The 113,165-nt window shown below is 33.6% G+C and overlaps 1 protein-coding gene across 1 annotated transcript; it reads right to left on the bottom strand.

Annotated features, from left to right (window-relative positions):
* Positions 1-12,944: 12,944 nt before the first annotated feature.
* On the bottom strand, positions 12,945-97,141 carry Adss (adenylosuccinate synthetase). Its single transcript, XM_075367678.1, has 10 exons — positions 96,819-97,141; positions 75,420-75,522; positions 68,202-68,332; positions 56,768-56,916; positions 50,060-50,265; positions 46,705-46,859; positions 40,105-40,229; positions 33,341-33,467; positions 28,733-28,853; positions 12,945-22,574 (listed from the first exon to the last, which is right to left on the bottom strand). Exons 1-10 carry the CDS (start codon positions 96,966-96,968, stop codon positions 22,522-22,524), a joined length of 1,320 nt encoding a protein of 439 aa, XP_075223793.1. The 5' UTR covers positions 96,969-97,141; the 3' UTR covers positions 12,945-22,521.
* Positions 97,142-113,165: the final 16,024 nt, after the last annotated feature.

Here is a 113,165-nt window from a genome sequence, read left to right as displayed (position 1 = left end):
TCTTAATTTTGCCTATACAAAAGATAGTTGTTGCTGAATACGGCTTTAAAGGATGTCTATTTTTGATCTTATTGATCATTAATTTATTTCTAAAAGTCTGTTTTTTTTTTTTTATTTAACTAGTAAAATTCCTTTTTAAACATTCATTTTCCCATTAATTAAACTGTAATGGATTTTTATATGACTTCCAAACACTGAACAGATTAGTATCGACATACATAACCGGGGTATATATATTTTATGATTGATGAGATGCCACTTTGATTTTTTTTCTACTTAAAAATAAAAAAAAGGTATAAATATAAATATACTTACGATTTACTGATGATATAGTAATTCTAGCCAAGAGTAAAAAGGATTTAGAAGAGCGACATAAAATGCCAAATAGTACCAGGTGAAACGAGCTTTGACTCAGAAATATAATTTGTTTACATCAAAAATTAATTCAAATGTCAGGAAAAAAATTTGAAAGTATTTTTTTTGAGCGTTGTTTTATATGGAAGTGAAACTTTGACGATTGGAGTACCTGAGAAGAAAAGATTAGAAGCTTTTGAAACGCGGTGCTATAAAAATCAGGCGGGTAGATAAAGCGACAAATTAAGAGGTGTTACGGCAAATCGATGAAGAAAGAAGCATTTGGAAAAATATGACAGACTTGGGCCACATATTAAGGCATCCTGGAATAGTCGCTTTAATATTAGAGGGTCAGTTAGAAGGAAAAAATTGTGTAGGCAGGCTACATTTGGAATATGTAAAACAAATTGTTAGGGATGTGGGATGTAGGGGGTATACCGAAATGAAACGACTAGCAGTAGATAGGAAATCTTGGAGAGCTGCATCAAACCAGTCAAATGACTGAAGACAAAGAAAAAGTTACTTTGGAATTTTCATTTTGCTGGTTGTTAATTAACATCTATTGTATATACAAATTTGTACTAAGAGGTTATTGAAATAAATCAGTAAAAGTAAATGCTCAAAAAGCATTTCCTTAATATTTATAACTAGGTGGCCGGTTAATGGTTCTTATAAGATAAACTTTCATAAAAAAATATTTAATAAATTAAAAAAAGAAAATAAGTTTCTCAACTATGTAGTATACATTTAATATCGACTTTTTTTTTTTAATTTTCAATTCCAGTAAGCTAGTGCTGCAATCAGTTTTCAGACTACGTTAGGTTACAACCTATTTTCACATTTTTCTCTGTATATAAGGATCCAAATGCCGCTTTTTTCTGTAGTCCTTATCTTTTAGCTTTTTCTACACATATCCTAAATTGTAATTACTTATTACAGATCAGTTTTTAATTAATTTTTTGCTTTTTAACAATTTACTTTTATCATTAATGAACATCTTATTAAGGAAACGATTGTAACGAATTAAGAATAATTCTTAACCTCTAAATAGGTTGCCTCTAAGTAGGTAATAGGGTTAGTGAAGATTGAGATGGGTTCCTATTTTTTCTTCTCTGAACCACATATATTATGTAACATCAGTATAACAGGTTCAACAAAAATAGGCCCAGCATGTGTATTTAGGCGACATCTTTTAGTTAACTGCCAGCAGTGAACATTACTATCAGTTGCTTGTTGGGGTATTTAAATAAAATACAGCACGCAAATATTGTAATCTTTAGCACAAATACATCTGTAAGTAATTACAGGGTTACATCCCGTTATCCCTTTGGGTACCGGCTAGGAGATATAGTCATAGATGTACTCAGCCACACAGGTGCCTAACCTATAAACATTTATCGGTTTATCTCTCCTTACATCTTATTTTTTAATTACAAATAAAGTGTGTTTTAACAAATAACATTGATCGTGCTTTTCAAATAAATATACAAGAGGTAGAAATGGAATCGATTTGCAGTGTTTGATTGTTCTACATATCCAGTATACGTAAATATCAGCAAAGACTTATCTCTCCCTTTACAGGTTTATTTATTACTTAATTTTCCCCTGAAAATTATGAACTGTGTACATCAAAGTGTTATTATTTTCAGTTATACATGTGTCACAAAGAAAAAAACAACTTTGAAAGAGCTGCATTTGGAAAAATAGTAGTAGTCAAAATTAAGCTGACTGTTCCAAATTTTCTGTTTAAAGTTAAATAAATGCTTCCATTAATTTGACTGCACAATTTTGTTTGATTATCTGTTGTTCTCTTGGAATTATGTAAAAATTCGTGTATACATTCATTTAAGCTACCGACTGGACAGGTTATAGGTTTGAATTCCAGTCAGATTTGGCATTTTCTGTACGCTAAAAAATTTTCACACCGTAATCGATGAATCAATAAACTTGAAAAAATTTGATGAGATATGAATTTACCTGTTTGACTACTTTCATGATCTAAACATATTGTTTTACTAAATATGGTTTAGGACATCATCATTTTGTAATTCCTTAATATCTTTATTTAATTTATTTTACAGGGTACCTTGTTGATTCAATCATTTTGTTAACGGGATTAAGATATGATCTTCCTCAAGCCATTAATAATGTATTTCTAGAATTTAATAATGAACATATCATTTCTATGGCTGTTAATCAACCTTTAAGATCATTTTTTACATTCACATTAGAAGAAAATCGGTGTGACCACAATCTTTTAAATCGGTAACATGTTATATGTATCAAAATGGAAGTTTTACCAGAGTAATCCTTTTTTTTATTAGCTTGTAAGGTAATGTAATTACAAGTAGTTTTAAGCAGTCGGCCTCCATGGCGTGAGTGGTAGCGTCTCAGCCTTTCATCCAGAGGTGTCCTGGGTTCGAATCCCAATCAGGCATGGCATTTTTCACACGCTACAAAAATTGTCATCCATATCATCCTCTGAAGCAATACCTGAACGGTGATCCCAGAGATTAAAAAAAGTAGTTTTTAGCGGTGCGTGTAATTTATTTTTGTGATGCTTCAAGATAGTCTTGTTACCACACAAAAAATTATTTATATTATAAATATTTTTATTTTAATTGTGATTGTTATATTAATGTGCTTGTATTGTATTTATTGTATTTAATTTTTATTAATTTTCTTTTTTTATCGGCCATTTGATTGGTTTTGCACGCTTATTCATTAATTTGTGTTAATATTTAGCTTTCTTCTCTCATTATATGATCTACCAAACTTACCTTTTTCAGTCTAAAGCAGGTGCACAGGTAATTTGTTCCCCATTTACATTTTGATGTTAATCTTGATCCATGATTGCTATACTACATCAAGGCTTGGTTATTAAAACAAATTTATATAACAGTGCATAATATTCTCCTGGTTTCCGTGGTGGAGGATTAAGAGAACCCTGTCACAAACATTTCTCTTCTCTAATTCACCATAAAAGTTTCTTTTTAAAACTATTCTCTGGTAACTCCATTCAGAGTATAAAAGTTACATAAATGTAATTCCAAACCTATAATTACATAATAGTTTGTTAATCAGGGAGAGAAAGCAATTCTTCAATGTAGTAAAAATAATTCTCAAAATATCTTTAAACCTATTACTAAAAATTAGAGATCGGATTATATGCGACATAAAAAGCTTAAAATACTTATGTAAATACGCATGAAAAATACTTAAAATATGCATGAAAAGTGATAAAATATGCAACTTTAAATAATAAAAAATTAGTAATTTTTAGTTTTTTTATTTTGAAATCAGCATAAAATTAGTAAATAGTTGAATAACATATCAATAATTAACAATTATTTAACATTTTGTTACTTTTGTAAATGACAACAATCAGGTACTGTTCTAAATGTTGAGTAGTAAGATTGTGTCTACGATCGCTCAAAATATTTTTATACATGGAAAAGGATCGTTCCACATTCACTGAGGTAACTGGGCAGTATTTGAATTTGGGAATTTTAGCACTTATTACCTCTGGCAAAAGTTCACCTGTTCCAATTAATAAAACTATCAATTTGATAAAAAGGTTCAAAGTCTGAGTTATTGTTAAGAATGTTAGCAAATTTTTTTTACGGTATACCCTCTGGCAATTCGGAGTTCATTTGGCTGATTTTATTCATTAACTGAATAGATTAGGTCAACACCAAACCTTGAGTTTCAAGCTTTTTAATACTCAAAGGTATGTGGGAAAAATGAGTGCTAATCATAGCTGTTTTTTTTTATACTAGAATCGTTAAATGCCTCCTTGGACTGACAAACTGCCATAGCTTCTGGACTATCGAAGTCGTTGATGGCCTCGCAATGTTCATTATAAAACAGTACAGCTTTAATCCGTGTTCCCCATCAAGTTATCACTGGTTTGGAAGGTAAAGGCACATTTGGCAGTTTTTCTTTATAGGCCTTATTGCGAGCAGGTGCCTTAAGAAACACTTTGTTGATGAAATCAGTTTATTTACATTCCCAAACGTGGATTGTACTTCTTCAGCGAGAAGGTGTACTCTGTGAGTAAAGCACATCGCATGAATTAAATTGGGATAAACTACTTGCAGGACTTTGGCTGCCTTGACCATATAGGGTGCAGAATCTGAGAGAAATATAAATACTCTTACATCTGCAGAAGATTCAGGAAATATTTTTTTAATACACTCATTCACAAATCTGGCGGTCGTTAAATGATTTGTCTTTTCAACGTCTTTGAAGACAACCAAATAGTTAGAAGAAGACTCTAGTTTTAATGCACTGACAATTAAATTCAAAATGTAATGGCCACAACTGCCGGCAGTTTCGTCAGCTTAAATCCAAATAATGGTATCTTTGAGTTCATTGTGTATTTCTTCCTGAATATGTAGGTTAATTGTCGGTATGTAATTTTTACACGATGTTAATTCATCTGGTATATTTTGATTCAAGCAATATTTTTGCAGAAAATCTTCGAAGGTAGGATTTGTAAGTTTGTGAAGAGAAATATTATTTGTAAATAATGCTTCGCATAAATCCACGCTAAAGTGGTTTTTTTGTTTACCTTTGGAAGTGAAATCACTGCTACTTGCGGCTGTTATAAATTTTTGTTGTGGGCCTTTCTTTTAAAATCTTGCGATATGAAGACTTGTCTTGACATGCTATGCTAGTCTATTTGAAACTGTTTCGTGCACGAAATATTTTTCTTGCAAACTCGAAAATATAAAACATTTTCGTCGTACGTAAATGTTTGAGGATAGTCAGCTATCGACGAAGAGACCCTTTTTTCAGGAGGCATGGTACACATTAAACTTTGCACAAATAAATAAAAAACTAAACTGATGCGATGAGCACGTCAACAATAACACGGGTAATTTAGTTGCCTAGTGGGAGGAGTGCTGCAGTAGGCGTATGCGACGCAGAACGGTATTGTCCATCCTTGTCTCACATGAGACTATGTTTTACTTAGCTTCATAATAATATTATCCTACCAAAACAATAGATGTGCAACTGCTAAGTGCGCTCTAAGAGCCGTGCAGCTAATAAGTTTGGCCGGCTACAATGTAAGATTTCATTTATTAACAAGGTACCCTACCAAAAAATATTGTAAACATAGCAAATATACGCATCACCACTAGATTTTAAGGAAAATATGCAATAACCGGTGAGAATGGGCTTAATATGCAAATGCATATAATCCGGTCTCTACTGATAATGTTTGTATTATCACAATGCTGTACGGTAAATGTCTGTTTATGATCTTTGACCCGTTTTAAAATATGAATTTTCATAAACTTGTTCTATTTTTTGTGTCAAAATTATAAATATATAAAGTCTTAATTATAATTTATTATCTTCTTATAATTTATTATCGCTTCATAAATAATGAAGAAATCATAATTATAATACTATAACTTAGTGTTTTGTCCATCCTTATTCACATACTAAATGTATCTGATAGCTTGTAGTCTAAAACATCTGTAAGAATTACTAATACTGCCTACCACGCGTGAATTACTGCTTCTGTCTATCAAACGTCCTAAATGTTTACCGCATCAAATTCATCGTATGTACTGCATTTTCATAAAACCACGGATTAGTTTTGACTACACGACAACACACCAGTTCACACAGCTGTCATTGTAGGGTAGTTTTTGACCAAACAGCAGGTGCTGGACCACCTTCCATACTCCCCAGATATAGCCCTGTGGATTATCATTCTTTTCCTTAAATCAGGGTTCCCTTGAAGGGGGATTAATACAGTCAATAAATGTCACAGAAGAAAGCATCCTTAAAGTGATTCTTTAGGGCTTTTGATGAGCTGTATAACCGATCTAAACATTGTATATCAATGAACGTATAAATTTTTTTCTCATTTTTTTTTGTTTTTATTGTCTCACTCCTGGAATTTTTTGTAGTCTGTGTATACTTAATAACTATTTTTAATTACATTTTTATATAAATAAAATGTATTTATAGTTTTATTCGATTTACTGTTGTTTTATATGTATAATATAATCAATTTATTTATAGTCATTGTTATATTTTATTACATCAGTAAATTTACAGGGCAAATTAAGGTTTGATTTTTATTTTACCCTTTCATGCACCATTTCTTATGTTTTTCTTAATTGTGTATTCATGTATATTATGTTTTTATAATTTATTGTTGATTTGGAATGTTTGTCGAGTACTCCTTTGTCCTAGATATATAAAGTAACAAAGTTTTGCTGTAGTTAATTCACATCGATAAATTATTCAATGTTTTATTTCAATATCGTTTAAATAAAAAAGCTTTCTTATTATTAGGGAAGAAAGTTATTCAATGTGAAAGTAAAGAAGAATAACTCATAGGTAGTTAAATGTTACCAATAGGAGAATAGTGAAGAGTTAAATGTAAGGTAAGGAGAACATAATATAATAGAAGTCATTAAATTATGAGGAAGGAGGAGTATATATATATATATATATATATATAGAATATATCAAAAGCAGACAAGCTGTAAGACGTCACTTGCAGAAAACTCTACTGATAACAGCAGTAGATTTAGGTATGTGATAACAATTGTTAAAACTGTTTATATGAAGTATAGCCCAATAGAAACACTAGCCAAAAGAAAGAAAAAACAGTATATGATGAACTATGCCTACCATTCTTAAATCTGGTGGTCTGAAGGTACTGCTGGTGTGACTTAACAAGACATATGTTTACTTTACTTCACACCCTTCAGTTTCAATAATAGTGTTCCCCCAGACATTCCAAGCGCTGTGGAACCTTCAGGTTGAAAAGGACACAGTTTCCTTGTATTATCAAGGACCCCCAATGATTTAAATGCAAGTGATAATAGATTTAGTAAGTCTTAAATAACATTACAAATTGGAATTGGTGGAATATGATTTGAATGGTTTTTTAAACCGTTTGTTTTACTTTGGTGTTTAATGAACGTATGAAAAATTGTTTTTTTAATGATATTTATCGTATTGTTTTTAATAAAATCAATTTCCACAAACTAAACTGCACAAAAAAGAATTAAAATAGCACAGTCAAGCTACATTAAATGTTAAAAAAATTGTAATAGAAGAAAAAATTACTGAAAGTATGATTAAAAAATTTACATTACACGCCCAGGTACAAATTTGTGCAAGATTTAGCTACTTAATAAAACTATAGTAATAGTTCTATAAACAACATTTTGCACTGAATTTAATAAATTGAGCTCTACAATGAAACCGAATTAATAAAGTAGAAATTAAATACATATAAAAGAGATCTGGTTATCGATTGTAGAAAATGGCCAAAAATACCTTTTGTACGTATTTTCTTTTGTGAAAGTTTGTGACAAAGATGTTCTTTAATGTATTAGCAATATCTTAAGCGCTGTTGGTGTATGTCACCACATATGTCTTATGGAAATAATCTATTATATCCTAATGCTTTGTCTTTGTTAAAAAACAATACAAAAAAAAGTTTAGTGAAAACCGATGTAAGAGTAAGTTAATTTAATAGTTACAAAAAATTAGGTGCTGTACTACCTAGCTGTAAATGATATCTTACAGCTACTAGGTGCTGTAAGATATTATTTACAGAGACAAATAACAAGGTTGAAGTTTGAGTAAAGCATTAAAGTGTGAGTATTTAATGCATAGCTGCTGAGACAAGTTTGGAAACGGGTGACATCAGAAGTAGTCGGTCGTGTAAAGAGTGAAGGGGAAAATATATGTTCCACTTCCTAAGAAAGATAGGAATCCCAAATTTGAAAAGAAAATTTCAAATTTTTCTTTTCAAAAGAAAAGAAAATTTTTTATAAAAATTTTACACCTGTATCATTCCGCCCTGTAAGGAACAAAAAAAATTACGTTTAAATGAGACTTTGTTTTACTTGATCGGCAAGATTGCAAAATCTCATACGCACTAAGAAACACTCATTCATAACAACAAACTATCTAACAATAACAATCTATAATGCATTAAAATTTATCTTTTACATTAAATCCTAGTACTGTTAATTATAAAAACCGATACCATTTTTCAATCTCAAGAACTCGGTCTGTTTCTTACAAAGATTTTAAAAACACAGTTTATATTACCCAAACAATAAGGAGCGCTTTAAAAAGTCTATCGTGCATTGTACAAAGTCTCGATGTGCATTTATTCTCGAGGGATATTTTAAAGTAGCATTTCCTTTATCAAAAGTATTCGAGAATTCAACAATTTTCCTCGTTTTAGAAAAAGGGAGTAGATTAATGAATGAAAACTTTTGGCGACCGACAGTTTTAAATGAGGAATTTTTAGAATGCTGATCCTTTTACTAATCACCTCGAAAGTCAATAAGAAGATCGGAATTTTTGCAAATCCGTAAACTAACATTACTTCTGTACCGTATTCTTGTGTTCCAGGAATTGTGAAAACCCGATCGTGGAAATAGATCGTGCAATACTCGGTTATTGCAAATGGTTTATGCGTTTTGTTTGTAGCAATATTCAGATTTCGGATAACATTTTCTTTAGCGACAGCATGTTGCGGTCTAAGAGACTATATAAACACCAGAAAACCCGGTACTGGAATGCAGAGAACCCTTGCATGTTCCACGAGACTATATTACATTAAAAAAAGGTAAGTGTTTGATGGGCGATTTCACAGAACGAAGTAGCGGATGCAATATTTTTCACGGCGACTGTAACAATTGAACACTACCGGCAAATTATAACCGATTCATTGCGCTGCTATAAGATGAAATTGACTATTTGTTCCAGCAAGACAGTGCAACAACTAATACCAGAATAACACAATGCTGTTGCTACACAAGTTCTTAAGGAATTCCGGTAATATGTGGCGAGCTAGGTCACCAAATCTATCTCCCACAGATTTTTTTCTTTGAGGTTATTTAATAGAAAAAGTGTCACAAATAATCTTTGCACTGTTGAAGCCAAAATATCCTATATCCACAATAACTATTAAAAAGTGGCTGCTAATATGAAGAAACTTGTTTAAGCCTGTACAGCTGCAGATAAAGACATTTGAATATTTATTATAACAAAAATTACTGAAGTTATATTATTTTTTTTTTTAATTTAATAAATCTTTCCATAATTGGTTTCTGTTTTTTTCCGTATATGGATTGCATAACATTATGTTCAGTCTGTATAACTTAACACTTGCATCTCCTTTGTCATAACCGGTTTTAAGCACCTGCGCAAGAAACAATTAAAAACTACAATATAATGTTGAAACACGTAAATGAGATCTAACCTTAACAGAGGAACATAATTACACATCCAACACTCAACTTGTACTACCAGTCAATGGATTCATCCATTTCTAAAAATTTTGAAATTAGAAATGTAGTATGTTTTTCAGAGATGTTTTTAAACAAAAATACTATTTTACTATACAATGTGAAACACACAATGAAAACATTCTGTATTGATATGAGGATTTATATTTTTTAACATAGTCTTACCGCATTTAGAAATTTATCTTTAGGATATTTCATTTTATTTTTAGCAGACATTTTGTATAGGCACTTGAACCAATTTTGCACTTTTGAGATACGTGGATTCTAACAACTTCCTTGTTTTTAAAGACATGTTTCAAACAAAAGCCATATTTTATTTGCATAAAATACATTACACTTTATGTCCAGAGTATATTTTTTTGGTCTATACGGAAGGAAATAACTTAAAAAACTAATTAAAAATTAGGTTTTAAAAACAAAATCTCAACTTTGGAACTAAATATTTTTTTGGGAAAAAATATTTACCTTCACCTTTCAGTTTTTTTCAGATAAGAGGCTTCATATGAGATAACTTATTGAAAAAGTTTGAAACCAGGTCTCATAGTCTTATTTTTCACAAATTATTTTAATTTGAATGTAGTCAATTTATGAAAAATTGGCTAAAAATAACTAAATAGGAACACGTCATAATAACTAGTATTATAAGACTATAACCTGGTGGAATGATAAACTAAGTAGCTATATGTCTGAGACCAGCTAAGTAGGAATGGGCACTTAGGCAGGTAAGGATGCATGAATGGATATTAATTTTCTATATGATCTTTGTATCTAAAGATTATCCAAATCTCCCCAAGAATTAATTTTGAAATAATCTTAAACTAGTTTTATGTTTCTTGCTCCATAGAGATATATATATAGTTATACATACTAAATCGTCAATATAGGTTTTTTATCTGTCTAAATCAATTAAATCTTTAATTTTTATTATCACTGCCAGTGGCGGCTCATGTATAGGCAACTGCAGCACTCCCTATTTCCACTCTATATTGCCGGTAACATTTAATATAACGAGTACTTTTTTCTTAATTTAAAAAAAATATAAAATCCTTAAGCTTAATGTCAGTAGCCATCCCCCAGTTTATGAAAAAGATTCAAAATCTTTGTATGGAACTATACGCTTCATAGTTCCAGCAGCATAGTGTTTGGCTGTTGCGCGCATGCGCACATGGAAGCAGTGAGGGAGAGAGAGCACTGTCACTCCTGCAGTGCTGACCTTGGCGTGCTGGTGGAAGGTAGTTTTTTCTACTGGTGTGTTTGGAACATTCCTTGTTCGTTCCCTTTTATAGTTTAATCGGTGGAAGGAATAAGAAAGCAGTTTAGATGTTTTTTTCAGTAGCGATCAGAAGATGGCAGTAAGCAGTTTTTTCTTTGATTGCCAAATCTGTCGGAAAATACGCTGGAAGAGTGAAACAGAGGGTAATTAGTAAACACTAATTATGTATTTGTTTCTGTGCATGTAGAGATTTAAATTAAGCACCGTTGGACTATAATGTTTTTAAGTGGACATTTTATTATTTATTTGGTTAAACCGTTACCGTATTCTTGAATGCGATAAAGTGTAGCATTAGATTATTATCCTGCTTCCAGCTATTCTATTTGATTAATTTTTTTTCAGTTTTTTATTTTACAGAAAACTTTCACGGCCTTGAAAAAGTCCAGAAAAAATTTTCTGGAGCAGCGGCCCACTAATTTTAGCTATGAACCATCACTGATCGCTGCTATCTAATTCAATAAGTTCTTAAACAAATTATACAAAATCTACGCTCTAACATCAGCACTATTTTGGAAGCCCGGTTTAAAGTTTGTTAACTTCCTTCCGTAAAACAACAAACCTGAGGAAATAATTAACTCGAGTGTAATAATAATGTGGGTAATTTAATGTATAGCCAGCCCACCATTTTAGAAACACTTTGTATAATAGGGCAAGTATAAATGAAATAATCTTTAAAATATGAGGTGTGGCTATTAAATAATGAGAGACTAATGCTGTTTAAATTTATACGTATTTAGTTATTATTCCTTTCAATATACACCCCTCCTCTATCCCCACAATGCTCCATGAGAATTTTCTATTGTTCAAAACAGTGCTGGAAGTCTTCTTCTGTAAGCTCCTTCATGACACGTGCTGCTTTTTCTTTCACAGCTTCAACGTTCTGAAATCTTGTTCCTTTAATGTAGATTTGACCTTGAGAACAGATAAAAGTCACATGGTGCCGGGTGAGGCTAATAAGGAGGATGGTTTAACACTGGGATGTTATATTTGGCTAGAAACGTCTTGGTAGACAATGCAGTGTGAGCCGATGCATTGTCCTGTTGAAGAAGAACCCATGAGTTGTTATTCTACAATTCAGGTCATTTTTTTTCTTATTTTTTCACAGAATTGAACAAGGACCTCAAGGTAGTCCTCTTATTAATCAACATTACTATGTTGATTAATAAGTTTGACCTTCAGGAACCCAGCGAAGTTACACAATCCCATGAATATCGATAAAAAACAAGACCTGGGCGAACATCATCTTGGACATATTGGAAATGCTTAAACCACTCAAAAACCCGCACATGTGATAAATATTCATCGCCATATACTTTTTTTAATAAAAAGATAAGTTTCAGTTTTTCCAAGTTTCATGTGGAATTTGATGACAATTCTTTGCTCTAATAAAACGCTTACCATTTTTTCAGCAAAACAAAAAAACAGATGTTATCCAAACGAAGGCCACGGCCAGAATAATATGCCTACAGAAACTGGAGCGGCAAGAATGGAAAGAGAAGGCTTCATGCTAGACAGGTGTCAGTCGTATGAATTTGGCGCATGCATAGTGCTTCTGCAGCAGCATTTTTATTTAATAGCCACACCTCGCATATACTAATATTAATTTCTTTGGAAATCAATAGACATAGTAATGAAAGTGCAAAATTAGTATCAACACAGTCACAAACTTATATTTGTATCTTTCAATTCTTTTTAGTTTTTAATAATGAATCTACCTTTGAAAATGTGCTGTAAAACTCAGAAATATTTATTGTTAGAAATAGCATGCGTTCCTAACTTTGTAATTATGTAAAACTCTGTCCAGTTTTAAAGTTCACACTATTAATGGACTATTAAACTATCAATACTATTAACTCGAATATATGTTTATAAAGTATTTGGGTTTTACTGAACAAAATCTACAACAAAGATCTTTGAGTAAATTTGTTAATTTTTATACGATCAACTGCTTTATATAAATCTATTGGTGTTTCAAATAGGCAAGCGGGATCAATAAACAAGAAAACAATTAGTAAGAGAAAACAAAACATGATTTTTAATTTAGCATATAATATCTGAATGAATTTTAACAGTTCAAAACCATTTTTGAGTAAAAAAAAAATTGTTTCAGAAGGATAATACTTAACAACAGAACCGCTTTAAACAATAAAAAATATCATTATTTATAAAAAAATTCAGACTAAGTATCATCAATAACTCACAACAAAAATCAACACTACTGAAGTTAGTAAAAGTAAAATAAATGCAAGTTATGTAATTTCTGTCTGATACAAAATTTTAGAAAGAACTATTTCAACAGGTATGATTATCAGCTTTATAAGTAATCTTGTACATAAATTATCATATGAGAATACAGTATTCTCATCATATGAGAATATAATATATATATTAATATATGAGAATATTATCATCTGATGAATATAAATAAATTTCAAAACTGTTAATTAAACAGTAATATAATATACATCTATTATTGTTTAACAAAATTAAAAAAATATATTTCTAATAGATTTTAAGAAATTAAAATACTTTAAACAGTCAACATTACCACAAAAATGAGCTCTGTATTAGAAAAACACAAAATGTTGTTAAAAGATAAAGCCAAAAATTTAATATCTACAGCTTAACAGGTGGTTATAAACAGTGGCTTTAACAGAAGTTTCCACAGGTATACTGAATGGATGTCTATCCATTCAGTACAGTAAGATCATTATACTCCTAGAAGTTTAATTCTATTACACCATGATTTATTTATAAGCATAAAAAAACAGCATACTATTTAAACACATTAAAAATATATGTAAGGCATCTTTTATTCATCTTACCCGCAACTAAACATTATAATTATTATTTTAGGGTAATTGCTGCAAATTTGAAGAGGTGTAAAGAAACTAAATAGTAGCAGAGCTAATTTCAATTACAAAAAATATATATGAACTGTTATCGATTATTTTATTACTATAACTATAGCGCACTATCTTTTCATATGTTAAGGGGTTGCTGTATAAGATCATGCTGACAATTAGATTTCTTATACAGAGTGTTTGGAAAGATGCTATGCACTGGAATTATGGAAGTGCAATGATGAAATTTTATTTATTATTACTGGGTACTTTTATTTCATTATTTTATAGAAACAATAGGAACAGTTTATAATAAGTGTTGAAAATGACCTCCTCCAGCATCAATACAGCACTACACACATTCCAATTTGTTTTCAAACACTTTACCTAGCCGATATATTGTAACGTCTCATAACTATGCTGTTATTGTGGTTTTTAGTTCAATCTTGTGCGGTCTGATGTGATACACTGTTTGTTTTGCTGTTCCCTCCATAGAAACTAATCTGGAGGAGTCAGATCAGGCAATTAATCAGGGGGGTTGTCAGGCGATTGAGCAGGCCACAAATCCCTTAAAATGATTCGTTCACCAAAGACATTTGTAAAAAAAGTCAATGACCTGTTAGCTGTGTGCGTTGTGGCGCCATCTTGTTTGAATCAACAGCAATTGATTTCCATTTATGTTTACTGACTAACGAAGTGTGTTAAAACAGCACAATAACGATCACTGACATCTTGGTTTATTACTGAGCAACGCCCAACAAACCACAGGGTAACCAACCTAACGCTGAAAGAAAAGAATGCATCACATAATTCTAAAGCATACTGCAAAACGACTTTCCAAATGCTCTGTATGTCCATATAATACATGTTATGGTTGTATATTATTTGCTTTTTCTGTTGCTATATACTATCTGTCTTACTATGAATGGTATCGCTCACAGCATACATACGTTATATGCATTTAAAAACGGTTTATTTTTGTTTTAGGGCTAAAGTATATAATTAATAGGCTAGCTGTACTGATATACTTTTGATTATGTTCACTGCTTATTTAAGTTTAAGTACAGCTTCATCTGTTTGATTTTTATAAATGTAAATGTTTATGTACAGGAAAATTATATGAAATTTGTAATATATCTATATCAAAAATATCTTAAATAACAATATACATTTAAATTATATGTTAGAATTTATAAATTGAAAGTAGGTTTTGTATGTAATTCTGTAGTAGTCAAGTAACTTGTGCAGGTTTCTTGAGAAGGGGCCTGCTATCAGCTAAATCCCTTGTTCATTTATCTAATATTGTAGTTTATTACATTTCTAGATCGTCAGATCAGGACGTGCTGTTAATTAAAATCCAATAACTGAATTGCATTACAGACAAAAATATAAGGGCTGGCTGAAATGTAATACACACCAGAATGTAATAGAAAAAAATGTCATACAACTGGTGCTGTCATCTTATTATTTCATTTTCTACTAATAACATTTCAAAACCTTTTGACCCACTAATTTTCTGTCATAAGACATCATTGTTAAGTAGTTTAGTATACTCCTTAGGTCAATACATAAAAAAATGTGTAGTGATTAAATTGTTTTTTTTTTTTTTAAACAATTCATCATTATCTAAAAGGTATTATGGTGATGAAACTGTTGATAAACCTATTGTGAGTAGGAGCGGATAAAACTTTGTGCATCAGAAGCTGGTAAAGCAAATGTTGTGGATGAACCTTGCAGTGGTTAACTGAATGATGAGAAATACCAAAAGAAGGCGGAGAAATGCCTCTATTTCATGCTTATAAAAGATCTTAACACTTAGAGTGCTGTTCCCGTCATTTGACGGAATGACAACTACTGAGAAATGCGGATCACGTCATTTGACAGAGTTTATATTTACGTGTTATCAAGTGTAATATCCCGTCAAAAGACGGGATTTATTCAACTCCACTACTTTTCGTATACATTTTAGTACCTAAATAAGGCACGGAGTGCGCTTTTGGTAATATAGATTATTATAAAATCGATTTGGTATCGTGCAGTTACAATCATTGAAATTACATGTTTGTTTATGTTCTGCGTGTTTACAGTTATAATGGCATCTAACAATTCGTATAATGGTGCAGTCGATGTTTTTGTTAATTTACAAAGTGATGATGAAGATATTCCTTTTGAAGATATAGATAATGATGAAGATTATGTGAATGAAAATGGGAAAGTGACCAGAAAGGATACATCATTTCAATGTTGTGAATGCAAAATCGCTTTATGTAAAGATCCTTGTTTTAAAATTTTTCATTCAAAAAAAAAATTACCTGTAAATTAAATTTTTTAAAAAGTAAAACTATTTTGGTGTATGCCTACTGTAATTTTAATAAATATCAGTGTTAGTGATAGTGTTTAAGTGTGAACCGAATTACAAAAAAAGATTTTTAAAAATTTAAAACGGGCTTTCAAAAATCTGCTATATCTTTTTATTCATAAATGGTAGAAGTATATATTATATATCATTTGAAACTAGAAGATTTGAGGTTTTCAGTCATGTAAGTACCAATGTTATATTATTTTTAGTTCTAAATTTACGAAGTTACAAATATAAGCAAAAATGGCTAGCATTCTACAAACAGTCACATTTTAATACCCTCAGCACTCTAAGTGTTAAGAGACGTGTGTCTTGCTTGACAATCCATGTGGCCAATAATTCTGCGACATGATAATGCTTAGCCACACTCATCGCTTGCAACTGCCAAGGCCCTTGTGAAATTGAAATCTGAATCTATTTCATACTCACCAGATTTGGCACCCTACAAATTTTACTTCTTTCCTCAATTACAGAGGAATATATAAAATGTAATCATTTCATCATGGATTATGAACTGAAGGATGTAGCGAAGTCGTAGATCAAGGAAAGACCACCGACATTCTTTATTGATAGAATGAGAAAACTGATTCGCCATTTTTGAAGCAAGTACCTGTATATTTGTTTCAATTGATTAATCTTTACATTTTTGAGCGATGACCAACTGTGCATTACACGTTAGCTACCCCTTATGTAATCATACTGGCTCAACCTCACACTAATCATACTTCGTACAGGAAGGCAGTACATCAAGTTAACAACAAAACCAAGATTGAACTAATAATTAAGCGCTTCTTAATTTAAACTTATGTTTCTTTTTAAGAACGACCATTTATTTAGTGTGTAAAATTTAACGTTAAAATTTGCAAACAAGTGACCATACGATACCAGCTTACAACAAAAATGTTATTTTTTAAATCGCAAAGTAATAACACCTTGAATAAAAGACACTATTTAACAGCTTGACTGCCTTGAGGTATTGTGCGTAAATGTTTTCAAACTTCAATTCAAATCGGTAATCTGAGTCTACAGAACAATAATTGAGACACCCTGGATAATGTATGTGAAGTAAAATAATTCCCAAATGATACAGGATATGTTTTGAAACACTGCTGAAGTATCTAAACTACACATGATTATTGATATCTTAATGTTGAATCCTACTAATATAATTTAACAATTTATCATCTTCTGTAAACGAAGTGTAGACTTAGTAAAAGTTTTTTTTTTAAATTTGGTGTTCTGTGAAACAGGTTCATTAATTTCCCTCACCGTTTTTTTAATTTTCTTAGTACTCCTTTAGTCAGGGGTATAAAGACTAATTTATGAACAGAACATCTTTACTTTTCACGGAATAAGGTATAAATAAAAAATGATTTTTTTGTTTAGAGGTAAAAAAAAAAACATACTTAAAATGATGTATATATAACCTATGAAAAAAGATACAAATTTGATGAAAAATTGTTTATTTCAACATGAATTAAAAACGAATCAGTTTTGTGTAATAACAAATGCGGTTTATTAAGTTATTCTTCTTTTTTTTTTTAATTTACGGAATTAAAAGAAAAAGCTGTTTGCACAACAAAATTTTTTAAAATTATTTTCATATCGATGAATTCATAATTTAATTTGAATGAATTTTAATGCATCTAAAAAAAATAATTAACAGGCACCCGATTAATAATAAAGTATCAACAAAAAAATTATCGATCTTATTTAAGTAGCAATTAGTTATAATCTTTAATTCTGCACTTAAAACAGAAAAATTATGATTTATGATTTAATCTGTTTTTGTAATTATAAAATTTAAAATTACAGTTAAGTACCTTAGTACCTATAACACAATAGCTAAATTAAAATACCTAAAATATATATATAATGTTCTAATAATAGCAGTTAAATATAAATATGCTATACTCTAAGTTCAAATTAATATAAGAATAAGTAATAATATTTTGTTTGTGCTTTATAATACCAGTAACATGTTTTTATAAATGCTTGCAATAATGTAATGACAATAATACACATGGAATATGTATATCATAAAAAATATGTGCGGTGTACATAGGTGTTTAAAGTAAAAGTTTACCTAGGGATCTGAGTTGATAGTCAAAAGGTCATAATTAAATGATGAAAATAATAAAAGAAAAACTAGATGATATAGGTACGCATGATACACATAAAAGAGTTGAAAATAGGATTTTCAATTATACTGAGATTAACTTACTAAAAAAAATAGCAAGGGATTACTACATTAATTATTCAACATAATATACACAAATAAATTCACGAAGCCTAAAGTAAAGGAATTGGAAGGCACCTAAAATACTAGTACAAGTATATCACTAAGAGGCCATCCGTAAATTATATTATACTACTATAGGAGAGGAGTCTTGAAAATATCGTGATTTATGATATAAGGGAACTTGGAAAAAGTTTACGATTTACATCTGGGTTCAAAAAATTGACATATCAGTTAGAGGATTATGATAAATACTGAACTACAAAATAAGTCATAAATGCTCATCGTTTAGCACATACGTTGTACTATCTCATGTATGTTTAAACATTTTCTAAAACGTCCATCAAACGATATTATTACACGGCACCAGGGTTATCTCATTAATTGTAGGTTATAAAATATTTAACTACGGAAAAGCAAAATTGAATAACAGATCTAACAGACAATTATCAATCTCTTTTATAATTCTCAAGTTTTATTCGGATTAAGAAATTTATTATTTTTGTAACAAAATACTAATAGACCGATCAATACGGAGATTAGTGTACATTAAGCAAAGACACTGCTTAGGGATTTTAAGTGTTTTGTTGGATAGATGGAAGATAATTTCAGGGAAATGTTAGAATGTGAAATAATTTGGAGCAGGTAATTTTACTGTGACTATGACAAAATGGAATCAAAAGTAACAAAACATAGTGTGTTATAATTTATAGATGGCCTGTCAATGAACAATACTGTCTTTAAAAATGCGACTAAAACCTACTTTTTGTAAAGCTAAAAATCTTTAGAAAAGTCTATAAAAATTTGTGGAATTTTATAAAAATAAAAATCGTGTTTAACACTACAAAGATAAATTTTTCCCAGATTTTACAGAGGATTTTAAATCTGTAATACACATAATCTGTAAAATTATGTACTTCACCGTGTAAAATTGAAAATATCTTTGGAAACTATTGAAATTAATCATTTTATTTAAAAGTTATAGTCGCACTGCTAAAGTCATTTCAAGAAAAATCAAAGTAGTAAATGAAAAAAAAATCATAACGATGTTTTGTTCCGATAAAAACAAAACATTTAAATTAAGTAGCTCTTTACAACTACTAAAAGAATGTTGTTGGTGACTTTAAATGTTAACAATTCAAAATAATCACACACTAATACCTTAGGCCATTTATAATTTCTCTTTCTTTTCTTGTCAGTTTAAGTAATAATTACTTAATACGATATAAAAAATAATACAAACCGCATCTAAACTGTCAGTACAAACGAGGCACGTTTTAAAAGTAAGGTTATTTCTTAATAAAAAGCGGTCTGTAACAATGAATCATATTGTGCATGCGCAGCAGTTTTTCAACCGCTTCATTAGCTAGTTTAACGGTCATCTTGGCAGCAGTCGATTGTTTGCCTTACTGCTAGTAGTGATTAGTGATGACTGCAACAATAAACAATCCCTCCGGTTGTGAAACTTCGATCGCGATTAAATTTTTCATGCGAATTCTGAATTATGTGAAACTTACAAGTCTACAGTAGCAAAGTACTGTGTTGTGAATTTAATGAAGGGCAAACAAATGTTTTTGATGGAGGAGTGAAAGGCCTAAAGTTAAAAAAGATGACCTTATTGAACAAGTGATCGCAAGTTTGAAAAGACTGATGTTTTACAATTAAGTGTTCTTCCAACAGAATTTCTATGCGATTCACACAATACAGTGTACATAATTTTTACAACAAAACTAGGCTACATGGAAGGTGGGTTCTGCTGACTGATGGGCACAAAAATCAAAGGCATCTGCAAGTGCATTTTTAAATTTTGTAAGAGAAAAGGAGAACATTTATTTCCATAACTAGTCATGAAACAAGGATTTCATACATCAATCTCGATTCCAAATAATAATACGTGCTGTGGCATCATTCAAGTTCACTGAAGCCAAAAATATATCCTACTTTTGGAGACACGAACAACAATCATAGCAAAGGTGTACTGGGAAAAATACTTTCATAACTAAGGCACACAATTTAGTACCGGTACCGTGAAATACTGTCGTCTGGAATTGTTTTCATTCATAATAACACACACTCAGTGCTGTTGCCTGTAGTGTCAAGCAGATTCAAGGGGCATGGATGAGACCTTTTTGATCACTCTGCTCACTGCCTGGTTCTCATACCTAGTGTCTATTATATTTTCATTCGACAAAAAAGTGGCTTGATTCTCAACAATTCAAGGACATGTGTTTTTTAAATCCTTAGAAACACATGAAAAAATGGTTGTATTTTTTAACAAATACATGTATATTCTTTTACACAATTAATGCGGTACCTACAACATCTATTAATCAGAATATTCCTCTATATGACAAAGGCATAATTTTTTCCAAAACACATTGCAACTATTTTTACATTCATAGAACTAACAATATCAATAACTAAATACTTTTTCTAACAAATCAGGATATTCAGATATTCAAAGGATTGTAACTGCTATATGATATTTTTCAGTTATTCTTGACTTTCCATTTAAGCCACAAAGCAGTTAAAGAAAAAAATAATTTATGTTATGTATATATATAAAACAATATATAAAACTATTCCTGTAATAATGTATACAAATATTTTGCAAATAATTTAAATGTATTAAAAAAAAAGTGAACCTCTTTCATTTAACTCAAGATCCCAAGATAATATATTAAATTGACATGCTTAGGTAAATGAATTAATAAATAAATTCTGAATACTAGCCACTCTCTTAACATGCAAATCAACTTGCACTTTTACCTAACATATACCGATTACGTGCATAATTGCCAGTAGATATCTTATATGTTTATTTGTAATATATAAGATATCATCATTCGGTTAAAGAAGAAACAGCTACTATCATTTTATATATACTGTCTATATGGTCATAACTATATGGTATTTATTCTTTTTATATAGTATATTTTGTTCTGTTTTACGTTAAGAATAAACCGTACCGATGTTACTTTATCTATTTAACACTTCTCATATCGCAGATACCAATTCGGTTTTTACTTTTTTATGGCTTTAACATAAACATTTTAATTTCAGTTGCTATTAATATTTTTTCATTAACTATGTATTTCATTAATTAACAATTTTAAACATGCAATCTAGAATCTACCGAGTGAAGCAAATTCTAATTTAATTACAGAAGAAAAAATTATGAAAGCAGTAAATCTCATTATTATATAATTTTTTATAACTGAATAACATATTTTTTAATAGTTTTGCTTTCTTATTTAACAAATAAGATTAATTTGATAGATGAGAAATATCACCAAATCTGTACCAATTAAATCCAAGAACCTTGAATATCAGGCAAAAGCAACTGCATTTGAAAATGATATATTATATATCAGAAAAATAGTATTTGTCAGTCAGGTTTTACATGATAGCTCTTTTTTAAATAGTTTAATTAAAAAAAGAATATGGAGATTCTTCTATTTTCTGGTTCTCTAGTTTAATTTTGTCTCAAAATAATTTTAAAAGTTTTATTCAAAATTCTCGTAAATGCTGCTCGAAAAGTCTTAATAACAATCAAAAGTTATTAAGACACTATTGTCTCTTTACAATGTACTTTAAATAATATTGGATTGCAATAAGATGTAAACTCAACAGTTCAGCAGACATTCAATAATTTTTGACAAATTAAATTTCTTCTAACTTCAAAAAGTAATAAGCGTCAAAAAACGATTCAAAATTAACGTGTTCTTTTTTCAGATTTTTAAACTTTATTTTTTGTGTTTGGCCGGTATTCAGAACAGAATCACGCATGTGTAAATGTGAATATACGAGTGTGGATAGCTGAATAAGTCCCCTTACGTCCATAAAAAACAAATGTATAAGCCCAAAGACAATATTAAACATAAATTAATTAAAATCTACATTAAAAGATCATAAAACTAAATAAGGCATATATCATTATTATATTAATACAAGTAATTTACTACAACTTAATATATAGCATTGGTAATGGTAAAAGTATATGTAAACATATATATAATTATATATGTATACACACTAAAAGATGCTCATGCACACACAACAGACACACATACATACATATGTATGTATACACACAAACTTGTAACAATAAATTATGTTAAGTAGCTACAAATATGATCAATTTGGTATCATTCTCTAGTGATAATCGATTCCCTGCCTTTACCGACTCCAATCCATTTAACTGTGAAAAGAAAAAAAAATTAAAATTAATTTTACTTTGTTAATCCCTATCATAATGTGACAAAGAAGTAAAAACTAATTAAAGATATTCTGCAATAAAAAGGATGAGTCAGCAATTCATAGGGTGTTATGATTTCTTTAATTTGATGGAAGAGAAAATCTTTAAAGAATTTTCTGTTCAAGAAGTAATCACATGAGAAGGAACAGAGAAATTTTTCTCTTATCTTACATAACACTTACAGAAGTATCACTTACACTTATCTTACATAACAAGCCAGAGAAATTTGTGAAAGATTTCATCAACTTGATGTTCACACACACACATATATATATATATATACATATCGCCACCAATATTTTGCTTCAAATATCAACCTTTCAGTCATTCTGTTGCTCATACGAAGCTATATGCTCCTGAAGACAAAAAATTCATGATGGCAAACCATGCAATGATCACCCTGGATAGTTAAATTACAAAGAACAGCATTCATTCCACATGGTCAAGGAAATGCCCCGCTTTTAAAATGGAAATTTCAAACCAAAAATTCTGTAAAACTTAAGTTACTCCAAGTGAAGAAAATTGTTACTCCACAAACGACTGGTAAGAAATCTTTGCACAAGCCACCCACATCTCGATTCCCCCCTGAGGGGAGAAGATCCCATCTCAAAGCGTGTCAGGTCGATACACCACCCCCTCCTCCGTTCCTTGCCAGTAATGGCTTTAACGGAGGACATCTTCTCACCCTCAAACCGATCACAATCCACAGTGTTCAGTCCGGCCTCGTGAGATGCCACCGTGATGCAGATGCCCTGAGGGACATCTAGATCAGTAAGTTAACCCCGATAGTAGATTTTAAATTTTGCCTTCTGAAGAAGACATCTGACACCTAATGCTACCACGTTGCCCTCAGGAACTAAGCTAGAAACCTACTTGCGGAAGATCGAAGACCCCGCGCCTAGTTCTACCTTTAATGAGCCAATTTCGTGAATGTCTCGAATTCGAGGCAATATAACAACAACTTCCCCACTAAAAAGTGTTGATTGCAGCAATAAAATTTAGACCTAGTTCCCTTAATGAACCCAGCTAACGTTTATAACTCATGCATGAGTACAAAGATTAAACGGACTCCGGTCTGGTCTACCGGGGAGAGGAGAATGAACTTCTACTCCTACTCAGCTCCATCGCGGAGTCATGTGTGACATTCACCTTCATTCATTAACCGCTGTCGAAATATGCCACCTAAGTGGCATGCTGCCAAGTCAGCGGCATGCTGCCACGTCCCGCCGACTGTGTTGTATGCTCATACAAAATGCCTTCGTCAAAGCGTGACCGCACCCCATGGATCCTTATTCCCTTGCTCTTGAACAAAAGAGCACCAGGAATCACGCTTCGAAGACCTAATTCTATGAAAATACTCGGTCCACTTCTGACGATACTCCGCAAACAAGACTGCATGCCGATCAGGATCGTTCGCATACTGTGCAGCTCTCCTGAGACGGCCCACAGTCTGTTTTATCGCAGTCAATTCCTGAGTCCACCATCCAGCTACTCTCTATCGACCCTTACTTCTAGGGATAGAGCGCTCAGCGGCTTCAACCACCGCAGAAGAGAAATTCTCTGACAGGTCGTCTAATAGGACTTCGTCCAGGATGCGGATAAAAAAAAACCCCGCAACCTGGCCGAAAGGATGGGCCAATCCGCTCGCCTGTGCAGGAAGCGTCCCTGCTGAACAGGAACGTCCACCCTAAAGACATTATGCGGCCCACCTAGCCAATCAAAAACAATTAGCCGATGACTGCTTTTGTAGTCGACTACCGACCAATTAAGAATCCTACCAGGGATGTCCTTACCCATGGTAACATCAATGTTGGTGCCACCAAAGGCCCCCCCCCCACAAACCAAATGCACCAGCGAAGCTTGGCAACTTGCCAGCTACATTAAAAATATTGAAATGATGCTGTGCAATGAAACCTTCTATCAATTCACCGGTGTTATCCGAGATCCCACTGTGCCAAAGAAGCGATTTGGCATTCGCATCAACTCCTATGAGAATAGGACGAACCGCTACCAGCTTAATAATTCTATCCCATCTTTCCAAAAGAAGTTCAGTGGGATTCCTGTACTGAAAGTACGAGCTAACAACAACCAAGACCAGACCATCCATCCATGGCAAGCTTAACAATGATGTGAGCGTGTCAGAGGCCTGCCGTATGAAGATACTATCTATAGACTTCCTGCACAGAAAGGCGGATTTACTATCACCAACGTGGAACTTTTTCCAGCCTGAAAAACCTGGCAGATCACCCTTGACCACATACGGGTGTTGAAGAAGGAGAACATCGAGGCTCCGCTTTTCGAGAATCTCACCTAACTCTTCTTGGACTGCATAGGCACCTTGGGCATTGAGTTGACCGAACCTAACATTCGAGAGAGTTGAAATAAATCTCAACCGCTCTCAAGTAGCAACCACACTCCTTACTATTGACTGAGTGCCTATGACTTTTGCGCAACATTTTACAGTTGACGCAAGACGGAGCCTCCTTCTTTTGCGGACAGTTGTCACGCTTGTGGCCCTCCTCGTCACAATGCGCGCAGACTGACGGATATCTACAGAATTTGGCCCCATGGCTGAAACGACAACACTTGAAACATCACTGCACGTCAAGGAATTCCTTAACGCGACAGGATGCGAAGTCCAAGAAGATGCACAAGCTACGGCATAAATTCTTATTGCAACGATGTCTCCCGCTCTAATCAATAATGTTTTTAGGGTAAACTACTGTAACACTATTTTCTGTTCCAGCCAAAAAACCTATACCATAGAAAAGTACACATGCCGTATCTAGCAGGGTTTACTAGTAAACAAGAGAGGAAATAGCAACTATGAAAAGAAGAAAACAAGACTGAGAAAACCATGCATTTCTGGCACTTCTGAAACTGAACCTGTTTTAGATCCTGAGACAATAAAAAAGAAGCACAGTCAACGGAACAGGGCATGGGCATAAAATAGGTACCTCCTCAGCAAGAAAAGTCATAGAATGAATATAATATTAGAGGCCTAACTACACAGTAGAGAACTGCTATACGGTATTCAGACAGCTTTAATCCCAAGAGCAGCTCACTAGGATTGCAACTAAATCCTGCCACAAGACAGAAATTCTGTAAAAGAAGGTTAAGTCTTAACCTTAAATTATGTCTGAGCTTATATTTTGCTTTTTGTTAATGGAAATACCAATTAATGGTAAATAAAAGGTAAGTTTTATATTAAAAATATTCACATGAAGGTTCTTATGATCAAGGTATAAAGGTCTGATACATTATGTGGCAATATGACTTATTACCACAGTAATAAGTGCTGAATGCCAAAAAACTATCATTCCAAATTATCATAGAAACTTCCTAAACATTAGTTGAAACAAATACAGATGATTTTCACAAATGCATATGCAACTTGTAAAAATCCTTGAATATGCTAATGCCAGTTATAAGGTATTTCTCAAATTTCAATGATCAAAACTGCTGTGAACTTTCACATGGTAAACGTACAAAAATATTTACAATACAAAATAATTATTTCACTTTTCAATCTGCAAATTGTTATTACACGATTTACTAAAATTGAATGTAACACAGTCTAAAGATGCAACTATACATCAACTATGTATTAGAGCTTCCTCTTAATCCATATTATGTCTATTTACAATGTTTCTATCAGAAGCAACTGACAATTTTATCTACATGTTTCTTTACTTACATCCTGACCCCGAAGGGGAAGTCACTCACCATGTGACACTTCTGGTTGCTATGACACCCCCTCCTGGGGTAGCTCTGATGGGCTTTATTGGAGGTAATCTTCAAAAACGTCAGCAGTAGACATATTGCAGTCTTGCCTAGGCCAGGATGCCATTGATGTAAATGCCGCAAGCGACATTCCCATCGATGTACTTCTAACAAAGTTGGACACATAGAAACAAAACACATCCTCAGTTATTCTTGAAGAATATTGACTGTAATCATTGAGTGAAGGAATTGAAATCACCTACATCTACCCAAGGAGGTAAAAGTGAGTCTGACAACACAACCTGAACTAAAACTAAAACATAAAACAATAATGTAACTAGTAAAGAATTAACAAAAACAAAGAAACAAGAACAATAAAAACAAAAGAGACAAAGGAAGCCAGTCGGGACTAAACCCTCTCCATTATCCTTCTTTTGCTAGATTAACCATGAATTCCTCAATTATAGACCATTCGGTCTGGTTACCCCAGTTCTGATGTAAATCCAGCACTGACCCAAAAATGTCCAGTCGACAAACGATCTTCTTACATTTCTTGTCATATTTCATGCAATCATATAGCACATGAAAAGTGTCATCTAACATCCCTGTACTGCAGGCATATATCTTTTATCAACCAAGCCAAATCTTGCCAGCTTGCCCTGAAAGAAACTGTACGACATACTTGTTTGGGGAAATACAGGAAGCGTACCACAAACACCTAATAAATGGGAAGAGATTATGCATAAACCACCCACCTTCTGTCTTCTGTCTCATTACAACTAGAATATCATAATCAATAATATCATAATAAGAATATCATAATCAAGAATCATACAGATATTAATGCAGATGCATTTTAAGTTAATTTTTGACTAGCAAAAATGTTAACTACAGAACTACAGCTTTTAAATCAACAGTTTGTACTTATTTTAAGTCACAGTTTGTACTTATTTGTTTTCATAAACAACTTTCTTACAATATAATCTAGTAATTTTAGTGTTTTTAACAATTGCTTTCACAAACAATAATTGTTATCTTAGATAATCACATTGTTCCCGTGCCACTGGATATCATAATTTTAAAATAAAATACAAATCGTCTATTTATTTAAATACAGTACTAAATGACAACATTTATATAATCAGTATATTATGATAAATATCTAAAAAGCCTAAAATGATATGATAAAATGTCTGCAAGACTAAAAAGTATAATAAATTTCATACAAAACTTACTCAACCTATTATTTATTTTGCATGAGACATAAATACCAGCCGAGATACTTTTTTAAGCGGTCACTCCTTTTTAATCTGATTAAAAAGAGATGAAAATTATTGTTGTGCAATGTTGCATCTAATAGTTCTGCATTTTAGAATTTGACTAAAATTGTTATAACAATATTTACATTTTCAACTTTTTTTCTATTCTTAACTTGCAAAGCAGATTCCTTTATTCCACTACGTGAGCAGTTGATAACAAAACAAAGTAATGAATGTGAAACCATAAACATCAACAAATATTTGTTCTAGGTTAAATAATTTTTACGTGACCAATCTGAATAGTGAAGTTATAGAATATTAATTGATCCTCATCTATAATTCTCATTGATTATTTAACAGACGGCAAAATCTGCTTGCAGTGCTAGAGTTATAAGGTGATAAAAATTTTCCTATACACATAGCACGTGTGCAGACCAAGACAATCTAAAATATTTCAACTTGAAGCTGTGTTATAGATTAAAAAATTATCAAAACTTTTATTATCTACCTGTTTTATTTTTATTTCTTTAACCGATAACCGCAGAAACTACTGAACCGATCATTAAAAACCTTTAACTGTAGCTTTCTTGTCCTCTGGAATGTTTACCAGAGTTCAAACTCACAAATATTACTTTTATAAAATTATAGATTAAAAAAATATACGAGTAAATAACCAGTAAATTAATATCACTGTTTACATCAACGTTGACTTCTTAAGACAGTTATTATGCGATTTAGTAAATTTAGACTGATTTCTATTATAAATAAAAACAAAACTGTTTGATAATAAAATTGAAGGGAATGACGATCACAAATTTTACATATTTAAAAACTAAAAAGTTGTTATTCATCCAAATTAATCTATTACATATGTTAAGTTTGAATAGTGAAAACACTGAAAAGCAACAGCCCACAAATGATAACTAGAAAATTATTTCCGATTTTTGATTTTCTATTTGCATAAAGCGCGGCAAAGCCATGATGGGGATAGTAATACTTTTAATAAAACACACAGATCCACCGTTTCTATTAAACACACTGATATCTGAAATTAACAGTGACAAACATAATATCGAATTTAAAATTAATTAATATAATGATTAGTATAGATATACTCACTAGGCACTTGAAGCAACTCTTCTATAAGTTCAACATAGCACTTTGCATTTACAGGCAATTTACTGAATTCTCTAACATTTTCAATATTGGTCTCCCAACCAGGCATAATTAAATACTCCACCTTATAATGTCAGAAAAATAATTATTATAAAAACAAAAAAAAATTATCAATCGGTATGTAAAAATCTATTTGTAATATCACCTATAATGTAAGATTTAATTAACTTAATAAAAAATAAAATATTTCTATTTACACATGAACTCAATTACTATCAAAAGCAATAGTCCCTGGTTACATAGGGAGTTGGAAACCATCTCCCTATGTAACAAAAATCTTAATAGCGGTACACGGCTTCTTTATTATTTAAAATTCTAACTGAGTGTACATTGTAGCAGAATAATTACGATTGCTAGACTGTAATAAAGCCGCATTATATAATTTTATGTGCTAAAAATAATGCGAAATATCATTAGTTACTTCACAATTATAAATTTTAAAATACGGGAACGACTCTCATGTCTTTTTTCAATCATTTGATAAATGCGATTACATCTTGTTTCATTAACTCTTAACAATAAGTACCAATCACTGCAGAAATACAAGAGTGCACATAAAGATAACAAAAAAAAAAGTAGGTTATGGTTAAAACAAAAAAATTAACATTATTATATTGCTAAAATGCTTTGACATAAACCATTCATTAATAACACATTAGGTTAACTATATATTCATTAATATATCAGGTGAATAAAAAAGAATATCAAAGTTTTAATTTGTTATAATATCTCTTGGATGCGGTTGATTACAGGCTAAAATCAAAGAGCAAAGTACAGTTTTAGTTGCACTCCAAGGATGCAGATTCATTCCCTATCTTTCTACCTGACAGCAGCACTAGCAAAGATGGTGACTCTTGAAAAAAAGTATTTTGCGATTTAAAGTTTGCTAAATGTGAATCTGTTGTTACAGTTCAATGTGCATTTTGTGCAGTTTAATTATTATCCTCCAAGTGACAGTAACATTTATCAACGGCATAATCGATTTGAAATGATCAGATATCTGCGTAAAGGAATGGGTATGGGACAGTCAAGGGTGTCTGAAGAAAATGTTGAATGTGTCAGGGGGAGGTCTTCCTGCATAGTCCTAAAAAATCTTTAAGGAAGGCAGGCTGTGAAATAGCAATGCCAGCGATGACAGTGTGGAATGTTTTAAGGATGCGTCCATTTACAGCTGTTACAGGCTTTGAAGCTTACTGACTTTTCTGTGCAACTTCGCGATCAAAATGTTGAAGATGTAGATGATGACTTTCTTGATCATTTTGTGCTTTTAGTGATGAACTGACATTTCATCTTAGTGAAGAACTTGGACACACATATGTCCATTATATGAGAGTCAGAAAATCGCCATGACTTCTTAAAATTTAAAGGGACACTCCAAAATTCAATTTTTTCTGTTTAGTATTACAATGGCCAGTTTACGGGCGGGAGACATTCTTCTTTGTCGAAGTAAAAATAACAAAGGTGCTTATTTGGATATGCAATGATTCAAGATGGATGAGAGAATTTTATTTTTCAAGCTTCCTTATTGCATAACTCTATATGGGACTGGTCAGCACAAACCTGATTATAAATAGGGATTTTATAGTTTCTTGTATATATATATATATAAATATATATACACAAGGGTCGTTCAATAAGTCCTTAGAAAATCTAAGAGATGGCACTTGTAGTATCAAAAACAGTTTTCTTTTAGTAAGTGGCACTTGTTGCTAGAGTAGTTTTAAAGTTTCAGCTGTATGCATCAAGTGGTTTCACTGTCATAGTTGATTGAAGCAACAAGCTATTGTTTATTTAGAAAAATGGAAAAAAGTGAGTTTTGAGTGGTGATTTAATACTTAAATTTAAAGGCTTAACACCAAGAGAGATCAAAGTTAAGTCGGATAAAGTTCATGGCACATCTGCTCCTCTGTTTGCAACTGTTTACAATCGGGTAAATAAGTTTAAACGTGGCCGTACATGCACAAAAGGTGAACACTGTTTGGGACATCTAGTGGAAGTGACCACCCCTGATATGATTGACAAAATTCACGATATGATTTTGAGTGATAGACGAATCAAAGTGCTTGAAATAGTTGAGGCCACAGGCATATCGCAAGGTACAGTGTTTTCAATTTTGCACAAAAAAACAGGTGTGAAAAAAATTTTAGCAAGATGGGTGCTGCGTTTGCTCTCTGTGGAGAATAAATGCAATCGTGCGGTCGACTCTGAGGCAGTTTTGGCGCTTTTCCATCGCAATCCTGACGAGTTTCTGTGTTGATACATAAATGTGGATGAAACATGGATACACTACTACCTTCCAGAGTCAAAACAGTGGGTTTTTGAAGGTGAATAAGCTCTGAAGAAGGCAAAGACGGTGAAATCGGCCGGCAAGGTGATGGCCACAGTTTTTGGGATGCACATCATCTACACCGATTACTTGGATAAAGGACAAACAATAACCGGAGAGTATTATGCGTCGTTATTACACTGGTTGGCTGAAGAAATCAAGAAAAAAGTCCTCATTTGAAAAAGATTCTCTTCCATCAAGACAATGCATGAGTGCACACCCGTGCAGTTTTCATTGTAAAAATTACGGAATTAAAGTTCAAATTATTACAACATCCACTGTATTTACTCTATTTATTCTACTCACACTTAGTAGAGTAAATTCAGTGAAATGGCTGGCACATGATTTTGCTATGCTTATGTTTTTATTTAAAAAATTTTAATTTTTAATTATTTAATTTCTATCTTTGTTTTTTTTATATTTTTACATTTTAATTTTAACTTAATTGGTTTTAATTGATTAATCTTTGTAATTTTAATGTTTTTTTATTTCTTGTTTTGATTATAATTTAAAAAATTTTTAATTTGAATAAAAATTAAAAAAGTTTTTATATAAGATTTTAAAGTATGATAAGTTTAGTTTAAAGATTTTTAATAAAATTTAATTTGGTTTAATTCAATCGGTTGAAATTTTTATAAATGGTCTGAACAGTTTGAATCTGGTAGAATAAGTGTCACTGATTTTCATCATAGCAGAAGACCTGTGTAAGTTTCAACTGACACAAAGTGATGCTAATGGTATTCTGAGACTATAAAATTATAAGTGAAAAGTGGTATGTTATCATGGATTGCAAGTTTATGATGGTTTTGTAGTATATATATATATATATATATATATACTGAATGTATGCAACTGATGATGAAAATCAAGTTTATAACAATTTTGCTTTATAATTTAATCTGAAAAAATGGCTTTATGGTGGTGACATTTTTAGTAGAAATTGTTTTCATATTGAATAATATCTAAATATATATCCTTATTCATCATCAGTTTACATTTTTTTTTCTTCTAATAAATAGAAATTCATTAAAATTAATAGTTCTTTGTCATCTATTAAAATCAGTTTAAGCTTTTTATATTAAAAACATATTATGTGGGTCATTCAATAATTAAAGAGACAAATGGTAACAGCAGAAAAACTTATAAAATAAACTGAAACTGTCTTACATTCAATTTGGCACCCTTGACACAAAATATCAAGTGTTCAAAAAGAATTTTCATTATTATAAACTCTTTAATTTATTTAAAGATGTTGGTGCTGCTTGAAATGTGTTCTGTGGAAGAACAGTGCTAAGGTAAGATTTTTATTTTCTGAAGGTATAAAACCGGCTGAAACTTATTTGTGGATGTTAAAACAACATGGCAAAAATGTTATTAACTATTGAAATTTTTATAAATGGACTGAACAGTTTGAATCTGGCAGAACAAGTGTCACTGATTTTTTCATTATAGCAGAAGATCTGTGTAAGTTTCAATCGACATAAAGTGATACTAATGGTGTTCTGAGACTATAAAAGCCCAATTTATTGCAATTATTTGGAAGAACAAAATACAGTCAACATTGAATACTATTAAGTCATGCTAGAAAATGGAATGAAACTTGCATTAAGGAGGTAACGTCCTGATTCTCTCTTAAAAGAGGTATAATTCTTTCCCCGGCTCACAACTCAAAAACATGGGAAGCTATTCAAACGTCAAGATGGAAGATGTTGCAACAACAACAACTGATCTCAGACCATCAAATTTTTTGTTTGTTTGGTCCTCTCATAGGTTTTATGTGGCATTGAATTAGGCAAAGATAAGCAGGAGGTCAAGAATGCTGTTGAAGAATGGCTGACACAGAGGTGAACAATTCTTTACTACGAAAGATAGGACAAAGCAAATCATAGTCAGGGACTATGTTGAAAAGTAGCATTAGTTTTATCGCCATCAAATAAATAATAATTTTTATAGTCATTTGTCTCCTAAATTATTGAATGATCCTCTTACTAGTCACTGTCATAAATGTATAAATCATTCAGATAAGGTTTTGCAACATCAATCAACAATTGCAAAAATTTTAATGAACTTTATTTCATGTAAACATTTTTAACTGATATCATTAAAACAGATTTTTAAACTTGTGATTTAATAAGAATAGTTTTAAATCAACATTAAAACAGATTGATTTGGATACATATGTGTTACCTTTAGCTGAAAACCATTATCTGCAAAGAAATACGTACCTCCACTTTTGATAGCTCAGCAGCACTGGATGGAAAGTTTGGTAACTTCTGTCCATTCCTTTTATAGGCCACACATATTTTAATTTCAGGTAAAGTATCTAATATATCTAATTTAGTAATACATAACCTAAGAAAAAAAAGAAATGATTACATTATACTTATGTAAAAATTACATCTTTAATGCTATTTTTATTAAATATAACTAGTTAAATAACTGTAAGCTTATGAATAACAGATAATGCGATAAAGTAAATTAAGTAGTATAAAATAAGTCTTTATGCAAGGTGAAGTAATGTATAAGTGCATAATATGAAGTACTCCCAGTCATACAAAATGGGAGCCAAGCTACAGGAAACATGGTAATTCCTGAAGTTGCAGATAAGGGAATTAGGCGTGAATAAGAAACAATATAATAAATAATCACACAGGAAAAGACATCATCTGATGCCTTTTGGGGTATTATACTGTGTAAGGGGGAGACATAAACACCTAAAAAAATTCTCTAAGCAGATAAGTGTTCAGTCCCACAGGCAATGGCTATCTATAAATAAGCTGGCAAACTCCTCATGTAGAAACCAGCATGACCTTTAGAAGCAGACAGCCTCAGGTACCATAGGTGCTAACCATAACAGGCAAACACCAGATGGCATAACATCTGTGAATAGATCAAACCTTAGATGTGAAGAAATAACACCTGAAGGGGGCAGAAACCACTTCAGTAATGGATGAGTTCATCAACTTTACTGATGATTGAGATGTTCTGATTAATTAAAATGAAATATTAATATTTTAAACGCTTTGAATAATCGTTTAGGTGAAAGCAATAGAAAACTAGACCTGTGCATATCGAGGAAACCTTTTCCTTTCCGCTTTTACTAAATCCTTATGATGGCTTCTTTCTTGAGTAAAGAAAGTAATTAATGAGAGAGAGAGAGGAGACATTAGGTAAAAAAATAACAGTAGTTAGAAAATCACTGATGACAAGAGATATATTAAAACATGCATATGAGTACAGAAGGTATAAAAATACAAAAGATGATAAAGGCAGAAGACAATACTGACACTTAAAAACTGACATTAATAAAAGAGGCAACGAAAGATCGGCTGAAGGAGAGATGTAATGACAAATCGAAAAATATGATTACAATAAGATAGATATTGTTGCGTGTTTCACAGCTTGAACAGGATATTGACAGGTTGACAGTTTGGAATGTTTATATAATTAATTTATTGGTTTAAAATGTTCATAATTACAACCAGACAAATTAATAATAATAACAATGGTGATAAATATAATAATAATAATGATAAGTGACAATAATAAAACAATTAATGAACACAAATATTAATATAGTAATTACAACCACAATATTACATATCAATAACAACAAATCAAACAATTAATTCATAACAAAGTACATGATACAAAAAACAGTAAGCATGACATAAAAACAGAGTGTAATCAACAAAGAATAACAATCAAAATATTACACATCAAATAGCGATAAATTTCATTAGTAAATAATAAATACAGATTAAACACAAGAGAAGTTAAAAATAAATAATCGTTTGGAATTTATTCCAGGTAGACCCATTAACAAAAGAAACCGCTAATCTTAACCCTTTTTAACCACTAGTCTTGTATTAACAATCGTATAGTGTTCACTTGCAAATACCTTTGCTATCTACCCGAAAAGTTTATGAATGAAGTTTATTCCATTATTTCTTTCACTTATAGTTTTACTTAGCTCACCGATAGTATTTCTTGGTTACTGGAGTTACTCGTAGCATCATCTTACTCATATCAAACTGGCTTCAAGATTCTTCTTGCTGGACTGATGTCTTGCACTCTTGTCTCACAGACTCCCATCTGTGACTCCTTACTGGACCGATGTAGTAACATCTTGCTGGACTGGTTTGCAGAATTCTACCAAACCCAGACAACTCGCAGCCTTTCCTCGCCAGACTGATGTAGTAATGTCTCGCAGAATGGAACTGATTTCTATCTGGTCTTCCAGAGGTATTTATACTGCTAGTCTCTTTATCTGTCTGACCGGACCCAAGTCAAAATGTGAGAACAGTTGACCAAGGCTTTTGTTCCCATGAATTCCAAACCTGGTCTCTTCTCACCATACAATGGATGTTTATTGTGTGTTAGCAGGCAGTCTAACAAAAGACAATTGTAAAACGGACCTATTCTTTAAAAAGGGTTCTCCTTTTTGTCCCTTTCTGGATTTCTCTGATTATTATACTGATTATTACTTTCATAATAATTAGTAGGAATCTGTTACTCAGGCCCGCTATGCCGGTCTTGTTACAACATAATGTATTTAAAAAAAGGAGGAACAAACCTTGGGATAATGTATTTAAAATGTCAGAGGTCTAATGGATATATTTATCACACAGAAAAGAAAGAATTAACAGTAAATAGGAATACATAGAGAAGTAGGAAAAATATGATATAGTACTGCAGGGGGAAATGAGAGCTTGATGGAAATTTCAGAGGGCTCTATACTATGAATTTAATAGAACTACACAAGACTTAAATAAGGTTAAAGTATTGGAAATACAATATCTATATGTTGTACGAGAGAAGTAGGGCCAAATAAGTTCTATAAATTCATATGCAAAAGTTATAAAACTGAAGAAATGTCCTAAAAAAAAATTTACCATACCAAAGACAGCAGGTAGAAATAAAAGGAAAAACTATAATCTCATGCGTGAAAAATAACTAGGATAATTTACAAGCGGTAAAAGTTGTATTAGATGAAGACTAGTTAGGTTTCAGAAAGGGAGGTCATTCTACTCTATAAATTTAGAAGGCAGGCTATTAAGAAAAAAGTCATCTACATGGGATTTGTAGATTTGGAAAAAATGTTTGAGAACTGAATAATATGTTTAAAATTTTAACATTTAGATTTAAATAAAGAGAAAGAATTTAAAATCTATACAAGAATCAGTAGCAGTTATAGAACATAAGATGATGAAAAGAGAGCTCTGTGATATGAAACAATATAGAAAATTAGGAACAAATTAGAGAGTGGAGTAACTACCTAAGAAAAAAAAAGATGCTAAAAAAGATTTGCTGGTGATATTATTTTTTAGGTAGATAACAAAATATAAGTTAACAAAAATACTAATGGCATGAGAGGAGCACAACTCCTCTCACATCAAATATGGATCAAAGAATCAGAAAGATATTCTCAAAAATTTCTGTATTTCAAAAATATCTCAACATCTTAGCTAAACTATGTTCTGTCACCAGTTATGATGCATTTGAGCAAGTCTGGGTTGTCTGTGACATCAGTAAGTATTTGTTCAGAGAGAATGTGCAATGATGTTTTTGTTGAAAATTTAGCAATTTTGGAACAAATTTGGCTGCTATCCGTTTCATGTTCAGAATATTAGGAAAACTCTCTTTGCATGAACTATATGAAATCCCTTTTTGTTCCTCTCTAATGATGATTCTGCAATTAGCAAGCACAATATCTCTAACTTTTTTGACATTTTCATTAACGATTGATGTGCTAGTATGGACAAACTTCACATCTTCTTCTCAGCCTTCCTGAAAGAAGTTGTACCGTGCATAAAATTGTGGTTGTGACATAGTATAATCGTAAACTGCTTTCTTTAACATTTTGCACACTTCACTACACTTAATTCTGTTTTCAACACAAAATTTCATACAAATTCTCTGATCCAAATTTTACGGTGCAAAAAATTACTGAACACAGTAATGTATGTCTTACTTTTTCGCTTCCCAAACGTAATCTTAAGCGTTGCAGCTAGCTGAAGATTGACATACATCACTGACAGTCACACCTGTCTCTATGCGGGTGGTATAAAATTTCAGTGATCTGACAAAATAGAACTGATGGTTGCTAATAAGTATGGTGTAGAGGAGCTCTCGTGAATGTTTGAATACAACTTCTCAGGAGACTTGAAGGATCTGATCAGAGAGCAAATGAGAATAAAGAATCTGAGAAAAACTATGGAACATGGGGATTGATTTTTTTCTGCTGGTGTCGATATTAACATGCCTGTGTATGAAAACCACGGTGAGAAGTTGAGTCTTACAAAAACAGTACTATTAAATATTTTTTATTACAATATTAAAATTTTTCTGAGACTTATGTTACCGAATAGGATTTATTGCATTTCAAAAAGCATTTTACTAATTTTAATGTAATATGAATATATGCTGAGAGAACCTCTCACTTTGGTAGGGCCAACAAGAGGCCCTACCAAAGCGGGAAATCACTTCAGGTATAAGTAAGAAATCAAATCTACGGGGCATCTGTTGATTTTTTAAGTATTAATATTAATATTATAGACATTTAGAACAAAGTAAATGGTTTCATATGTTGTCCCAGTACATTAAACTGTAATAGTAACTGGACCAATTTTAATGTAACTGGATACTTTGTTAAGTAACATGCTGTTTTACAGGCAAGTGGAAGTCTAGAAATTATTGTAAAGTGAGAAAATAATTTGTATATCAGTAGTAAACAAATTTTTGATAAAAGTTGATAATAGTACGAATTCCACATATTATGTGTAGATTTTAAAAAAATAAGGTAATAAGAACATATGTATGACATATGTAAACAATGTGACATGTTGAAACATGTGATAATATTGATCTCATAGTTCTAAATGGTAGGAATATTGATGACAGAGAGGAAAGGAGAGCTCACTTTTATTGGGTGTCTGTCAATGATTTCATAACTGTCCCATTTGAGAGATTGGATACTCCCTCAGTTCTTTTCTGATCATTTAACCATTAACGTGAGAATTCTGCTAACATTAAAAAGTTATTATTTTTTTTCTTTATTGCAAAAATTAAGATGGAATAAAATTAATCAGTTCCAAAGAAGTCCTACTGTAATTTTTGGACCAAAATTAAGGAGTAAAGTTGGTTGTTTCTTATGTAATTTTAGCTGGGAAGTAGGATAAAACAGGTCCATGAACTGTAACCCCGGTAGTGTTTAAGATATCAGACATAAAAATTCAAAATTCAGTGTGGAAAAACAATTTTTTTTAGATTTGTAGTACAATAGCTCTGTTAAATTACTAATAAATGCGGAAGACTTAGAACAATACTTGTAGAAAATTTAATTCAAAGAAAAGTAATGTAAATTCAGTCAATAAAAATTAAATAAAACCTTCTAAAAATCAGTTTTTTATTAAACTAAAACAGATTAAAAATAGACAGAAAATCATATTATATAATAATCATATTATTATATTCAGCAGATGTAAATGTTGAATACAGCATTATAAATAACTGGGTAAATTAATTTTTTTTGGGGTAAAATTTTCCTGTTATTGTAGCCCGGGACAAAATTATAGCAAAAAAAGCCCCTTCTCGGACAATAAATAATATTAATAAAATAACATTAAAACTAACATGCAAAAGTACGATAATAACAAGATTAAAACTAAAATAAAAGAAACGTAACCGTTGAAATAAAATATATAACACGAATAATAAATAAAGTCAAAATTTATCGTTGGATAATATTAAATTTTATGGAGTATAATGACACTTCATAGAAGTAACAATACTCAATCTAGTGCATTCTTATCATTGCCTAGGATGCAACAAATGTTCCATGATAATTTAAATTTATGATGTAAGACCGTATAACATATGCAATCCATAAGGATGTGGTGTACAGTTAAGCAGCAGTTACAATGTACACAGAGGGGTGTTTTCTGCTAACATCAGATATTTGTGAGTAGTAAGTAAATGAATTGGAAAAGTTTATTATTTAAGAGGAATGAAAAAAGGAAAAATTGATTAATATAATTGTTAACGGCAACCGCATATCGTATAAGGAATTAAACAGGGATTTGGTTAATGATGGATACACCGGGGAGATACTGAAACTGTCAAAGGTGAAATGGATTTTTAAAGTTAGGGATGAGCTAATAAATTTGAATTATAGAGAAGGATATGAGATGCTCATCACATTATATGGAGGAAAATGAAGATTTGTAACACTTTGTTGCTACAAGTCCTGCATTAGCATACAACGGTTGTAAATGACAAAAGTTGGGAGAGCCTGGCAGGATATTGCAGTGACCCGTGGAATTCAGATTTGTACTAGTGTCAGAATTTAACTATTTTAAACTAAATTTAACTCTACAATTTGGAGTGATCGAGACCATATTTAAAACATTATAAAAATTATTATACATAGATTAACTGTGTAGTTGGCATTTATGAGGGAGTGCATATGTGTGTTCTTCATAAATAGTTATTTTTAATGAATATTGAATGTAATCAATCACTATGAAGAAAAAATTAAAAAAATGATTTCTATTGTAATTAACGGATTTAATTTGTGTGTTACATATACAAACTAACATTTTATTACTATATAATATGTTTGTTTCTAAATATTGGTATTATTTACTGTTGTTGATATTGTTATTATTGTTATTAATGTGTATCATTAATTTAAATTGATTTGTTATGGCTGTCAACCAGTGATGACGGTGTTTTTAGGATCAAGCATAGTAAATGCAGCTATAATTTATATTTTGTAAACGAGAAAGATAACTACAGCGGTATATTAAGACATCAATTTTTAGTTGTTTGGAAATTAGTAAGTAATAATTATATAGAGGTTGAAAGATAAATATGGAACAGAAAAAACTACTGCCAACTTGTAAAGAATTATTTAAAAATAAAAAACTTATTAACCGTGAGTCCAACATAAACACTTAAGAATGATATGACTTCTATTCTAACTTACCTAGTATAACCATTAACCATGGCTGTATGCTGAAGAAGAGGTATATCTAGCCACCCGCACCGTCTTTTCCTTTTAGTAGTTACACCGATTTCCTGACCAAGAGATTGCAACTGATCACCTACGCCCTAAATAACAAAAAATGTATTTTAAATAATTATAATACATTTCAGTCTCTAATAACCAAAGATACATTTTATTTCTGATATAATAAATTAGAGTATAAAATCCCATATGACATTTAAGTAAAGGATCAAATACAAAAAAATTAAAACGTTACACTTTCTACTTTTTAAACGCGGTTACATAGTTATAAGTTAAACTTTTGAAAACACAATCTTCTGAAAATAAAATAATATTACTAATCTATGTCACAATTATTTCTTTATGATTAGAAAATAATCAATATCATCAAACTTGGAAGAATCATCAGAACGGCAGAAAGCAGCCTTGGTCTATATGAACTTATGAAAGTTAGTCGAATGCTACAACTCAATAATTTTTTTAACTAGTTTTTACTAATGCATTAAATTATTATACGGTAGTCATTAATCTTCTGTGATATTAGTTTTTACACAAACATTCATACAATTTTGGCCACAGTATACTCTGTTATGATAGGGTTTCATTCTAATAGTTGGAAAAAAAAACAAACAGCAAACAAAACGACTGCATATAAAATCAACACTCCTAAAAAGAACTGTAAATTAATTCATGCAGACTTAAACTTTCCAACCCCGCAGGGGGAAGACGTCGTGATGTTACCGGTCACCACACCACCCACTCCGTTTAAGCCTTGTGGGGCTTTACCGGAGGTAGTCTTTAGACCCTCTAACTGAATACATCTCACAGTCATCAGCCAGGCCTCGGTTGGGATGCCACCGAGGTAAATACCTCAGCAGACATTTGCATCAGTAAGATACAAATCAAATTTTGCCTTCACGTAGGCCTCAAATGAACATCTTCACATCCAACCTAACATGATTCCCTCAAACTAACTGACTGAAACTGCGAACCCCGCGCCTAGTCCAGATTTGACAGCACTGTTCGTAATTGTGAATCCCTCAGAAAACAAACAAGTTTAAAGTTAAATCAGTGCTACACCCACATAAGTTGACCAATTTAGGTCACATGCAAAGGGGAACGTAATGTCATTCTGATCTGCACAGGAGCCAGGGACAAACCCCGCACCCCCAACTGATACCATCATGGAGTCTCACACGGCATTACCAAGTTGCAATCAGGACTGCCACGACGAAATGAAGCCACGCCCTTGGTCGCACGGGTTACCATACCATGGCGGCGCAGCCACCCCCACCAGTGGAAGCCCCAAAGCGAATCACAAACAATACCGATATAACTGTGGCAAGATGTGCCTATCTCCAACTGATCCAATGCCTAAGCCAGAATCCTAGCCACCTGGGATTCTACCACGATCGAGTATCTTGACTAAACTCCCTCTGCAGATCTACACACCGCAAGGATGTGAAGCAAACCAGCCAGTATAGACCATTCCTCGCAGATCATCCAGTTAGTATGGAGATCCAGAAAGAAATGTATTTTCTCAAGTTTCCTAACAGCTTGTGAACATTTGATCTCGTATCGGGGGCAGACATAGAGGATGTGATCCATTGTATCATCAGTCCCGCAATCCGGACATTGACTAGAATCAACCAAATAAAATCTAGCCAAACTCGCCCGAAAGGCACCATGCCCAGAGAGAAACTGTGTGATACACTGATTGTGGGAGACCCATCCAATTTCACCTAAATCAGACACTATAAGAAATATACCATGTGTATGGCGACCTGTGGGGGATTTGTCCCATCTACCTGCCAAGACGCTAGGCCCCGGTCTTCAATCTCCTGCTTTCGTTCTGACTCCAATAGGTTATTTATCTTGCAAATGTAGTGTTCCTACATTTCCAACGTAAATTAGCCAAGATACCTATTGGTTTGACTCCGGCTATAACACAGACTGCCTCCCGTGAAACTGTTCTATAACTGATTATTACAGTCAGCAAGAGGAGTTGCTCAGCCTGCAGAAAATGTCCGCACAATACTTAAAAGCCATGCTGTGAGCCCAGACAGGTGCAGCATACAGCATAATAACTTTACTGATACCTTTGTAAAGGATACGCATGGTACAGTAATTCAAGCCCCAATTGGGATGAATGACTATGGATTCCATAAAAAGCATCAGCGGCCTTTTTTGCTACATACTGTAGATGTTCCTTGAACCAAAAATTCTCATCAAGATAACATCCAGGTATTTTTGAGCTGTAACGTACCGAACGGGGAGACCAGCCATCTGAACTCGGATTCATCGGGAATCAGCCAATCGGCCCTTAAGGAACATCATTTTGGTTTTCTCTGGGCTGAAAATCATCTTATGTTGGAGACTCCACAGTCAGAGTGTCTCACAAGCATGAGCAGCTTGGAACTCTACCTCTTTACGTGAATCCCCTTCCATCAATAGCAGCACGTCGTCTGCATAAGCAACAACACAGCAACCACCTTAAATACAACATCGAATTGAATTCTATGATCCAAAGAAGGGACTCAGACCACTGATCTAAGGGCATCCTTTAGTCAAGGTCTTACAAACCTCCAAGTTGCCATCACAAAGCGAAATGGTCAGATGGCTGAAATAACTTAAGAGCACTTTTAATTCATTTCGTGTACACTTCTGCATCTGAAACAGGGAAGAGGGCCACCATAAGTTGTTAAATGCCCCGGATATGTCCAGAAAAATCCCTAATACGTATTTACATGGACCAGAGGAAACTATATCCATCACATCTGAGTATGGCATCCTCAGTGCTCTTGCCCAGTCGGAAACCATACTGGTTATCCATTAGCAAATGATCAGTGGCCAATCTAACATTAATACGTAAATATAGGACCTTCTCAAAAAACTTGCCAGTCATGGGCAAGAGCGTTAGGGACGGTAAGAAGAAGGATCAGGACAGTAGGATATTTGTTGTCACCTTTGAACACTAAGTCTCCACGCTTCCCACATGCCAGAAAGTGGCCAGCAAAGAGCAACCTATTATATATTCTAGCTAGAGGACCAAGGACTACTAGAAGTGCTCAGATGAGAAGCTCCAAAGTGATATAATTATATCCGGGGGCCTTGTACCGTGCGATACTACAGATCACCTGGTGCACCTCCACCTCAGTGATCTAAGAAGATTGTAAGTTGATCTCGAAAATTGCGACTTCCGCCTGTCAAGCCGGTGATATGAAACCTCACCCACCATAGTGTCATCTGACAGCAAATCATTCAGCAAAATAATAAGAACACAGTCCTTATCAATTACCACACCCTCACGGGTTGACAAAGCTGACAAGAGGACATCTTTCCTGTGTTTATGTCCAAAGGCTCTATATACACAACGCTCTATATTCCCTTACTCCTGAACAAAGGAGCGCCATGAATTACGCTTGGAGAACCTAATGCTATGAAAGTACCTAACCGTCCTTCTGCGGTAATTGCAATTAGGGCCGCACACCGATCGGGTTCAATCTCTTGTTGCACAGCCATTCTGAGTCGATTCACAGACTGCTTCATTGCTATCAGATTCTGAGACCAACAACCAGATGTATGTTCTCGGCCAGTGCCTCTAGGAATGGTGGCTTCAGCTGCCGCCACCACCATGGGAGTGAAATTTTCTGCCAGATCATCTAATGGCAGGCCGTCAAGGTCTTGAAAAAAAATCTCCAATTTAGACTCCAACAAAGAGTAGAATTTCGGCCAGTCCACCTTCCTATGCAGGAAGCAGCTTCGGTAAACAGGAAAAGTGTCATGGCCATCACACAGCTCATCTGCTATTTCAAAAAGTATCAACCGATGATCGCTAGAACAGTCGTTGACCACAGACCAGTCAAGGACCCTGTCAGAGATGTCCCTACCAATGGTGATGTCAATATTTGTATCTGAAAAGACCCTTCGTCCGTCAACCATACTGACGTAAGTGGCCAACTGGTCTGCAGCATTAAGTACCTCAAAACTGTGCTTCGCAATTAAACTGTCAGTTAAGCCACCGCCATGATCAGTGATCCCACTGTGCCAGAAAAGCGACTTCGCATTAACTCAGCACCAATAAAGAATGGACCATTACCCACAATATGAAGGATCCTATCCCATCTCGCCAGGTGTTCCTCATTGGGATCTCTGTATTGGAAATATGAACTAATAACTGTAAGGCTCTGTCCAGAAATGGCATGTCTGACCACAGCATGATGCGTGTCAGAAACCTGCCGTATAAAAAAACTATCAAGCGACTCCCTGCATAGAATAGCAAACATGCAGGTATGCCCTACACAAAACGTTTTCCAGCTGTGAAAGCCTGGCAAATCACCTCTAATTGCATATGGGTGCTGCAGAAGGACAACATCGAGGTTCCATCTCTTTATAACCTCACCTAATTCAACCTCAACTACATAAGCAACCGGGCACATTTAGTTGACCGAACATAACCATCTAACATATTAAAGTACAGTGCAATGGCCGTTAGGTAACAGCCACACTCCTTACTAAGTGGGTGCTCATGATTCTTGCGCAACCTCTTACAGTTAGCACAGGTCAGAGCCTTGGACCTATGCGAACAATCGTCACGCTTGTGGTCCTCCTCGCCACAATGGGCACACACCAAGGCAAACTTACAAAATTTAGTCCTGTGACCATATCTGCAGCACTTGAAAGATCTTTGGACATCCACATACTTTTTTACTCGGCAGGACCCTAAATCGATAAATAGTCTGCCTATAGACGTATATTTTTTAAAGAGACCAGAACTTAACTCAAAGAATCCGTGATATTTCTGGGTATCATGTCTACCCATTTTAAAGACCAGCCTGCAGTCCTGCCAGAAGGTGGCTTTATCCAAATTAGTGTTCTGCTCCCTAATGGGGGACAAGACATCTTTATCGGTAAGATTACAGTCATTATCATAGACTATAATACAGGCCCTATGCATTTTTACATTCAAGGTCTTTTTTTTTTCAGGGTCTATTTTTACATTCAATCACTTAACCGTCGTGAAATCTCTAATTGCCTGAATGGTCTCTGTATCATCCGCTACCACAACTAATCCCTTGCTAGTCTCTTTGATGTTCCTGATTTTATGACCTTTCCGGTCACCCTGAAGGGCAACTTGGAAGTCTTTCTTCAGCTGATGGCTGGATACAGTTGAGCCCTCGACTCTGCTGACAAACGCGACCTCAGGTTTCTTGGACTGACTGGTTTCGCATCTGCCCCTAGCCACCTCAGCATACCTACACGGCTGCATTGGGGTCGGAGCCGGTTTATGGATTGCAGTTTCTTCCTTAGGTCTTGAGACAAGATTTTTCAAAACCCTCGATGAGAGCTGTGAAAGCTGCTCAGAAGAATTCAAGACGAGGCAATAATCTCCTCTTGGTAGCTGCACTAGTACACATGGGGTTTGCTAGAAAGGAAGAAGCCATCCAGTTCCGCCAATACATCATGGGCTGCCTCCGGCTTACAAAACCTCTTCAATGAGTGGGTCTATAACCCCTTGGGTGGTCATCCCTATATCTACTTCTGAACTATCATTGTCAGAACCAGTGTTCAAGGAGGTTGAAGGAAAAAGCTCTGACCCCCCTCCTCTGGCTAGGCTTCTTTACCTTCCTAACATCGGTCATAGCTGGAGAAGCCTTGACCTAACAGTATACAAACAAAATGCTAACTGTATTCCTTCTATTTAGAGACATTGGGCACAAGCCCACAGCGTGACTCGTACCCGCAGCAAGCCACGGGCAGCTGGAGACCTGTATTCTCCTGTCACTCTTTGTACCTCTTTGCCGCTACTGGATCAAATGTGTGAAATCAAAGACCAATACACAACCGCTCTAAAAGAGCGTGAGCAGGACTAAGGGTAAAGCCCCCTTTGCTCGTAACAGGGACTTGCGACCAGGAGTCGTTGCCACTCTTTTCACAGTGATGAGGCGGGTACTTGAACAAATCGTGTGCGAAATTCTCTGAATCCCCGTGAAAAGGGTATGAATCGTCTTAACAATAAGGGTGCAAAACCGTTGTAACAGTTCTCAAACAGCAAGATTGTGAAACTGGGAAAGGTACACACTTGACCACCAGCTCAAAAATAGCACTGAAAAAGACTTTATACAATGAAAATCTCTGCTCATTAAAATAGACCAGAGATGGAATAAAAGAATCAAAATCTAGAACACGTGTTAGAACCTGCACAATAAACTACAGATGTTTTTAAGTATCTTTGAAATGTAACAATTAGCAAGTAAAATTAGTCTTTATTTTATCCAGCTTATTAAATGATTATTATATACTATTTCTTCATTATCTCCTGATGAAGTTTGTTTAATGATTGAAACAACCATCTATTTTTAGATAAGTAAAATTTACGGTTTAAGTGTTTTCTTCTTTTCCAATTTAAAATGCAGATAACTTTCTGGATAGCCATTATACTTTTTATAAATTCAAACTTTTTATCGATCACAGTTTTAATTAAATAATTTACAAGTTCTGCTTAAAGTTTTGAATTATCGAAACGAATGCGTATTACAAAAAGAAAAAATTAAGAATTGAAGAAGTTATTTCACTTACATCTTTAAGTTCTGTGGGAAACGGTCCATCACCCACTCTTGTTGTGTAAGCTTTAACAACACCGACAACTTCACCAATAGTTGATGGTGGTAAACCGAGGCCTGTACATACACCACCGATACTACAATTTGACGATGTAACGTATGGATATGTACCTGAAATTTAATATTACCAGAAAAAATAATATGCAATTAAAGAATCAAAATTTCTTTTGAAAAATACATAAAATCAGTCGAGTAGATTTAGTTTTATACTCTAAAACCTTCAAGTAGTGTACACTATGCAAGCTAAAAAATGTCTACAGTTTGTTGATGTAGTTAGTTAAGAGGTGGGGTCTGACAAAAACAGTATAAAAATTATGCTCAGATGAAATACAACAAAATTTTTTTATAGGAAAAACAGTAATATGGCATATATTACTTTAGAACGATAAAATAATATTATTATACAAATTTGTGCATAGTATATTTATTATTCAGCCAAGTATCACTTGGTTCTCTTTGACAAAATTAAATTAAAAATTATTGAAAAAAATAATATATATATAAATATTTTATAAATTATTATAATTGGAACATACAATTTAATTTTGGCACATTTTTCCAAATGAGATAGTTTTTCTGAATGGAAATTAAGCACGACGGCTCAATATTCAAAAGAATCAGTATACTGGGTTACTTTAGTACACAACACAATATTTTATGGAGCTCCATTACCATAATCTTATCTTGATTTCCAAGAATGAATTATTTCAATCTTCAAATCTTGAATTTTAAAATTGAAATTATTAAGTGTCGAGTATTAAATTAAAATAATTTCTCTTCTTTTGTACACAGATTTCCATTGGTTTTAATAAATGGTTGTTTGTAATTTACTAATTTTGATGACATTTACATAGTTTATACCACAAATTACATTTTTTTAAAAGAAATCATGTTTTATGAAAGCCTTTATATTTAAAATGAATGCATGTTTTGCAAATGTTAATTTGTTTGTTATTCATACTATAATGCTAATGGAAATACGAGGTGTGTTCAAAAAATAACAAGAATTTTTGTCTTTTGGAAAGAATTTTATTTATCCGTCTACATTAATGTTAAATAATCCCCATTAGATATAGATTATGGCAACGCTTTTTCCTATCCCCGAAACACTTCTGGAACTCGATCTTTAGTGTTTAGCTCTCTCAGTGATTCACTTTTAATCTCATCTATGCTTGTAAAACGACGGGCCTTTTAGGTTCTCTTTATTTTTGGGAATAGAAAAAAGTCACAAGGGGCCATGTCTGGTGAATATGGTGGCTGAGGTATCATTAAAGTGCTGTATTTGGCTAAAAACTGATGAACAAGCAATGAAGTGTGAGCAGGCGCATTATCGTGGTGCAAAGGCCATGAATTGTTTCACCACCCACGATTGCTTCATGCAATCCAGACTTGTAGGTAATACTCCTTATTGATTGTTTGATCTTGCGGTAAGAACTTCTGATGCACTATGCCATTAAAATCAAAGAACACGGTGAGCATAACCTTCACATTCGACCATACTTGTCAATCTTTTTTCAATCTTGGTGATCCAGAATGCCTCCAATGGGACGACTGAGCCTTAGTTTCGACATCATATCCGTAAACCCTTGTTTCATCACCTGTTATGACACGTTATAGTAGTTCTGCATCGTTGACTTAATTTGGCGACTCCTGAGCAACTTCCATTCACCGCTGTTTTTTTTTCAAAATTCAACAATTTTGGAACAAATTTTGCTGTCACATGTTTCAGACCCAAAACAACTGAAAACATTTCATGGCACAAGTCAATCAGTATCCCAACATTATCAGCGACTTCTCTGTTTGTGATTCGGCGATCATTCAAAATCATTTTTTCATGTTTTCCACATTTTCATCGGTTATTGATGTGCTGGGGTATCCAGGACACTTGTCATTTTCGGTGTCTTCACAACCTTCTTGGAAACGCTTATACCAATCATAAACACTTTCTTTACTCATAGCAGACTCACCAAAAGCAATATTTAACATTTTTAAAACATTGCTACACTTTATTCCATTCTTATAGCAAAATTTAATACAAATTCTCCGATCCATTATTTATACAAATAAAAAATCGCTGTCGTACCAAAACGTGTTATCTTTTTGACAGCTGACAACAAACTAAACATCCAATATGGCTAACAATGTACAGCTACTTTTCAGACATGTTTACTAATATAAAAACGAAAAAATCCCAAGAATTGCACTAATACAACCTGTAAAATTTCAAAATTCTCGTTACTTTTTGAACACACGTCGTACATGCAATTAAATAAAATAAAAAATAGTCAACTGTGAAATGTATATAATGACTCCTGCAGTAAGCTGTACCTACACATAAGGAACAGAGAGAATATTTCTGCATAAATAACATGAGAAACAAGAACAAAATACATAAAGAAATATAACCTGGTTGATTACAGTACAATTTATTTTTATAATACCCTTGAAAACAGATACGATTGTTTTGACAAATTTGTTTTTGTTCATTGTGTCTGGTGTTACAAATATAATTAGGAAATCTTATTTCATGGGACTGGGGATTGTAAAACTGTCTGTTGTTCCGAGTCATCTATAGTAAAAGATGTCTACTAGAAAGATTTTATTTCACATAAAAGCATTTAGGTGTATTTCACTATCATTTTTACTTCCTTAGAAACTTGACAAGTTGTTTATAACCCAATAATAATGAAATATATCTCATTAATCTTCTGTAGATGTTTAAAATGATAAAAAACTATTTTTTATGATAAACAGAAAATCATCAAGAAATAAAAGTTAATTTCACAACTCTTAATATTACAAATTTAAAATAATTCTCATTATTTTTGTATTAAAAAGAGAAGAGTTAAAATGAATTTTACAGGTGTATGTAGTAAATGATCTGATGTAATCAGAAAACAATTTGATTTTCTTATTTCCTTCTAAATATGTTTAAATGCGATCAGCATCTATGCGACATTATAAATACACAACTGAATTAAATTTTGCAACATAATTGTAATAAAACATGTAATATATCTCTGATACAGTGTATAATAATTACTCAGATGTGCTGTAATTATTTTTGCTCGTATTAAAAATTTAATAAAGCAGAAAACCCTTTAAACTTAATAATTAAACTCACTAGTTTACATTTTTAATTAATAAAAAAAGATATAATAGAAAAACTTAAATTAAATATTAAAAAAAAAAAATTCATTATCGGTGTACTTATGTACTGAAGTAAAACAATATTAATTTTATCGATTACAAAGAAACAACAAAAACATTTTCAGAGTAAAGATAATAACATTTGTATATAACCCACTGACCAAAATCGATGTCAAGCATAGCAGCATTTGCTCCTTCAACGAGTACATTTTTACCAGCCTGTAAGGAGTTATGTAAATACGATACAGTCTCTATAACTAATGGACGTACTCTCTCGGCATATAAATTATATCGTTCCAATTCTTTGTTGACATCAACATCCAGCGCAGGAAACATCCTCTGGTACATAGCTACCAAAGTCTTGAATCTGAAAGCATAAGAGGATACACTCTATAAAGGCTTATATATATAAAATAAATAGCACCATAATTATGGTGCTAAACAAGATTAAATATAATGGAATTAACACCACGCTGCTAATTTTATGTAAAATTATAAATTAACACATTTCAAAAATGTGAAGAATGAGTTTTAGAGCTCAAATGTCTTCATTCTGTAGTTCCAAACCGGTTAAAAATGTCATGTTTGATAAATGCTGGAAGACTGAAAGGCCAGTCATCCGTGTTCAATTAGTTGAAATCAGAAAAAATTATTCATTTGTACATCCAGAACATCGCTCGGTTATTTCTCTTCTAGATCATCACCAGCTACTACTTTAGAGCCAATTTCATTTATAATCTATAATCTCAGACTAATAAAAGTAAACTCATAAACAATGATTATAGTATTATCAATTTTATTTTCATTATTTTAAATTTTAAGCGATATTGTTTATTAGTCTATAAAAAATTCCAACGGTATCCAATATTTAATTACAATAATTTACAGAAGCCTGTATACTAAACTTTTCACGCTGTGCATTTTATTGTTATTTCTCAAGCTTTAATCGTGAAACTTGAAGAAGATACACAGTTATAATGATTTTAAAAATCCCAAAACCTTATTTTATCTATTTATTTTTTCATTCGAAAAGCGTCAAATTGTATTTATTTTAGTGGTGAAATCTGGTTTCATATTTAATGCTACATAAACCATCAAAATTACATAATATAGGTTCTAAAAAATGATAGGTACAATATTTACTAAATATGATTAACAGAAAAGGAATGGTTATATAAAAAATGTAGAAAAAAAAGTAAAAATAATGTTTTCTCAAATCAAAATACCAAATCCATACTAAACTACAGAAAAAGCGATTGAATTAGGCAAAAAATAAATTTGAACAAAATGAAATTACTAAGCTACAGAAAATTTTTTTAAAAATCTGGAATTATGTAAATCAGAAATTAGGAAAAAATATGCAAATTGATAAATTGAAACGCTCTGTAAGTAATGAGCTGATTGAAACTAATAAAAATATATATTTGATTATCTCAATGTTTTTTTAATATGGGTATTATGACTAAAAAAACATTAATGTTAACAAGTTGAATAGAAAGCATATGAATAAAAGTAGAAATAACGTTATGCCAATGTATGTTAAATTATTTTTAAAAATGGTGAAATAAAGATGATAATTAATAAATTGAAAAAAATTGGGTGGGGATAACAGGATACTTACTTCTGTGACAAAGGTATTAAGCAATAATATTAAATTTATTAATGCTTTAATGTATATATATATATATATATAGATACAATTTAAGCTACTATACTAGTATTTATTCAATTGAAAATTGCTGAAGTTATACCAATTTTTTAAGTTGGTGATAAAACTAATCCTGGAAATTATAGACAGGTTTCTCTAGTTTCTAATTTTGCAAAGATTTATGAAAAACTATTACACGATAGAATTATGAATTTCTTGAATAAATATTCTATCTAACTAACAACACGGTTTTAGAAAGGATATTGAAACTATAGATGCAATTGGTGACTTATCTGAAATCTTTTCTCAAAAGTCTAGACAAAAGTAAACCTACAGCGGTTACATTTTTGTATCTGACTAAAGCCTTCGATATTGTAGATCGTAAAATTTTAACTGAGAAGTTTGAAAAATTGGTATCAGAGATTTACCTCCTCAGTTACTTTAAAATTATCTACAGAATAGAAAACAATAAGTTCAAATTAATGGAAAAAGCAAACTACAAGATCTGAATACTGGTGTTCCTCAGTCCATTCTCGGGTCATTACTGTTTATTATTTATATTAATGATGTATGCGGACTACAAAATCTTGATTGTAAAATATTATCTTCTGCTGATGACACAGTTACAATATATTATGGAAATACTTGGTAAGAAATTTAAAATAAATTGGAAAAGTTATTTTCTGTATAAAAAGAACAGTTACGATTCCGATAATTCTGTTCTAAACATGTAAGACAGTCTTTAATTTCTGGTAATCATTGTGACTGTATACCTATTAATTTTAGTATTGTAATCGGCAATGAATTTATTCACAGGAAACATTACATGAACTATTTAGGTATTATCACTGATCAACATTTCAAATCGGATTGTGAAATTTCAAATAAAATAAAGATATACCGTTTTTGCATTATTATTAACTTATTTATTATTATTTTATTACAGAATTGTTAGCTATGATGGATGGAATTGCATGGGGGTCAGCTAATAAAAATCAAATAAAACAACTCAAAACTGTACATAAAAAAATATCAAATTACCAATTCATTTATTTTAAAAATATATATTAGAATCGTTGAGTCATCGTTGTAGAGAAATAGCCCTAAACTTTATACATTTCTTAAAATGTAGATCCATTCAACTGAGAATATATAAAGAAATTGGGAGAAGGAATCGTAAATACACAGCAAAGTATTACTTTAATAACCGTCTCGTGCCTTTAACTACAAGCCTAGTTTCAAGAAATTATAAAAACATATTGACATAATGTCACTGCACTGTATTACTATGTAACCTGATATTAAATAAATAAAAACACACAGCAGAAAATTCTCATACTCATTGCAAACGAGTGGAATTATATGAATAGGAAATTGGAATTTAATGCAACATCTTGCCATCAAATGGAGACTAGTATTCTTTTTATATTATTGTACAGTGAAATCGACTGCAAAAATATCATTATTAACTGTCGGAGAACGGACAAGTCGGCAGCTTTCAGCAAGATGATATGGCATAACATGCCGTAGTAACGTGAAACTGTATAATTTCACAAATATATAGAAAAAATATTTCCACAGAAAAATATTTTTTTTGTGATAAATTTTATCTCAAACATAATTATATACGTAGGTTATTTTTAAATTATCACTAGTCAGGCGTTATGAACAAATTGCATTCAATAGCGATGTAGTGCTTGTGCATTAGACATCGGCTAATCCAACAAATTAAATCTGATATCAGAAATGTAATAAAATTTAAATGATTTCGTCCTTTAAAATGCAGTCGGAAAGCCACATGTAATTAAACTAAAGAATATCACGTAACAATAGATTTCAAATACGAGCGAACAAAAATTCTATGCGACAACTATATTTAAACGGCTATAACTGGATGCTGATAAGAACATATAATTTTTAACATCTTTTGTAAAAATTTTAAGTTTGTGTTACCTCATTTTCATTTTTGAGTAATTTTTATCATTTTTTTTAAGCAAAACAAGTTTAACAAGGAGTTCGTTTTTGAAGCACCTGTATTTACCAGGCTTAATATTTTTTTAATAATTTTAAAGAAAAAAAATTTCTTTGTAATAAATTAAATTAAAAAAAATTAAGCAAAATAAATACACATTTTAAAAATAATTTAGAGCTAGAAAGTCATCATTAAAAGTATTTCTTGTTTAAGTAGTGTTGTACAGCTTGACAGAATACAAAACAGATATTTAACCTCTGAAATTTAAAAAATAATACGTTTCTCTTCATATTGTACAATTTACAAAGACAGTGGTTAGAAGAGAATAAAATACAAACTTCACGACTTATTTCTATCATTATTCATTAAAAAGTAAGAAAAAAGTAAGCGCTGAACCTTTTACTAAAATTAATAATATTTTTCATATAAAAGCTGTTTTATATAAAAAATGAAAATAAGCATACTAGCTGATAAACCAATAAAAAAAATTTTGTAACAGTTTGACAGTTTATTTTGTATATGACCTATAGCACAGACTAAATAAAATTATGCGATTATATTTAATTTACTTATTACAGAAAAACCGTTATAGTCTTTAAGAGCACTATAATAAATGAAAAAAAAAAAAAAATGCAGAAAGACAGAAAGAAAGAGAACATACGATGAAAAACAAATAAATTTTATCACAAATATTATTATGCAAGTAGACTATTTATAAATTAATCACCAGTTGGGCGTTCTGAACAAATATTTTCCACAGCAATATTGCGCTAGTGCATTAACATCAGCTAAGAAAAGCATTGCTACAAAATTAGCCGGTCGTCACTTTGGTATGTACTGCTCAAATAGTATGTAATGAATATGATAACGATTGTTGCGACTCCCATCAGTTGCCATCTTTGCGACATACATAGAGTCATTTGTATTGAATACAATGAACATTTGTAATGAAGATCAACCATTGCCTGAGTGTAGTGTAATGAGAGATGATTCTGTGAGAGAATGGTGCAGGAAATTCAGGGAAGGGTAAACTAATGTGCATGACAAGGAAGAAAGAGGGCGACATTCCACTGTTATTTACGAAGTTGTTGAAAAAATTGAACGGTCTACTAAATGAAAAGAATAGGAGAGGCATTGACTTTTCTTCAGCAATACCAAAATAAAGAAGAGAATTTGTTGACGGTATTGTTTTTGGAGATGAGACATTGATTTAGTTTAATCAATATTGCAACAAAAGAACATCCAACAGTGAATCACACATAGTCAACAAGCAAGCCCAAAAAATTCAAATAAAGCAAACAAAAAGTTACGGTTACTGTATTTTGGGATTACGGTATAGAACTTTTTTGACAGAATTTATGTAGCCAGATATGACAATAACGGCAGGTGTTTATTGTAAAACATTGAAAAAGCTTAAGAGAATACAAAATAAATGGCGGCTGCTAATGAAGGGGATCATTTCTGTATGACAATGCACGGCCACATATCATTCCTATCAGTAAGAGTGTACTAAACAAGATTAAGTGGCAGATTTTTCACCATCCCCTTTACAGCCCTTATTTAGCACCATCTGATTTTCATCTGTTCACAAAATTGAAGAATTGACATCTCAATACTTCAAAGGCAATGATGAACTCATGGATGGGCACATATCCAGCACTGTTCTTTGTACAGGGAATACACACACACGCAAAAGATGTCATGATACAAGTGCTTGAATTTGACCGCGGCCTATGTAGTGAACTACAGTAACTACGCGTATACATTCTGCATATAGTACATCCTTTTCAATTTATTTTTATTATTCAACCAGAGATTAATTTATAAACAACTTTCCTACAAATCAAAATCACCATGCACGCTTAATTTTTGGTATATGTGTACCGTAGTTTATATAAAACTTATGTACAGCTGGGCATTCTTAGATCTAGTGTTCAAATAGATAACAAATTCAATAAGGTTAGTGGAAATTTTCAAGAAATTGTGCATTTCTCAATATTCTTGGCGTTAAATTTCCAAAAACTTTCTGTATATAGTATTCCTAATCGTTACTGAATAATAAGTTACTGTGTCTCAAAAATGTTGAACGATATAAAATCAAATGATGGCAACTATAATTGCCTGTTTTCACTGCTACAAGAGTAGATATTTTTTCCATATGCAACTGCAAATTACACACGGTTCTTTTTATGCTGATGAAACATGAAAACAATCAAGCAGTGAGATCACTCAGATTCATTAAAGCTAATAATCTAACAGAAAATTATAACCGGTTTCCCAGCACCAGGAAGGTGTCCTTTTAGTGGAATTTTACGTTGTCGGGTACAATTACAGCAAAGTTTGAGGATGAAATGCTTTCAAACTGGTGAAGACGCTAACATCAGTGAATTTTATATTAGCGGTCTTCTCAATCATGGTAATGCATGTTCTCTCATTGTTTAGAAGATTTAAAAATTCTGACTAAAACTTTGTGAGATCTTCTCTAGGTCAGATCTCAAAACACAGTATTTCCACACCTTCTTTCACCTCAAGGAGTGACTTGGCTGTTGATGAAGAGTGAAAAATTGAAAATTTTTGAACCGGTTGAAATTCCATGTGGTATACTCTTTTTTACACAAGAGTTTAAAAAAAACTAGTTTAAGATAGAATACAAAAATGAGTTGAGAATACAAAAATATTTAGAAAATAACAGTCATACGCTATAAATATCTAATATCTTTTTTTAAAGCCCAATTTTACATTTTGACATAAGCCTCAATAATATAAAAAAGCCCCTTTCATAATTTGAATAAATAAAATCTACAACTTTTTATAAAACCAAATAATAATAAATATTTTATATAAATTCTAAAATAATTTTGTGAAATATATTTTAAGGAGACTTAAAATATGTTTTTAACCTGTTTGTGTCTAAGCAACCTGTTACTTAGTGTAACAGGTTGCAGCTCCATAAGTCCTGTTAATAGTTAATCAATGGGCTGTCATCAGATAAATTTTCAACAAAGATTTAAAATAATTCAGCTTCAAAAAACTGAAAGTAAACCTGCAGTAGCATTCACCAGTTAAAATCGGTAAACGTTTTATAAATATTGTTAATCTGCATGTACGCGAGTATAATCATAAGTTTATATACAAGAGCAACAAGCCTCAACTGTACCAATTATCATAAAAAAGGTTTGTATTATTATTATTATTACTATCACTAAATATATTACAATAAATATATTGAGAGCTTATCAGAAAACTTACTTATCAGCAAATAAACTGAAGTCGCCTAATAAATCAGCCATTCTTATACCATTTCTTGTAGCTTTTGATGAGTATGCTGGTCCAATTCCTTTTTTTGTTGTGCCAAGCGACATTTTACCTTTTTCTAATTCTTGTAAACCATCTACTTGCTATATTTAAACAAAACAGAAAATTTGTTCAGTAGTCTGACTTCATTAATCTGTCATTAATTACTATGTAAATAACACTATGTACACTTTTCAATCGTGTTTCTGTAATACTCTATAACAGTCAGATGCTATCTATTGGGGATCAAAGTTAGAAAATGATTTTTTTTTATATGTTATCCAAGTTTCAAAACATTCAATTGACAAAGTCAAGACTTACAATTTTTCACGTGAATTCATTTTTTAACCGTGTTTAGGTTTAAAAATGGAATCAAGAGTAATAACAAAACTTTATGTTAAGAGTTTTATAAATGATTTAAAGATGGATGAGTATTAACAGAGAATGATGAGGCTATCCCTCCATTTTACAAACACAAACTTATTTAAAACCATAGAAATTTGAACTTTGAGTATGTTAGAGGAGGTAACAGGAATAGAGAAACAATAAGAATAGAGATACAACAATCAAAGAAGTGAGTGCATCTCTTATTTTTATTCCAGTAAAAACCTCATCGTACTGCATTTTTTGCTGAAGTCATTATAATGGTTGATGGCAACAGAAATCTTTTAAACTGGATGATGAAGATTGATTTTTCATATATAATTCAGCAACAAAATGCCAAAGTGTAAATTGGTCGAGTCTAAAAGAAATCAAAAAGTCAGATGAGAGCATAAAAATCATGTATGAAGCGATGCTGATTGAATTTTTGTGCTGAAGATTTCATTCATTTTGCGTTTATGCCATAAATTCTAATGTAATCAGTAAATTTTATAAAGAAGTGATGACGCAACTGATTTGACAAATTTAATTTTTGCTCTAGTTCATCATATTAGCCCTAAGTTTGTGGAAAATGGAACGGGGATTTTTCTACATGATAATGTACAGCACAATCTTTTATTGTCGTTTCCTTGTTTTTAGCAAAATGAAGGGGATAATATTCAAGAAAATATCACTGATCTGAAAGATTTTAACAAATGAACTGAAGGCGATTCCAATAGTAGTGCTTCAGAGGATGAGATAAAATGGCAATTTTGTAGCTTGTGAAAACGCCATACCTGACCGGGATTTGGACCCGGTCAGGCAGAAACGGTATAAAGCTGCTAATAAATAAGAGTAAATAATAAATATTTTTTAATTACTGTATGTTTTAATGACCTCAGCCTTGGAACTTAATTATCACACTGTGTATTTAAATTTTTGAGCAATAATTCACATTGTATTAACATTGAATAATGAATAAACATTAAGGAAATCCATAATTATAGGCTAACAAATAGGATGGAGAAAATGTGCCGACAATAAAAGGAAAATGTAACACAACATTAATAACTGGAAAAGAAATGCACTGACTGCAGCTTCAATATCATTCATTCTATTTTTTAGTCACTAAAAAGATTAACTGTAACCGTGTTAACGCACCTACCAATAAGATATACTCTCTTTTATCAGCTAATTTAAGATTATCAAAACTTAAAGTTAACAACCGGAGAAAAATTCAAGCGTTAAATCATAACTTCAAACTTTTATTACAATAATCATAAAACTACATACATGACCTTCAAAATAACAAAGAAAAATGTTTATGAGTAACTATAATAAAGATTTTTTTGACAACATTTTTGAAAGTTTTATTAAAATTGATAAGCAAACAAACATCTTAAAAAAAGTATGTCATAAAAAAACTTTTTATATTTTGAAGGTTTTGATAAACCATAATTTTCTGAAAATTCAAATTTAATGTAGTAAATGAACAGAGTTGAAAGGAGAAATGTAGAAAAAACATATTGTGTTTCATAGTCCTGCAAAATAAAAAAAATGCCAATCACAATAACCATACCTTAAAACTATCCTTGGTAGGTTTTACTTCAATCATCTATATGTTTTTTTTTATTTTAGTGCAGTGACCTTGAGCCGTGCAAATCAAATGTATTAGGATTTATTACTAAATTACACTCTAAAAAAAAATAACTCTTAATGAATAGCAGTTTCAAAAATGGAATCATAGCAGGGATAGTTCATCATTACTTCTGTTAAAGCCAATTCTCTTACTCGAACAAAATGCACTGAAGACATATCAGGCTAAAAAGATCGGCTCATAACTGTGTATCTTGTTTTTCTTACACGCAACAAAATTTGATTAAATTATCTTATAGTTCAGAGAAATCTATCTTATATCATTAATTTAATAAATTTAAATTATACATCCAGGAAGCAGTCAAGAAAATAATGATTATAAAAACAATTTTAGAATTTTAATATGACGTATGTAAATTTTAAGATAAACAGAAATTATAAGTAATAAAACCATTAAAGAAAAACTGGCAGCTTAACCAAGATAAATAACAGGAAATAAAAGTCATTATGATCGGTTCAAGAACACAGTTATGTAAAATTATCTCAATAATTTATTAACTTTATTCAATAAGTAACCAACTGTTAATTATTACTATTACTTTGAAACTTTAATTTACATAGATCATGGTTAGCTTTTGCCAACTATGCTAACCGTAATTTTCGCATGTACAGATTATCTTCACGCTTCATATTTATTCATCTATAATGAATAAACAAGGGCATTTGAAAGTAGCAAAAATCCTAATAAAAAGAAACTCACATTAGCCACACTTCATTAACTAACAAATAACACCTTTAATAAAGCATATGAGATTCAAGAAGCACTAAAGTTACTTTCTAGAAACATAAAAATTTTCATGTTCAGTTCAGTAAGAAGGAAACCACTTCATTCCTCACTTTTACTAGTAACCTTGACCTGTTGTCACTATCTCCCATTTTACTTCATATACCCGCTGACAAATGTGTGAATGGAGCACACTAAACATATATTGAACTTCAGAAAATTTTTAAACACGTACATATTTTTATTTTTAATAACTCACTCTGTTTTATTTTCCTATACTCTTTGGATGAGAGCTTACATACCGATTACTAAATCATGTAATTATTATAAAACACATAATTATTCAAGCAACTATGCGTTAGCACTATGTTATTAACATGTAATTATTATCTCAGTCCTGTTATTTTTGACAAAAAATTTAACTTTTAATTTTTTTTTTAATTTAAAAAATATATAAATAAAACTCATCTGATCAAATGACTAAGAAACTGCTTATAAATTTATACAAGACTTAAAAAACAATTATTATTATAAATAACTTAAATATGAAATGCGGCAGAAACGTAATGAGACTGGCAACACTGCGAGCAGTCTGACAATGAAGCACACTACCCCTTCACATAGGTTGTGCATCAGCCACAACAAGATGCTCAGTGAAATCTCATGCGGTAACTATGGAACCCTGGAGAGTGTGATAAATGAAATTGTGTTTTTGTAAGGCGTTACAAAAATGGAACGGTGAAATTTTTGAGCAACAATAAGCCATTCCAACCCTGTCAAGGGTAAACACCTACCTTGTGACGTTACCGGTCACCACACCACCCCCTCCGTTCCAAGTCCTGAGGGGCTTTACCGGAGGTCGTCTTCAGACCCTCTAACCGATTACATCTCACAGTTATCAGCCAGGCCCCGATCGGGATGCCATGGATTAAATGCCTCGACAGACATTTGCATCAGTAAAATACATATCAAATTTTGGCTTCACGTAGGCTTCAAATGGATATCTTCACATCCAACCTAACATAATTCCCTCTAACTAACTGACTGAAACCACAGAAGCGCGAACCCCATGCCTAGTAAAGATTTGACAGCACTGTTCGTGACTGTGAATGCCTCACAGAATGAACGAGTTTAAAGTTAAATTGGTGCTACACTCACAATTACCGGTGCTACCGGTCAAAATGATGACTTATGCGACATAGAAATTCATACATACACCCAAATAAGTCGACCGATTTAGGTCGCCTAACAAGGGAAACACAACCTCATACTGGTCCGCACAGGAGCCGGGGACAAACCCTGCATCCCCACCCGGTCCCATCATGGTGTTTTGTGTGGCATTACCAAATCATGATCACGATCACCACCGGCGGGGGAAGCCACACCGCTGGTCCCAGCGGCATAGGCACCCCCACCAGCGGGAGCCCCAAATCAAACCACAAACAATACCAATATAACCGTGGCACGATTCCAATGCACCTACCTCCAACCAATCCAATGCCTAAGCTGGAACCCTACCACGACCGAGCACCTCGATTAAACTCCCTCTGCAGACCTACACACCACAAGGGCGTGAAGAAAACCAGCCACTATAGACCACTCCTCATGGATCATCCAGTTAATATGGAGATCCAGAAAGGAATGTAAGTTCCCTAACAGCTCGTGAACGTTCGACCTCATACTGGAGACAGACATAGAGGACGTGGTCCACTGTATCATCGGTCCCATACTTCCGGCATTGACTCAAATCCACCAAAAGAAACCTAGCCAAACTCGCTCGGGATCAGACTCTCAAGCAACAATGTGCCACAAAATTTTGTGTTAAACTACATGAATCTGCAAGTTTGACCTTGCCATGTTGTAACAAGCCTTTGGGAAAAATTCCTTATCAAGAGCACACGTTTTTTAATGACACGAAGCATTTCTGGAGGGCCAGGAAGCAGTGAAAGACAAACCTTGCTCAGAGAGTCCTTTAACATTGAAAAGTGTGTTAAATGTGGAAAGAGTGAGGACTCTTGTGAGGTTAGACCGTCGATTAACATTGAAACTGATGAGTAGTATGTTAAATTTGAATCGTTTTAGCCTTCATCAGATTTTGACTTAGATTTGGCTATGAGAAAGGTGTGTGCCTAGTGGAGCCAAAAAGTTTTCCACTGAACAAAATGCCCATTGAAAGAACGTGTGCCTTGACCTTCATGACAGAAATGAAAGGTTTCTTCATTTGCGGGATCACTGGTGATGAATCATGGATTTTCAAGTACAATCCAGAAACAGAATATCAGTCAAGATCGGCACACTGACACTTCTCCTCGACAAAAGAAAGCTTGAATGAGCAAATCAGAAATCAAGTCTATGCTAATTTGTGTTGTTTTTTTTTAACAGTAGAGAAATTGTTCACACTGAACTTATGCCCCAAGGATAAACTGTCAACAATGTTTTTTATAAAAAAAGTTCTTGAAAGGATCAGAAAAAGCAAGCTTTGTGTCAAACCAAATATTCTGAACACTTGGATGCTCCACTGTGACAACAGTGAAGGGGATTCCAGGGGTTCCTTAGTTCCCCTATTTGCCTGATCTTAGTTTATGTAACTTTTTTTGTTCCTCAGGATCAAAACCTACTTGAAAGGTCATCATTTTGATACTGTTGAAAATATCCAAAGAAGTATAATCGAGGAGCTGATGGAAATTCCAGTTGAAGCCTTCCAGCATTGTTATGAAGAATAGAAACAACACCTGCATAGCTGCCCAAGGGAACTACTTTGAAGGTGTTAACATTGATATCTAAAGATAACTTGAAAAAAAATCAATCGTTATGCCACACCTCATATTATAATTTTTTTTTCTTTATTTGGAGGTAGCTGCTTTCAAAAGATAGTAACTTTGTAGGTACTACCTACCTTGCATCAAGGGGTTGTAACCATCAATAATTATTAATTAAATAATTTTAATTTATAATAATTATAAATATGCAATCATTTCCTTGTCCGGTGTATTTTTCACTTAATATAATCTTTGTATTTTTAAATGCATTCTGTGGAACAGTGAACACAAGTACGTTAGGGGATAGATTACCACCCCTATGTACTGCAGAACCTGGACTTATGGCCCCTGCTGCGAATCTTTTTAATTACTTTACAGTTTAATTTAAAACCAGCAGCTAATTGAACGGCAAGAAGAAGAATTACATAGATCATCAATCTTTAGAAATTGAGATTATGTCAGGAATGTTTGGATGGGATCGGGTGATTGTTTATATCAAACAATCCTGGTGCAATTCCCTTTTAGTCCAATTCTTTCAATTCTGTTTCAGTACTAGTACCGACAGAGGTCCATTAGGCAAACACTATACAGTGTCCTGAATTCTGATTTGTATTCAATCTCTGTCTGAGGATAAATATGATTTGTTCACCGATGGCAGATATCTGTCTGTCAATATGGCTGAATAAGTTAAGAAGAAGAGGAGGACTTGGATAGAAGTATCCAAAAGAATCTTGTCAAAATTCTGGACAAGAAGAAAGAATCTCGTCATCTGCCTTCGGTCTTATTTTTTCTTGTATTTATGCTTTTTTTTTTTTTTTTTTAACTACAGAACCTGTGAGTTCTGACAAGAATGTCATAGTGAAAAATAGGATTTTCTTCCTTTCCATGTCTTCTGAGTTCTTCACATCTGGTTCTTCTTTTCATCTGTAATCTTTTCTTCAAACAGATGTATACCAAGTTTTACTAATTCTATATTCTTTCATTAAAATATACCTGAGAATGAAAGTATATTTCACTAAGTGGCATCATTCATACTATGATGCATCACAGGCATTATATGTTATAACATATATATTTATTGTAATTAAAATCAACATTTTATAAGGCCATTTTTAAAAAGCACATTAATTAAATCTCCCTTATTAGAAATATATTGTATATCTCAATCTGATTCTGTATTTTTTTAGAGTTGCTTCATAAAAGATTTTTTGCTTCTGGCTTGTGTGAACTTTGTATTAAACAAATTTATATTCATTTTCTTCATTTTAGTAATTACTCCATTCCTGGAATCCTTTCGTTCTCTACTACACTCGCTAATGTTGTTTTTCATAACTACTTTTTTTACAAAGTTTTTCTCTATCTTAACTGAAGTAATGATATATTTGAATACATCATTACTTCATTACATCTTCAATACATCATTACTGTTAAATTGATTTAACAGAATTACTTTTTTCCGATAATTATAACAAGATAATTTACAGCAGAATATATTTTTTTGTTCAGATTCATTTAACTGAATGTTACCATGTTTAGTGAAATGTTTTCTATTTTTAACTTTCTACTTATTAAAAAATACCTATATATGGTCCATTAGCCGTATTTTTGATGTTATTTATTTTTTTACCTCTGGCTTATTGTCACTAGCTGGAATTGTATTTAAAATAGTTTTTTGGCTGTTTAGAAACAAAATTTAGCACTGATCTAAAAAGATGCTATAATCACATCATTTAATTCCTTTGAAAAAAGCCTTTATTTTGAAATTTAGATATTTCCTTCTAACAAATCTAAAGCTACTAATTTTTTTTTTTAATTTAGCTAATTTAAACCCTTTCTTTTCTTAATCATCAATTTTTTCTAAAGTTAGTTCATCCAGTCTTGTCTTTATTTTGAAGTCTTTTATTTCCTAATTTAACTAAAGATAATGTATATGTCTGGGATAATGTACAGTTACAGCGTGTTTTGCAAGCCATACTCTGGAGTGATTACATTTCATTTTAATTTATTATTTTTTATGCTGAGACAATGCCAAGTAATTATTTATCTAATTTCAACTTGTAAATTCAATACACGCTTAAAAAGATAAAATAATTAAAAATAATTGTAAAGATAAAATAATTAAAAATAATTGTAAAAAAAAATAAATTAGATGCAAGTCAAGTTATAATGGGAAAACAATTATGTGGATAGGAATAAACAACCTCATGTTTACTGTTTCACTCCCGTGTAAAAATTAACTTTCTCACTGCACATAATGAGTATGTTCATGCCATCAAGGAAGCCAGACTCAAGTTAAGGCAAGACTCCATGCGCGAGTTGCAGCACAGCCCATAGCAGCTGGCAAAATTATGTTACTGGCCAAAGTCATTGCACGTGCTGCCCAGTGTTCGATGCGGGTTTGGTGGTTGTGACCACACTTTAACATCTGTGGTGACTTACCGGGCATTCCTGAATACTCTATTTCAAGATGCTCTGGAGGGTGAAACAGAGGTTGGCGTTAGAGCGGGGGCTACGCCCTTCCCTGGCATACGGGCTGTGGATCCTGTAGGTATAGACCGAGTGATTTCTCGAATGGCACTGTAAAAGGCACCGGGGATTGACCAACTTGACCCAGATATATTCTATCATCTGCTGCCTATCATAAGAGAGCTGCTTGACAGGCTGTTCACGAGGTGCCTTAGCTGGGGCTACTTCCCGACTTGTTGGAAAGTGGCTTTGGTGAGGGTGTTCTTAAAACCAAGAAAGGATCCTAGTGAAGTCGGCAGTTATCAGCCTCTTGCTGGTAATTGGCAAGTTGCTTGAAAGGCTGGTTGTGGAACGGCTCTGGGAAAGCATTGAGGTGAACTATTCTCTAAATCAAGGCCAGTATGGCCTCACAAAAGGGGTTGGCACCAAGGATTACATCTTAAATACTCTTGCTGAGGTGGAAAGCGCCGACTGTAAATATGTTTTGGCAATTTTTATAGACATAGAGGCAGCATTTCCTTCCTTATGAAGAAGTTCTGGCCTTTATGAGTTGGGGCGCTGCAATGTTACCGTAGCCCTACAGGTCGTAGTATGCGACTACTTCTCTGATCGCACGGCTCTGTTTAAGGATGTGCACCTAGTTGCAAAAGTCGTGTGCAAAAGTTGAAAAGTCTGTCACCAGGGGAAGCCCAAGGGCTCTGTTCTTGGTCCCTTGCTGTGGAACCTGCATTTGACGGATTTTTGGGGCTGACATTCCCAGAAGGGAACAGTCCAGGCTTTTGCCGATGACTATCTACAGTTAGTTCATAGTAACTCACAACCGCAGCTAGAAGACCGAGCACAGGCAGCTTTGTCAACCGCAGAGGGCTGGATGGACATTCAAAATTTAAAGATTTCTGTGCCCAAGATAAAGTTTATGCTTCTCAAGGGTGCAGAAAAATTATCATACAGTCAAAACCCCCACATTAAGTATAAAGGCTGTGTAATTAGCCGAGTTCGAGTTTATAAGTACCTAGGTGTTTTGTTTGATGAGAAGTTGCTGTTTAGCAACCACATTAGGCAAGTAGCGGCGGACACCGTCTCAGTGTTGCACAAACTTAGGAGGATTGCTCGGAAGGACTATGGGTTGTCTGGCCATCAAATGTACATGGTGTACCGAGGTGTCTTCGAAAGCATGATTTCTTATGTGGCGCTCGTTCGGGCGCATAGGTTGTGTATGAATAGGGCACTTGTTCAAAATTTAAGGAGTGCCCAGTGCAGAGCCTTAATTGTATGCACTAGTGTCTTTAAAACAATCTCCCATAGGAGACTGTTTTAAAGGATACCATTATATTGGGAAAGGCTCTCCCAATCGATTTAGTGGTGAAAGTCTGAGCAGCAATGTGGAGATTGTGAAGAGGTTGGGAGGCCAAGGTATTTGGGATGCGATTTTGGGCGGAGCCAGTATCGGAACGGGACGGTGATCACAATGCACCGAATCTAAATTTTGTTCAGTTGCCCATCTTCCGCCTGCAGTCTTGCAATGGAAGCATGGCAGCTGGAATGGGACACCACGACTAAAGAAAGATGTACAAGTTTATATGGGATCTGGGGGGATGGTATGCCTCGAGTTTGTTTTTAAGGACAATGAGTACCCAGGTGGTCACCAACCACGTTAATTTGAACCAATATCTGTTTCGGTTTCGCCTGATAAACGCTGTATGTCTGCGGGAAGGTCCAGTCAAATGAACATTTGATGTTTGACTGCCCTGCTCTTGGGGGGGGACAGAGACTGGGACACCCTGGAACTTAGAGGGCAATGGGAAAATTGGCCACTCACAAGTGGCGAGTCAATGTGGCAAGAGCCACATTGTCGGACCATATGGGAGTTCCTTGATGCGGTTGCTATGTTCAATTGACATCAGTAGTTTACTTCAGGGAAAGACTCCTAACACACTGCTGTGGGAAGCTAACCTTGAGATATATGGCTGACCACCAGCCAATTAGGCCTCCCAGTGCTTTAATTTGGTGGACAGGTATTTGCTGGCATTCAGCGACCTAGGTGTGGCAGCGAATTGCTGTTTAGACAAAGTAAATTTTAATTTATGAATGTCATATATATTTTTAGTAGTTGACAGAGCTGGTCCCTAAACTGTTTGAGGCTCAGTAGCCGTTTGTGATACATTCGGTCTTATGCTTTAGGATGGCCAAATGGGGTAGTGGCAGGAGAAATGCCAAGCAAACCAATCTTCTCACTGTACATTCTTAAAATGAACACTCTGTTAAAATCATAAATATACCAAAAGAAAGTATAAAACACTCTAAAAAATACTAAAACTTTTAAAAACAGGAGCTTGATATTTTTTCATATCACTGTTTACAGCAACACTAATGTCCTTATATGATCACACTAACAACACATGGTATTTGGTATGGATTGGATTTCAGTATTCTATCATTATTATAATGATGAAATCTTTCAAATAAATTTTATCAAAAAGATTGTTACAGGTTCAATTTCCCTTGGAAAGAACAATCATGAAATCAATTCTGGCAGAACAAAATCATAATTAATGTAACATGAAGTATGATCATAGAGAAAAACAGAGCACTTGATCATTTTATCATCTCATGGAATGTTCTTAGAGCATACACTATGTAAATGCAAAACTTCCTTCAAGAGTTTTTTAAAAATAAAAAGATTTTCTTACTGATACGTGAACTGCAAAATCCACAAACTATTACAAAATTTTCTTTACAATACTACAAAACTGTTATTTAGTAGTTATATATCACAATGCCAGATGGCACAAAATTTTATCCAAATGCTAATAGCAAAGGATAACAAGAAGATTATAAGATCCAAATAACGTAAATGACATTTGACAGAAGTATGAGAAACATGAGCCCAATTGTTAACAGTAGTGAGAAGATATGAAAAGAGGTTAGCATAATAAGTGTGATATCGAAGACTGAAAAAAGTAGATTTATATTTTTCCATTTTTCTGGTTAATAAATTAAAGAAGAATGCTGGGAAGAAGCAAAGATAAGAAGCCAAGAGAGATAGATCTAGGTAGAACATATGAAAAGGTGAATAGAGCAGGTATTAAATTCAGTGTGAAACAAAAAAATGATTGGATAAACAAAAGAAATATCTATTTGTAAAAAATTATTTACGTTATATTTTTTTTTTATATTTCATAACTTAAAGAATAAACTTTTTACTTTCAGGTGTCGATAATACTGTTTCCCTAGTAATTATAATTATAATTTAATTAGATCTTTGATTTAATGTAAATTCAATTACATTTAGTAAATTTATTAATTACTAAGCTATTTTACATATGTACGTGTCCATGTACATACGTGCATAAATGCAATAAAAATATATATTAAATAAATACAATATATACATCAAATTAAAATAAAAAGAGCAGGAAAATACCTGATGAAAATCAAATACAAGATGTGCTCTATCAGAGATTAACAAGCGATTCTGCCAACCTGTTAAACCTTTCTTTTCATTCTTCTCCAATTCATCGAACAACCCTGGTAAATGAATAACAACTCCATTACCTGTAAGCAAATAATATTATTTATTATCATAAAGGTTACTGTATAATTAAAGTATCGTGTAAGTAATTTTCAAAACATTCTTCAGGATCTCACACAATTATTATGGGACTTGGAAGAAATTTCCTGGAGATGGTTTCGACAGATGGTTTCAAAATTAGAATTAATTATTTCATGAAATATAAAAAAAATGAAAACAATCTTTCCTCGATAAGACCTAACTTGACAAGAACACAAATGCAGAAAGAATTAAACAAATAATGTACTTAGGAAGCATGTAAACAGAAAGTCAAAGCGAACAGTCTGTAGATGTGTTGGTTAGTATACTGGCTTCTATATCATATGGTGTTGCGTTCAATTCCAGGCAAATGTCTCAATTCACATCCTACTCGCCCCATCACATATTCCTCACTAAAAGAAAATCTTAACAGATACAAAATTGAAAAGGATACATAAAAAATCAGAATAGTAATCGCTAAGGTACAATTTAATATAAAAAAAACAATTATTACATTTATACTTATTAAGTATTGTAATTGAAATTATATCTGTTAGGAATGAAATATGGACACTAAAAAGACGGCACAAATAAAGACTAGAGAAATTTGAGATATAGGAATGGAGAACTTTAATGCGGTAGAATTAATTTTCAAAATAGAAAATAAATCACAAAGGGAAAAATTTCAAGCATCGAGTGGAGATCATTAGGTTCACTGAGGGTAAGAAAATAAGCTTGACATTAAGTTGTAACACTGCATGAAAATACAAAGTTTCTCTGCCACAATCAAATTAAGAATTTTTAATTTCTATAAAGAGTCCGAAGGAAGTTTCATGTTAATATATTTATATCTTTCGTAATTTATAAAAGAATACAGCACAAACCAACTGATGCGCTTCTTGGTAAATCTTTCATTAAAAAATGGCAAACTCCCTATTAACACCATAACCATCTACAATCATTCTCATAGCTCATAATGAGTTTTTAATCTACATTTTTCTGCTTTGGTAATAGTACCTTGTTAGAAACAGAATTTGAATGACAAGACTTCTTGTTGTCATCTTCCTCTATCTCTGTACAAACCAGATGAATATCTGCACATGAAAACATCAACTACCCCTCACATTCACTCGCTTCATTAACTGCGCTTCCTTAGATCTACTTTTTCACAGTTCAAAATAAAATCTGATACTCATTCTTATTTCTGACAAAATGTTTTCACTAGCTATACAATATGGTGCTGTTTTTGCTGCACGGTTAGCAGTGAAATGCAGTGATGCTAGATTGCAAATTAAGTAAAGCTCTACCGATTACACACATCGGTCACTAAATAGAATTCATGTCTTTGCAGACAAAATACTATCTCTTGATTTAACTCTCAAGTTGTGCAGGGCGATGAAAAAAAAATTCTTGTGCGGGTAATGATGGTACTGTACACATTTTCAAGTGAATATTTTTTTTTTGTTTTTAGCAATAGTTATTATTTTTATTAAACACGACCCTAATTGCTTCTTAGGATTTAATACTGAATCTTAGGCTTTCATCCCACAAAATAGTAGAACATTTTAAATAATTAAAGAATTAAATGTTTAAATTCTTTACTATTATAATTATAAGCAGTTACTTTATTCTGTATATTTGTAATTTTTTCATCTGAACCCAGACTTAACTTCTTCATTATGTGAAGCTATCAGAACCCATAACTTGCACACCCAAAAAAGTATAATTTTTTCAGCTATTGGTTGTAAAAATGTTATTTTCTTTGCTTTAATTTTTTTTAATTTTGCTGATTGCTGTGATCATTAGCAAAGTAAAGAATGTCAACGGCTTACATATTGTAAATATACCTTATGTTTTTTAACTTTGGTTACAAAATTTGACTATGACTGTTGACATTTTACTCGTACTTTAACAACCTTCAATTTCCTGGGTATTTTTACTAATGTGGGACGATTCAACAAGACCAGGCTCTCACCTTAAACATGCACTTTACTTGTACATTGTCATTCCTCTTTCCAATATTAATATTTTGGTCAGTTATTTTCATCAAGCACTGGATATCAGCTCGTGCTATCGACTTTTTTTCTGTGACCGTTACCTAGTGTCAGGAAATCAATCTACAGCCATAAATTTTATTTTTCATTTAAATTATATGAGAAATTATGTGTTGATATGACAATTTTTCCCTTTCTTTTAACTTGTGTGGTGTATAGCAATTTAAAATTATTTGTTGTTTTGTTATGAAATAAGAGAAAATAGAGGAAATTATAAATTTTTTATTCATATAAATAAATGTATAGGTACTTCATAAAGGATGTACAGGAAACACAAAAGGTGGTGCTAGAAATGACCGCAGTTATCTGAACTTACATCAATATTATTACAACAGTAAATAATATCTAAATCATTAAATTTGTTCGGTTCATACTGTGATTTTTATTTTGTTAATTATATTCAGCCACCTATATTACTTCTGATAATATTTGAATATAATGTTACAATATCTACGTTATTACTATCAGAAAATGTAATTATTATGTTAGAAGCTGTACAATAAGGTATACACATTTCATTTCTATATGTAAACTCGTTATTGTTATGAACATTATAAAACTTTTAGTTTTGTTTTTTGCAGTAGTAAAATCACTAAAGGATTTTGAGCGTCAAACAAAGATATTACAATCAGTAACAGCTGCAAACATACCCAGAAAAATTATTTTAAAGGGGAGTTTACATTAATCATCTAAGAAATAAAACAGTCAAATATTTCTCTCATTTATTAACTAATCACATTCTAATTATTTCATTGCAGAATATGAACACATAAAATCACTTACTTCCTTGACCTCAATACAATGAAAATAGATAACAAACGTGCATTTAAAACCGTAGTAAAACTGTTACGACATACACACACACATCCACATCATATGTAACCACCCTGTACAAAAGTAAAACATTTTTTACACGTTACATTATATTACATGGATAACAACTACACTGAAAACTCAAATTAGGTACAGGTTAACATATCTACAAACTCACATTTATAAACACATGGTACATGCAGAGCAAAATTAAAAACACCCTGGCAATAGAAGATACATAATTCTAATGTACACTTAATGATCATCATCTAAAATTACCCGCCATAAAGGTACCTTCACAACTTTCAAAACAACAAAAACACACCGAGTCATATACCAAACTAACAATAATAATTACTAATAAATCCAAGTGACCCAAAGGGTTACTAAGTTTTGAGAACCCCCTGTGTCAATGTGTTTGTAACACTCTTGAATAAACAAATTACATTGCAGTGATCTCACTAAATACTACATCCAGCAGACTGCATACTTACCTACAGTTACAAAGAACGTAAAAGCAAGAGTATTATTTTACTTTTGCAAATCATCTCGTAAAAAACAAAGATGCATAAAAAATATATATAAAAACTTGAAAATTTTACACGTACTAAATAAAAACCAAAATCTCAACAATTTGAATGTTATGAAATTAAAAACCTCAGTGAATAAAACATATTTTTGTAAGTGAAAGTCAGCATATATAGAATATATCACTCTGCTACACATTAAAGGCATTTCCTAACTTTTAAGATGAATGCCTTTTCTTCCAATAATTTCCATACAATTTGAAAGCAAATCGATTGCAATTACTTATTTTTAAGAATAAGTATCATTACTTTTTACCAAAGCATTGCATCATATAATGAAATCTCAGCATTTTATCCAAGCTTTAGTTAATCCCTCGCTAACAGTAAGTTATGCTGATTTCATATAAAAATTTTTTCCTAATTTTGGTCAATCGAATTAAAACCTGTCCATTTAATACGCAAATTTAATAAGCTGCAACATTCAATGTCAAAAATAACTTTAATGATTTAAAATAAAAATTAATAAAAACAATAAGACTATAATTTAATAAAATTAATAATAGTCTGTAACAAGCGATTTATAAAACCGATAAAATTTGTTTATTTAAAAAATTAACAGATAACTGTAAGAGGCTCATAATCTTAATTATTATCGATACATAAATGTAATTAAAGTTTGGATTTTATTATTTTTCTCTTTTAACACAAAAACAGTTTCATCATTCACCGAAACAACAAACTGTAAACGGGTAAAGATTACAGACTGTTATAATAATTTACAATCTACACACACCCATACTGTGTGTATAAAGGTGATAACACAAAAGTACATATTAACCCTAAAGTCTGAATTCACTAAACTCATTAGATATATGTTTTATTTACAAATATAAAAATAAAAACAATTTCTTTTTATACCAGGATAACAAAAATTATAAATATACACAAATAAACAATTTAAAGAACTTGCAAACAAATTCAGCAAAAAGAAATTTAGACAAAATAAATTAATAATACTGTACGCTAAATCGAAAGTTTAAATTTAAGTATAAAACAATATTAAATTTTTCAATTGAAACTATTAACAATCGAAACTAAGTAAGCAATTTAGCGATGAAAAGAACTGTTAAATCTAACAATTTTAAACTCAGAAACATATGTAGAAAATTTTCCAATGAAGTTATCTAAAAATACATTTATTCTCTAAAACGTATGTTATCTGAGATTAAAGTAACTATCTATCTTGTGCTCTTATGCCTTTATTCATTCAATTATGTCCTACAGCTACACCGCATTTCAATATGTTTACAGATACTTAAATTACAACAATGTACGCGTACAATCTTCTTGAGTAATGTACACCCTTTTGAATTTTATCATCAACATTTCAACTTGAACAATTATCTTACGGTTCCTTGTAAGCGATCACTTTAAGTACTCTATATTGACTGTCAGCACACTCTTACATAAGCAGCCTGCTTCTTATACGAAAGTAAGAATACATTTTTGAATAAATCACTGCACATCAGCGTTTGAAAAAAATCCCTATTACATTTCTTTAAAATATCTTCACCGATAAGCATTGGCTCACAAATATATTTAAAAACCGATTAAGACTTGTTAACCGATTAAACGTTAACTACTAATGTATTTAACAATTTTATCTTGAATTAATTTTTTTCCGTAATCCAAAGTTAATGTACATGATACTACACGATTTGCTCTTTAACAATAATCTCTTAACAATCTGCTCTTTAGTAACGTGGAATTACAATATGTTATATACACTTATTATATTGTTCTGTGTTTTTAGTTATTCCTTAATGACGCTTCCTGAACTTCACTTTACGAGTTCATGTGAAAACTAAATCAAAATAACAGTAGCAATACTGCAGCACAATTTTAAGAATATCTGTAATCAATACCTATTACATCCTGCTGCATCGTATTACCGAGCGATAAGACAATCTCTTACCGTTCATGTATTCCTACTTGACAATCCAACCGCTTTATAACTCTTTACTGGTCGTAATGGCAAATTTTTTTTAATCACATTATTACTACTTTATTGCTTTTTTATTTCAACGAGAATGAAATAATAAAATGTTCGAGCGTGGAACTAAAAACAAGTCTGTTGAAAAGAAATTTTCCATACGATTAACAATGTAAATCAGCGATGAAAATTTTTTAATTATTTATAGATTCCTTTAAAGGTTATAGTGATTTTTTAAATGTTAGCGACTCAAAAAATACAGATTAAATACAATAAAACAATTCTACTTTGTTTCAATAATTGTGATAACGGCAGTATTTTTTTATAATAAGAATTTTTTACTGTGCCGATACACTTTTTTAAAAATAGTGGGCTTTTATAGTAATCTAAAGATATTAATCTATTACTGTGTCGGTCGTTTATAATTTTAAAAGTCAACATTTTTGTTCTAATGTTAATATTTTTCTGTAGAGTATATAATAATAATCTACTACACCAAACATTTCCTAACTTTTTTTTACAAACATCTTAATTATCAGAAAAGGTAAATTACACACCATCGCTTAAATTTTTTGAACAGAATACAGCATTTTAAACTTTTTGTCGAAACGTGTTATAATTTTCATTCAAGTCTAATGCGGTATCATTCGTGGTTTAACACGGCGCTGTGCATCTGAGTAAATGCATTAACCGTATCGACAAGGTTCTGAAGTACTTATCTCACAGTTACATTTAATAAAATTATAATTTGTCTACCGGATAAGAAAGCGATTTTCCTAGTGACAATTGTTACGATTGATATTTCTAAATTAAACGTGGCAAAATATTTTTAACTTTTATATAAAAGTTACAGTAACTTTTAACTTTACAATTACTTTTTAACTTTTACAGTTAAAAAGTTATGTTTTTACAGTTACTTTTTAACTTTTATTGAAAGTTACAGTAAATTTGTACAGATCACTATTTTGACAGTTAAGTCAGGGTAATATGGATATTTAGAAAAGCCGTCGGTTGTGATATCGGTATTTTTGAGAAGCAAAATATTATTCTGACCGAATATATTTAGGAAAATGCTGAAGGTAATGAGACGATAAATTTTACAAACAAATTTTCTAAGCGATTTTAAGAAACTTCAATTTTTGACCGTAATGCACTTCAGTTAAGCGTATTCGATTACAGATACAAAATGAAACGGATAACAATGTATTAAGCATTCTGAATTCTATATGACACAGACCCTTGAAGTCAAGCGTATCACAAAATCTGACTTAACTCCTCATAAAGCAGCTTTAAGAAACTAAAACTTTTCTTATTACGATAACGTCAATACTACAAATTACTATGACAAATGACTGTACAATATTATAAATGGTTTTCAGCTTTTTAATCTGAAACGGCTCATTTTTAGAAACTTAATTACCCACCGTCCGATTCCAAAACAATGGCTTTTAATAATAAACGAGCAAATAGCACTAGGGAGTTATTTTTATACCTCGTTCGTTATCTTTATCTTAACATATTTAGCGATAATTCCTGATGATCGTTCAAGATCGGCCTGGAAAACCCGTACTGTGAAACGTTGAAATCGCATAAATAGTTTGCGATGAAATAAGAAACGCTATTAATAAAAAACGACAAATAAAATATATCGCTTTGAAAATACTAAACCTAAAAACAGATTATCGTTAACTCATAACATACTAACCTATAACAGATTTACACAAAGGATTGATTATTCCACTAGGTAACAAATGAAAATCGTATTCTCTATCTTCAACAACAACAGTATGGCCGGCATTATTTCCACCCTGAAAAAAAGTCAGTAAAAAACCATCATAAAAATATTCATATATATGTTACTAAATATGAATACGTATGCGGTTACTGCATACATACATAATAAAGAATAAAACATAATATAATGCAATGTTCTGTACCAAAAGTCACGTTATTATTGTTATAATACAAAAATTATATAGTGACGCTCGCTAAAAAAAAAAAAAACAGAGCATAACACTTTCTTACACTACATAACAAACCGTTAACAGACAATCTGATGTAAAGTTTTTCAACATTTCATATTTTTTACGCATTAAAAACGTAATTTTTTCCATATAGAATCTGGTATATAGAACACATCGATTGAATTACAATTTACATTAGATATTGAAAGTAAATCTCTGCCAAATTAAACGTGCAGATAGTATCACAAATAAACCGATTGACGATTCTAAAAAATAAAAGGTGTTAATATTACATTATATAAAAATTAATTATAACAAACGACAAGATCACAATAGTTGTGAATTACATTTGTAAATCGTTTATTTTAATTTCCATCTTTCCAGTACCTATATTTATTTCTGCAGTCCAATTATTACTTTACCGCTTATTATTTTTAACCGATTACTTACAACCGTTAAAATATATTACGTACACATTTTAACATCATTTCTACAGGGAGAACTCTCTGTTATAAAGTATCGTGCGTTAAATGTAGAATATAAAATAAGTATTTATAATTTTCTTGCCGAATTAAATAACCGGAGTGACTCTTCGCTTTTCTTCGATAACATTTCATCGGCGCAATTCAACATGTTGCTTTTCTTACAGGCCCATTTTTTTTCAATTTTTTGGGGTTAGGCAGTAATTTTATGTCCAGATGGCTTTCCTAATGCCAACCTACTGCATACAGGTAAAGCAGTGTGAATTTATAACGTGTGAAAAAACCCGTCGCTGTTAATGGTTTTTTAAAGGCTGTATCTTTTAGAAGATTTAAAAATTACAAAGATTCATAAAAAATATATATATATTTTTGGGTTATAATTAATGTTTAACTGACTTTTATTGTAAGAAGGAGTTCTTGATTTCCTTTCTTCCTTAAAGAAAAGAACAGAACGCTAAATGTTTTGTTTTTTCTTTACGTGCGTTCAGGTTTTACATCGTAAAACATTCTCGATGGATATAATACAGACTTCAAAAAACGTTTGATACTCCGATTCAAAAGGTAGTCGTAATAATTTTGATTTTAATTATTCTGCCGTAAAATCTTTTTACGTTCTGTAGTTATAATCCGGGTCTGCTGCGTTTAATTTTTAATAACGATCTATCCACCGTTTTAAGCCGACAACGTAAAGATACGGTAAACATTTATAAAGCGTTTCTGAGTGCGTCTCTCTAAATGTAAGTTCGTAAAAATATATTCGTACAAAAGAAACTTTGTTCCTTTTAATATAGGGCCTTCCAAATTTCTGCAAACTTTTTTGGCCCAAACTTGTTTTTTAATGAGGATGTTAATTATTTAGTCGGCAGATCCAATAGGATGTTACAATTTATTTCGAGAACATGCTCTTCCTTATGGGGTCGGGGGGCAATGCTTTCGGTTTATAGTGTCTTGGAACATATATATATAGAACTTCATTATGGAATCCGTATTACAGTCTTAAATTAAAAAATATTTTATGATTTTTTTACATTCAATTTATTTCCAAAGATTCAGGATTTCTTGTTCGGTGGATTTTCCGACTTCTCAGCCAAAATCTTTGTAGATAGGCTGTATGTTTAGTTTAACCTTACAAGTACTATACCGTACTATTTTTAAACGTTTTTACTTACGTTTGTAAAATATTATGTAAACCGGAAGGCTATAAACGATCGCGTCAAGAAATCAAAAAAACTCTTCGGAGAAGTCCTGTTTGCCGGCATAATGTTTACATCTAATATATAAATTAAAATAAAATAGACGCTTCTACCGAAAATAATTTCAAGGATTATTTTTTATTTCGTAAATGAAATTTTCTCTGCCGTTGTAAGTTTTCCAAAACCTTAAGCGGTTTTTTTAAATAAAATATTACATTTTGTTTTTTTGCTCGACGATATCGCCGCATAAGCTTGAAGCTTGCGCATGAGATACGGAAATGGAATTTTTCAATCTTCCGATGAAAGAGAGACGCTACCGCTCCGCCGTGGAGATCGGCGAGTTTACGTACACTATTTGAAAGTATTTTTAATCTTTTTGCCGACATCTCTGCTTAGTGTCGTTTACGAATATCGTAATCATATACAGAGCCTAACACATACATATTATACAGCCCTATCGTGCACAGTATATATGATAATAGCTACAGGCCGACTTCATTTTTAGTCGCACGAATGTTCATGCGAAATTTAAAAAAAAACGTACTCCTGCATTCCATCCAAAACACCTTACCCGATGCTTGAAATCAATTTCTTGTTTACCTGCGCTGTTTGTTTTATTTTTATCGAAACGCATTTCTCACCTACGCGTTTCTTACGTACGGTTAATTTTTTCAATAAGTAGTTTTTTTAAAGGTCTTTCCCTACTTTAAATAAAAATAAAACTAGGAAATGAAAAAATAATACGAAACGCGAGAAGTTTTCAATTCTTATTTAAATTTCGACTCGTTAAATTCTCCGTAAAATTAAGAAATGCCGATCGACGTTATAATTCGTCACCTTAATTTGCAAACATTAACGTTAAAAATACTGGAAAAGTATTACGGTCCGTTTTTGTTTATTTCTACTCGCAAACAAACGCGTACGGTAATCTTCTATTACGCTAAAAACTATTACTTACATTTATTCGCAAAGTAATTATTTTTATTTAAATTATTTTATACGCGTAAACAAAGCAAACTCATCGCTCAAACCGATCAAATCGTCCGTTAAAAAATTATTAATTTCAATAATAAATATACTCTTCAAAGTAAAGCGCAAAACCCGAACGAAAAACAAAATACTATTATTTAGATGATCGTAAAAAATTCCACCGCACGTGATAACTTACAGACGTTAAATGACAAATACTTTTTAACCTCGCTATTAACAAGGAAAAATTATTTTAATTATATTCAAAGTACGACGGCTATTGGCAGTTAACACTAAATAATTTGGCAAGCGATCAGATATACAACAGCAAGTTAAATGATAATTTGTATTATAATATAATACCGCAGTAAAGCTTAATAATAAACCGAATAGGCTATATAAAATTATACCGATTTCGTTTCTCTAATGCAGTCACGGTTAACTTTATACGCGATCTGTTGCGAATAAAAGTAATTTAATTTAAAAATAAGAACCGTATTTAATTTCTAGGCTTCGTTTTAAATTTGTTCGACATCTTTCTTTATATTTTCTAGTTTTTGTATTAAAGTAATTTTAAGGCCGGAATTAATATTTATAAAAAAAAATATATTTGTAATTTTACGACATTTGTACGACCAATTTACGTACAATAATTTTGAAAAAGCGTTAACTATATTTAAAAAAAAAAACTTGTTTTGCAATGCGATATATATCACTTTTATCGTACATATGTAACGATTAACGATAAACGTAAAATGAGAATCGACCTCGATAATTTATAAACATATTTGACAGCTATTAGTTATTAGTTTATAAATTAATATAATTATACCGCATAAACTAGCAGTTACGGCTAACCGTATGCCGCGCGATAAAAGATTATACGCCGGTTTTCAAACCGTGTAGTTTATAGACGATTTGTTCTTCTTTGAATCTACTCTATGGAATTTATTTTATAAAATTTATTTTGGACCTTTAAATGTAGTTAACAAAATAAATAGTTCGCTACTTTTATCCTGATTTTCAGCAAGGGCGTATTTGAAAATAAATAATCGTTTTGCCGGCCTGAAAATATTCCGGCTTGCTTTTAGAATTATCGGCTAGGTTTCAGGATTTTAATAGAAGGGGTTCAAGAGTTACGATTAAAGAAAAAATTATTTTACTTTTCTAAACGATAAGAAAAATACGTCAAACGCCGTAAACTAATTTTTTCTTAAATTAAAAGGTTTTACGAATCGCATTTGTCGAACGATCGGATTTCCTGAATCGGTACTTCTATTCGTTACGATCGCACACTACGCTACGTTAATGTACCTCATATAACCGACGACTACGACGGTATCGTGCGCTAAAACTTTCAACGAAACTCTATTCTAACGTAAAAAAATAACGATGAAATTATTTGCAGACAAACCCTCTAAATCAAGGATCTACAAATAACCGACGAACAAAAAAAGTAATACGGGTTATGTGGAGAAAGAGGTTCTCAAAAGCCAGAAGGAATGACCTACAGAAATCCAAATCGTCTCCCTTGCACGGATTTCTAAAATTCATCTCGTGACGAATTTCACAAACGAAATTCTTATTTCATCTTAGGATGAAAAACCGTGGAGGCGGAGAAACAATATTCGTAACGCGGTATCTAAATACGACTTATAACCGATAATATTATATACTCACGGTATACAAACACGACATGGACGTAACACGGTCGCTTTTGATTAATACAGAAAATCGCATTAAAAAAAGATAAATATTAATAACCGCACGATTTTTACGATTATTAAATCGCCACCTACCTTTGGAAAACTAAATCCATCAGAAGAGCGTAAGTCGATTTGTAGACGACTGCAAATTAAAACTACGAGCGAAACAGAATTCACGAGCGTTTGGCTCGTTATAAAAACAGAGGATCAGAAGAAGTCGGTCAAAATAAAAATAAATTTATTACAAACCCGAAATAAAAACGTCTAATAAACTGGAATCGGTATGCGGGAAACTTACTTCGTTAACGGTTACGTAGAAAATTCGATATCGAATGATTTCCACAACATCGGAACCGACATAAAATAATACCAAACAGCCGTTTAGAATTTTAACGGAACCCTTCTAAGAAGGTATCAAGGTATTAACGTACGAGAAACGCTACCGCTCTTAAACGTTTATAATATTCATCTTTTGTAAGACGAATAATACCCTAAATAAGAGATCGGTGGTCGTTACTGAAATTTTGTGAGTTTTGAACAGCGGAGAGACTTTTTATTTAGATTTTTATAGAGATACAACTGAACCTTCTCTCGCTTTACGCGAATAGACGGTCGTTCTGTTGTTTACCGGTTGTAAAAAGGACTATTCGTTTTTTCTGCAGACTAATAAGACGAGCGACTGTGAATTTCTAAGCGCTAGACAGTATTATAAGGGGATTCCTTTTTTCACCTATAACTTCTCTATTTTTCCTTTTTCCGGCTTATCCATCTAGTTCTATCCGTTTCGGGTCGATCTGCTTCTTTTGGTAGGGTGCCGCGAAATTTGACCCCCCCGAAATTTTAACCGCGTTTTGAAACAACCCTTTTTCCTCCCCCCCCCCCTCCCGAGCCCAGTGCGTGCCGCCGGCGGTCTGTGAAATTTGTGACAAGGAGGGTTACAGGATCTCGAAGCGAGATTCCTGCAACGAACAGGAACAGGCAGACGGATGCGGAATCGTGGATGTGCTCCTCTTGACGGAACCGAATATAACGCGAGCGGATGAACCGTCTCGGTTAGCCGTTACGCTTCCTGCAATTCTGGTATGCGAGCGGTTATGGAAACGAATTTGTACGGGCAGATCCGGGTGACAAATCATTTTTTGTGTTATCATTCTGATACAGCGGAGGGGTTTGTCGCTTGTTTAGTCTCTAACGGAGGAGATCAATCGACAACCTGGAAGAACTCTCCTCGTGACGGGAGATTTTAATGTAAAATTCCCCGAATTCGGAGGCGTTGATCGTAACGTTCGAGGGACGTATTTGGCGAAATAGGCTGGAGCCCTGGGTCTCGCTTGATGCAGCTACGTTCGAACGAGGTTCATCGCGTTCCGTCTTAGATCTTGTGTTCATAACATCTGAGCGTATCGACATAGTACACGGGAAGGCCGTACTTGAGGACGACAGTCTTTCGGACCGTCGTATAGTCCGTTTCGAGACTCGGTTAGGCGATCACCATCAAGTCGGATCTAGACTTGTCACCTCGAACGCAGGTCGTGTACGTTTTGCAGAGGCGATTAGGCGCAGATCTCTCTGGACGATTATCGCAGGGCGAGTTTATTGCAGCGATCGAAGAAGAGCGTGCCGACCGTCGAGTCCTGGTCGATCGTCGAACGAATAAACAGGCTTACCGGTGTATAGCCGAATTTGAGGATCTCCGAACACGGACTCTGTCTGCTCGACGGAAATATCAGCGTGCCGGGGGTCGGAATGATCCTGAAGCCGGAGAGAGATGTTACCGGGATTTTATCGAGGCCGGAAACTTGTTCCGATATAAAATCAAACAGACGAAGAGAGACAAACGGAAGGAGGTTATTAACGACGTCTATCGAAACCCTTGGGGTAAGGGATTTCAAATCGTCAGCGGCAGATTCGGGCGGCGACTCCCGACGCTTCTAGAGAACAAAGTCGGGGACTGTATGGCGGCTCTCTTTCTAGCAGTTCTTGAACCGGAAAGGGATGAAGCGGTGGTGGATGAAATAATTCCTTTTAACCTGCGGGATTTGGTTAAGGCAGGGAAAAAGATGAAAACGCACAAGAGTGCGAGCCCGGACAGAATCCCGGTGGAGATAGTGCCGGTTCCGGTTCTTAATATTACGAACCGCATACTCTAAGAGGGAAAGAGTTCAGACTCGTTCTTTTGCGGAAGCCGGCTTCAGACCGAACCGTCTCGCTAACAATTTCACTAAACTCTTGGAAAGAATGTCGATGTAGCGCTCGATGAATGATATTAACATCAACGAAGGTTTTAGCGACCGGCAATTTGGATTCCGAGCGAAGAGATCGACAGTAGATGCTGCCAGAAGGGCTGTCCGGCTAGCGGAGGGAACGCGGAGGACCCGCTTAATTGCGGTTCTAGCGATTCTAGATATCAAAAATGCGTTTAACTCCCCGCGATGGGATTCGGTGTTCAGGGAGCTCAGAGACAAGGCATTAAGGGTTATCTGCGGCGCTTGGTCCGGAGTTACCTGCGGAACAGGTTCTCGGTATACAGAACGGATGAGAGAGCGTTTAGGTTCCGTGCCGCATGCGGGGTCTCTCAGAGGTCTGTTCTGGGCCCCCTGTTGTGGATCGTAGTCTATGACGGAGTGCTCAGTGTGAAAGTTCCTGGGGGGTGAGGGGACACCCCGACCGCTTTTGCTAATGATTTGGTGCTTCTAGTTACGGTTAAGACGGAAGTTTTGGTAATGACTGCAGCCGATGAAGCGGTTGGTCTTGTTCGTCGGCGGCTTGGAACGAGAGGCTTAGAGTTGTCCCCGGATAAGACGACAGTTGTCGTTATGGCAGGGAGGAGAAAGATCACGCCGATAATTATTAAAACCGGCGAATACACATACGTTAATAAAACTACGTATAAATTTACCTCTATTTAACGTATACCTCTTTCTATATACCCAAACGGTGACGTACTTCGTATTAACAGAATATGTAGCAGCAGTAATTTTTCGAATGTTTCTTAAAAGTAATGACATTAAATTTAGTATTTTGGATATCTCTGTTTGTTTAAGGTAGTTATTATTTTGAATTCCGTATCTAAATTGTACTTATATACAAACACAAACTATTCTTAAGAACGATAAAGAACGACAGGTTATTTTTATTGAACCGGTAAAGCGAAAATTTCCAAGATTCTCATAACCCGTTAACAATAAAATTCTAACAACAGATTTGAACATGTGTACTGCAGTTACTGCGCCTATACATTAAAGTAGCGAAATTTTCCTAAACCTATTAATGCACAGCACTAAAATTACCGTACAAGCTTTTATTCGTTTACCTAAACGAGACGTTTATTTAAACTACGTTTTTTTTGTATTCAGTCATTTGACCGGTTTGAGGCAGCTCTCCAAGATTTTCTATCTAGTGCCAGTCCTTTCCTTTCGGTGTCATAATTTTTTCCTTCTACCTGTCCTTCCAATATTAAAGCGACTATTCCAGGATGCCTTAGTATGTGGCCTATAAGTCTGTCTCTTCTTTTAACTATATTTTTCCAAATGCTTCTTTCATCATCTATTTGCCGCAATACCTCTTCATTTGTCACTTGATCCACCCGTCTGATTTTTAACATTCTCCTATAGCACCGCATTTCAAAAGCTTCTAACCTTTTCTTCTCAGGTATTCCGATCGTCTTTGTTTTACTTCCGTATAAAGCTACGGCCCAAACGTATATTTTCAAAATTGCTTTCTCGTCGTTTAAGGTAATTTTTAACGTAAGCAAATTATATTTCTGACTGAAAGCTCGTTCTGCCTGTGCTATTCGGCATTTTATATCGATCCTGCTTCGTCCATCTTTAGTAATTCTACTTCCCAAATAACAAAATTCTTCTATCTCCGTAATGTTTTCTCTTCCTATTTTCACATTCGGCGGTCCATCTTCGTTACTTCTACTGCATTTCATTACTTTCGTTTTGTTCTTGCAGTAGTTCTTGCGTAGGACTTCATCCGTGCCGTTCGTTGTTTCTAGTAAATTTTTTTTTAATATCGATTAAAAATCTTAAATCGCACTACCGAAAAAGAACTCTGAAAAAAATTGTAACCGTTGTAGAGAGCGACGACACCGTCCCTGTTAATATTGTTGGCCTCCGGGAGTGCGTTTCTGAATTACCAAAAGTACGGACCGATGATGTCGGCGATGAAACAATATATATTTCATCGCTTTTGCCCGTTTCAGTACCGCCACGACAGAACGGAATGAAGAAGACGATACGACACTAGTACGGTTGAAAAGCGATTGGAATTTCCTCCAAACAACTGGAAACGTCATTAACGAAGTTAATCCGGAAGATTTCATCGTCGCTGACGAACAGGTTACCGTTTTAATTTTCCGGACGATGAGGACATGCTTGATGACAAAAACTGACATGAAAATGATGACATGATGACAAAACCTGCGTAGATCGGCAAAGAGGAAACCTACCGAAGACGAGGTTTTACAGTCGTTCGCAACAATTAAGCTTGCCCTACAGCTGACGATGAAGTATCTGACAGCGTTTTCGGGTATTCAAATAAACGTGAAACTTTTTTTGAACGTAGTACCTTATTCAAACAGAAAACAACAGAAAATTACTCGCTTTTTCAAGCGATAAGTTAGTATTAACGATTATAGTAAACGTTAAGTATCAAAAATTAAAGAACGCATTAGGATTAGCGTTTTTTAATCGATTTAAAAAACGTTAGCGTATTCATTTTTTGCGTTATCGTTGTGAAAAAATTACGCGCTAGAAATAAAAATGCAGCGTTAACCTACAAACGAGTACGACAAGCGTTTAAGTATAACCTACATCCGTTCTAAGTACGAGGTAAGTCCTTACGTGAAATACAAACTGTTTATACAGTACGTATAATGTATTACATAAATATGTAACGCGTGACATTAAATAAAAAAAAAATTTTGTATAGCGCAATTAAGAAATACGACTAATTTTAATTCATCGTAAAACGGGATAAAACGTCGGTAAAAAAAAAAAAAAAATTAGACCGGGAATTCTTGTTACATCTACATAACGTTTTCCCGGGATTCTCCATTTCGTTACTTAAAAACCGATAAGACCAGCGGTTGTGAACAGCTGCCTCCAATACGAGTGTATTTTTAAAAACTTGCTCTGCCGTAGAGATTTTAAATAAAAGTATTATTTTTTCTCGATGAAAAAAATATTCTCAATGTAAAGAAAAATGCTATCGTGTAGCAACTTTCCAGCAGTCGACTTAATTACAATAAACCGATTTGTGCATTGCACACGGCCTTTTTTTAAACACCTACCTAACTCGATTCTAAAATTTAAATATCGCAGCGATTTATGTCGTAATAAGAAATTAATTTTCCAGAGAATCGCAGAGTAAACTGGAAAAACGAGAGCTCTCACCTGCCGATGAACAATTCCAAATTACATAAATTGTAAACAGGTCTATATTTTGTTCCGTTACGTTTTCCATCAATTTATATATAAAAAATTATAGAATACTTTCCGATCCGATAAATAGATAAAAAAAACCCGAGTTTAGTTTTCCTAACCTACTGAACGCCGATATAAATTAAGCGAACGAATCGCCTAACAGAACAACAAAAATTACTTTTGGAGAATAACATTCGTTCGGTAAAACGTAATCGGTTCTGATTCCCGATTATAACCGATATAAAATGAAATCGACCGAATTATTGCTGCGGTTCGATTCAAATTCGGTTATCAAGTTGTTTGAAATTTTTTTGGCTTTAAACAATTTTTCTCAAAAAAATACTAAGATACAGTTGTTACCGGTTTTATTCGATTTTTTTTTGTCAGACGACATATAAACCGCTAAATTTATCTCTTAATTTAGGCCCCAAGAATTTCAATACGGCTTCGATATACCCTAGAACAGAAATCAGGGTGAAATATTTTGCCGGCAGCAACTTTAAAACGACGCAATTTCCATTATATATTTACGAACCTTTTTTTCCTTAACGTCACAAACCGACTACCAAAGTAATACAAATTCACAATTCCCTTTATATATATATTATTGTCTTATGAAATACATCGCATTGAACGGCTCATTTCAGAAAAAACTTATCGATAACATGAATAAACGCACTACAGTAATAGATTACGTACTAAAACGATTTACTATACTTTTTACAACGGTTGCATTTTTTTTTTTATTGTTCTTTTGGAAGAAGAATTTTCATATAATTTGAAAGGGAGATGTTCATTTTTAAAAGCGATACACATTTGTCTTGCCGATCGGTATTTTTAAAGCAAAACTTGTTACCTTACGTATCTGTTATTGGCGATCGAGCGCTAGAATGAATTACCAAACAGGAAATATACTCCAAAAAGGGTTGAAGATAAAGCTACGATTTTATTCAGAGCTAGTGAAAAGTACGGAAACCCCCCGACGACTTTAAAACCGTTCCGGATAGAATATTGAAACTTTCAGGATACAGTATCGGTAGACTACTTCACCTTTTAACATGAAATAGAAGTTGAACCCTTCTCGGAGGACGATTAAATATTTTAAACGGTAACACCCTTTGTGCGATACATCATTTTAAAGGTCTCTTTAAGACAAGAAAAACAGAAAAAAAAAGTCGGTAAGATGTCTGTAACCAAAATGGCGGAGGGATACGGTTTCGATTTTGAAAAAATACATCGACAATTTAAGGAAATGTTATCGCAAATAAATAAATTTATACTTTTTTTTTTTATTAAACGGATATTATCGAATAGATTTATTTTTATAAGCGCAATTTTGCTTATTTACTTACATTTAATTTGAATAAACGTTCGAAATGTCTTCCTGTAGTTTGACAGAATGCCGATAGGTCGTAAAAGGATGATTCTGCATTATTCGACGGTTCCCGAGCGTTATTTGAGCCGATTCTTGAATTCTATTCTGTAAATCATCGATATCTTGGCACTTATTACGATAGCCGATACCTATTAAGAGGCCCCAAAGAAAGTAATTCGACGATGACAAGTCGGGAGATCTGCCGGCCGTTCTCTTTGACCCTTCGGCCGATCCGTCTTCCAGGAAAAAATAAATTTAAAATTTCAGATACATAAGACTGAAACGAAACGGGGCAACGTCTTGTTAAAACCAAATTTTTTGCAAGTCGGGCCCAACAATGTTTTGAACGTCTGGAACGATACGGTCAAGAAGCTAAGCCTCGTATTTCATCGAGTTTAAATTTCGATCGATAAATATGCTCTATAGATCGTCCGATAACGATAAACCTACCCCGTACATTTACTTTGACTGAATACTGTGAATGCGCCTAACGATACAAGTGTCGATTAATATCGGTCCGGTATCAAAAATTATGGCTATTTAAATGCGGCCTCGTCGCTAAACATTATGTTTTTTTTAATAAATTAAGATCTCCACAAATATCGATCGTCATAATTTCACACAGAACTCCAGTCTTCAAGTTCTTGTACCCGATAAATTTTGAAGGGTTTGAAATTTTCACTTTCTAATGTTTGAATCGCTCAACTTCGGCTAATGTTATGTTCTCGTGCTGCTGTTCGAGTCCAGGAATGGTGATCCTCGATAAATTCTTGCATTATCTATAACGATTGTTATTATTTGTTGCCTCCTTTATGAATCATGAGACCTTGCCGTTGGTGAGGGGGCTGGAGTGCTCAGAGATACAGAGTAGCTGGGCCGAAGGTGCAACCATATCGGAGAGGTATCTGTTGAGAATCAGACTAAGGAATGATTCCTGAAAGAGGGCAGCAGCTCTTTCAGTAGTTGTTAGGGGCGTGAGTCACAATGACTTAAACGGCCATATCAACATCACTCAGTCCTCTGAGTACTGCGCAGCTGAAAGCAATGGAAAACTACAGCTGTTTTTTTTTTTGTTTTTTTTCAAGAAAATGTGGCTCTCTGCATTTTCACATAGCAATAATGGAGGCGCCTTCCTTGGTAAAATATTCCGGAGGTAAAATAGTCCCAAAGTTCGGATCTCCGGGTGGGGACTACTAAGGAAGGGGTCACCAGAAAACTAAAAAATAACATTCTAAGAGTCCGAGCGTGGAATGTTAGAAGCTTAAAAAAGGTTGGTAGGCTAGAGAATTTTAAAAGGTAAATAGGTAGGATGAATGTCGATATAATAGGAATTAGTGAGGTTCGGTGGGAAGAGCAAGGCGACTTTTGGTCAGGTGAGTTTAGAGTAATTAACTCAGCGTCAAATAATGGGCAGGCAGGAATAGGTTTCGTGATGAACAAGAAGATAGGGAGGAGAGTGGAGTATTTCAAGACGCATAGCGATAGAATCATTGAAATAAGGATAAAATCAAAACCTAAACCGACAACGATTGTTAACGTCTATATGCCTACAAGCGCCCATGATGATGATGCGGTAGAGTGTGTATACGAAGAGATTGATGAAACAATTAAACACGTAAAAGGAGATGAAAATTTAATAATAGTTGGAGATTGGAATGCAAGCATTGGAAAAGGCAAGGAAGGAAATATAGTGGGTGAATACGGGCGGGGCAAAAGGAATGAAAGAGGGGACCGACTTATAGAGTTTTGCACGAAGTATAATTTAGTAATTGCCAACACCCAATTTAAAAATCATAATAGAAGAATATACACTTGGAAAAAGCCAGGCGATACTGGAAGGTATCAGATAGATTATATCATGGTTAAGCAAAGATTTAGAAATCAACTCGTTGACTGCAAAACTTACCCTGGAGCAGACATTGATAGCGACCATAATTTGGTGATAATGAAATGTAGATTGGGGTTTAAAAACCTGAAGAAAAGGTGTCAGATGAATCGGTGGAATTTAGAGAAGCTTGAGGAAGAGGAGGTAAAGAAGATTTTTGAGGAGGACATCGCAAGAGGTCTGAGTAAAAAAGATAAGGTAGAAAATGTAGAAGAAGAATGGGAGAATGTTAAAAAGGAAATTCTTAAATCAGCAGAAGCAAACTTAGGCGGAACAAAGAGAACTGGTAGAAAACCTTGGGTTTCAGACGATATATTGCAGCTGATGGATGAACGTAGAAAATGTAAGAATGCTAGTGATGAAGAAAGTAAAAGGAACTATCGGCAATTAAGAAATGTTATAAACAGGAAGTGCAAACTGGCAAAGTGGAATGAGAAATGAACATCGGTAAAATAGACGGAGCATACAGGAAATTTAAGGAAAATTTTGGGGTACATAAATTAAAATCTAATAATGTGTTAAACAAAGATGGTACACCAATATATAATACGAAAGGTAAAGTCGATAGATGGGTGGAATATATTGAAGAGTTATACGGAGGAAATGAATTAGAAAATGGTGTTATAGAGGAAGAAGAGGAAGTTGAGGAGGATGAAATGGGAGAAACAATACTGAGATCTGAATTTAAGAGAGCATTAAAAGATTTAAATGGTAGAAAGGCTCCTGGAATAGACGGAATACCTGTAGAATTACTGCGCAGTGCAGGTGAGGAAGCGATTGATAGATTACACAAACTGGTGTGTAATATTTATGAAAAAGGGGAATTTCCGTCAGACTTCAAAAAAAGTGTTATAGTAATGATACCAAAGAAAGCAGGGGCAGATAAATGTGAAGAATACAGAACAATTAGTTTAACTAGTCATGCATCAAAAATCTTAACCAGAATTCTATACAGAAGAATTGAGAGGAGAGTGGAAGAAGTGTTAGGAGAAGACCAATTTGGTTTCAGGAAAAGTATAGGGACAAGGGAAGCAATTTTAGGCCTCAGATTAATAGTAGAAGGTAGATTAAAGAAAAACAAACCAACATACTTGGCGTTTATAGATCTAGAAAAGGCATTCGATAACGTAGACTGGAATAAAATGTTCAGCATTTTAAAAAAATTAGAGTTCAAATACAGAGATAGAAGAACAATTGGTAACATGTACAGGAACCAAACAGCAACAGTAACAATTGAAGAACATAAGAAAGAAGCCGTAATAAGAAAGGGAGTCCGACAAGGATGTTCCCTATCTCCGTTACTTTTTAATCTTTACATGGATCTAGCAGGTAATGATGTTAAAGAACAATTTAGATTCGGAGTAACAGTACAAGGTGAAAAGATAAAGATGCTACGATTTGCCGATGATATAGTAATTCTAGCCGAGAGTAAAAAGGATTGAGAAGAAACAAGCAGGAGCGATATAAAATGCCGAATAGCACAAGCTAAACGAGCCTTCAGTAAGAAATATAATTTGTTTACATCAAAAATTAATTTAAATGTCAGGAAAAGATTTTTGATAGTGTATGTTTGGAGCGTCGCTTTATATGGAAGTGAAACTTGGACGATCGGAGTATCTGAGAAGAAAAGATTAGAAGCTTTTGAAATGCGGTGCTATAGGAGAATGTTAAAAATCAGACGGGTGGATAAAGCGACAAACGAAGAGGTATTGCGGCAAATAGATGAAGAAAGAAGCATTAGGAAAAATATAGTTAAAAGAAGAGACAGACTTATAGGCCACATACTAAGGCATCCTGGAATAGTCGCTTTGATATTGGAAGGACAGGTAGAAGGAAAAAATTATGACAGACAGGCAGGCCACGTTTGGAATATGTAAAACAAATTGTTAGGGATGTAGGATGTAGAGGGTATACTGAAATGAAACGACTAGCACTAGATAGGGAATCTTGGAGAGCTGCATCAAACCAGTCAAATGACTGAAGACAAAAAAAAAAATTATTTGTTGCAGATTTAGGCCTCCCTGGTTTTTCCCTATTTGTTCAAATCGTTTGATGGTTTTTCACACTATACCTTTTGAAACGGGTTACGATTATTAAATGTTGCATCGAACAACTCACAAAGTTCATTATACAACCAAAGACCTACGTCATTAAAAGTGTGACCCTCTGTTCGCTAAGTGACACAGTCGATAGAGATGTTAGCAGGTAGCGCAGAAAAAATTAATTAGGTAAAAAGCAATTACAAAAAAGATAAAAAAGATGTAAATAGCAAAAGATGCTATCAAGTGCGGTTAAGGTAATCGATAACAATAAATTCTCATAAGAAACGGTCGTCATGAAACACTTTAAATGGAATATTACACGACGATTAAGTAAGCTTGATTTTTGCAATAACGGTAACTTTTAAAATAAATTTTAATTTAATTCGGTTTAATCTCTTTTTATTTAATTTTATTATTTGAACTTTACTAAATTTAGTAATTTTCAAAATCCAAACTTTATCCTGCCGCCATTTTGGGTACAGATATCATACAGACTTTTTATTTATACAATTTTTTCTTTGTCTTAAAAAGACCTTTAAAATGATCTATCGCACAAAGGGTGTTACCGTTTAAAATATTTGAGTTACAAACACCAGGCCGCCACCCAAGAAGGGACTGAAATTCTATTTCTCGTCAGAAAGTATAATAAGTTGACCGATACTTTATTCTGAAAATTACAGTATTCTATCTGGGACGGTTTTAAAGTTGTCGAAGGGTTTCCGTACTTTTGATTCGCTTTGTACAGTACAGACATTCGGACCGTCTGAATTACCCAGAATCTTACATCTATCGTGAAAATATCCATAAGAAGACGGCTAGCTGTAACAAAGAAACGCATGTGGAGATCTGAGACTTGGAAAAGCCATTCGATATTCTTCTGAGAAGTAAAAAACGGAGAGCATTAAAGTTTTCTTTAATGCTTCGATAATTGTTTTTTGAATAAACGGATTCAATCTATCCAGAAATTTTATTACTGAAATCATGCGAAGACGAAATTACAAATCGGAGGAACGACAATTTTCAAGGAGTAACGCGAAGTTATAATTTAAGTAAACGTACTTCTGTTTTGTGCGATTACAAATACGTTAAGGAACAGATGTAAAATAAAACCGAGACAACATCTCAAGTATTTTAACAAAAAAAAAATCTGAGAATTCATCGGAGTCTGTACTAGCAGATCGATTAATCGTAGCGGTCAAGAGACGGTAAAGTTTGCAGGATAACGCGAAGATATGTTAAGCGGTCAAAGATAAAAATGAAAATTAGCGGTAGCAAGACAAAGAAAATTAAAACGGTACGTTTTAAAAACGCAAAATTAAGGTAAAGGATTTTCCAGTAGAAAAAATAGCGGAATCGGGTGTTTTACAACACTACTTGTGTTGTAATAAGACCGCGAAAAATCCTTCAAAATCACGTAACCAAATTTGAAGCGCCGACTGTCTTAATACTTAGAAATGACAATTTATCGCTAGAAGGAAAAACAGAAAGAAAAACACGATGTCTATACGCAGATCGACATTTGTCACGACTGTAACATACGCCTGTTAATTTTTAAGTCTAACCGACAAAACGCTACAGGAATATACAGGCGATGGAAATGCACTACCTTGAACGGTGGAGAAATAAAGCAGCAGGATTTAAGATTAAAATAACGTAACCGTTGAAGAACCGAGAAAGAAGTCTGTAAGAACGGACCGACCGTATTAACTGGATAGTGTTACAAGCTGAGAGCAACGAGTGGTTCTACAAACAGACAGCAAACGGTGTAAGAAGATTTTGGTGCAGAGCATAGAGGAGGGTAAAAATAAGGGCTCAAGACAGAAGACACGCATCTTTGACCGATAAACGAAGGAGCAGTTTAAGAAACTACAAAAATTAATTGAAAACTAATATCTGATATCGCATTCATCGTATCGTTTCAAAAAACAGAAGAGAAAGATAATTTTTTACAAACAAATAAATTTATTTATAAAAACATTCCGATTAATGTTCCAAATATATATATTCCCGGCGAAAGATATTACTAGGTTTTAATTCCGGCAATTTTAATTAAACAGAGGCAAACCTTCCCGACTGTAAGAGTAAACATATATTTTATTCATATAGGTATGTAATTAATGTTATACGTATCGTGCCAGTAGTGCGTGTAGGTATACAATTCCACAGATAAAAAAGGAGCTTCCCAAACATTTTTTCAGATGCATCAACAAAAACCGTAAAACAACTTAGATCGGTGCTGAATTTTAAAATTAATTATAAAAAATATGCTATGAAAGGTCATATTATAAAAAGATAAAATAAATACATGGGATAACGGTAAAACACATATAAAATTTTAAAAAAGTAATAAAAACAATATAAAAAATTGATACAAAAAAAAAATTAATAACGCATTATGAAAATAACTCGAATGTATATTTGTATATGTTAAACAAAAATGTAGGAAATTTAAACTTTTTTCTTATAATTTAAAAACTTAACAGAGTAATGTCGGTTCTGTAAATAAATGTCTTTTCATTATTTTATTCTAAATAAATTAGCAGCAACATCTGTTATATGAGTTTGTAATATATTTAAAAACAGCAATGTAAGCGTAATAAAGCCCTTTCCGTAGACCAAAGTATTGTGCTGAGTTACATGCAAATAGTTCTGTCGTCTGGTTTGATAGAGATAAATATCATTACTTTTAACAAATGGCATTTTTCTTAGCGAATGTAGCACCGCAATTTTAAAATTATAACACGGATAATAAATATATCAGCTACATACTGGTCTACACGATTCGGCTTTAGAAATCCCAAACAATGATCTAACAGATCGTGTCTATATCTTGAAAACTTGTAAGACCTCTTTATTTTTATTAATAGTATAAGAATTTATTATAACTAAAATAAATAATTTTATCCGATCGATTTTAAAACGCAATCGAAGGTGTACGCTAACTTCAAACAAGAAGGTTACACCGCTTTATGCAACGCATTAGAAACTACTGCCAGGTAGACTGTGTAAAACGCTTTGTCAAAACGACTAATATTTATATAAAAACTTTAACTGATCGAAGAAGGCAACAGGAAACCGCTCGCTCCTCACTTTCCCCTATAAGACTGGCACGGGGAAATGTTATTCTTGAGATTGATTATTATTTGCAGGAGTGGCTATAACTCATCAAGTCATCATGACCATTATTTCTATGGCAAGTCAAATGAGCATATACATATACATAAGATAAATATAATTTACTTTCTTACAAAACTTTATAAAAAATATATTTATTTAATTAACAGGCACACAAATAGTAAGGAAAAACTTCGATCAATTTACTTTAATAAATACATTAAAAACCCTTCATTAATGCAAAAAAATTTTTATCGGTTAAATAAAAGTAAAAAAACTATTAGGTCAAGGTCTCATCTCCTGTTCGTGTATTACATTCGCTTTTTTTAATAACAAAAATCAATACAGTGTCTTGAGTTCAATTAATTCAAAATGAAACCGATAATAATTAACAGAAAGTTTATGTCATTTACTGACGCATTCACGGTCTTAATTAAATGGTATCTAAATAGAACGATGAGCTAGATAGAGCCCTACAAGTACAACTATGAAAATTTCTTATCAATAGTTACAATATTCTAATAGAGATAGATACTAGACCGTAAATGTTCCGCCGATTAAAAAAATACTAATATTAATTATTAGTAATTAGTAATAAAATTGAAATAATTTATTTTACGATATGAAAATAGTTAAATGCTAAAGTATAAAATACCGTTATAGAAAAATCTTGAATTACAGTACGCTTGTTCACTCAACATATTTATTGAGAAAGTAAAAAAATTGCAATCTTCATGAAAAAAGTAAATCGCTTGTCAGTGGGATTCTAGTGGAAAAACGGTCATAGAAGCTACATAAACACAAAATAATATCTTTTCAAGTTTTTTTAACTTGCATGTATCAGCATCTCTCATATGATGTACATAAAACGTTTGATATATTTTTCATTAATTTTTTTCTATGTTGTAAAATCAATATTCAACCCAAATTTATAAAATTGACTTCTGTAATATTTTTAGTTTTCTCTTTTTCCAGCACTTTTGAACTCAGAGGTCAGAAATTCAATTTACATTTATTTTAAATTAACTCACGCTATTTTTTTAATTTAAATGAATTAATTTCCTTTTAAATTTATTCCTTTTATTAATATTTTCGTAATCGTGTGAAAAATTCTGCTTTCTTTCATAACTATTTCTACTAATTTTGATTACTACTTTTTAATAATGTAAGATTGTTAAAAAACAATTTTGAATTTCTTTCCAAATATTTTGAATCCATTTGAGTATCAAACAATTATGGATTGCAAAAATTTGCATAAAACATTCATTCTTGATTTTTTAAAGAAAATATCATGCAAATAATTGAAATGAATAACTTCATATTTATTCACATCAATCATTATAACTATTCTAGAAATATAGATGCGCAAACTACCTAACACGTTTTCTTCCTTTTGGTAAAGTTAAGTAATAAAAATTGCTGGCGTCTATCTCCTAAATAAATACTGTATAATTAAATCCAAATTAAATTTCTCAGATATAAACAAGTACAAAACTGTACAATAATGAAAACACTCTTCCACACGTGAAAATAAACAAATAATTTAAAAATTCATAGAACTTCTGGAATAACACACAAAAACTCATAATACAGTATACAGAACACACTCAAAACCAGGAAATTTTGAAAATATTTAATAAAAATTAATGGTTTGCCTGAATTTTTTACAACTGAAATTGTGTACGTTTTCATTTATTAATTGGCTAATATATTTTAAGTAAACATGATATAACTGAAATCATAGATGGAAATCTAACTGCACAATTAATATATGGACTAATTTGGAAAACCAATAGCACAAACTGTAGATGTTTATAGTCAATGTTATTAACTTTTGTAAATTCATATGAGATTTTAAAACATCCCAAAGAATAGCTTTATCGTAATTTTTATTATAAAAACTGACTGGTTGTGGTAAATATTTGGCATTGCACAAGAATGCTTTAGGCACTTATTGAAAAAAAGATGTTTCACATAAAGCAAATTCACAAAAAAAAGAAAACGTAAAAATTTCTATTTATAAGATGTGTAAGTACCAAAACACAAATATGAATATGTAAAAGAAACATTCAGTGCTAAAGAATTTTGTATACAGTATACTTATACTGTTATACAAAAAAACAGTACTTTCATGGGGGAAAAAAACACAATGACATAAATTTATCAAAATTAGCTACTAATTCTTAATAATCAAATTGTAGCAAAATAGTCCCATTACAAATTATTTAAAAGCAAGGTACTCTTTATGTTAATAACATTCAAATCCTCCTTATGCTAATTTAATTCTTTAACAAGCAACCCCTATAATCTTTGTTGTAATTTTTAAATTATTCTTAATTTCTAAATTATAAAAGTTTAAATACTCACACCTAATTTTAATATTTAATAACACAATGTGAAGATCAAAATCACACAGTATGAAAAACAGTATTAATAATATACTGAAAAGGAAGTATTCAAAATATAATATACAGTATGCTGTTCATAATTTAAAAAACAAATTAATTAACTTACAAAAGATTTGAACTTGGTTATGTTATTTAATTATGTGAAACTAACCTAACATTGCATTCTTATCAGCACAGCTCTTAAAAAGTTCACAATGTTATCAATACTGTTCATAAAACTGAATGTAATCAGCCATCCAACATTTTCTACCAAATCAGTAAGTCATATTAAATTATGTTTTTCCACTCATTATGGATAATATAAATTTAAAAAACCTCAACTTCAGCTGATATCATTATTACGTTAATCTAGTACCACTATTACTTTAACTGAATGCCTATATATTATTTTCAAATAGATTTAACTAAAATAAAAATAACAAAAAGAAGTTAAAATTACCAGGAGTACAAATATACACACGTACTCTTAATAAACCATGAATACAAATAAAAACAGCAATACTATATTAAAAATCGTAATTACTTTTCGTAACTTACTTGACACCGGCATACAATATCAACATTGGCTGCTAGCATATCTACCACTTTTCCTTTACCTTCATCACCCCATTGAGCACCCAACACAACAGTAACTGTATTTTTAGTATTATTATTTTTAACTTTGACAGAAAACTTTTTATCATTCATGGTTAAAAATTTACACCGAACCTACTATTACAATGGCAAAACAACAACGAATATAAAACAACAAATTACTCGCAACACTGAACAAACACGCCAGTCTCCCTGGACAGGTTAACCAGGGAGTGTTCCCGACAGATGTGCGCAATATTTGCAGTGGCGCTCTTACTGCGTTCGTTTTCGCACTGTGAACTAACACTACGACTGTCTAAAGTAACTCGTCAGAGCGGTAACGTTTGCTTGCATTATAATTTTTTTTTCTATTAATTTTATGATAGACAGATTCCAAAGTCGGATTATATTTGCGAATATGATCATACTAAAAGATTAAATTTTATCATAAACTTTGTTTGTTTTAATAATAGTTTTTAGCAACAAGATTTACTGCAAAGTTAAACAAATAAACTAAATTATTTTTAACGATGTTATAAAACCTAACGGAGCTTAGAATATAGTTCTCTTAATTAAATACGTAAGAATTAAAACCCAACAAACTATATTTATAAGATGGTATTTTTTAAAAAATCCTTATTTTCTAATTATTCAATTCTCATAAAATATTTATAAAAACGTTATTTATATTCTTTAAAGATTGTTTATTTTTACAGGTGATAAAACCTTGGGATTTTTAGCACTAATTATGCTATCATTTCTTTTAATTAAATCTAATTATTTTTTTTTTTTTAATTGCGAATGCCAAATTATATTACTCTAATTATTAACAGTGTACTAATAGTATTAATTGTAAAAGTTAAATTAACAGCTCTCAACTTTTGTTTAATTGGATGTGAATTTCAAGGTTATATTTCATATCCCTACAACCATGAGTTCAATTAATTTTACTGAAAAAAAAGGATGTTGCTGGCAAGAAATACAGGTGTAATTTCATTATTAGATTTTCATTTAGCTAATTTACTACCAGTGACAATGTTTTTGAGAAACTGGCAATAACCATATACTCTTATCCAACAATATTTTCTTGCAAACTTAACTTTTCTTTATAAGCAATCTAACAAACCATCAACTAACTTGTTTTTAATTAGGCCTGTACCTCACAGATAAAGAATCTGGCAGTACTAAAGAAGACAGCAATGATTTTCAATTTGAATTATCTTCCAATAAGCCACATCTTATATCACAAGGTGAATTAAATGATTTGGTTAGGAATCTAAATTTATCAAAAAATCAATCTGATAAAACCAAAATACACAGCAAGAAGATAGGGAGGAGAGTGAAGTATTTCAAGACGCATAGCGATAGAATCATTGTAATAAGGATAAAATCAAAACCTTAACCGACAACGATTGTTAACGTCTATATGCCTACAAGCGCCCATGATGATGATGAGGTAGAGTGTGTATAAGAAGAGATTGATAAAGCAATTAAACACGTGAAAGGAGATGAAAATTTAATAATAGTTTGAGATTGGAATGCAAGCATTGGAAAAGGCAAGGAAGGAAATACAGTGGGTGAATACGGGCTGGGCAAAAGGAATGAAAGAGGGGACCGACTTATAGAATTTTGCACGAAGTATAATTTAGTAATTGCAAACACCCAATTTAAAAATCATAATAGAAGAATATACACTTGGAAAAAGCCAGGTGATACTGGAAGGTATCAGATAGATTATATCATGGTTAAGCAAAGATTTAGAAATCAACTCGTTGACTGCAAAACTTACCCTGGAGCAGACATTGATAGCGACCATAATTTGGTGATAATGAAATGTAGATTGGGGTTTAAAAACCTGAAGAAAAGGTGTCAGATGAATCGGTGGAATTTAGAGAAGCTTGAGGAAGAGGAGGTAAAGAAGATTTTTGAGGAGGACATCGCAAGAGGTCTGAGTAAAAAAGATAAGGTAGAAAATGTAGAAGAAGAATGGGAGAATGTTAAAAAGGAAATTCTTAAATCAGCAGAAGCAAATTTAGGCGGAATAAAGAGAACTGGGAGAAAACCTTGGGTTTCAGACGATATATTGCAGCTGATGGATGAACGTAGAAAATATAAGAATGCTAGTGATGAAGAAAGTAAAAGGAACTATCGGCAATTAAGAAATGCTATAAACAGGAAGTGCAAACTGGCGAAAGAAGAGTGGATTAAAGAAAAGTGTTCAGAAGTGAAAAGAGAAATGAACATCGGTAAAATAGACGGAGCATACAGGAAAGTTAAGGAAAATTTTGGGGTACATAAATTAAAATCTAATAATGTGTTAAACAAAGATGGTACACCAATATATAATACAAAAGGTAAAGTCGATAGATGGGTGGAATATATTGAAGAGTTATACGGAGGAAATTAATTAGAAAATGGTGTTATAGAGGAAGAAGAGGAAGTTGAGGAGGATGAAATGGGAGAAACAATACTGAGATCTGAATTTAAGAGAGCATTAGAAGATTTAAATGGCAGAAAGGCTCCTGGAATAGACGAATATCTGTAGAATTACTGCGCAGTGCAGGTGAGGAAGCGATTGATAGATTACACAAACTGGTGTGTAATATTTATGAAAAAGGGGAATTTCCGTCAGACTTCAAAAAAAGTGTTATAGTAATGATACCAAAGAAAGCAGGGGCAGATAAATGTGAAGAATACAGAACAAATAGTTTAACTAGTCATGCATCAAAAATTCTATACAGAAGAATTGAGAGGAGAGTGGAGGAAGTGTTAGGAGAAGACCAATTTGGTTTCAGGAAAAGTATAGGGACAAGGGAAGCAATTTTAGGCCTCAGATTAATAGTAGAAGGAAGATTAAAGAAAAACAAACCAACATACTTGGCGTTTATAGATCTAGAAAAGGCATTCGATAACGTAGACTGGAATAAAATGTTCAGCATTTTAAAAAAATTAGGGTTCAAATACAGAGATAGAAGAACAATTGGTAACATGTACAGGAACCAAACAGCAACAGTAACAATTGAAGAACATAAGAAAGAAGCCGTAATAAGAAAGGGAGTCCGACAAGGATGTTCCCTATCTCCGTTACTTTTTAATCTTTACATGGATCTAGCAGTTAATGATGTTAAAGAACAATTTAGATTCGGAGTAACAGTACAAGGTGAAAAGATAAAGATGCTACGATTTGCTGATGATATAGTAATTCTAGCCGAGAGTAAAAAGGATTGAGAAGAAACAATCAGATGGGTGGATAAAGTGACAAATGAAGAGGTATTGCGGCAAATAGATGAAGAAAGAAGCATTTGGAAAAATATAGTTAAAAGAAGAGACAGACTTATAGGCCACATACTAAGGCATCCTGGAATAGTCGCTTTAATATTGGAAGGACAGGCAGAAGGGAAAAATTGTGTAGGCAGGCCACGTTTGGAATATATAAAACAAATTGTTAGGGATCTAGGATGTAGGGTAATGAAAAACAAACGTGTAGTGTTACGCTTTGCATTACTTCTGATGGATCAAAATTACCTCCGTACATTTTTTTTTAAAGAAAAACTCTTCCTACCGTAGACGTAAATGGAGTTATTATCAGAGCACAGGAATCAGGTGTGATGGACGAAACCTTAATTTTGGATCGGATCAGGTGTGTATGGCAAAAGCGATCAGGAAATTTACTTGATAAAAAAAATACCGGTATGCTAGTAATGGATAGTTATCGGGGGCATACGACCGATAAAATGAAAGACATTTAAAAAAAACGGTATGACAGACCGAGTAATAATTCCAGGCGGATTGACATCTCTGTTGCGACCACTAGATGTCTGCATTAATAAATCGTTCAAATCTGCATTAAAAAAACCGTACAGTAAATGGATGGCTGATGCAAATTTCTTTCTCACGCCTACAGGAAGAATCAAACGCCCAGATTTTAACCGGATTTGTGTTTGGCTAAAAGACGCTCGGGAAGGTATTTCCACGGAATTAGTAAGGAAAAGTTTTAAAAAATGCGGAATATCTAATGAACTTGATGGTAATGAAGCGATCACCTTTGGCAGAGAGACGTGGAGACTACCGGTAACTCTTCTACAGACACTGACAGTGATAGTGATTAATTAAAAATAAAATCCCATATTAAAAAGCGTATTGAAATGATCCTTTTCAACATGATACTTTCTTTTCGTTTTACTGGCCTGCTGATTCTGAACTAAACTAGTACTTAATTATTAATGTAATATTAATATTGTAATTTAAATGGACGAATTAAACGCTTTACTTTCTGATTATTTTCGTATTTACGTATTGTTTTTATCATATCTGTTGCACTTTAAAATACCGGTATATACTCGATTTTATTATTTAGATTTTCGGTCCGGAAAATCGAGGTGCGGGGCGTATTCGGTGGCAGGGGGTACTAGAATATATACGGTAATTTGAAAGAGACATATGAGCTGCGCGATGGCCATGAGGGACACTTTCCTGTTTACCGGGGGCGATTCCTGCATAGGAAGGCGGACGGGCTCAAATTCTCCTCTTTGTTGGAGTCCAGACTGGAGATTTTTTCTTAAGACCTTGACGATTGTCCTGGCAGAAAATTTCACTTTTGTAGTGGTGGCGACGGTGAAGCCGCAATTCCTAGAGGTACTGGCCGGGAACATTTATCTGGTTGGTGGGTTCGGAATCCGACAGCAATGAAGCGGTCTGTGAATCGACTCAGAAGGGCTGCGCAACGAGAGGGTGATCCCGATTGGCGTGCGGCTTTAACTGCGGATTACCGCAGAAAGAGAGCTAGGTACTTTCACAGCATTAGGTTTTCCTAGCGTAATTCCTGACGTTCCTTCGTTCAGGAACAAGGAAATAGAGACCCTTGGGGCGTTGCGTATAGAGCCCTTGGACAAAAGCGCAGGATAGATGTCCTCTTGTCAGCTTTGTCTACCCGCGAGGGTGTGGTAATCGATAAGAACCGTGTCCTTTGATTTTCTCCCGGAAGACAGTGTAGCGGGTGAGGTTTCAAACCACCGGTGTATCAGGTAGGAAGTCGCGATTTTCGAGACCGACTTACAATCTTCTGAGATCATTGAGGCGGAGGAGCGTCGGGTGATCTGCAAGACCCTCGGATACTGCTTGCTTGGCATTTCGGTCGCCCTAAATCATACGACCAAATGTTTGTGCTACAAACGGCTACTGACCGTCGAAAAATTTTAATGTTTCCGTAAACTGTTTTGAGGCTCAGTAGCCATTTGTGGCACAGACATTCGGTCTCATGCTTTAGGGAACCCGAATGGGGGGTGGCGGGAGAAATGCCAAGCAAACCGATTATGAAAAAACTCCCCGACAGAGACAATAACGGTCAAGTCGGGGTCGTCGTAGGCGGACTTGCTCAAAACGGTTATGTCTGAGATAATTGCACTAGAGGCGACTGAAATTTTGTCCATCTGGAAGGGTGAGGAACAAATGGAAATCAGGATGAAAGAAAAAAAGGATACCTCGGGAGCCTGTAGGCAGGCAATATCCTCGGTCATAAAGAAGGGTAGCGTTCACCCCGAAAACCAGCACACTTCCCTTCGTATACTGTCAGATGAAATTGTACGGGGGCTGGCACTTACCTTTGGACAGGAGTTACCGGGTGACTTGAGAGTATCGGTCAGGCCGGGCTATGGTAAAACAGATGTGGCTGTTTGTCGGCTTTCGGCGCGATGCGCCGCTGATATTGCACAGAAGGGCAGGATGCGGTTCGGTTTGGTATCCTGCAGGGTGGACCTTGTAAACCCACCACAGCGGGTCTTACGCTGCTTCGAGATGGGGCACGTAGCGAGGTTTTGCAAGGGTGAAAACAGACAGGGGGCTTGTTTCAATTTCGGGGGAGAAGGGCATCGGGCGGCTGACTGCACATTGAAGCCTAAGTACTTGACATATTAAACAGTGGGGCATCGCCCTGGCGGAGCATCATGCCCTAAATGAGCGGAAGAAGAAAGCTCTCGTTAAGGAGAGCGACAGACTGAGCCGTGGGAGGACCGAGCAGTCCTCTACTCGGTAATGAGAATTGTGCAATTCAACATGAAGCGTTCTAGGTTGGCAAGGGATATGCTGTTCGTTCACGTATGGGGGCGGGTGCGGACATAGCAGTCGTCTCTGAGCCAGGACGGGATTGTTTTGGAGGATGGTGGGGCGGCACTCTGGTCGTGCGCGTCTCTGCCGATACACGATGCTAACAGAGGCAATAGTTTTGTGAGAGCACGGGTAGGTAAAGTGTATTACTTACTTTTCACGGTATCTCTCGCCCAACATTCAGATAGAGAGCCAGAAGGAAATCCTGATAAACATCTCTAGGGACCTGCTTACACATCGGCCGGTGGTTTTAACGCTTGGGCGACGGCGTGGAGCTCGCCAAGAACGAACGCACGTGGTAGACTAGTTATGGATGTAGTCGCAGCACTCGATATGAGGCTCATCGCCTCGCAGATTGTTTGGAAGAGGACTGCGCGGGTTTACCACGGAAATATAGCAGACCGGGACACTCTCCGACTTATTGATAGACTCCGGAAATTGCCAGAAAACGCATGAAATGCCATAAAGCCAGGAGGCGGATGACTCGGGCGTACCTGCACTCTCTGAGATTTATATACGCGACACTACAAGGAGTGAAGCAAGGAGCTTGGTAGACTCATTCGTGAGTCTAAACGAAGGGTCTGGAAGCAACTTATTTCGGAGGTGGAAGATGATACGTGGGGGATCATCTTCATATAGGATCTTAGTTCGGAGGACTTTAAGACCTAGTGTACCTGTAATCCAAGATGCAGATAAAGTGCAGCGTGTCGTAGAGGTGATATACCCCCACAGAGAAGAGTTAGCGGTGGACGACAGGGAATGGAACCTTCGCCTCCCTTCACCAATGAGATGTTGATGGCGGCGACATCGAGAATTCCAGTTGGTAAGGCGCCAGGATCGGACTATTTCCCGAATCTTGTGGTAAAGGTGGCGCGGTTCGAGCTGAGCAAGATGTCTATCTAGAAACGTATAGTACCTGCCTCACTGAAGGAGTTTTTCCAGACAGGTGGAAGAAACAGCGGCTGATGCTAATGCCTAAGTTGGGGAGGGATCTGGCACTTCCCTCCTCATACCGGCCGCTGGCCATGATTGACTGACATATCAAGAGGTATGGAGGAGGCGGGCGGACTCTCTCCGAGGCAACTTGGCTTTCGTGGGTTTAGGTCCGCCTTGGATGCTATGACGGGTGTGTGCGAGACGGAAAGGAAATTTTTATGAGATGCGGTGGAGGCAGAATGTGTGTCCTAGTGACGCTTGATGTGAGAAATGCATTTAATCGCATTTCTCACACCGCAATAATACGTTTCTTGGTGGCTCTTGACGTCCCGGAGCATTTGATAAGAATGGTACGGTTGCATTACACTGAGTGTAAGCTGATATGTCAAGTGCAGTGCGGACTAGTTGAACGATGTCTAGATAGAGGAGTGCCACAGGGGTCGGTCCAAGGACCAACTGATCGGGAAGAGACGCTTACAATGGGGTGTTTCTGGTTACACTGCCTCATGGAATAGCCTTATTTGGATATGCAGACGATCTTGCTATCGTGATTGACGCTAATACTCGGCGGGAGTCTATCAGTAAAATTCGTCACTCCTTTTTAGCGATCAGCCTGGATGCCGATATCGGGCTGGAGCTTGCACCAGAAAATAACTGAGGTAGTGGTTACTACTTCAGCAAAAAGAAGGCCCGTACAGACTTTTGAGCTGGAAGGTAGGAAGATAGTCACGAAGCCGTCAATTAAATATCTTGAAATATGGATCGACTCCAGACTTAGGTTTGGAGTCCGTGCCATCGAGGCAAACAAGAAGGCGAGCGGAGGTTGATTGCCAGCCTCCTTCCGAAGGGGCAGCCCACTTCAGCAACGTAGGAGGTTGCTAGTCGGAGTGGCATACTCCTCTCCATTGTATGGAGTCGAGCTGTGGGCAGGAGTGGCTGAGTATGGCAAGTATGAAATGAAATTGTTGTCCTTTCACAGAAGGTGCTATCTCCATATTAACTGGATGATCCGCGAGGAGTGGTCTATAGTGGCTGGTTTTCTTTGCGCCCTTGCGGTGTGTAAGTCTGCAGAGGGAGTTTAATCGAGGTATTTGATCGTGGTAGGATCCCGGGTGACTAGGGTTCTGGCCTAAGCATTAGATTGATTGGAGGTAGGCGCATTGGCATCGTACCACGGTTACATTGATATTGTTTATGATTCGATTTGGGGCTCCCGCTGGCGGGGCTGGCCGCGCTGCTGGGGTATGGTAGCCCGTGGGACTGGGGGCGTGGTTTCGTTCCGCCGGTGGCGGTACCTGATTGTGACTTGGTAATGCCGCGCGAGACTCCATAATTGGACCGGGTGGGAGTGCGGGGTTGTTCCCGGCTCCTGCGCGGACCGGATTGAGGTTACGATCCCCTTGTTATGTGACCTAATTTGGGTGACTTATTTGGGTGTAGGTCTGAATTTCTATGTTGCGTAAAATATCATTTTGATTGGTAGCACTGATTTAACTTTCAACTCGTTCATTTTCTGAGACATTCACAGTCACGAACGGTGTTGTCAAAGTTAGACTAGGCGTGGAGTTCGCACTTCCGCGGTCTCGGTTAGTTGATTTGAGGGAATCATGTTAGGTTGGATGTGAAGATGTCCGTTTGAGGCCTACGTGAAGGCAAAATTTGATTTGTATTTTACTGATGCAAATGTCTGCCAAGACATCGACATCAGTGGTATCTCGACCGAGGCCTGGCTCAAGACTGTGAGATGTAATCAGTTGAGGGTCTAAAGCCCCTCAGGGCTTGGAACGGAGTGTGTGGTGTGGCGATCGGTAACGTCACACGGTGGATGTTTTCCCCCTACGGGGTTGAGATGTCTTCGTTTGATCTCTACTTATCAGACAGTTTACTTAGAGGCAGCGAAAGTGCTGACAGGATGTATGCCCATCTATTTGGTGTTGATACAAAGAAAGAGGTTAAGAGAGCAGAATGATTTATCATCTGATGAGAGGAAGTGTGTAACTGAGCTTACATATGATGAGTTGATGGCAAAGTAGTAGGAGAGATGGGACCGCGGCATTAAGAGCCGATGGACTCACCAAATAATAGGAGATTTGAGGAGTTGGTGTGGAAGGTCGCATGGCTCGCTTGGATATAGCCTTACTCAATTCCTGGCCAGCCATGGCGGCTTCAGATCTTACCTTTATAGGTTTGGACTGAACTCTTTGAACCTGTGTCCTGAGTTCAAGGCGATGGAGATTCCAGAGCACATGTTTTTGCTGCCTGTACATTGAAGTAGAAATGCTAGACAAACCAGGCCGCTGGAGCATGTTTAGACTGGATGAAACTCAGCATATCATGATGATGGGTGAGGAAGGCTGGAAAGCTATTGAGGACTTTGCTAGAAAAGTTATGGGAAAGCTACATGCAGCTGAGGAGGCTTGTGCATGAAGGATACACCAGAGGGTGCTGGGCCGGACAGGCCTGCGACTGATTGCCTAGGGTCTCCTGAACACGTGGAGGTTGTCCTTGCGCGATGAAGCTGTGGGCACTCCGTTTTGGTGCCTGTTGGCGTGCTCATTACTTCAGAGAATGTCAGAACTCAATTGGTAAGTGCTGTTTTGTGTACTTTTGTTGGGTGTGCTTGTCTGTAAGTTGTGCAGTGAGAGTGTGTGTGTGTGTGTGTTGCAGCTGTGTCTGCTGTGGGTGTTTATTTTGACTGGTGGGTTGCTGTGTTGTGTTCTTCTTGATGAACTGTATTGTGTGATGCGTGTGTATTGATGGCTGCTGTTTGGATTTCGAGCATGTTGGAGCTGATGTGTGTATTTTTTTGGGCCTATTTGTGGGCATTGTGCCTTCGGTTGTCTCACGTGTTGTTGTGATGCATTGTTCTTAAGATGTCTGCATGTTTGGTGCTACTTTATTGTTAGTGATGTCTGATGGTGTGTGTCTGGGCGTTTACCACCCTCCTGAAGTAATGCACTTTAGTGGTTTCCAAGAGGGTGGTTAGCTTGGGGTAGAGGTTTAGTCGGTAATGCACAGGTATACATATGCACTTAATAACATCTTGCAGAATAGTGAGCCTGACACTACCTAGGCACCCGTAAATGGGTTCCTCCACCTTGTTAAAAAAAAAACAGTTGTAATATCAGTTTCTATAAAATAATGGAATAAAAATACAAAGTAATAGATAAGAAAGTTTCTTCATTACACTTCCATAATTCTAGTGTACACTAATTTTCCAAACGCTCAGTACAAATAATAAAGATAAGCGTTTCAGATATGTAAATGATCAAAATTATTTAGAACAGTCTTACATTGCTGTCGAAATTTAGTAAAACAAACATTCATGTAATATAAGATATACACAACCAAAAAAAGCTTATGATAATATTTTTAAAAAGTTTCTGATTGAAAAATTATTTACCTTTGTCCTCATTTCTGGCTGTGCATGCACAGGCTTAACTATGTTCACACAAATATTACTCCTCAAAATTTAAAAAGTGTAATTACATGGATGTATAGTTGTTCTATCTCAGTTACCTCAAGTATTGTTAGTGTTGCCAATAGTACAGCGAAGGGGGACAGTTTATTACAACAGGGCATTATATGCAGAAAGAAACCAGTCACTGATCCAGCCCTTCATCCCTACCTTTGCATCAATTGAGCTTTCTGAACTTTGACGATTAATACCTACTTGTTATATTTTCCATAATAACATAGGTTCCACACTAGAGTAGAATTAGCATCTTATCTTTCCAAGTTTGGTTTTATTTTGGTAGTTGACTTCATACTTTTAATTTTTTTTTCTATTAGTGGTAAACGCCTTCAAAAAGAAAAATTGTCTAAAGTTTCAAAGTATATTTCGAAACTATTAACTTTTGAACCAACAAACCTAACCAAACAAAATATTTTTAATAACTTGCTTCAAAATGTTATCAGGTCCTGTTTTGTAAGGGTCCAAAAAAAATTATCCAAATCACCATAGAATACATATTAAACATAGAATTACGCCAAAAATGAAAAATATTTATTTACTCTGTTTAATGAGATGTGGTTCTCATTTGATCTTGCAGTTATTATGTATCTCATATGCCAGTATTGTACTCTAAAATATTTTTTATTCAGAAGTATACAAATCTAATGAGTAAAGCTGTTTGCAAATGGCTTAATTTATTATTAAAAATCAATATTTTTAATAATAAAATATTTAATTACAGAGCAATAATGATATTAATAAAGGGACAGGTTATAAAATAAGTCAACTCATGCACATACAATGACAGATGTTGGAGGGGGACACATTCATTACATGCAATATGCACGAGGGAGCAGCTTGATAAATTGCATATACATACGCGTATGTTCACAGAAGTGGAGAGGTTTAAATGATAAAAACTGTTAATTTTATCTATGTAGTGTAAACAAAATTAAATCTAATGTAACATGAATGAAATTTTGCTTTTATTAGAAATTGATAAAAATTATCTTGTCTCATCCAATTAAATAAAAAATTATTAACAAACAAAGAAAACTTTTTTTTCTATTGAAAGGAATAAGTACATTAGATTAATAAAATGAGGTAGGTTATCAAATGATTTCTGTGTTTACATCATCATAATATGTGTTTCCTAATTGTTTTCCTTAGGTTTTTTCTGGTATGTGGTATATTCTTCATCCTACAAGAGCAACTTTCTTCCCTTCAAATCATCAGCTATGTGTAATTTTTTCAGTACTCTTTTGCGGAAAATCTAATACAATCCTTATTTTACAATCATTTTTAATGCATTGGTGCATCCTGTTCTCTTAAATTTCTGAATATCACCACTCTTAATGCAATCCCCTCATTTTCTTATTAACATTTTAAATGCTTCTATTCTTTTTTTACCTCTTTTCACTGTCATCCAAACCGTTTTGTAAAACAAAAGTAAATTATACTTTTTCCAAAGCCCCTCCCCATTTTCATTTTAATAAATGCAAACTATTATTATTCTTTTTTATTAAAAGCATGTTTGAATCATTGTAATATTTCTTTGTCTCTGTTTCACTGCTCCAGATCTTGGCTACCATTACTTGTCAAAGTTTATACTGTACTTACCAGCTCTAATCTTACTGTATTTATTATTATTAACATAGAGACGCTCTTTTCTAGTTTCACTAGCTACTTTATTTCAATTACTCACTGTTTATTTTCACAGCCCTTTAACTCATAAAATTTTACAGCAGAATTTCCAACTTTGCCTTATTGAACAGAGATAGTGTATTCATAGAGTGTCAGAAAAGTCTGGTAATGACTTAATATTATAATACTGAGATTGTGTCTACAGGGTTATTAAAGAAAAAGCCATTTTAAAATGTTTATTTCTCTTTCTTTTCTGTTTAACCTCCAGAACCAGCATAAAGTATTACTTCATAGGATGAATAAGAACGATATGTATAAATATAAATGAAGCATAGTCTTGTACAGTCTCAGGTCAACCATTCCTGAGATGTGTGGTTAATTGAAATCCAACCACCAAAGAATGCTGGTATCCACGATTTAGTATTCAAATCCTATAAAAGAAAACATACTGCCTTTACTAGGATTTGAACTTGAGAACTTTCGACTTTGAAATCAGCTGATTTTCAATGATGAGTTCACCACTAGACCAACAGTAGGTAAAATGTTTATTTCTAATAAATTATAAAATACAGAAACCACACACTACAGGATAGAAAAGGTTTCAAAATTTAAAAAACTCATCTATTAGTTCCATTTAATGCCATAAAGCGGTGTTACTTTTTACTTAAAGATAAATGTGTGCTACAGAAGTCATTTTGGGTGCTGCCATTTGAGAAAATTGAAACCATTATTCAAGTGCAATGTGAATTCCATTGTTAGTCCAACAAGTAACACATAGCCACCTAGTTGTAAACAAATTTTGAAATCCCATAAAAAAATTCTGGAAAATGGTTGCATAAGTAAACACTAAAAGTCCTCTTCATGTCAGATGAAAATATTGAGTGTATCTGAGCTGCATTCAAATGGATCCTCAGGAAATACAAAACACAGGCAGGCACAGATCTTGGAATCTCTCAAACAATGATATAGCGTGTTTTTAAAAACTATCTGCGTATGAAGTCTTATTAATTCCAATTACTTGCAGGCACTAGGTCCTGAAAATCATAAAAGAGGGTTCAAATTTAGTACTGCAATCCCAGAGGATATGGAAGAGGACAATTTTTTCAAACTATAATTATTATGGATGAAGTTTTTATTTTTTTGGTAAAGTTAATTGGCACAATGTTAGGATTCAAATGACTTTGTATTTACTGGAAAGTATGGTGGGTACTGCGTTGCATAAAAATGACATTTTTATGTCACTGTACTTCCGTTTGTAATTCTGATGTATATGATACCATAATAGAACAATGATTTGCAAGAGACCGGTCTCTATCTATGACCGGGAATGTCAGTTCCAAAAGAGAAGGGGTCACGGCCCAGGCTTTCGCCGACGTCTGTCTCTTGTTAGTTCGTGGGAATTCACGACTGCAGCTAGAAGACCGAGAGCAGGCAGCTTTGTCAACCGTAGAGGGCTGGATGGACATTGAAAATTTAAGGATTTCTGTGCCCAAGACAAAGTTCATGCTTCTCAAGGGTACAGATAAATTATCATACAGTCGTAACCCATGTATTAAGTACAAAGGCTGTGTAATCAGTCGAGTTCGAGTTCATAAGTATGTAGTTGTTTTGTTTGATGAGAAGTTGCTGTTTAGCAACCACATTAGGCAAATAGCGGCGAACGCTGTCTCTGTGATGCATAACTTTAAAGAGGATTACTTGAAAGGATTACAGACTGTCAAGTCGTCATTTGTACATGGTGTACTGAGGTGTCTTCAAAAGTATGACCTCTTATGAGGCGTCGTTTGGGTGCATAGGTTGGAAATAAATCGAGCACTTATTCAAAATTTAAGGAGTTCCCAGTGCAGCGCCTTAATTGCATACACTGGTGTTTTTAAAACAACCTCCTATGAGGCTACCACTGTATTGGGAAAGGCTCTCCCAATCGATTTAGTGGTGAAAGTTCGGGCAACCATGTGGAAATTGTGAAAAGGCAAGAAGGCTGAGGTATTTGGGATGCTGTTTCAAGCCGGGCCTTACCAGAGCGAAATGGTGATCTCAATGCACCGGTTCTAAATTTTGAACAGTTGCCCATCTCCCGCCTGTGGAGGAGGCTTTACAGCCTCACAATGGAAGCATGGCAGCAAGAATGGCACGTCAAAACTAAGGGAAGGTCCTTGTATAGATTTATACAGGATCTGGGGGGTTGGTATGCTTCTCCTTCGTTTTTAAGGGCAACGGGAGCCTGAGTGCTCACCAACCATGTAAATTTGAACCAATATCTGTTTCGGTTCCGCCTGGCAGCTGATGAGCTGAGTGCCTGCGGGGAGGTCCAGTCGAACAAACACATGATGTTTGATTGCCCAGCTCTTCGGGCGGGGGGGGGGGCAGAACTCAGGCCAACCTGGAATTAGAGCTCAAGGGGAAAATTGGCCACTCACAAGCGGCGAGTCAATGTAGTGAGCCACATTGTCGGACCATGTGAGAGTTCCTTAATGTGGTTGCTTTGTTCAAACGACATCAGTAGTTTACCTAAGGAAAAAGACTTCTACTGCGCTGCTGTAGGAAGCTAACCAAGTGATATGGCCGGCTATCATCAGATTATGGCTCCAAGTTCTTTAATGGTGGACAGGTACTTGCTGGCATTCAGCGGTCTAGGCGTGGCAGCAAATTGCTGTCTTTGACAAAATAAATTAATTATTGATAGTCATACATGTTTTAGTAGTTGATGGGGTGCGCCTACCCATTTTAGTGATATACGACAAATGGGGAGGTAGGGACACGCAAACGAGTAGTGTATGGTACCACGCTTATTCCACTTACGCTTTTAGGTTAGCTAGTTAGGACACTGGTCGTTAAAATGTTTCGTGGCTCAGTAGCCGTTTGTGGCACAGATATTCAGACTTATGCTTTAGAGCGACCAAATGGGGTGGTGGCGGGGGAAATTCCAAGCAAACAAAGAAGTGATAGACCAGAAGATCTTGTTCATCGTCTGTGGTCTGACCTTCCTCTTACAATTTTTATCTGCATTAGTACATAAAAAAAGGTATTTCTAGCACCTATGCCAGCTAATCTTCCAGATCTGACACATCAAATTGTTGAAGCTGCAAATTCAATAACTAGAGACCAGTTAACTAGTGTGGCAAGAAAAAAAAACACCATTTTGATACTTGGCAATTACCACATGGTGCTAATCTGATGAACTTAAATTAAGGACCATAAAAAGTTTGAATCTTCTCTAATCAGGGATATGTGGTATGCGCTACTTTTTTTATGGTTGGTTAGCTACACAAATTTGAATCTATTTCTTCTTTTTAAACAATCTAATATATTACAGAAAAGTGTGATTTAATTTTTCATTAGACATACAATTTATAATTATAATTTAATCTGTATAATATATAATTTTCAATTATATATAATTAATTGAATACTATTTAATTTTTAATTAAATCATATCTTTAAATATAATTTTTAAACAGTATGCTGGTTATGAGATTAGTTATTTTTATGTAAAATGCTATGAGAAAATCAATGATGAAACCTGCATTCTAATATGTACTGTTTTTGAGATATTGATAATCAAAAGTATAAAAAAAATCATGGAAAATATAAGAAAAGAATATATAATAGAAATAAAATTAACATTAGTTTATCAGTTAAGTTATTAAGCAAAATTTTCTTAAATAATCCTAGAGATATTTTTCTGTTTTTAGATCTTTTATACTAGTCTGAAGTCTTTTTTTTCAGTTTTATATTACATCTGGTAAAATGTTTATCATTAACGCTGTTTAAATATGAATATGATTGTAGACAGTGTTCTTTTTTATTGGGGTTAAGAATTTTCAGTTTTTATATTTATAAAATATAAATTTTTAACTTGTAAATATAAATTATATTCATAGACACAAAAAACGCATAAACATTATGTGATAACAGAATCAACCTTTGTCAAATATTTCATACAAATATGGCACAAAAAAAGATATCATACAAACAAATCTAATATATTCCACATAAAATCAAGGTCAGTGTCAAATTTACAACGACAGTTGATTCAACAAAAGTAACATGTTAATGGATGGAAGGCACATTGGTTCAAATCAGACATCATCTCCTTTTTTATAATTTTATTTTTAATTTAAATATTTAGATTTATTAATAATTAACCTCTGATTGTATAAAAATGTGAATAT

Source organism: Lycorma delicatula, chromosome 5, assembly GCF_047948215.1.
Source record: "Lycorma delicatula isolate Av1 chromosome 5, ASM4794821v1, whole genome shotgun sequence".
Taxonomy (NCBI): domain Eukaryota; kingdom Metazoa; phylum Arthropoda; class Insecta; order Hemiptera; family Fulgoridae; genus Lycorma; species Lycorma delicatula.
This window is presented reverse-complemented; position numbering and strand designations above follow the sequence as displayed.

Coding starts and splice junctions, on each gene's coding strand:
- Adss (XM_075367678.1), bottom strand. CDS start 96,968: ATGAATGATAAAAAGTTTTCTGTCAAAGTTAAAAATAATAATACTAAA. Junction 56,917..68,201: donor TTGTATTTGATTTTCATCAG/GTATTTTCCTGC, acceptor GTTTAAATATAG/CAAGTAGATGGTTTACAAGA. Junction 40,230..46,704: donor TTCCCACAGAACTTAAAGAT/GTAAGTGAAATA, acceptor TTTGTTATTTAG/GGCGTAGGTGATCAGTTGCA.